Genomic DNA, 144179 nt, shown 5'->3' on the forward strand with positions numbered 1-144179 from the left:
CAGAAAGATAACCTTTGATAGTTCCGTCCCCTGCTGCTGCAACAAAAGATCCTCCCGAAGAGACAGACGGATCGAGGGATCGATGCTCATACTGAATAGTTCGGGATACCATACTCTTCGGGCCACTCCGGAGCCACAAGAATGACTTGGGCCCGGTCGCGCCCGATCTTCTTCAGCACTCTGGGCAGAAGTGGTATAGCGGAAAAGCGTACAACAGACCACAGCTCCACTCGAGACGAAAAGCATCTCCGCAAGAGTGCTGCCTTGGATATTCCAACACACAGAACTGATGACATTGTGCGTTTTTTTCTGTGGCGAATAGATGTAACCAAGGCTCTCCCCACTGCTGAAAGAGACCTTGCGCCACATCAGAGTTCAGACACCATTTGTGATCCATCAAGCACCGGCGGCTGAGTTAGTCCGCCCTGGCATTCAGAAAACCTGCCATGTGTTGAATCACCAAGGTAATGTCTTGATGTTCCAGCCATGTCCAGAGGCGCAGAGCCAACTGACACAGGGTCCAGGACCCCACCTTGCCTTGTTTGTTGCAATAGCACATAGCAGTGGTTAAGTCCGTGAACACCAACACTACACTTCCCCGGACAGAGGGAAGGAATGCTTTTAGTGCAAGTCAGATTGCCCTCCGCTCCAGAAGGTGGATATGGAGCCGGGACTCCGCTGGAGACCACAGGCCTCTGATCTCCACCTCTCCCAGGTAAACTCCCCATCCCAGGATAAACGCATCCGTCAATACTGTGTGCTCCGGTTGGGGAAGGGAGAGGGATCTGCCATTGACCCAATCGCGATTCGTGAGCCACCACTGCAAGTGTCGTGCAGTGCCCTACGAGATCTGGACATGATCGGACAGGTTGCCCTGATGCTGTGCCCACTGGAACTTCAGGTCCCACTGCAGAGCCCGCATATGCCTACCTGGCATGTTGCACTAGCAGGATGCAGGAGGCCATCAGGTCCAGGAGCCGGAGGGTCATCCTGACAAAGCGGGGATAGAGGCTGAAAGATCGGAATCATAGCCCAAATATCCCAGACTCGCTGCTCGGGAGGATAGACCCGAAACTGCGTTCAATCCAGAACCGCTCCGATGAAGGGGAGCTTCTGAGAGGGACTCATGTACAACTTCGGCACGTTGGAGAACTCCAGCAAATGCAGGAGGTCGGCTGTAGTCTGAAGGTGGGTGACGACTGCTCGGGGCGAGGCCGCCTTCAACCAGTCTTCTAGGTAGGGGACGACTGATACCCCTGACCTGCGACACCGCCATCACTTTCATGAACACCTGAGGGGCGCTGGTAAGGCCGAAGGGGAGCACTGTAAACTGAAAATGCTACTGGCCTACCATGAACCGCAGGTAACGAGGGTGGGCCGGCAGGACGGGGATCTGACAATATGAGTCCTGCAAGTCCAACGCTACCATCCAGTCTCCAGGGTCGCCAAAGAGTCGGGAGCCATCAAAGGGCATGTCCATGAGCGAGCCCTGGACATCAAGCAAAAACCTGGTCTAACGCAAACAGGCGTAGCACCGCAACGCCAGTCGTGGACATTCTAATGCCCAATGAATCAGCGGTGTCCAAACCACACCTGATGGCAAACTTAGCTACATCCTTACCCTCAGCAATAGCTTGGTAAACGGCAGCCTGGACCTCCTCAGAACACTCAGGCAAGCCATGAGCAATTGAATCTCACACTGCGTGGGAGTAACAGCCCAACAAGCAGGCGGTGTTAACCGACGGCAGCCCTAAGCTGTCCGAGGAGAACAACCTCTTACCAAATTGTTCCAGCCTTTTAGAGTCCTTATCTGGCAGAGCCGTGGGAAAGGCACTCTGCGATGGCGAGGCCCGAATGACCAGGCGATCAGTGATCAGGAAGGCGGGATCACCAGGCGCTGGCGCCTGGCGACCTTTATATCCACCGGCGCCCCCATAGCCGGCTGCAACCAAGTGCCCAAGAGGACTTCGGTGAGGGCCTCATTGAAAGGAAGCAGTGGCTCCGACGATGTAGATGCCCTCTGGAGCACCTCCGTAGATTGGTTTTGAGGTCCACTGTAGGGAGGTAGAGATTCAGAGCCTCCGCAGCCCGAGAGGGCGCCACGGTGTAGGAAGCACCCTCCTCCATAGAAGGCGGAGAAGAGGCAAACCCCAGGTCAGAAGAAGCAGTTTGCCCGAGTCTTCCAGGTCCTCTACCCAATCTTGCTTGGAGTCACATTGCCGGGCAAGAGGGTCCTCGGACCAGTCCCAGTCGTCGTAGGCCTCTGCCAAAGAGGGGAACGGTCGCAGAGGCAGAGCCGGAGAAGGGTTGAAGGGCGTCGGGAACGGCGCCGGCCGGGGCCGGGCCATAGCCGCTTCCCACTGTGGATCCAAGGCCGGAACAAAATGGTCCTGGAACCGGGGCAGGATAAACGCCACCCAGTGCGGCGCCGGGGGTGGAGCAGAGGGCGGGGCCGAGACCGCAAAGCCGCACCTTGTGGCACTGGGGCCAAAGCCAGCGGCGCACGATCCTGTAGCACCGGGGATGGAGCCGCCAGGCCAACAGGATCTTGACACAGGACCGCGGGCCCAAAGGCGCGCCTGCGGGAGCCCGAGCCCTGTAAAGGCAGTCCATAGCAGCAAGGAACTCTTGCATCTGTTGGGGGAGTCGCTGACAGACCCGGGTATGGCGGGTAGGCCACGGGACACCAAGGCTCCAGAGGAGCCGCAGGGGCAAGGCGAGGTACCTGTCCCCCTTCGAGGAGCGACGGGGGGGGGGGGGGCATTGGAGAGCGAACACACTTCTTCGTCTTCTTTTTATGGAGACGCTTACCCGAATCTGAAGGTGAAGACTCTGAATCCGAGGAGCGGCGGCTCCGGTCTCGCGAGCGGTCTTGGGAACTGCCCCTAGACCCAGAGGGGCAACGTGACGAATGCAGGACATCCAAAAACTTCCAGAGCCGCTCCCGCAAGGCCTTTGGGGCCATGGCAAGACAGTCACAGCAGTTGTGATCGGTCTCCAGACAGTAGAGGCAAACATTGTGGGGGTCCGCAACAGACATATTTCGGCAACAGGCCCCACAAGACTTGAAGGCGGGCATCCCTACGTGCACCAGGAGAAAAGATAGGGAGACAAGTCTCAAAATAGCAGTCAAAAAGTGACCAAGGTACGTGCTCAATCCGGATCTGCGCTTACTGGCGCGGAAAAAGAAAGAACTGACGTCAGCGCGCAAGGGTGGCGCCTAAAAACTCTCCGTGACATCTAGGCGTTGCCTACGCCAGTGGAGGAAACGGAGCCGCAGGATGCCACCTACTGACTCTTTCAGATGTATAAGGCAGTCTTAAATGTGATGCAGTGGGCCCTTCATGCTCCTGGGTCCCAGTGCCACTCTGCTTGCATCACTAATGAGACCTACTGCCTTGCAAAGCAGGAAGCCTCCTCTGCCCCTTATTAAAGTCCTCCTCCCATCCTCCTTTCTGCCATCTCCTTGAAGCCCAATGCTAAGGTTTCTCTTCTCCTCCAATTACCCAATCTCTTGGGCCATTGGTCCAATTCCGAAAACAACTGTCACAGCAAGAGTGCACTGAGCCCTAATGCAAGAAAGGAATGAGTAAAGCAGCCATAATAGGGGTTTACTTGGGCCCTCACACCCCTAAGTCCTGATAACCACTGCATCTGTAGCACCAGTGAGGCTTATCTCTCCCCCCCACTTCCATTATTGTTAGGCCCATGATCCAATGCAGACTGCCCCTTTTGTGTCGAGAAACAAAACAAGGGGGGGGGGGGGGGCACTCGGTTACTTGCTATCTGGACCCTGATGCTAACAAGGAAAATAACACCCCACCCCTTTGTGCTAGTACCACACCCATTATTGGAGTGCAGCGGCCCCTCACACCATTGTCCCACTGCCAATGCACCTGCTGCACTAATTGTAGTGATGGCCTTTTAAAACAACCCCTCCCCCCCACCCCCACAAAAAAATGACCCTGCATTTCTCTGCCTTCTTTGGGGCTTCTGACAAAGGGGGGCGGAAAGAGTGCTCTAACTTATAAATGAGAAATTTAAATACAGCCTAGTGCCACCTCCTCCAGGCCATCTCCAACGCTATCCATGGATTTCACTCCTTTACTCTTTCTGCTTGGCCATTATTCCGAAAATCCCTGGGATCCGGACGATCAGGCCTTTGAATAAGACCCTTTTGACCTCCTCCCTTCTACCTTCTCAACTAACCTGAAAGGACATCTGCATGTAAACCAAGTTGGTAGGGTGTATAAGGACTAAGGTGCCCATGTGTTCGATTTGACAAAACTGTTCAAATACTTTATGGTAAAAACAACCATCCCAGATTTGTTAATGGGGACATGGCGGTACCTCTGTACCAGAGTTAAAGGAGGGGTCTAGGGTGATCTTATTTCTGGAGTCATTTGAAGCATCACAACAATTCTTTTTCAGAATTAATGTAAGGATGCGGAGTTTGGTAAAGTGTACTTTTAATAGACTTTTTTTTAAACGCCTGCACTAGGTACTGTCTCGTTAGCTATTCCTAATGGGTATTCTTTGTTTTATTTTCTACAGGGCCACTAGAATTAGGGAATTCTACAACTGCAGCACTTTCCAGATAATTATAGATTTGCCACGTTGCCACATAAACCACCACCTGCAGTGTAATATGCAGATTATAACAAGAACAATTTTGTTTCTAGCTCAAACAGATCAAAAGTTACTAAAACGTGGTGATGGGGTTGGGCGTAGCAAAAGCCCTTCGCAAAGGGAAACAGGTTATCTTTCAGTAGCTTATTTCTGTATTTGGCTGTTAAATTGCTACTAATAAGGTGCAATCTTTGCTAGTATTTCTTAGTACTGCCATGTGAAAAAAAGGACTTGTTTGGGCAAACAATGTGCCTCATAATACAGTACTGCATCATTTGCCTTTTCTTGCCGCACACATTACACTTTTAACCTTGATGAACGTTTGATAATGCTGCATTCACAGCTGCATTTCGTGTCTACTTCTGATACATTTACTCTTCAAATAACGTAATCTACATTTAAAAAAAAGTTTGTCGATGAACACAAATGTAATGACATTAAACTAAAAGTTTGCTGGTCGTGCTACTGAGGGTTTGTCAATGTTAAACTCCTTTGTGTAATTTCAGTACACATAAATGTGCTGTTTTACTACGGATCGGATTAAAACGTATTATCAAGCAACATCTCCCTCCAGTGGCCCTTAACTGTTGTAGCATTACAGACAAAAATCAGTTTGAGGTCTGCCGATGCTCGCAGCAGGAGTACTATTCAGAACTACTTACGCGTGTGTGCAATTCACGTATTAGCATTTCCTTTTTCCTTATTCCTAAAGGAACACCGCACTGGCGAAGTATTGCGGCTGAATAGTTCCATTAAAGTTACAGGAAAGGACCACTTTTTTCCTGCCCAGTTTAAGTGTACACCTTTTACTTATACCGGTCAATTCGAACTACCGGCTGCCATACAGTTGCCATTAAGAGTATAAGAGTGAGATACAATTATTTATTTATTTTAATAGTTGCATTCCAACTTCACGTGATATTTAGAGACACTCGGGATGTTAAAAAAAAACCATATGCGGGACAGGACTTTATGTTCTGATTAACACTTTATATTAACGTGCCTTTAATACGATTGTCTAAATACTTTCAGCATAAACCAACGACACGGGAAAGCTGCATTTTGAAGTATTTACAATTCTGGAAAACACAATTCAATAAAATAATTCAATTATTTCTAAATGGCTCTAGCGAAGAAATATACAGATAGAGGTGCCGATCGTTGAAAAGTGTAAAAGAACGGCAAGTTGGATTGCTTGTGAATGCAGAAAACAAGTGCAAAGGAACGGTTTAAAAGACCGGGACAGAGGCGCAGGCACGAAATCGAAGTAAAAGTTGCATATTTTACAGCTGGATCAAGTCATCCTTCTCCTTCTGGACCCCTAGTTGTCTTTCATCAGAATTCCAAAGCAACACTTGCTGCGTACACGAAACTAGCACTTCCATCAGAACATAATTTTGACTTTACTTTTCAAAAAGAGTATGTACAGTTTATTTCACATTTCGGCTAAAATGCAAATAAGCCAGCAAGAATGTGTACACAAAATTTCCGCTGAGTTTTTCTTTTTTTAAATTTTACAACACGGCCAGAGAATGGTTCATCAACGGGTGAACTGTCTTCGGTCTGATGTGTTCTTATTGATGTGTTTGAAGATCTTTGATTTGTGAACACTGTTAGATTTCTGGTAGCCAAATCCTCCACCACCGCCTCGTTTTTGCATTTTCTTCCCTTTGCTGCTATTTACGTCTGGAAAGTTCATTAAGGAAAGATAATCGGATGAAGAAACTGTGACATTACATACTTATCTCACATTGGTGTTTATCATTTGTTCTCTGTATATCCTGAGTGATTCTATGCAAAATTTCATACCTGTATACATTTTTAACACAAAACATTTCTGGTGTGTGGTATTTATTAATTTTCGAAGGCTGTAGAATTACTTTATGAAAATATCAAGTCCGATTATCTGGTGTATGTTAGCAACCTGAGTAGTACGCCAATTGCCTCCAAACTGTTCTCACAGCCAGCAACAAAGCCTTTCCCGCTCCCAATGTTCCGACTTATTGCAGCATGGAGTCAAGGGAGTAGGCAGCAATTTTGCGGAGCGTTGTATTTCAACTGTTGAATGCCACATTTTGTTGCATGAAAGACGCTAGTACAGGTTAATATGGAAAAGCACATTAACATGCAGCCTCCCGCCAGCACAACTTTCTGAGGCGAGCTGGACTGTTGCCTTTACAAACGAAGACAGTGCAAAACCAGACTGGAGTTTAGAAGCTGCCCACACAAAAACACTGGTTGGCAAGAAAGAAGACTGAATTAAATGGGATGGGGATGCGGAGAATGAGGCAGGGCGGATTAACTACTGATGGATTGGCATATGCTTAAAAGTGGACTGGACACAATACGGTGTTTGGCAATGGAGAACACAATGTGTTTTTCTGCAACAATGTAATGAAAAGGTAAGAGGAAGAAATACAAAAATCATTGTAATTTCAGTAAATCTATCATTTTAAATTAATACTTCGCTTAGGAGAAAGGGAATTTTTCTGCTCAATTCAGATAACCACTCCACACCCAGGAACATGTAATTCCCTCCCAAAAAGTGTGCAATTATGCTGATGAACATAAAAATAAAAAATAAATACAGCCAAGTGAGCCACTTCTGAACCACGAGGGCCAACCACTAGATCACTTTCAAATGTTACACATGCAGTTAATGAAACACTATCGTCCAAAGAAATCCCACAACTAACCTTACAGCAAGCCAATCCTAAAGAAACCAGGATTAATCAAGTCGGCAAAAGGTGCCAAAAATTGCCTTCAACATCATGAGCACTAGGACAGATTTTTACGAACCTTGGGTACACCCATGGGGTCCTAGCCTCAACAACCCTAGTAGGGTAATGTCTGGACAAGGCCGGTGGACTTACATGGGGCATAAAAAGCCCACCGCCGACAGTCAGAATGTTGCTGCCATGCAAGTTCAAAGCCTCGGCAGATGGGACGAGCGAGGGCAGCCCTGCAGCAAAGGCCTTGCCGTGGTGAGCTGTCCAAGAAAAATATCCTTTGAAGCACACAGCGTCGGGTGTCCGGCTACAAAAGTGCTGGGCGGTCCTAGATTCTCTCGCAAGAGGTAGTTTACTAAGGTGATCCTAACTGTATATTAACCAACACCATCAAAAGTTCAACCTCTATAACAAACATGGTAAAATCCTCAATGTCTAGCTCTTACGCTCGCCACAACACACAATCTTAGGCGCTACGGAAGCTCTACACAGATTTCTACTCTGCCTCCAGTCTTCACTCACTGCACCCAATTGTTTGCCTCTACCTAGACCTATCTATAAACACGCTTTCAGCCACACAGCCAAAAGGCAACTGATGTTTTCCAATTTTCACCAGCTTCCCAGAGACCTGGATCAGGGCCGGAGAGAACTATATAATTATACCCAAGGAGTAGGTACTTAACAATCAATGAAGTACTTTAGGTCTCACAAGGGGAACTGAAAGCGCGACAGATACAGTACTCTCTGTTGCATAACGTTATTGATCAATCTTTTCCGATAACTGCAAATGCAGGCTTTAATAAACCCAATAGGTCAAAGGTCTTGAAACGGGGTGCCTGGAGTTAACTGGTATTGGGGGATATGCCATACACTGGCCAAGAGGAGATTTTAACATGCGCTTGAAGAGAACACAGAAACATGCTGAAAACAGTGACAGAAAAGGATGAATTTTGAGGCTTGAAGCTTTGTATTTAACAGTAGGATGGGCTTAAAAACTCCAACATACAAAGTACTTTTTGGCTAAAAAGCCAGGTTTGGCTGGAGGGGTCACAGATTAAATGAGGCTAGTTGCGCACTGGGTGTAATAACGTGGAAAAATGTACTGTAAGAATGAACACCAATCTGTATCAAGATACCCCATGAACAATTAAAATGTTTTGCTTGGTTGCTATGTTCTACTTTGTATATATCCAGTGTGAAAAAGTGAAAATCACTAATGCAAATTACCTTCACCTAGAGAGAAAGAGAGTGAGTTAAAATCCCCGAAAACTACCAGTACTAAACATTTTATAGAATAATTATAAACATGTATGTTTATTTTGGAGAGGAGGGGTGCTGATAAAATAATTTTACATGTGGGGTGGTGGCTGTGAGAAGTTAGCCTGGCATATGATGTCCACTAGTTCTAGTGGGCACCTTGTACCAGTCTAATAGACTCTTATTGATGGTGGTTGTAAAGTCAACCTTATAGAAAGCTATCCTAGTGGTAGCATGAACCAGCAGTCTTCTGGCGAAGACTTCAGTAGGCGAGTTAAGCAAGTTGTTTTACCATATATAATCCCTTGAATGCTAAATGAAAACACATCACACAAGGTATATATCAAATATATATGTATTTAATCTAAACACAACCCCTCTGCACTCTTTATGCGGTCAGAGGTCAAAATACAATAAAAGTCACACAGTTAATATATGATAAGTTGCACAGTATACGTTATGCCCTAGGGGGCCTCACAAACCATATACTAAGAAAGTGGTATAAGTACCACGTGTTCTGAAAGCAGGCCCGGGGCTACACTAAACCAAAGGTTAGGAAGTAGGAGGCCCACGGGAGACAGGTGCAGTGTCTAAACACAGACGCAGGTTACCATTGACTTTCTATAAGAAACAAAGAAGTTACAAATATACAATTTAAGGACACTTCCGGATGGACTAGGATAGAACCCTTTTAAACTAGGATACTTCAAGAGTCAAGACCCACAGGAGCACCAGAGTACTCGTGTCACCTCACCCAGGAAAGTCGGGTGCGTAGGTGTCTTTTTGTGTCGGGTTTCATCCTCGTTTTCTATGGAGAGCTGCAAAGAAGTGCTGCAGGCGACCAGAGGAAAAGTGTCCGGGTGGATCAAAGGGTGGATCGGTGATTTGAAGAACCTGAAAGCAGAGGGGACAGAGTCTGGGTCACTAGCCAGTGACCAGGAAGGAACCAGGCGATGTTGGGTGCTTGAAGGTGAAGAAGGTGAGTTTGTCTCTTCAGCCACGAGGTCCAGGAGGCATCGACAATGACCAGGTGCTGGATTCGAGCTGTTCCACGATGGATCTAGATGACTGCAGTGTTGGTATCCGGATTGGACCAAACAAGCATTGGCATCCGCAACCCACACAGGATGTCGAGATTGGCTCTGTTGCAGACCAGCAAGGTCTGTGGCGCTTCTCCTTTTCAGGGAAGCTGGGGCAAGCCTGGAGTAACCAGGAAAGCAAGATAAATTCAAGATGGCGTCTTCAGGGGGCTCACTAGCCAACGGGCAAGGAACCAGGAAGACGCGTCTAGCTCAAGCGCAAAGGCGGGGCCCACGGGACACTCGCAGAGTGTGGGGGCCTGGGCTTTGGTGCAAATGGTACTCAGGGCTGGGGCTTCTCATACTCCAATGCACAACTTACTGAGGCTTTAGGAAAGGAGTGCAGGTAGCAAAATGCAGGATGTCCAAGAAGTCCAGTCCCACGTCTCTCGTGTCCGCCACGGGTCTCCGCTTTGCTGTGGATGTGGATCGGGGTCAGAGAAGTATGGCAGTGCAGTTCTTGAGTCGCAGAGTCTTCGGGTTCCGACAGGAGCCTTGAAACTGCAGACCAGCGAAGTTGCTGTTGGTGCCTGTTTGCACACGGTGGTCACTCCTTGACCACAAGGGAGATGACTTCCGTCTTCCAGTCAGAATGGAATGTCGAAGGTCCAAGATATGTCTCTCAAAGCTTCGTCCAGGATAATCTAAAGTCCTGGGGACACAGCTCCTATACTTATACTAAGGATGTGGGCTGGATTACCTGACTAGGTCCCTCCTATGGGTGGAACTGAGAAGGGGGTGGTTACACCCCTTTCCCTTTGACCAGTTTCGCACCAGAGCAGGGCTGGGGTGCCCCAGCAACTGGTTGAACCAGGCTATGGATGGAGCACCTAGTGTGCCCCAGGCAGTGTCTAGATGCATTCACTGAATGCAGTCCTCCCTGCCCCAAAACACAAAACCCCTGTCTGGGGAGGTGCTGGTACCTCCCTGGACAGGAAACCTATTGTCCGGGCCTCCCCTGCCGGAGTTTCGTCCAGCAACAGGAGGTCAGACTCGTGTCTGTGGCAGCAGCATCCATTTTGAGGTGCTGAGGCTCTGTTTAACTTTAACCGGGTAAAGCAGTAACTACATGTCTTTTCCCTCTCAAGATTCAAAGATTCAAAAATACTTTATTCGGTTAAAAGGCAAAATAACCATAAAAGTTGCATGAAAGGTGCAATTTACAAGAGGTAAAGTAAACTTTTTTTAAAAATCACAAGAAAAGAAAACAAAATTAAGTTCATGTATACCATAAAAGCAATCAATCCATTTGAATTGATTTGCGACATTTAAAAACTAATTTTGAAAATTCTGCAATTGAGGCTACCATAAAAACAGTTTCCATTTTCTGGCACTCTATGAACGCTAGGCGGCATCTATATACATTTAAATCTTTGAGGATAGGGATGATAAGTTTCTTTCGAGGAAGGGTATAAAATTTACAAAAGAATAATATGTGTATATCGGATTGTTGGGATACATCATCACATGGACAGAGACATAAATCCTTCGACCAACAATTCATCACGGGGAACGAGAATGTCCTAAAAACAATATTAAATCTAAATCGGGTCAAAAGGTAACGTTCATGATTGGACATATACAATGAAAGATATGGCTGCAGTTTCTCTCCGCATAAAATGTCCTGGTGGACAGAAACAGTCTTTTTTCTCGCCTCCTCTATATGTCTCTTTTCCTTGAGGTACGCCATACACAAATTTTTCAAATCTCTTCTAGATATATATTCCATTGATTGTGGGTCCTCAAAGTACTGGGGGCAGCTTATTTTTTCAAGAAAGTTTCTAACGTAGCCTAACCATTTAAAGTCACTGATATTGTCCAATGCTATAATGTCCTTTAAAATAGCCCGGTTAACAACACATTCATCATTTGTCCAAACCCTATGCCAAAGGAGGATTGGCTGAATTTTAATAATGTCAGTAACATAAGGTGTTCCCAATTCAGCATGGCATATCATCGTTGCAGTACTTTGGGGTACGGACAGAATGTGGCATAAAAACTTATTTTCCATGATTTGAATCGAACTGATATTTGAGTAACCCCATAATCCTGCACCATAGGTGGCTACAGATATACAAGTCGCATTATAAACCGTTAAAATCTCCTTTATGGGTTTTTTACCTAATTTTTTCATAAAGCATTTTAGGGCCATAATGGTCTTAGAAAATAACAAAGATCTAGCATGAATCGCTGTAGTCCATGAGCCACTTTCATGGAACAATATCCCCAGATAAGGGAAGGTGGGGGTCCTTTCTAGGGGATTGGAATTTATGAAAATTGGCTTCAAATGCTTGCTTGTTCTGGACCCACAGTACATAGACAAAGTTTTAGAACAATTGATTTTCAAATCTAAACCAAGCATAAAAGTGTTAAAGGCTGTAACCAAAGTTTGTAAAGCCATTGGGGTGCGTGCCATCAGAACAGCATCATCAGCGTACATCAGTGCAGGGACAGGCCTACCTCTCACCATAGGCATGTCCCTGCCCTCCTGCACGAGGTGCTTCTCCATTCCATTTATATATAACAAAAATAGGAAGGGGGCTAGGACGCACCCTTGGCGCACACCCCGACCAATCCCGAATTGTCTGCTGCATTCACCATTATTCCCATATCTGACACTTGCAGTGGCCCCGGAATATAGCTCTCTCAGAAAGCATATAATGGCATTGTCTACCCCCATTTCGGCCATAATTGACCATAATTTAGTGTGTGACACACAGTCAAAAGCTGATGATAAATCAACAAATGTGAGGTATAGACGTTGTTTTTTAACCTTTATATACTTCTGTTGCAAGGTGAAAAGATTCAAACCTTGCTCTATGGTCCCTAAACCCTTTTGGAACCCAAATTGAAAAATCGCTTAACACCCCATTATCCTCAGCCCAGCTTTGCAATTTAGCTAAAATCACTCTCCCCAAAATTTTTATGGAAGAGTCCAATAAGGAAATTGGCCTATAGCAAGTACAACTTAGCCTATCCCCTTTCTTGAAGATTGGGACTATTACCGATGTAAACCAGGTAGGAATTGGGCTGTTTGCCAAAGCGGCATTGAAGAGCTGAACTAACAGTGGCCCCCATAATTCGATGTTAGCCTTATAGAGGTCGGCTGGTATACCGTCTGGTCCTGCTGCCTTGCCCCCCTTAGTCGCCTTCAAGCTTGCTATAACTTCAGGAAGGGTTACAATCAGAGTTCTGGATGTATCTAAATTTAGCAACCCCACATCCTGGCCTGTTTCAGGGGTTCGTTCCACAACCTTATAAAGGGAGGAAAAGTGAGCCACCCACTCCTCTTCTGAAATGGCAATTTCCATGCGTGCTTTTTGTTCATGTAAAAGGGGGGTATTAATGACCCTCCAAAAGGCAGCCGGATCCTTTGATTTTGAGGCAGCGCATAGGTTGTCCCAAGCCTCCCTTTTTATCGAGGCCTTCCTGTCCTTCAATGCTAAATTATAATCCTTCCTTGCAATTCTAATTAGGATTACATCCCATGGTCTTTTATGAATTGCATGTCTAAGCTTTGTTAAGGCTCTAGTGCACTTCCTATCAAACCATTTCCTATTGGACTTTAGGGATTTTTTCCTGGCAACCCACAATGCTTCCTTGATTGTACTAGAGATGATATTAAAATGGGTTATTATTTCACAGCTCTCTGCGTGTTCATCTAAACAGATCGAAAAACTACTCATGCATTTACTCAGTATTTTATACAGGAAATCATCCGGGACCAGTCTGCTCCATTTAAGGTTATATCCATTTTGGGTACCCAACCTCACGTCCTGGACCCTTTGGTTCGGAGATTCTCTAGTATCAACTACAGCAAATAGGTTTTCCATTTTTAGTACCTGTGGCAGATGATCACTCAGTGGTAAGTCCATGATGTTTGCTCTAATCAATCTGCTCGCAGAGCTAAGTGTACATAAACTAAAATCAATAATAGATGAGGCACCCCGCCCAACAAAGGTTGGGGCAAATGTCGTTGTATGATGTGCTAACTCATTTGAAAACCCAAAGTTAAAATTAAAAATCATCTCATTTAATGAGTCGCCTAGTAGGGTATGTTCAAAATGCGTCAAATTGACATCTTGTTCCAACATTAAACCGCAAATACCCTTTTGGCCCTTTTTACAGAGAGTGCAATTAAAATCACCCCCCCATAACAACATAACTTCAGCCCTCTTGCTCTTATCAAGTTCGTCTTGCATTTCTGAAGTTAGTGTATCAAGTACGTCCTTAATCATGCTACCTGGGCAGTTATTGTAAAAATTAAAAAGAACCATCTTTGGACCCTTCCTTGTGTCTATCACTATTTTTTGATAGTAACTGGATCCAGGGGAAAAAGAAATTTTATCGTAAACTAGAAGATTAGAAATGTATACAATCAACCCTCCCTTGGGTCTTCCGTGTACTCCACCCACCGCAGGGGTAAAGTAAGTTTTGTAGCCATTGAGATGTATCGGCGTGGTGGCCCAAGTTTCTTGAAGGGCTAATATTCCCACGTCAGTAATGGCCTCATCCCAGGTTGGATTGGTAATCTTCTGTTTTAACCCAGCCACGTTCCAAAAGAGTACCTTACAATAATCTTTTTCTACAGGTAAAATATCTACAGTATCCCCTAATTTTCTGACCTGGCTCCCTTGTATAGACTCATCCCCCACCTGTATTTCTGGGGTTTCCTCGGACCCTAGACAACTTATAAGACCCGGGTCCACAGGTTTAGTAGATAGCCGGTCATCTTCCTTGATCTTGGAAAGTCAATCCACTGCTTCCAAGCAATCAAACCGGTTGGAACACGGGAAAAACTGAGGAAATTGCAGATTGCCTGACCATCCTGGGTCATAACCTTGTGGATAAAAGTAAGGAGGCCTCCCTTTGTGTTTCACAGTGTTCCAACCATCTTCATGTCTCCCATTCCACTGTGTATTGTGGTAGTTATTATCAAAAGCCTGACCAGTATTACCACCATGGTGTCGTTTATCCCTAGTCCAACTCCACCTATTATCCGGTTGTTCACCCTCAGGGTAAAAGTAGGATAATGGCCTAGCCACAATGGACAAACCATAATTTCTTGGGGGCCTCGATGTAATAAATTCAGCGGTGCGGGGATTCTCAAATGTTATCACCACGCAGTCACCGTGTGGCCTTTTTTTATTGTACCCCACCCAAGGAGTCCTTTCAACCATAAGGATGTTGCTTTTAAAGGCTGGGGGGAGAGGGTAGTTGTCATTTAACCAGTGTATTGTTTTATTTACAAGTCCCCCATTATTTTCATTTGATTTATCATCAGGTTGGGGGACTCCAGTAAGGACCACAACATATGGTGAGGCTTCTGGGGGTAGATGTATGTTTCTGCGTGTCTCCCTCTTTTCTACGTTAACTTTATCCTTGGGAGTTTGTGTGGGAGGCGCTACTTTGCCAGTTGTGGTTGGGTTTTTAGGTGTTGGTATGGGTTTTGGAGGTGGATTAGTGGTGGGTTTTGGAGGTGGATTGGTGGTGGGTTTTGGAGGTAGATTAGTGGTAACATCGCTTTTAGCAGCTGTGGGTGGTCTATTCGTAGTTGGTTTTTTTTGTGGAACTTTATTGTTCAAATTGAAGCTAGGGGCACTAATATCTTTATGGATGTTAGTCAGTATTGTTTCCAGACATCGTAGCCTAACCTCAATAGGTTCTAAGAGAATTTTTAGCATTGCAAAGATGTTATTATTAACCATGCCTAGGCTACTACTGTCCTCGCTCCCTCCGGCTTGATTATCAACTACCCCACTTAGTTCCAAGATCCCCTCCAAGCTACTATCCAAGACAGTTTCGTCTGGCAGACTTAGTGTTATGCCCACACTTGCCCGGGGCCCACCCGTGGTATCATTAATATTGGTGTGAGCATCTAAGTTGGTACTCGGATTCAAAGGAATCGGATCCAACTGAGATGGGTCATGGATTTTGCCAGTCTGGGCTTTTTTCCCTTTTCGAGTGGTAGTTTTAGTGGGCTTTTGTTTAATACTCTTTTGTTTAGGGATTGCCCCCTCCTTCCTCCCCCTTTCATTTAGGGTACTAGCTATAGTTTCATTCTCGGTTGCAGCCGGGCCATTTTCCAACAATAAGGAGAGATTTGGGGTTGCCCCCAGGCCTTCCTGGGAGGCTGGTAAATCGCAGCCCCCGTCCTTGTGTACCATTACGAGTGTTTTTGGGGCGGATACACTGTTAGGTGTGCAAGCTTGTGCAATATGGCCCAAAGAGGAACGCTTTGCCATGGCTAAGTCTTGGGACACCCTTCTATCCATTAGTATGATCCCTTCATCAATGAGGGCATTTGTGCGCACTATAAAATCATCTAAGGTACCAGTTAGTTTCTTTGCCCCAGCAGCTGCCATGCTTCTGGTCTCTGGGTGGTTCATGGCAAGCCCAATAAATAACCCACTATAAAGCAGGAAGTGCTTACGGCCAATTACCGGTACCAATCTCAGTACAACAAGAACTCAGGGGCTCACAATGGTAGGTTACAGCAAGATTTAGCCAACTTACAGTTATGCAGTCTCGATGTCCTTTGGCTACTCGCAACCGGGCAGGGTGTCTGGCCCAGGCCAGGCTCCTCGGGCCTCCTCGGGCCTAAGAGGGCCCGCCCTTTGCCCGGGCTTCGCCCCGGGCGTCCCGCTCGCGTCCCGCGACGCGGGGGTGCTCCTCCTTTTAAGCGACTTACTTTGCGCTCACAGGGCGCTGCCACGTCACTCTGACGCGCCGCCGCGGTGCCTGCCGGGATTTGCAGTCTCCCGGAGCGGCGGCACGGAGTCCGGTGTTCCTTGACTCTTGGCGGTGGCGGCGAAGTGGGCAATGTCCTCTGTGGCCGTGACAGGTAAGTGCAACTGACTCTCGGCGGTGGTTTTGTTGTGGTCTCCCCCGCTCTGCCAGGGTGCTCCTCCTTTTAAGCGACTTACTTTGCGCTCACAGGGCGCTGCCGCGTCACTCTGACGCGCCGCCGCGGTGCCTGCCGGGATTTGCAGTCTCCCGGAGCGGCGGCGCGGAGTCCGGTGTTCCTTGACTCTTGGCGGTGGCGGCGAAGTGGGCAATGTCCTCTGTGGCCGTGACAGGTAAGTGCAACTGACTCTCGGCGGCGGTTTTGTTGTGGTCTCCCTCTCGAAGGGTGGAATGGTACCCCCGCCGCCAGAATTGGCAGGGGGGGGGGGGGGGGGGAATAGTATTCTAAAGCGTTTGATACTTACACAACATGTTTTGATAAAGCCAAACCAAAGTTAGCATGAACCACGAGGATTATAATGCACTTAAGAGTATATGGTATGGCTATATCATAGAACAGCTATAAGTAGATGGTTCCGAAAGCTGCAGAGGGGCTCAGCTCATGCTAGGGCAACCTCTCACATAAAACCAAGCACTCTGCCTCCAGGATTGTCAAGACCTACCATAGGAGTGGCTTTAAGGTGTATATTTATTTATTTATTTATTTTTTGATATTTGTAAAGCGCATCATATACCCTCAGGCGTCTTGGCGCTAGTATGGCACTATATGTGTCTATATATAAAGGTAGATATAGGTATACTATATCTAAGTAAGGGGTGATAACACCACCTTACCCAGGCTGTGTGAACAGACCTGTGGTGTCAGTTTCAAAGGCAAACCAGGGGTGGCAAAATACATGCTGCAACCCCTGGTAGGCCTAGGGTGCACCTATGCCCTGGGTACCTATGGTACACTATACAGGGGCTCACAAGAGGAGTGACCCAGTAACTAATCTGATATGTACCTAAAGTACATGGAGTCCATTTTATAGAGAAAGCAGATCGACTGGGACCCTGAATAGCAGGGTCCCAGGCCAACTAAGTCAAAAAACCAGCAAAACACCTGGAAAAAAGTTGGGGTAACCATATAGTCAGATTCCACCTTTCTACAGTGGCCTTTGAAGGATCAAACATTACAAGACACTATTTTGTACCAGTTTTAATTCTTAGGTTTTGGATCGTGCCTCACACAATAGATTATATTATCACTTAGCAACATAATCCTAGGATAATAACTCATAAATGAATTAAGCATCTGAGGAACAATGAAATAGGGATCGACATTTTCAGATTCAATCTGTTAAACAAAGAGTTCTAGGGCACAGCAAATTGAATGGGAGAGGTTCGAATTGAAGATAAAGACTATGCATGTATAACTTGTACGGAGAAGGCAGATTCAAAACCAAGATGAAACTCTGTGGTGAAAATGAGCATAATGTGTCAATAAAGGGATCACCCCTAATGTCAATCTCAACCGTACTAATATAGTCACCCAACAAAAAAAAATGGCATGCACCTAAACATGTTAAGAAGGATCTGCCCAAAACATGGTTGGACTGGACTTAAAATGCTAATTTAACTGTCATACAACCTGTGGAAGTGAATTTGGATTTAAAAATGTAACGCTGGTCAAAACTTTTATCGGAGATTTGTTTGTGTAAATGTAGAGTGACAGACTCAAGTCACAGAGTCATTTGTTTTCAAGTACTTCCGACTTCATAAGTCAGGGGAACAGTACCTCAGGCTTTGCATCAAGCACCTATTTAAGATCAATTTAATTTCACCCACTCTAGCTATAGTCTGATACTGTAAACTCTCGATGGAAACTCTTGGAAACGTCTATTTATTGGTTACAACCCCGGGACAAGGGAATGCCTCCAAAAGTTGAGAGGAAGGTAAGAGAGGCATGCAGTTATGTGTAAATGGTCAGGTTAACAGCTGTACAACACAGCACTGGGACCTGCAATTATCAAATAAACTGCATTTTAATAGTTCAGTTAGAAAACCTAAGTGGTGAGACCCATCTGAAGGTTGCATTGTAAACAACTCCATCTTCAAAAAGGGAGATAGCAGCACGAATGAAGCCATACAGACAAGCATTAAAACAAATTAGTAAAGATGAATCATGGGCAGTTCTAGTGGAAGAAATTAAAATCTATATTAAAAAAAGAAAATAAAAAAAAGCAGCTTGTAAAGCCATTTGACAGGTAGTTAATAACCTGTATTTTAGACATTTCTGGCGCTCCAACGCTGTGCCTCAATCCCAGCCGAAGATTGGCTCGCCCATTTTAGTGGAATATACGCCTGAAATGCGGCACGGTTTGAATAATCTGGGCATTAGTACTATTAATTCTGTTCATGAATCGGATCCCTTGCAGACCCCATTACATGAAGTTTTGTCTGGTGTTTCTGCTTTTAGCAATAGCAAAGCGCCCGGCCCAAATGACATCCCATCTGATCGTTTTAAGAGTAAGAGTTTCGGGGACCCCGCTGGTTAACTGTTTTGAGGACTATGCGTAACAATGGAAATCTGGACTCCTGGTCAGAGGTACTAATTGTTCCCCACCTACAAAAAAGTTAATAGCGCCGGCCCCAGCTGCTATCATCCAATATGCCAGCTAGATAACAGTGTCAAAATATTGGGCAGAATATTTCTAGGTTGGAGCAGTGGGCAGTAAATGTCTCAATTTTATCTGAAGTCCAATATGGGCTTCTTATATGCATTGGACTCTCGAAGAGTGCTTGAACTCTGAATTACTTGTCACAAAATATACAGTGGCTAAAAAGGGTGTAATTTATCTAGCCTTCATAGCTCTGTCAAGAGCCTCCGACTGTGTATCCAATCCTAAATTAAGTCATGGTCTCAACAGTGAATGCACTGAGGACTTGCATACTGACAGGGGGTAGATGTTTACAGGGACAGGCAGCGGTGTGTCCTTGCACCTTTACTCTTTAAACTTTATATTAACATGGAGACAGTATTTGCTGAGAGGCGAAGGGACATACCTCAAATTATTCAGGAATGCCTCACTCGAGTTAGCTTTGCATATGTCTCAAGCAAAGAATATTTGCTCGAAACTGGATAGACTCAACTTATTTAATGACCAAGAGTCTGAGTTTGATTTGCATGGGGGAATTAGAAGCACCGTTTCTACACAGCTATTTGAGGACAAAAGACATCTAAGGGTACACAACATTAGTGTCTAAGCAAGATGAACTATGGGTTACAACATTACCAGAAGCTAATTTTAAATCCACAGCATAGGTCTGTGCTAACTAGGCTGAGATGTAACATGGCCCATCGTTTAGTGACCTTCCCAAGTCAGCATGATTCTTCCAGTCCATTAGCTAGCTGCCCTTGCGATGGTACCTCTGAACAATGTAGACTGCATTTATTTTTAATTTTTTACTTTACAGGTTAAATTAAGCTCCTAGGTCAATTTTTTATTAACCACTAATGCACAAGTATGAATTTAGTAAAGGTAGAGCTACCATAGTAATTCTTTTTACAATCAGCTTATGTTTGTGTTGCAGATAACTCCTATTTGGCACACCGTATGCATAAGGAAGAAGCTGGGAGATTTTTTTCCATGAGATGTTCTTGTGATTAGCTACATGTGGGGGTTTGGCAGAGAAGAAACAATCACCTTGTAAGCGTTTTTCCATTTAGTATCTGTTGTAGAATTTTATGTGTATTGCATTTAGGATATATCGCAATGTTTATCAGATGATTGTATGATTATGAATTCTACCTTTATGGTTTCACATCAAAACCAAAATGAAGCTCACACTTATTGATAAACAAGTACATGATAAATGAATCAGTAAGCTTGCTGCATGACTAGATTAGGTAACTTACTTACTCTGCGCTCTGCAATGTCCTTCCTCTAAAATTGAAGTAGCAACTCACAATGTGTGTTATGGTAAGAAGGGTAAAGAGACAAGTGCAGGAAATCAAACTGCACTCAGGAATGCATCTCTACATAACCAATATTTGATCATCACAAAACCAAGCAAACAATTCAGCAACAGCATTTGCCTAAGAAGCACAAGGAAAAGGATACTGAGATCAACAAAGGGAGGCACTTTGAAGCCAAACGAGAGAGAAACCTTTGGCAGATCTAGAGTGTTAACACTGTAGATCTGTTTCAAAGAATGGGAGTCATAAGCTCGGATATACGCTTTGTAAGCTTCCTGGGCAGACTTATGCAGGTAGTAATTCTTCTCTATCAATTTTTCCAGCTGAAAAAGAAAACAAAATGATTTAATTTGGGGAAATACACTTACTGAAGGTACAACCATCTTCCAAGGAACCTAAGACTTCTTTATAAATTGCGTTGTAGCGGTCTGGTAAACAGCCTCAGAGAACTCGTACCATAGTAGTGCAATTTTAAATTACCCTTTTCCTAGAAAAACAGTCACAAAAATAATGGCTTGTTGCAATACATGAAACCATACTGCAATTAGAAGACTCAATTGACTGCATAAATATCCTGTTCGGTCAGAATACTTGCCCCCTTCCCGCTTCTCATTTGTCTGTTGTCAACCCACATACACTCAGACCATATTTGTGACCTGATAAAGATAGCAGTATTTCTGAATTTCAAGATTCCGAGGCCAAAACATTTCAATTAATCCTTAAGGGTATCAGTGGTGTAGAAACAACGCAGAAAAAAAAGATCGTCACTAGGGTGATATTTTGGCAGATTTGTGGATTGGCCTGCACGATGGCGAAGTTTCACCTCAATCTTAAAGCAGTCCAGAAAGAAAAGATAGCACACATAAGTACACTAAACCTACACATCATTAGCAATGAGGACACTGCACATCTTGCAAACTATCTGGCAAAGAAAAAAGATCAATTCAAGAGAAAGTATGCATTAATCACAGTGCGAACACTGTTTATTATAACCATGCAAGAACAATTGTTTTATTCAACAACAGCTTTACAGATCAATGGAGTCAGTAAAATGGCCGCTGTGCATTCCCAAAGAACAAAAAAACGGCAATGAAAATCATTAAACAAAAACAGTTGGTATGCAAAAAGATAAAACAATGTTTTAATTGAGAAAACTTGTGGCACATCCTACGGAGTTGTTATTTTGGAATATCACCAACAGAACCAACCCTGAATTTCCATGCATGAGTCTTGGGAAACGTACCACTGATTCTCCAAAAATGTATTAGAAGTTGCTGGGCCCTTCCTTCCAAATTAGTATGACTTGAGCCTTGCAAGGACAAGACCACGGGGGCATCGCCTTTCAGACCAACGCGAACGCCGTGAGGGGAACGGTAGGACTAGCGGTGCCGTGAGGGCAACGGCCGTAGTCCCAACCAGGAAACTACACTCCCCACAAGCTCCGGGGGCGGCACACACTCTCCACGCCACCAGCGCGCCTGGAGGTGCTTGAAGAGGTGGGAGCATCTCTCGCATCGCGAGTCGCCCGGGACAAGAGCGGGGCCAGCAGAGGTCGGGTCGGGCCACCCCCCTTGGCTTGTAGGATGGGGAAACACAAACTGAACCAAAAGGCGGACGAAGGTAAGAAGGCTTAAGTACCCAGGAAAAATGAAACCATTATATCTTATCTGACATTTGCTGTGGGGGCTTTAAATGCCCAAATTACCAATGCGGAAAAGGAACTGGGGCTTGACTCATCTTCCACCATACAAGCCAATTCTGAGTGCATACTGCCCCTGGACACGGTTCCCACTATCCCACTAGAACCAGACATTGTGATAGCGAACGCTCCACAAGTACCCCTAAGTGAGGTGGGAAATATGGAAACCACAAAGAGGAGTAGTGTTGAGCAGCCTGAGGACCGGGACTCTACGCACCATAAAGGAAAGCGTAACTATAAGAAGGTGCCACGTAAACAGCCCAAAGTCAAACTTGTTGATAAGTCCATCCCTAGCTGTCCTGCCCACCTGGTGGAACAAATAGAAGAACTATTCGAATCTCGGCTGGAGTCAGCTCTTGTGAACATTGCCAAGGATATAGTAGATACCTTGAACTTGTGTGTGGCCAATATTTGAAAGAAATGTGAACACATTGACGAGTTTATAAGGGAATTCAGAACACAACATACTGTCCACAAACATGGCAGGGAAGATCACGGGGGGCCTGGTATCAACAGAAAGACAGAGGCCGATCATAGACCCTCATTTAAACATAACCCCGCTACTTTGCCCACAAACCATACCTCACAGGGGCACAGGGCTGAGACACCACGTGGGGAGAAAGAAAACGATTCCCCTAAGGGGAGGCTAAAAACATCTACAGGTGATGAGAGTTCTAACATTAGATACGGAACGAGCAAGTTAGGCACACTAAACATCCCTCCACATGCCGCACCCTTGGTGGTAATTCTAACAGGGGTACCCTGCTTAACAAATGGAACAGTGGAAACGGAGTCTGATCTTATGAACAGACCTAAAAGGTGGTGTTCGCAGTTTAGTAGTGGGAGTGTTGAGGTCGCCGCAACCATTAACATGGTTAGACGCGTGGACTGGGTAGGTAAGAGAAACAAATGTTTACCAGGGGATTGTGTGATGGTCAAATTCAATAAGGCTAATATTGCCGATAGCCTGCTGTGGGGTGGATCAGAGATCGATGGGACTGGCATTAGGCCGCTCCCTCTTGGGTTCTGTTATCCTCCTCACATTTCCCCCCCTTCCCTTTATCGACAGCCTAATACTCATACCCAAAGAGTGCCACTTTTTCCGCGCCCTGTGTTAAGAGTCCCAGTCAGGGAGAACATCTATCAAACACGACAGTCTAGACTGAGGGAAGAAGCCCAGGGTCTAACTAGACCAGGTTTACCCAGTTTACAGACCCAAGGGAGTCAGCTTGCTCTAAGTGTGTCAAACAGATTTTCTCCCCTTTCTAGCTTGAAGGTTAACGACTGACCAACCCACACACAGCAGGGCGGTATAACACCGGAGAGGGAGAAAGACTGCCGCGCCACCCATAGTTTAGTTTACTGAGCTGGAACGTGGCGGGGCTGAGAAAGAAAGCTGTAGATGACCGGTGGTCCCACTTTGTGTCCCAATATGACATTATTGCTCTACAGGAGACCTGGGACACTGAGGATAATTTCTGTATGGATGGGTATAGCAGCCATTCGGTGAAAGCGACCCATGGCTTAGGTGGGAGACCCAAAGGAGGGTTGTATTTGCTTATCTCACTCAATTTAATGGGCTCATTTAGAAAGCTGGAGACAACCTCAGCCAATATTCCATGTCTAGAGTGGATAAGCCCCAAGTACTCAACCATTTTACTGATCAATTTTTATAATGCCCCAGACAAGAACATGCAGAACTTACATCTAGATTCTTTGTCTAATTTCTTAGATGGTTATAAGTCAAAACATAATGCTTTATTCGACGTAATATTAATGGGAGATTTTAATACACATCCTTGTAGGTGTGATTGTATGGTAGAACACCACTCCGGTCCCCCTGGCTCAATCACCACCCATTTTGAACATACACCACAAGGGGAAGTTTTGGAAAATCTACTTGCCATTACGAACCTTTTTGAGGTAGACGGGGCTAGGGGAGAGGGTAGCGCCCAACCTTCAAAGGTAGAGACACGGATACAGTGATTGATTTTATCTTTGTATCAGCTGACATAGTAAAAGTGACCATTTCCTATAAAGTTGTAGTATCAGCCTTTAGTGACCACAACCCGCTGGAATTGTTAGTGTCCTTAGGGGATGCAATGTCTAGACGGGAGGGAGGGACTGGCTGGTCCCACCAATGATCTTGTCCCCAAGGACCAGGGTAGGAGACTTAATTGGGCCAAGATAGCCCCAGATACTTTTATGCAGGATCTTGCTACTAAGGTACATGCAGACATGGTAACTTGTACAGATGACATGGTGCCTGATAAAGACATCGGCTCTTTTGTTGCCATCTGTACTCAAATTAAGGAGGATTTGAGATGTAAAAATAAGCGGGAGGCTTCAAGCCAACCTAGGTGGTTCGATGCTAACTGCGCAAAAACCCATAAGGAACTAATGTCAGCCTTAAAACAAACTCCCAGGAATCGCACGCTCGTAGCTGGGCAAAGAAAGAGTTATAAGATGGCGAATCGCAGAAAGGCCATGAAGAGGGAGGCCTGGGAAAACCTTATGTCAACTAATGTTATCAAAAATAGCAGTAAATTCTGGGCTACGATTAATCACTCATACTTTACGGGAACTGATAATTTGGTCACGGACTGTGTAATCACTGACGAGGCATGGGTTGCTCACTTTATCAAAATATATGATAGTGAGGAGGGCGTTATGGAAGATCTGGGTTTGGTAACCACGTACCCAGATACGCCATTATGTTTTAATGAGGGGGAGGTCCTAAAGGCCATAGAGGAGATGATAAAAAATAAGGCACCTGCCCCAGACTGTGTATTTATATAGGTCTTTGCCTAAGTTCTGGGCTACAATATTAACAAATGTCTTTAACTCTACATTGACAGCAGGGTTCCCTTTATCATGGGCTACCTCCATTATAATACCCATATACAAAAAAGGACCAAGGAGTGACCCCGCCTGCTACAGGCCGATCTCACTGATTGACTCTGCCGTTAAGATCTTGGGCAGAGTCATTCTACAGAGACTTGGTGACTGCCTGAAGGAGAAGGGGGTCCTCTCCGAATTACAGTATGGGTTCAGGGCCAATCGAGGTACACTTGATCAGTGCCTAAATCTTTACATGCTAATTGGCAAATATACCCAAGCTAAGGAGGGACTGCTATACTTGGCCTTTATGGACCTGACATTGGCCTTTTACTTCGTCAATCGTGCCAAGCTGTGGTCCATTCTGCTTAACCTAGTGATAGACCCGCCATTGGTGAATTGTCTAGCTGCACTTCACCAAGGACTTTCAACTGTCATTAGAGTAACTAAGGAAAGGGGATGTACTAAGTATTTTAGATCTAAACGTGGTGTCAGACAGGCGTGCATTCTTGCACCCCTCCTGTTCACACTATACATAAATTCTCTAGAAAAATCCATGGAAGGGGTCACACCAGACATACCGCGAGCTGGGAACTATGCAGTACCAGCCCTTCTTTATGCGGATGACGCAGCGTTTTTAGCCCGCACAGGCTTGGGGCTGCAGAGACTCCTTGATGCTTTCGGGGAGTTTATGCAATCCCTTGACCTTCAGGTAAATAACAAAAACTCTCATGTCATGGTGGTGGGCAAACGACCAAAGGCTGCTAAAATAAAATGCTTTACCTGTAATGGTGAGGAGGTATCCAGGGTCCCGGTATTTTCATACCTGGGTGTAATTTTTGATGAAAAGTGTACCTGGGCCCCCAACTTCAAGCAAAAGGTATAGCTGTTACTAGATCCTCATCAGCGCTAATTAGCTTTGCCAAACGATTGGGGTCCTGTTCCACTGAGGCTCTTTTAACAGTCTATAACTCTAAATGTCTTTCAGTAACACTATATGGTGCATCATTATGGGGCATTCTACCACAAAGCAAATTGCAGGTCATAGAGAATACATTTTTAAGATCTCTTTTAGCAGTCCCACAATCAACCCCAGTATTCTCAATACACTCAGAGTTAGGACTTGGATACATTTCTGACAAGATACAAATAGCCCCATTAATCTGCTGGGCCAAAACATGGTTGAATGTTGAAATTACACTTAATCACATCATCCTTAATGATTGTATGGCTTTAGACAAAGTAAATAAAATCCCATGGTTAGTATACATTAAGAACACTATGTAGATTGGGTCGGCCGGATCTATAAACTTCACCAAATCTGATACATAAGGGTGATGTTAATTGGATCAAGGAGAGCTTTCTGGGACTAGCCATGCAAGAACGGGAAGCAGTGGAGGTTCTAAAACCCAATATCAGAGCAAATTACATGCTCCTGACCACTCCAGAAATTGAACCTTATCTACGGATTGTTACCATCCTGTTCCATCGACACCTGCTGGTTAGATTTAGATTTAATATTATACAGTTCTCTCTTGGCAACTTCCCAGTATGGGGAAAACCTGATCAGTCTATTCCTTGCAGCTGTGACAATTTTTCTGATCAATCACTAATGCATTTTATTAGGTTTTGTGACCATTTTTCTAACATCAGAAAACCGTTCTTATTACCATTACTGAGAGAGGCTGGTTTCACACAAGTGCGTCCCGCACTACTGTACTTACAACTGCTGGGTAGTGTTAAGGTGATCTTTGGGGTTGCAAGGTTTCTGGTTGCTGCTCTGCGTAACAAGGCAAAAAGGTCGGCTGATGGACAATATCGAGGCATGATCTCATTTTAATTAATCTTTTATCCATCTGTATGAGGGGTCTTTAATATTTTAATCATTTTAATAGCACATTTATGAATTTGAATTGACTCTTTATATATGAACTGTCTGCTTCTATGTAAAAAGTTATGTGATTGCTTTTATGATTTTAATTAATCGAATAAAGCCAATTTGACTTGACTTAGTTTGACTTGTACGTTATTAATCCTCATTAGATTTAAAACTGCCTATCACTCCCTTTTACCGTCTGTGGCTATGGAGCAGAGAGAATCCGATCTCAATAACTCATAGCAAAGGAATGCAAATACTTGTTGGGTGCTGAAGGAGGAATATAATCATTTATTAATACATTCTGACCAGCAGCTAAAATGTAAGGTTACTGAAAAGCTGAACAGGAGACCGTCTTTGTAAAAGGAACCACAAAAAATAGATTTCCCGATTTTAAAGTTGAACTCTAGTGCAGAAAGAAAATAATTTACCATTAGACAGACTAACTTAAAATAAAGTTTTTTTTTTGGCAATACAGAAAATAATGCCTAAACCACACAAAAAAAAAATCACTGTATTTCTCAAAGTATTTCCAAAGTAAAATGTTATGTAGGAAAATTAAAAACAGTCCCTGCCTGCAATACGCCCATTCTAAAGCACATGAAGCTAGAGAAGACCAGCACCGTGTGGGAACTGTTAGGGACACAGTAACGTATAAAGAGGAATAAGAACATTACTAATTTCGTTTATGCACATTATATTTTAGGGTTTAATAATGTAAAGTAAGTTCCTAATCTTCGCTAAGTGTAGATTTTGGCTGGGAACATTAAGGCGCTAGATTCCGCCCTTATGAGACTTCGGTTTGGGTCCCAAATCTTCAAATGCAGAATATCAGAGCTGTAGAATATCAGTATCCCAGATGCATGCAAGGATTTCACTGTACTTTGAAGCTAGAGAGGATAACTTCCAACAATGAATAAAACATTTCCTCTTAACGACCATCATATGTTCGGCAACATCTAAGCACGCTCTTCTTTTAAGCGTGGAGACTTTTTACTTACCTGTCAGCCCATCGGAAATCCGAGGCATTTATTTCATGGATCAACCATTTGCTTTGCAGGAAAAAGACCACATACAAAAAATATATATCGTGAACATGGTATGTACCTCCTATGTTACAAATCGTTTGAAACAATTTTATTAAATTAAAATAGGTCTTTCTGCACTTCCTCTGTAATATTTTCGCTTTATACATTACAGCAATGTTTCTGTCCTGGTGAGGTACTTTGAATTAAGATCAATAGGTTCCACAAACACTAGCATCTCCTTTGGTTCAAAACTCACAGCAATTATCTGCAGCCCATATCATCATACTTGAATCAATCTAAATAAATTATATCTTTTTATTTACAAAAAATTTGCATTACAAACATCCGAGCATTTTAAAGCTCCATATTTTACAAAGTCCTTACAACAAACGCTTCACCACACTGTAAAATACTGAACTTTGAAGTGTTTAGATATTTAGGGTGAAACCTTTTTTTTTTTTTAAATAAAAGATGATATGATGTATTCAAATCGATTCAAGACTAATGTCACAGGCTGAAAATAAGCCCAAGGAGCGTTTTGAACCAATAGAGATTTTTGGAGTTTGTTAAACTTTTGTTAAAGTTTGGAGTTTGTTAAAGGGTCTTCCGAAAACTGCATCTCTTAGCAGCACCACATTTAGATTTCTGTCTGCCTTTAACAGAATAAAGCATAACAAAAAGGGGATGATGGACGGAGTGTTCAACATTGCGAGCACTCACCCCCAAGTCAACTGATCTGGGTTTAATCCATCACCATTCTTTAGCTAACTCCGCCACCCCAGTTCAGACATGGCCATATGCAAATCAGTCTGACCCTGTGCCTCATGGGAACATTCCAGCCCGAACTGCCAAGCAATGTCTTCCCTGTACCGATCCTCTTCGTCAGTCGCGCTTCCAGCTCCTTGCAACACGCAGTCCCTCAGAAAGCCCAACACAACTGCATGCACTTCCATAGAATTCTTGGGAAGCTGGGGGGTGAAGTTTGGTGTCCCTGAGACTTTAGCTGGAATCAAGCTCTATCTCAAGCCCTTGGAGATCCTTCACACGTTGATGAAAGTCCACACAAAGTTCCTCTCTCCTTTCTTTGGCAGTCAGGCAACCACTGCAGGCCAATCTCCGAAGCAGCACTTCAGCTTAGGGATAGTCTCTCCTCAGTCTCTCCGGTTCCTCTCCTCAGCAAAGGTTTTTCCTGGTTTCCCAAAAGTGATCTAAAGTTCTGGGTCCCCCTTTTTATACACAGTTTCTCTTTGTTCTCTGAAGGCAAAGGACTTTGCCTAGTCCAAACCAGATCTGGTCAGTCCGAGAGCACTGTTTTCATGACTCATTCTTTCCTTTCACAGTGCAGGACAGGGACATCAGACATACCAAAGGAGGTGGAGCCAGCATTGTGGAGGGAAGGCACAGCCCTATTCAGGTCCCAGGTGCAACTCCTCCCTCCATCTGCATGCAGATCTCTCTATTCAGCCCTGTGCTGACTCACCCTGTTTCTTGGAATGCCCCTGTCCCTCAAACTCAAGACAAGGAATACACAACCCAGCAGAGGCAGGCTTGGATGGTTAGACAAGAAACACCTACTTTCTAAAAGTGGTATTTTCAAACACACAATGTTAAAACCAACTTCACTAAAATATTTTAGAGCTATAGGCACATCCTATAACACCTTAGATGCGGCGCAAATATCCTTCCCCAGTGCTGCGCTGTCCATTGGAACTAGTGCTGAATGGACGTCCAATGGACGTGCGCAGCACTGGGGAGGTAGTGCTGCCGTCGGCCAACGCCCAGACGCAGCACTTAAGAGGATAAATAGTGTTCCTACTTACGCTGCTAAACACTTACTCAATCCACTGTTCGCCAACCTAAAGATCTTTGGACAGAATTCCGAATCCCTTTAGTCCCCAGAGTAAGGAGAATCAATCAAGGGGTCGGTCCTTTTCCTACCTGGGTCCTAAGCTGAGGAACACTGACTATTTCTCTGAGATAATGCCTATTGTTCTCAGCTTTTCGAAAGCTGTTAAAAACCTGGCTTTTCTGAGATATGCTTGGTGTCCATATCAGATAGATATACCTTGACATACTTAGCTCTGGAAAACCCTATTCTGAATAGCCATGTGCTCTCTAAGGCCTAGATGTATCAAGCAGTTTGCGAATCGCAAACTGTCTAGTTTCATGTTTTGGCATGCATCAAAAATTTGCAAATTAAGGAATCGCAAAAATTAGCGATTCCTTATTTTGTCATAGCATTTTACAATTGCGAATTTTGGTTAAGAAATCGCAAATTAACACCAACTTGTAGTTGATGTTAATTTGTGAATTCTTTAAAAAATGCACCATTCGGCGTTTTTTAATGTGGCATGTGACGCACACACATGCCCATAGGGCATGTATGTGCGCCATATGCACACACATGTACATTTCATGGGTGCAGCAGGGTGTCCTTGAAACACCCCTGCATCCTTGAAATTATTCTCAATTTGCGATTAGCAAATTGCGAATCGCAAATAAGGAAGATTAAGAAATCGCAAAAAAATAACGATTTTTTACATACATCCCATTTTGCGATTTCTAAATAGCGATTTCTTAAAAATCGCTATTTAGAAATCGCAAAATGGAATCTTGATACATCTGCCCCTAAATCTTTAATAATTGTCAGCATTTCAATAGGTCACTATTCAGATAACTTACCTTGAAGTTAGTTTATTTTTAATACCACATATATATTTAATTATATAAATATAGCAGTCAGGGAGGACATGCGGCAGTCAGGACTATGAGCCCCATCATTTCTTGGGCCCTTGGAGATAGCCCTTTAGTCTCCTGCATCTGGGGATGCCTCGCAAGGGCTACGCAACACATTATGCTACCCCGCAGAGCAGGAGGCGCAGCAGTCAGAACTACAAGTGCCTTTATTCCTTGGGCCCCTGGAGGAGGCCCTTTCATCTCCGGCATCTGGGGCGACTCACCAGTACTATATAGCACATTCCATCAAACCACAGCATAAGCGAAGCGCAGGCCAAGGGCGGTCCCATCCTGCGCCCATCAGAGCCAGGGCCACGCCCCCCAAATCCTCCATTTTGGTGGTATAGGTCATCTTTGGTTTGGTAAGCCTTTCCTCCCAGTGCCCTATTCTCACACTGGTCTCATTCCACACCCCACTTTCGCTTTATCACTTGCTCGTGTGTCTGTGTTATGCTCATGCCAGTGTTTATTACTCGACCCTCTTTCTTAACGATATGGTCAACCGAAAAGCGCAAGACAATTCTTTGGTGACTGGAAAGAAGATGCGGCTGAGGAACTGCACCCCTCAAGTAATTGATGAACTGACTGAGGATGTGGAGGACATGATTCACAGTGGTAGAATGGTTCCCAGTTACGACTGTCCCTAGAAAGAAGAAATCTACAGTCATCCAGTTCTACAAAAGGGAAAGATACTGTTTCAACCAACTGTTCTAAGGACATCATCCTTGCCGATTCCGAGTCTAAATAGGTATTAGGGTTAGGTTCAACAGATGGCGCTACGGCCTTATCTTTTTCCCAGTCTACCACTGCCCTTAGTCCCCTACCCAATGAGGCATCACCCACTCATGACCCTCAGGTAATATAATTATCCTTACCAGCTTATGTTAACATTCCCATTGATCTAATAAGTACAACTAGCAATGCAAGGAGGCAGGATGTAGTTCGTCCCTGCCACAGATTCCCATGATTGTCCAGAGGGTTTCAAGAGTCTGGCTGCGCTACTCAGACCTGAACATAAATCTGTTAAAGATGCTGTTTCTTCCTGGAGTTCAAGGGAGTCAGACCTAATTAGCATTGGCAATGGTTTATTAGCCAAATTTAAGGATAGGGATCCCTGTATATACCCAACCAGTGCAAATACATTGGCCCCTCACATAATGCCCCCTCCTGGTGCTAGTGTGGTTATGATGAGAGCCCCTGAATATGGGGATTGCCCGCATCCCCTTCATGCCCCCTATTTGAGGAGTTCCTACAGTCACCATGGGTCCTGCTTCCGTCCCGCCGTAATACAGACAAGGGGGTCACGCAACCGAGCATAAACCCCAGTCCTTATAATGATCATAAAGGTAGTCCTAGTGGATGTGCCTCCAATTACTCTTGATACTCGAGTGTTTTTTTCCATCTTAAAAACAAGGTATCTGACTGGTTGTGAAGGCAGGGGCAGATGACAAATTCCACACCCAGATAACCATGACCCGTAGGAGTTGGGTGGGTTGGATGTGGCATTAAGTTGGGCAGAGAGGACTGCGTGGTGGTGAATTTCAACAAGCTGCCAGAATCCTGACCTCCTCTGGATGCTTAGGGACCTCGGGTATTGGTGTGGGTCGGCTAGGGTTCTTTTTTAAGCCTGGGGCCGGCCCTGTAAAAAGTGGCCCCTATATGCCCGGGTCCCCTAGACCAACTCAGCCACATTCAGTAAGTCCACACTTGAGCAATATGATTGCCCTGTTTTTTTCTACTTCAGGGGTAAATAGCTTAAGACACCCCAAGGCCCCTCTTGGCCCCTTTTCATCTCACGTTAGACCCTCAGGAGAGATTCTTGCTCACTTCCCATGCTCTACCAGATTTGAAACCCGTGGCACCCTCGAGGGGTAGACTGACTACCAAGTACTGCATTTGGGGCAGAGGAGAGAAGGGGAGAAAAAGGAAAATAAATAAAATCGATGGAAACATGAGGATCTGGTGGGATGCCTCCCACCTCCATCAGTGACCACCTGGGATTCCTATCACGAAACATAGCAGGGTTAGGTCCCTTTATACCATTCCTTTTGTTAGATAATTATGTTCACTTCTAGTCAGCGATACCATCTCCCTCTAGGAGAGCCAAGGCCGGGTTTTGCATTTTAGTCTTTCGCATTAACCTGTGAGGCTACATAAGGTAGAGACAGACTGCCCTCATCTAGGGGTCAACTTACATACATTTCCTGACAAGACGCTGGTGCTAATTGTTAATGTTTACCATCCTAATGGTGACTCACCTTATTCTGAAGCTATTTTTATGACCGGCATGGTCACAGAGAAATTAAGAACTCACTGGTCCCTTGTGGAGCTGCATCTGCAAGAAAGGTGCCAATAATGGTCATGGATGATTTTAATATTCATTCCTACCCAGTGCCTTGCTTCATTTTTCAGGATCCTCTGGCTGATTAAGAATCTTCACTTCCCGAATTTGAATACTCTTTTCAAGGAGAGCAGTTAAATTGTCTGCTCAACTTCAGAACCCGATTATCCCGAGTGTCCAGGCAGCTCCTTCGTATGTTGGCAGAGGGGCTGAATCATTTGCAGATCATATTCTGATCTTAGCATCACGCTAGTTCCCTGGGGGACTACCAGATCAAATGGGCAAGGTGGATTGATCATAACCCTTTGAGTCTGGTGCTAAAATGACAGCGTCAGGGATCTTCCTCATCTACTCCTTGTTTGCAATATTAGAACCTATGGACCAAGGTAGACGTTTAAAATGGTCCAATTCAAGCTCTGTGGGAATCTGTTCAGCCAGTTTAGCCAAGAGGTTGAATGTTGACTTGATCTGGATCTGTCCCGAAAACGTTCTTATTGCTTTCGCTGCACTTTGCTCTGGGGTTAAGACGGGCCTTCCTGCCCCTAGTCATGGCCTTCTGCCTTTAATAGACCTCAGTGGTTTAACGAGTCTGGCTCAAAAGCCCATTGCCCACTGAAAATACCTCTTAAGCGCCGCCCGAGAATCAGGTAGGAGAGGAAAGGCTCCCTTAAGGTCAGCATTTGGGGTCAATTAGTATGCGCTAGCGATTTTAATGACCATGCAGCATTCTGAAGAGCTGTAAATCGCCCATTCCTGACAGGATACCATGCCCGGTTTGGCCACCACTATTCCAGAAGCTAACTGACTTGACCATTTCTCTACTCTTTCAGTAGCAGAAATGAGTCAATGACCCTTAACTCTGATCTGAAGGCAGCTCGTTCCAGGCCTCTCCATTTCTATTGTACAAGTTTCTAGTGCCACTAGATGTTTGACCTGAAAGAAGGTTCCGAGGCCAGATGGTGTACCAGCTGATCTCTTCAAGAGTGATGCTGCCATCTGGGCGCCACGGTTGCCAACATCTTAAATGCTGCAGCTTTTTTTTATTTCAAGAGTTTTTATTGGAAGTTTCAGGGTTATATAGCATACAAATCAGAAATTGCAATGAACTTACAATCAATACTTGTAATTATACATCATTTAGCATTGAAAGGCAGTAGATCCCATGGTGGTGTTCAAGTCTTTCGGGACGATCTCGAGGGAAATGTGGCAAACAACCATGAAGCCTTCCTAGGCTGTGCTATTGAGAGGCTATAGATCAAAAGGAATTGGAAAGGAAAGGAACGGAGTAGATAGGAGGAAAAAGAAGAGAGTAGAAAGAGAGAACAAAGGCTAGAGGTAAGAGGTAAGAAGCAAGAAGATGTAAGATGTAAGGTGCTAGATGGCCCACCACGATGCGGCTTAGCAGTCCAGATTACGAATGACGAGCTATTTAAGCTGTGATAAAGTATTGTCGGCCCTAAGGAAGCTGTGGGAAGGTATGGGAAGCATGATGAATCACGGATATGGGTTTTAAATTAGATATCCAGCAAGTTCCATAATTTCCTTTGTGAGGGTCGCCCTGGTGTGTTTTGTAAAACACACCAGGGCGGCCATCGCACGCCAACACAACCTCAGCATAATCTCCTACGCCGACGACACCCAGCTGATCCTCTCCCTGACCAACGACCAACGACCCCGCCACCGCCAGAGCCAACCTGCACGAAGGGATGAAAGAGGTAGCAGAGTGGATGACGACCAGCCGCCTGAAACTGAACTCTGACAAGACGGAGGTCCTAATCCTGGGCTCTTCACCCTCCGCCTGGGACGACTCCTGGTGGCCTCCCGCCCTGGGCACCGCACCCAAACCGACAGACCATGCACGCAACCTGGGCTTCATCTTGGACTCCTCCCTCTCCATGACCAGGCAAGTCAACAACGTCTCCTCGGCATGCTTCAACATCCTACGCATGCTACGGAAGATCTTCTGGTGGATCCCCACCGAGACCAGGAAGACCGTCACCCAGGCCCTCGTCACTAGCCGACTGGACTACGGCAACGCCCTCTACGCCGGTACCACCGCCAAGCTCCAGAAGAGACTGCAGCGGATCCAGAACGCCTCAGCCAGACTCATCCTCGACATCCCACGAACCAGCCACATCTCCGGACATCTGAGAGACCTTCACTGGCTCCCCGTCAACAAAAGAATCACCTTCCGCCTCCTCACCCACGCACACAAAGCCCTACACGACCAAGGCCCGAGCTACAACAGCCGGATCAACTTCTACGCTCCCAAACGCCACCTCCGATCAGCCAACCACGCCCTCGCCGCCGTCCCCCGCATCCGAAGAGCGACTACAGGAGGAAGGTCCTTCTCCTACCTGGCCGCCAAGACCTGGAACTCCCTCCCGACCGACCTGCACCTGACCCAAGACCACCTCTCCTTCAGGAAGAAGCTGAAGACCTGGCTGTTCGAGCAGTAGCGGCACCCCCCCCCCCCCAGCGCCTTGAGACCCTACGGGTATGTAGCGCGCTCTATAAGTGTCACTGATTGATTGATTGATTGTTGTTATCTGCTCCTCGGAGGTTAATCACCCAGTTTAGCCAGCAGGCATAGCTTGCCTTTTTGGTGTTTTTCCAATTGTTTAGAACGACTTTCACAGCCGCCGTGAGGAGGAGGTCTAGGAGGGCCCTGTCTATTTCTGGGAGTTGGATCTCTTTAGTAAAGCCGAAAACAAGATAGGGGAGTTCTTTGGTAGGCGAGATATTAAATACTTTGTGGATGAAGTTAAATACCTTATTCCAAAACGGTGAGACACAGTCGCATTGGAGTATGAGGTGGTCTAAATCTCCTTCTGCACGCTTGCTGTTCCAGCAGAATGCGTCAGGGCTGAGTTTCATGTTCATATAGGCGAACCGGCGTCCAGAAGACTTTATGCATGAGCCAAAACTTTGCTTGTGATATAGGGCTTAGTTTAAGGCTCGTGCAAGATATCTACGCCGTGGACCACTCCAGCTCTGAGATGGAGAAGGAGGCGATTGATGACCAGAACTGCGTTGTTTTGGTAATTAATGTTGATGACTGCAGGCTCAGTAATTTGTATAGCCTCGAGACATGGTGACCAATTTTATTTAGAGAGGAGTGATGGAAGAGCTGGTTGTTTGGATGTCAATCCCGCTTTTGTAATGGCTGTTTTAACGTTAAGGAATATGTAAAAGTCGGAACTATCAATCCCAAAGTCCGATTGGATTTTTGTAAAGGGCAGAGGGTAGCCATTAATAGAGTTGGTGGGGGAAAAGGATTCCCTTCTTGATCCAGGTTGGGTTGAATAGTGGTTTACCTTTGTAGGTGATTGAGGAGTTTTTCCAATTCGCTTCCCACCTAGATTTTCTTATCGATGAATCTAGCAGTTTATCTACTCTGAGAAAAGCTATTTTGGTGTTGGTAAATATGGGCTTAGAACATGGGATCTGATTCGCTTTCATTGATAGGATCGAGATGGGAGGCATGCCTTCCAGGAGCGCTTTTTCGATGTCCAACCATGCCGGCAGGGGACAGCCAGTAGGATCCTGGTTTCGCTAAAAAGGCTATTTAATATCTCTTAAAGTCTGGAAGGTTGACTCCGCCAATGCACTTATCTAATCTCAGTTTTTGTAGGCTGATACGTGCTTTCTTTCCTTTCCAGATAAAATTGTTAATAGTTTTATCTAATTTATTATGAAATTTTTGGGACAGCATCAAGGGGAACATGGTAATTAGGTAGTTTACTAGCGGTGTAATCATCATCTTGATGGTCTCTAGCCTGCCCCAACAAGTGATGAAGCGGGGTGACCAACAGTCTTGATGAGTTTTTATTTTTTCGAGAGTGAGTTTTTCATTATGTAGTAGGGTCTCTATGATGGAGCTTCCAAATACTATACCCAGATATTAGATGTGATTGTTTTGCCAGACTAGACCTGATATGCCTAAAGATTCCTGATTAGTGAATATGTTGAGGGGTTTAACTTCAGATTTATCCAGATTCAGTTTGTAGCCTGAATGTTTAGAGTAGGATTCTATAGAGTTCATCAGTGCGGCTATAGAGGTATCAGGATTCCAGTGACTATCAGAATATCGTCTGCGTAAGCAGCAGGTTTTACATTTTTATCGCCGAAGGTGATGCCACTAATATCTACGTTCTGTTGTATATCGCGGAGGAGAGGTTCCATCGCCAGAAGGAATAGAGAGGGAGATAATGGGCAACCCTGTCTAGTTCCTTATTCAAGAAGGAATGGCTCTGATAGCGAACTGTTAATGGCAATTCTAGCCGAAGGGGAGGCGTATAATGACATGACCATATTAATAAAAGTATCACCCATGTTGAATATGTGCATGCATTGACGGAGAAAGGGCCACGACACCCTATCAAACGCCTTCTCCGCGTCCAGGGTGAATGCTACTGCGGGGGCATTTGATATTTTCGACTTCTCCAGCACATGGCATAGGAGTCTCGTATTGTCGTTAGAAAGGTGGTGTTTCAGGAACCCCACCTGTGAGTTATTTATTAAGGAGGGTAAAACTGCGTTTAGTCTGCATGCTAGAGCCTTCGCGTAAATCTTGCAGTCCAAATTTATGAGGGATATCGGCCTATAGTTCTTAGGAAGTAGTGGGTCCTTCCCATCTTTGGGGATCACTATTATTGTCGCTTCACTCATCGTGGGGGTGATTCTGTTTGATAGTGAGAAGGATTGGAACAATTTCAGGAGTCTTGGGTTAAGTTGTTCTTCAAACGTTTTATAAAAATTGGCCGTGAAGCCGTCAGGCCCCGGAGCTTTATTGTTCTTTAGTGTTTTGACAGCGGTAGAAATTTCTGCTATCGTCAGTGGGGCCCCTAGTTTGGTTTTCTCAGGGTCGGATAACCGTGGGAGTCAAATTGAGTTTAGATAATGGTTACATTCTTAAATGTTGAATTGGTTATTATTCTTATAGAGCTCCTCATAAAAGGACTGAAATGTGTGGAGAATGTCTTTGTTTGGTTTTGGTGGTATTTGCCTGGTCCTGAATAGATGTTATATGGAATTGCTTCCCTTTGTGTGTAAGATAGGAAGCAAGGAGTTTCCCTGCTTTGTTACCCTCACATAGTCTTAATGCCTGGAATTTGTTGATGAATACTCCTGCCCTTTTACTAAGGATGGCGTATTTATATTTCAGGTTCGTCAGTTGGTCGATGGTAGCTTTATTGTTCAGATCACGGGAGTGTTGCAACTCTAGCTGCTGGATTGTTTTCTCTAAAGAGTCCAGTTCGGAATTTAGTTCTTTATTCATACGAGCCCTGATACCTATTAGCGTACCTCTTAATGTGGCCTTGAACGCGTCCCATAGTAAGGCGGGATCTGTTTCTGGCTGAGTTTATCTGGAAATATTCTTGTATGCATTGTTCTATGTTTAACTTGTTCTCTGGCACCGACAGTATCTCATCTTTGAATCTCCATCGCCTGGGGGGGGATAAGAGAATGTGAGCCTGCCAATTTCATATGGATACCTGCATGGTCCGACACTAATATGGGGGCAATATCAGTTTAGTCGATGAGGTGTGTATGAGAGTCTGATATCTATAGGTAATCTATTCTTGAATAGGAATTGTGAGGAGGGGAATAGAAAGTATAGTCACGGCCATCTGGGAGCTGGGAGGCGCCATGAGTCCTGTAGGTGGAATTTGGCACACATTCGTTTCAATGTCTCGTGTGGGCGTGGGGGGTGGTATGTACTCTTGGATTGCCTGTCCAGCAATGGATCCAGTGGTAGGTTAAGATCTCCCCCGACCACTAGGAGCTCATCTTGTGGAATATTTTCAAGTTCTTCCGAGACATATTACCAGAATTCAGGAAGGTCTGTATTAGGGCCATAGATATTTGCCACATAAATATGGTCCTCGTCTCTTTGTAGGTGTGCAATACTCAGTCTACCCTCGGAGTCTACCGAATGTGATATCAGGGCTAAGTTTGCTTTTTTAGCAACCAGGGTGATCACCCCTCTTTTCTTTTGAGTCGCAGGGGAGCAAAGGGTCAGTGAGATCCAGTTTTGTTTAAGATTATCAGCATCAATCTGGGATAATTTGGTTTCCTGCATAAGAATTATATCCCCTTTAGTTTTGGCTAAGTAGTTTAAAAACTTTTTGCGCTTGATTGGGTGATTAAGCCCCTTAACGTTTAGCGAAACAATATGTAGAGAAGCTGCTAAGTTCTTATCCGAAGCCATGGGTATATGTTCGGATTAATGTGGTGATGGGCCGCCATGAGATTTTGTGTGAAAATGGTCTTGCTGTAACGTGCATTTCCGCACACCTAGGTAGGCTGTGTTTTATAGAAACTCCAGTAGACAGCGCTGCAAGCCGAGTAAGGACCTGGAATGGTAGAGAGTAATTAGTAAGTAAGAGGTAGCTATGAAAGTGTGAGTGGAGAAAGAAAGGAAAGAAAGAAGAGTAAAGATTAGGTAAAGAGTAGTACATAGTAGAGATACTCCTGAAACATCCGTCTTTATAACCCTACAACCCCCCACAACTGAGTCAGCCCCCCCATTACACCCTCCTTCCCTCCCTCCCCTCCCTCCCTGCCCGAAACTCGAACTGAAGAGCTGCGACAGCAGTGCTGTCGACGCTCGCACAGGGACATATGTAACAAAATTGTGGATAACACATTGTGTGGTATCATTCTGTTATGATTTTGTGTGAAAACATTTTGATAACGTTTTGTTAACATTAAGAGATAAAGCAACTTTATGTACATTCAACTTATATCATTGAACTGCAGCTTTTAATGGCAATTTAAGTTCTTGGTCGTAAGCCATCATAGAGCCAGTTTTCAAAAGGGCGATCGGGGGAACCTAAAATGTTACAGGCTAATTTGCCTTATTGACACCCAAGTCAAGGTTTTAGTTCTGGTTGTTTTAACAAGGCTGTCAAACTGGGCCAAAGAGAAGAACGTTGTTGTTGGTTCTCAGTACGGGTTTAGGCCCGACCTGGGTACCATTGAACAATGTTTAAATTTACATCTCCTAATCCAAAAGTATACGGCAGCCAAAAACGGTTCCCTCTTTCTGAGATTTATGGACCTATCAAAGTTGTGGTCCTTACTGTTGTCTTTAGGGGTGGAGCAGGCCATGGTCTCTTTTTTGGCAGACATATGGATATGTCTGCCTGTTAGATACAAGGTAGGAAACTACTCCTCTCAAACTACACGGATGCCAGTGTGGGATTTATTGAAACATGCCCCCAGAGGGCACCTCAGAGGTGACCCTGAAAACATACCAACCCAGGTGTGGCCAGTCTGGCTTTAGGTTGCCTGCCACCACTAGACAGGTTTCTGGACCCGGACGAAAAGAATGCCGATCCTGGGCGGAAATGTCACATCTCCTCCCCCAGGATGGGTACGGTGCTGAATAGGGAAGCTTCAAATGTCTGCCTCCTTTGTAATGCGAACCCTAGCCTCTGCTGCTAGCAGCAGATGGTAGTCCCTGGTTTACACCCCCACTTTGGAGAGGGAGGTGGGACCAATGGAAAAAACCTAGGAAGAATAGGAGGTGTGCCATCCTCTGCCAACTCCACCTCTAAGGTGGGGGAGGCAAGGTGAAGTGCACCTTTCAGAACCCGCCATTTCGAAGATAGGGAACTCCTCCAAATCAAAGTTAGGACTACGCCCCCATCCACAGGAGGGTGGCATAACTGAGGGTGTAGTCACCCCAAGTAAGGTGCCCATTGGCCCTACCGGACACTCACTTAAAACACCCCTAAATTTAGTTATTAGGCGATTACCTCAGACCCTAAAACTAGCTACTGCCGACCTAATAAGACTCAGTGCAGCAGAGCCTGAAGACTCCTACTGACTTGACCCTACCGGCCTGTCTCCAGCTTCAATGACCCTGCAAGTGAAGACAATGTCTGTCCTGCAGCCAGCGACCTCCGGAACCGGAGGAAGACTGCCTAACAGATGATAAAGACCAGAATTCCAGAGGACAGCGAATGGGTCCCCAAGAAAATCTACACAACGGACTCTGGTATCCACTGGTACAGCGAATCATGGCCACTCTACATCCGACGCCTCAGGCCCACAGATCTAGTACATGTTACCCAGCAATTCTGACCTCAAGTCCAGCATTAGTGGACATGCCTTCATGCACAACACGACCCACCGAGAAATGGTCAGTTTGTGCACCGCCCGTCCTGTCTTAGCGCCCACGTAACCAACAAATAGTTGGTCATCCACCCGGAACTGGTGTGTGCGATCCAGATAGTATTAGAGCGCACGTTTTGGGTCCAGACGGTGCAGCCGCTCTTCCTCTTTAGAGGGATGGGGAGGCGGATAGAAGGTGTACAAGGTGATGGACTGCCTGATGTGGAAGGCTGTGACTACCTTGGGCAGGAAAGAGGGTCTTGTCCGCAACACAACCTTGTCCGGATAGACAGAAAGGAAAGGAGGCTTGGAGAAAAGAGCCTGGAGCTCACTCACTCTCCTGGCAGAGGTGATGGCAACCAGGAAAGCAGTCTTAAACGTAAGACTGAAAGGACAGTTATGAAAAGGCTCAAAAGGAGCGCACATCAGGTAAGTCAAAACCAGGTTCAAGTCCCACTGGGGCATCACGAAAGGAACAGGGGGGGGAACATATGAGTGATGCCCTTCAAGAACCTATTTACAATCGGGGACTTGAACAAAGAAGGCTGATCAGGTAGCCTTAAGAAGGCGGAAAGGGCAGAACAGTAGCCCTTGATAGTGCCCAGAGCAGAGCCCTGCTGGGCAAGATAAAGAAGGAAGAGGAGAACCTCAGGAAGGGGGGCAGAGAGTGGATCCACAGCCTTTGCTGTGCACCATGCCACAAATCTGTTCCACCTGCAGGCGTATACCGACTTTGTGGAGGGACGCCTGGCTGCCAGAATCACATTACAAACTTCAGGAGGCAAGTCAAATGGCCTCAACTGTCACCACTCAATCTCCAAGCATGGAGGTGGAGACTGGACAGGTTTGGGTGGAGGACCGTCCCCTGCTGCTGCGACAGAAGGTCCTCCTGAAGAGGCAGACGAATCGGGGGTACGACAGACATGCTGAGTAGCTTGGGATACCAGTATCTTCGTGCCCAGTCCAGAGCCACAAGGATTACTTGGGCCCGGTCGCGTCTGATCTTCTTCAGCATTCTTTGCATAAGTGGTATAGGCAGAAAGGCGTACAACAGACCACAGCTCCACTCGCGCCGAAAAGCGTCTCCGAGCGAGTGCCGCCTTGGAAATTCCAACGAGCAGAACTGATGACATTGCGCGTTCTCTTCTGTGGCAAATAGATCTAACCAAGGCTCTCCCCACTGCTGAAAGAGGCCTTGCGCCACGTCCGAGTTCAGACGCCATTCGTGATCCTTGTGCACCGACGGCTGAGTTTGTCCGCCCTGGCGTTCAGAGAACCTGCCAGGTGTTCCACCAGGGTCACGCCCTGATGTTCCAGCCACTGCCAGAGGCGCAGAGCCTCCTGGCATAGGGTCCACGACCCCACCCCACCCCGCCCTGTTTGTTGCAGTACCACATGGCGGTGGTGTTGTCTGTGAACACCTGCACTACACTCCCCCAGACAGAGGGGAAGAATGCCTTCAGTGCAAGCTGGATCGCCCGCAGCTTCAGAAGGTGGATGTGGAGCCAGGACTCCGCCGGAGACCAGAGGCCTCTGATCTCCGCCTCTCCAATGTGGCCCCCCCAGCCCTGGATGGACGCATCCGTCACATCTACGTGCTCCGGTTTGGGTAGGGAGAGGGACCTGCCGCTGACCCAATCGCGGTTCGAGAGCGACCACTGCAACTGTCTTGCAGTGCCCTCCGAGATCAAGACATGGTTGGACAAGTTGCCCTGATGCTGGGCCCACTGAAACTTCAGGTCCCACTGCAGAGCCCGCATCCGCCACCTGGCGTGATGCACCAGAAGGATGCAGGAGGCCATCAGCCCCAGAAGCTGCAGCGTCAACCTGACAGACTCGGGATGACTGCTGAAAGATTGGAATCAGAGCCTGAATATCCCGAACCCGCTATTCGGGAGGATAAACCCGAAACTGTGCTGAGTCTAGAACCGCTCTGATGAAGAGGAGCTTCTGAGAGGGACACAGGTGAGACTTCGGCACATTGATGGAGAACCCCAGCAGGTGCAGGAGGTCGGCCGTAGTCTGGAGGTGGCTGACGACTGTCTGGGGCGAGCCCGCCTTTAACAACTAGTCGTCGAGGTAGGGGAAGACTGAAACCCCTAACCTGCGCAGATGAGCTGCAACCACTGCCATCACTTTCGTGAACACCTGTGGGAAGCTGGTAAGGCCGAAGGGGAGCACGGTAAACTGAAAGTGCTCGTGCCCTACCGTGAACCGCAGGTAACGCCGGTGGGCCAGCAGGACGGGGATATGAAAATAAGCGTCCTGCAAGTCCAACGCTACCATCCAGTCTCCCGGGTCCAGGGCAGCGAAGACCTGAGCCAGTGTCAGCATCTTGAACTTCTCCTTCCGGAGGAAGCCATTGACGTTCCGCAGGTCCAAGATAGGGCACAGGCCCACTTTGCCCTTCTTGGGTACCAGAAAGTAGTGAGTGTAACAACCACACCCTACTTCTGGCCCAGGAACGCGCTTGATTGCCCTTTGCCAAGAGGGCCGTACCTTCCTCTTGTAGAAGTTTCAAGTGATTTCCCCCCCCCCCCAACACGCGGTGGTACTGCGGTGGCATGGCTGGAGGAGACACCTCAAAGGGGAGGGAGTAGCCCCTTCGGAGGATTTGTAACACCCACCTGTCCGATGTGACAGTGCACCAACCCTGCCCCCCCCCTCCCCCCCACTGGCATCACATGGGCCTGAAAGCTCGGACTAGGAGGGTTTTGAGACGGATGTTGCAGGGGTAGGTGTGGACTGGCCTCACCGCTGTCCCCGATTGCCGCCACAGCGCTTTCCACGTCCGCCACCGTGCTGGACGGTAGTCTGCGGCCCGTGGCTGGCAGGACGTGTGGGGGCGCTCCTAACTTGGCCACGAAAGGAGCGAAAGGCAGCCGTTTGCTGGCGCGGAGCCGAGAGGCCCAAGGACTTGGCCGTAGCCCTGGAGTCCTTAAAGCGCTCAAGCGAATGGTCTGCCTTGTCGCCAAAGAGGCGACGGCCATCAAACGGCATGTCCATAAGGGTGTTTTGGACATCAGCCGAAAAGTTGGCGGACCTCAACCAGGCGTGACGACGAATCGCCACCGTCGTTGCCATTGCTCTGCCCAGTGAGTCCGTGGTATCCAGCCCACACCGGATGGAATACCGTGCCGCATCTCGACCCTCCGCAAGGGCTTGGGCGAGTTTAGTCCGGACCCCCGCCGGACATTGTGGCAGCACGTCCGCGACCGTGTCCCACTGAGAGTGGGTGTAACGGCCCAAGAGGCATGCAGTGTTGACTGACCACAACCCCAAACTCAGGGAGGAGAATACCTTTTTCCCGTATTGCTCATACCTCTTGGATTCCCGATTGGGGGGAGCGGTCAGGAATGCGGTCTGGGAGTTAGAGGCCTGGATGACCAGACTCTCAGGGTTGGGGTGGGAGGACAGGAAGCAAGGGTCGCCCGGAGCCGGGCGGTGGCGCCTGGCCACGTTCCTATCTATAGGGGGACCTGTAGTGGGCTTGGACCAAGTGCCCGGAAGAACATCTGACAAGGCCTCATTAAACCGCAGCAGAGGCTCAGAAGAGCTTGCCTGCGGTTTAAGGACCTCCGTGAGGAGGTTAGTCCTCACGGCCGCGACGGGGAGCTCAAGGCCCAAGGCCTTGGCAGCCCGCTTCAGCACCACATTCTAGGCAGCCCCCTTCTCCGTAGCCACGGTAGGAGAGGAGACAAAACCAGTGTCTGGTGAAGTGTCCAGACCACTGGCCTCCCCTAGCTCCCTGAGAAGACTGGCACTCACGTGCCAGAGGGTCCTCGGACCCCTCCCAATCCTCTTCGCCACACAACTCCTGATACTCAGGTTCAAAGGATGGGGCTGGGTCGTAGAAGTAGGAATCTCCAAGCGGCGTCAAATAAGGCGCCGCTCCAACGCCGGAACCGAATCGAGGGTAGGACCGGGGACGGCGTCGTCTTGGGACGGCGCCGGGGGAGACACCCTGGGGGCCGGCGAGGTCGTGGGGGCCAAAGCGCCCGGCCTGCTTGGGGACCCAGTCGGGGCCGCTTGGCCCGAAGGCGCAGCGGAACCAGACAGAGGAGTGAGCGACCTCATGGCCGCGGCTCCGGAGGAGCCGGTGTCGCCCGAACCCCCGGCCGCATCGCGAGAGCGTCAGGGAGAGTCAGAAGAGCTATGTCGCCTCCGGCTTCTTGTGCCTCTTACCGGAGGACTTCGAGCCCGAAGACTGATGGCGACTCCCGGGACTGTGGTGACTCCGGCCCCGCGACCGATCCCTCGACCTCCTTCCGGACCGGGACCTCGAGCAGCGCGGGGCTGACTGCCGGAGCTTGAGTCGCTTGCGGGACCGCTTCCGTCCAGCTTTAGACGTCAGGGCCCGGCAGTCTGAGCAGGACTTGTCGTCGTGGTCGGGGCCCAGACAGTGAAGGCACCGGCGATGGGCGTCGGTAACCGACATCAGTCGGCTACAATCGACGCAGGGTTTAGGCATCCCTACCAGCACCGGAGTCGATAGACTTCGAAAGATGATCAAAAAGGATCGAAAAAGTTAGTCAAAAATGGACTATGGGTACTACTTTTTCCGGATCTGCGCTTGCTGGCGCGGAAGAAAGAAGAAGAACTGACGATAGCGTGCGAGGGCAGCGGCTAAGTACACCGGCGACGTCACCCCGGCGCCAACGAAGCCGACAACTGACGCGGTGCCGTAGAAGACGCCTACCGACACGCAAGAGTACTGCTACGCAAAAGTTTCCGGATCCAGTCTGACGCCTGGGGATATTCCAAGGTAAGGAATCTAATACTAACCTGTTTCTTTCAGATATAAATCAACAACAAAGCTTATTTTAATAAAATTGGTGTTTGCAACTCCTTTTTGAGTTGTGTCATTTACTGGTCACTGTCTGTGACAACAAATGTCTTACCCTCTTCTGTGTTAGGCCCAAGGCTGCTTGCACGCAATATCACAAATAGAACACTATGGGTTTGCATTGAGCCCTGTACACTGCTGGGGGAATCTCTGGACTCTGTGCACGGTATAACCACCTAGTGATGAACCAAATACAGAGTTAGTTTCCTACAGGGACCTGGATAGCATGAACCCAGTGCACTTCTGTCAAAATTGCATCAATTACCAGGCAAAAATGTGTGTGTGGGAGGGGGGGGGGGGGGGGTTTAGGAATGGTCATGCCAAATAGGGGCACTTTCCTACAGTGAGGAGTCTGAAATGAGTGCGTTCGTTTATTGGGAGCCAGTGGAACTTCCCGTGGTGTGATGCAAATTCTGTGTGGAAGCCAAGGATGACTGCCAAGTTCTGGATGGATTGTAGACTTCTAGCAAGGTTCTTGGTGACCCCAGCGTAGAAGGTGTTCCCATTATCCAACCTGCTGGGGACTAGGGTGCAAGTTTTACTAGAATTACTTGGGAACCATTTAAATATAGGAGGATGAGTTGTGGAACTGCATGGTTCGAAATTCCTTTGCGCGATGGGGCCCGGGAGCTGCTTGAGGAGAGTATGGGGCATTGTCCAAACTAAGCTTGCAATTTCCTGCCTGGACACACGCCACACTTGCCCTTCCAGTCATCATCCAGACAAAGGCCCACAGAGTTGAATTATAATGATGTATGTGTTTTATTTCTCGTCAGCTCCATATAACTCCTCTAGTGCTTTTCCCCACACACGAAGCAGTATAAATAAAATTTGAAAAAGCAAATAAGACTGTGTGGGATGCACATTTTGCTTTCATTCTTACCATGGCACATTAAAACCATTTCCTTATACACACGCACCTGTTGCTAAAGCTACATGTAAAATTGAAAAATAATATATTTATTTCCTTCTTTCTGGGTCACAATATGTATGAGGGTATTTGCTACAGAACCAATTTAGGTTGGTCCTCTTTTCAAATTCGGTTGCCAGGCTGCTCTCCAGATTAATCAGTTGTGTAATTAAATCTGTGGTCTCAAGCCAGGAGCACCCATAAAAGAGGTTCAAAGATGGGTTAAATTTCCTCAGTTCCCCTTCATCAGCCCAACTAAAAGTCTCATCAAGTAAGACAAAGGGCTGGACCTTAACTTAAGCGTCCCCCAATCACCTTGCACAACAGAATCTGCATTTCTACCTCTCAACCCAGCAATCTAACAAAGGGCAGTGTTTCAGGATATCAAATAAGCAGTCCCTTGCTAACAAAGCCTTTGCTAAATCTCCTTTCAGTATTTCTGTCCAGTCATTACTTTACACTTCCATCCCCCGAGTAGAACAGCTCACCTTGCTGAAGCGTTGCTCTAGTGGTATGTAATCACTGGAAAGACAGTCCACCCATCTGGAACACCTAGCAGATGTACCCAATATAGCACTATCTTCTCATGCAAATGAAGTGGTTTCTTTCTACTGTCTTGCATCCTCAAATTTCACGCTCTCAAAAGGTTTCCTCTATATTCCCCCAAAATAGCATGACAAGCATTTGCAATGCAATAGGTCTCGCATTAGGAAAGTTTGAGCTATTGGTATTGTAAAGGACAATTTTTTTATGTATGTGTTGGTTTTGAAACTAGCGAAATTAATAGCTTTGTCATTTACAATGCCAATAGTTATAACTTTCGCAAATGTGACACCTATAGCATTTGTAATGCAATATGTGTTGTATTTAAGTGACTTACATGTATTGCTATTACAAATAACAAAGGCTTTTAATGTTTTTAAATATTTAATACTTAAATAAAAGTTATTGTAATCTATAACGGCAATAGCTTGAACTTTTGTAAATACCTTTTGTGAAGATTAGGTTCAGTGTATTTTATTGTGACGAAAATCCAAGAACAGAAGTGAAATATTAACATCTTTTTGTGACATTTGTAATAAAGCTTGAAACATTGAGAGAACATATTTGAACCAGTGATGCTGTGGTGGTGCCGAGTGATGCTGCCGAGTGATGCTGTGGTGGTGCCGAGTGATGCTGCCGAGTGATGCTGTGGTGGTGCCGAGTGATGCTGCCGAGTGATGCTGTGGTGGTGCCGAGTGATGCTGCCGAGTGATGCTGTGGTGGTGCCGAGTGATGCTGCCGAGTGATGCTGTGGTGGTGCCGAGTGATGCTGCCGAGTGATGCTGTGGTGGTGCCGAGTGATGCTGCCGAGTGATGCTGTGGTGGTGCCGAGTGATGCTGTGGTGGTGCCGAGTGATGCTGCCGAGTGATGCTGTGGTGGTGCCGAGTGATGCTGCCGAGTGATGCTGTGGTGGTGCCGAGTGATGCTGCCGAGTGATGCTGTGGGGGTGCCGAGTGATGCTGCCGAGTGATGCTGTGGGGGTGCCGAGTGAAATGAAGCTGTGGGGGTGCCGAGTGAAATGAAGCTGTGGGGGTGCCGAGTGAAATGAAGCTGTGGGGGTGCCGAGTGAAATGAAGCTGTGGGGGTGCCGAGTGAAATGAAGCTGTGGGGGTGCCGAGTGAAATGAAGCTGTGGGGGTGCCGAGTGAAATGAAGCTGTGGGGGTGCCGAGTGAAATGAAGCTGTGGGGGTGCCGAGTGAAATGAAGCTGTGGGGGTGCCGAGTGAAATGAAGCTGTGGGGGTGCCGAGTGAAATGAAGCAGTGGGGGTGCCGAGTGAAGCAGTGGGGGTGCCGAGTGAAGCAGTGGGGGTGCCGAGTGAAGCAGTGGGGGTGCCGAGTGATGCCGTGGGGGTGCCGAGTGATGCCGTGGGGCTGCCGAGTGATGCCGTGGGGCTGCCGAGTGATGCCGTGGGGCTGCCGAGTGATGCCGTGGGGCTGCCGAGTGATGCCGTGGGGCTGCCGAGTGATGCCGTGGGGCTGCCGAGTGATGCCGTGGGGCTGCCGAGTGATGCCGTGGGGCTGCCGAGTGATGCCGTGGGGCTGCCGAGTGATGCCGTGGGGCTGCCGAGTGATGCCGTGGGGCTGCCGAGTGATGCCGTGGGGCTGCCGAGTGATGCCGTGGGGCTGCCGAGTGATGCCGTGGGGCTGCCGAGTGATGCCGTGGGGCTGCCGAGTGATGCCGTGGGGCTGCCGAGTGATGCCGTGGGGCTGCCGAGTGATGCCGTGGGGCTGCCGAGTGATGCCGTGGGGCTGCCGAGTGATGCCGTGGGGCTGCCGAGTGATGCCGTGGGGCTGCCGAGTGATGCCGTGGGGCTGCCGAGTGATGCCGTGGGGCTGCCGAGTGATGCCGTGGGGCTGCCGAGTGATGCCGTGGGGCTGCCGAGTGATGCCGTGGGGCTGCCGAGTGATGCCGTGGGGCTGCCGAGTGATGCCGTGGGGCTGCCGAGTGATGCCGTGGGGCTGCCGAGTGATGCCGTGGGGCTGCCGAGTGATGCCGTGGGGCTGCCGAGTGATGCCGTGGGGCTGCCGAGTGATGCCGTGGGGCTGCCGAGTGATGCCGTGGGGCTGCCGAGTGATGCCGTGGGGCTGCCGAGTGATGCCGTGGGGCTGCCGAGTGATGCTGTGGGGCTGCCGAGTGATGCTGTGGGGCTGCCGAGTGATGCTGTGGGGCTGCCGAGTGATGCTGTGGGGCTGCCGAGTGATGCTGTGGGGCTGCCGAGTGATGCTGTGGGGCTGCCGAGTGATGCTGTGGGGCTGCCGAGTGATGCTGTGGGGCTGCCGAGTGAAGCTGTGGTGCTGCCGAGTGAAGCTGTGGTGCTGCCGAGTGAAGCTGTGGTGCTGCCGAGTGAAGCTGTGGTGCTGCCGAGTGAAGCTGTGGTGCTGCCGAGTGAAGCTGTGGTGGTGCCGAGTGAAGCTGTGGTGGTGCCGAGTGATGCTGTGGTGGTGCCGAGTGATGCTGTGGTGGTGTCGAGTGATGCTGTGGTCTAATACTGCGCCTCGATGCCCTTGGGCTAGCTCTGCGCAATACAAATTCCCTATTCATTCAAATAGAATACTGTTCCTGCAGGCAGATGCACAATTCTCATATGGTGAACAGTCTCAAGTAAATAGCTGAAACATTAAAAATTAGGTTTTATTGCAGATTTGTATATGTAGTTAACAGTGTATCCGTGCCGAGTGATGCTGTGGTGGTGCCGAGTGATGCTGTGGTGGTGTCGAGTGATGCTGTGGTCTAATACTGCGCCTCGATGCCCTTGGGCTAGCTCTGCGCAATACAAATTCCCTATTCATTCAAATAGAATACTGTTCCTGCAGGCAGATGCACAATTCTCATATGGTGAACAGTCTCAAGTAATTAGCTGAAACATTAAAAATTAGGTTTTATTGCAGATTTGTATATGTAGTTAACAGTGTATCCGTTTACAGTTCTTGTTGCCCCTCACCCCTGAGGTTTTCTGAATATGTGCAGGGTAACAGAGGTGTGCAAGAAATTATTCATTACCTGAGACTGAATATCTGAAATTTTGCTCCAAGAGAACTCAAATTCACTTAACGGAACCTAGAATGGAAAATAATTTGATTAAGACTAATTTACTGGATGGTTTGAAAACATACACAAGGAATATACAAGTCAACATTTTAACACTAGATTAACCTAGCAGTAAAATTACAACGGACAAAGTATTCTCAAACACAAAAGCAGAACATGCACTGCAATTATTCTCCTCAGCAAACACTAACCTTAGCTTGTTTCAGGTAGCGAAGGAAGCCAAGTTCTTCGGGTCGCAAAATCAGCAAAGCGTGGCCCTTCCCATTTATTCCTCTTGCTGTTCTACCTACACGATGTATGTATTCCTTTAAAGAAAAGAAAAAAAATTCTAAAAAAAATGTAAATCATTACGAGAAGCAAGCTAGTATTATTATTTATTATTATTATGGAATTTAATAGAGCGCACGGCTACCCCCCACCGGGGGTGTCCCGGCGCTAAGGACAGGGACATCAGTGATTAGGCAACTAGCAGTGTGAGAACAGGTATGTTTTTAACTTGGATCTTAAGAGGCATTCTGATTCGGTAAGTCTGAGGTCCAGTGGCAGGGAGTTCCACAGCTTGGCGGTGACTACCGCAAAAGCTCTACCACCTCTTCTTGAACGATGGAAACGGGGAGGAAGTATGAGACGGAGGTGGTTGGATTTTAAAGAGCGAGCAGAGTGGACCTGCTTCAGTCTGTTTCTGAGATAGCGTGGCCCATGACCATTGAGCGCTCTAAATGCTAGGACTAGTGTTTTAAACTGTATGCGATAGGAAATTTGAAGCCAATGAAGATTCATCAGGTAAGGGGAGATGGACGAACATAGGAATGACGAACATAGGAAACCATTATACTACTTGTTACCGCACACAAACAAGCTTCTTAAATACTCTTTCCAAAAGAAATGGTTAGTACATTAAGACTACGGAGTGAAAAAGCCCATCGTAGTTACCTTTGGGTCATCTGGAGGGTCATATTGAACAATCCAATCTACCTCTGGAATATCCAACCCTCTGGCAGCTACATCTGTGCACAGCAATATTCCAGAATCTGCATTGCAAAACTGAAAAAACGTAGTGGTACGCTTCGTTTGCTTTTGCTTGCCCTATTTAAACAAAAAAAAAGCACCACATACACATGTAATTTACATGCAGGCATTAATTAATGTATTAATACATTTTATTTATTATACACTCATTACAAGCACATGTAATCATCACTAAGGTGCATTTTCAGCACTCAAATGTTGGTCTTATTCCCAAATGTCTACAGCAAATTGCCAGGCCGATTAGATGTTGAGCTCTGTTGTAGACACCAATTGAGCGAATTTTGCGGTACAACATCACAAGGCGCTATTCATCTCAGTACTTACTAGAGCAGCACATGCGGGAGGCCAACAATTAATAAAACAAAATTGATCATGATTTTGTAAATTTCCCAAAGAGAGTATCTCATGACTGCTAACAGGGTGTCTCAAAGTGCTAGCTTCTCTTTGCCAAAGTGGCTTCCTCTCAGAAGAGTTTGAAAGACACTAGAAGCAGAATGACTATCTACAAAAACAGCACAGGCTCAAGACCAGCCTCAAGTACATAATTTTCTAAAAATAAATGTAGACCTTGTGAGCCACTGATGAGATAGTATTTAGGATTTAGGCTTACTAGAGGTAAATTACGTTCTCCATCGGGATCGCCAACAGATCTACTTGAAAGAGATGCTTTTAAAAAGCAAAAAACAGTGCCTTGGATTCATACCTTCTGGAACAGGATTCAAATGGATTCTAGACCAATAACAAAAACAAGACACTACACAGAATAAACAGACACCCACTAAAAGACTACCATATGAGAAAAAAACATTTATAACATATCTGCTCTTTATCACATTATAACTTTAGGACTTGTCTGGCCTCAAGATTGCAGAGCACCTCCTCTTCTCTGTGGAGGCCTCTGAACAAAAAGGCAAGAAGTTGGTTATGGTGGTGGAAACCCTTGAGGGCCCTGGTGCAAATTCAGGTTGAAGGCAGAATACAACTTTAACAAAGCAATAATGTAGGATTAAGAAGCAGAGAAACTTTAAAGAAAATTGCCGCCTAGGTAAGACGCATCATTCCAAGTGTTGCCAGTGGTCCAAAATGATTTATTCATCAAGCCGGATAAAACATAAGCGATCCAGCAGAAGAGGTTCTTTGGCAGAGAGCATTTAAGCATTGCATAAATGTGTCAAAGAGGTATTAGACTTTAAACCACATCTTTCAAAGATTTCGGTTGCACCTAGTACAATATTTTATTACGGAATGAGCTTCGATGCCCAATTCCACCAGAAGCGATCCAGCAGAAGAGGTTCTTTGGCAGAGAGCATTTAAGCATTGCATAAATGTGTCAAAGAGGTATTAGACTTTAAACCACATCTTTCAAAGATTTCGGTTGCACCTAGTACAATATTTTATTACGGAATGAGCTTCGATGCCCAATTCCACCAGACAGAAGGTAAATGAAGTTCAATAAATAACTAGGTAAGTGAATGGATTGGTAGCATTCTGTGATTGTCAGTGAATCACATTACTCCCTTGTTAGCTTCCCAAAGGAATTTGAAATTGGAGTCGTAGATATTCTGAGTGGCAAACAAATTCTTAGGAAGCGGATCGATATTCAAAGTAGGATCCTGTGTTCCCACCATTTTAGACTGAAGATGTTCCTCTATCAGAATACCAGGTCCCTTAAACCATGTTTAAATATACAATACTGGATTACAAAGGAACTGCCAAAGTAGATTTCACTAAATGGCAGTCAATAAAAAAGGAAATTGTAGAGAGGTTGGGAACACAGAATATCAACGGCACCAAGTGGGTAATCTTGCAGAGGTACTGGGCTGTGTAGCACCTACCACATGGGCACGATATTTGAACAGTATTGTGAAAATGATTTCTGGTTACACCTGAGGGCAATAGTAATTTGGTCTACTACAGAGGAATATAAGGGTAAAAGTGTTAGCAATGTTAGAGTTAACAGGGAGTAGATGGGTGCAGAGTGACATGGAGATTTGAGAAATAGGAAAAGGAGACTCACTGAAGACAAGATCATCATGACATGAATGAGCTAGCAACGTAATATAAAGTCCAATTATGTCAATCTGAAACAGCTTTTAGAAACTATTTCAAAGGGAAGCAAGTATGCACTAGTTCATGGTTTTGCCGGACAAGAAAGAAAAAGACAGCAACCATTAATTACTAATTGGACACCACATTTGAATATGTAGTGTTGAAGGAAGGGGATGCAGCAGTCACATTTTCATTATCTTGAAAATGTTTTTTTTTAACTTACAACCACATTTCACATTGTGAGGAATTGCTTGTATCTCAAGGTATTACTTTCACAGACCTCAAGTCAAGACATAACCTAGCTGACATTGAATTCTAAAACTTTTTGAAAATCAGAGCGGCCTTGACTAAAACCGAACTATCCACTGCACAACTGTCAATCTCCCAATATGTGTCAAACATTAATAAATTAGGGCACCAGGTCTCACACCTCTACAAAATCCTCAGCCCAAAATCCTCTAAACTTATTGACAAGACAATCGCCTATTGGCGAAATCAAACTAAAACCACATTTAATGAACATGAAATGCCCACTCTATGGTCCTCGGCCTCACACAATAAAATCTCCTCAGCGCTCTCAAACTAAATTTTGGCTACTCCATAAGGCTTTTTGGACATCCTGCGTGCTTATTCTCATTAGGTCTCAGGGAGTGTTGGACCTGGGCCTCTTGGCAGGGTCATCCCTAAACGTTTTGCCTTCCTCCAATACTCTCTCTGACCTATTTTGTTTGGTTTAATGACTCTGGGCACTTTACCACTGCTGACCAGTGCTAAAGTGCATATGCTCTCCCTATGTAAAGTGTACATGTGATTGATGTCCATGATTGGTTCATTGGATTTACTGTTAGCCCCTAGTAAAGTGCACCAGGAGTGCCAGGGCTTGTAAATGCCAATACTGCTAGTGGGCCTGCAGCGCTGGTTGCGCCACCCACAGAAGCAGCCTTAAAATGTGTCTAGGGTCTGCCATTGCAGAACCTGCGTGCAGTCTGGTACTGTCATGCTGGCTGGGCAAGTGCACCCACTTGCCAGCCCCTAAACCTTCCCTTAACTTCATATTAGTCACCCCTATGGTAGGCCCTAGGGCAGGGTGCATTGTAAGTGTAAGGTAGGACAAGCCCTGATGTGTGTGGCATGTCCTAGTAGTGAATTACAACTAAATTCATTTTTCACTATTGCAAGGCTACCTGCTCCCTTTAGGCCAGAATGGGCTGCTGGAATTATTACACTCTATAATCCTAGCAGGCTCAGGGGACATGGTAGAAATTAATGTTTAGTATGCCTGAACTCAGAATAATAAAATACTTCTTTTAGTAAAGTTTATTTTAATATCCTGGGTTTGCAAATGCTACTTTTAGAAAGCTAGCATTTGCTTGTCTAACCATTTCAGCCCGCCTCTGCTTTTGTGTGTATCTGACTGTCTGAGTTGTGTGAGTGACAGGGCTGGGAGTTGACAGGTGGTGAATAGCAGGATGACACCTTAGCTGGAGGTGGGAGTTTCCCTGAATGATGCATCAGGCTGTGCTCTGCCTCCACAATGCTGGCTCCACCCTCCTGGGGAGCGACGGATGACTCAGCCTGCACCTGGCCCAGGAAGGACCGAAGCTTGTCAACAAAGTGCTCAGGCTGCCCCTGTCTTCACAATGCTGGCTCCGCCCCCCTGGGGAGCGGCTGATGTGCCTGCCCTCACACTGAATGCAGAAGCAGAAGTACCCACCACAAGTGCTCAGGGACTGAGAGCAGTTATGCAAAGGCCCCCCTGGCCTGTAAGAACAAAAGAAACTGGGTATAAAAGTAGGAGCCCTGCTCCTTGTAAATTAGATCCTGTTTGCGCTACAGAAGAAACTCTGCCCGAAGAGAAGGACCTGGAAGGACAAGGAGGAGTGCTGTCTCTGGCCTGTGTCTGGTGCCTTGCTGCAGAAGGAGAGGAAAGAAAAGACTACAAGAGACTTTTGCTTTTATTGAACTTTGTGCCAAACTCTGCTAAAAGATCTCCAAGGGCTTGCTGTGGAACCTGCCCCCTGACCAGCGCCCCAGGAACAGTGGGCGCTACCCCCCGACAGAGGAACCGCTGTGAAACGCTGCTTTCCCCCTGCACGCTGATCCAGGAAAAGCGGAGCGCGCTGTAACCATCACGCTCTTCAGCAAGCTCTGGGTGTTGCCATCCCTCTGAACACCGTGACTGCCGCCTGCCAGGCCCAGAAGCATCGCAAAGACCAGCCCAGCTGATCCGAGCACCGTGACTGGCCCCGAGCCGCAGCTCACAGCGTGAAGAAAGGTCGTGCCCGGTGCTTGCTTGCACCCCTTCGTGTCTTGTGCCCCTGAACTCGCCGGCCGCTGTCCGAGAAACAGCTGCGGCGTGTGGTGCAAGAACGCCGCCTGGATTGCCTGTGGCGTGCTCTGCGGATCGCCGCCCACTGCGTGTGCCACCTTCTGTTAGAATCCCCGAGGCGCTCTGTCCCGGTGACCCGGCCCGCGACGCAACGCCAACCTCCCAGCCGAGCCGAGCCGTCGCTCGCTCCAACCCAGGAAGGAAGACACCGCGACGAGGATAGCCGAGCCGACCCCCGGCATTGCCGCCTCGACGCTCTCCAAGTCCTAGAAGGTACTGTGTTGTCCCCGCGGTGCGAGCATCCTGCCTTGTTCGGCTCGCACCGCCCTCTGACCTTTTCAGCCCCCGGGAGCCCCGCAGAGTGAGAGCCGAGTCGCGGTACGAGCCGCATCCGCATAGGAGCTCGCACCGCTCTGAGTCCCCTGGGCGCCTGGTACGCTCGTGAAGCTTCTGCACCTCTGGTACGAGTCGCACACTGCGGTACGACTCGTACGCCCTGACAGACCCGGCCGTGCCCTATGCGTCTCACGCGAGAAGCGTGAGCTTTGGCAGGCCGGGCCCGTAGTACGAGCAGGAAGCGCACCGGAGCCAACGAACCGTGCCCCCACGCCTGGGGCCCCATCCACGACACAGAGGAGCCTGGTGAGGACCGGGCTACCTCCCTTCTAAGTGTGATTGCCTGCATTACCTCGAAGGGACTGGGAGAGGTTAACCCCTTGTGGAAGTCGTAAAGACTATTTTTTAAGAGCTGAATAAGAACTACCATTGCTATTTGAAACGCTGAACAAAGATTGCTTATTGCTAACAAGATCTGTGGCATATGTAAAGAATCACTGGAACCGTTTTTGAATTGAACCAAGACTGTATTTACAAGCCTGCTTCTAAAAAGTATATAAAGAGAATATATTTTTACAAATACAGTTTGGTGTCATTGTGTGGTGGGTTGGTTGTGGTGGTACGGTATTGCAAATGTTTAACCCCATGTGCCCCAGAGATTAGCCTAGACTGCTTGCGCCACCCTACCTAGAGGGTAAGCAGAGGTTGTCTTGAAGGTAACCCTTAGCCCTGACGTGGAAGAGAGGGTCCCTGCTTGTCGCCAGTGCTGCACTGCGCCAACCAGAGACTCCCCTTTCCAACAGGGAGGACGCATTATGCTGGAACTGCAACAAGGAAAGGGAGGGGGGGGGGGGGGGGGTGGAATCTAGCCTATTGTAACTTTCAATGCCCACATTCTGGCAGAAAATCTTTGGTTTTATGAATAGGTTGCTGGGCTGTACGCTAACAAAAGAATTTTCCTTCCTCACCACTGCATTTATGACCGCAGAACTGAGATCAGATCACGATAAAGACCTACTAGATCTGCTACTGACTGCAGCAGTGAAAATGGTCCTAGCCAACTGGAAAGACACAAGTAAAACTTCATACAAAGGCTGGTTCAACTGGAACACACATCTTAGAGGAGCGGACAACATTGCACTACAGAACTCACCCTGGAGACCAGCCTCCAGAGGGATGTGGAAATCACTCGACACGTACCTAGACTTTTATGAACCCACATGAAAATAAGACATGTAGGGGAAACTTACCCTGGTTCCCCGTATGTACGGACAAGTGTTTGTCACCGGGCGCAACTGCTATGGCCCCACGGGTAGTAATGTGAGCCAACAGGATTTCCAATTTCTTCACAAATATGCTAGTCGTATGTCAGATTAACAAACGATTAAGAGGATATGTACATTTCAGAGCATGTCTTTGTTCTTCTTTCACCCCTTTCTTTCCTGCCTTTTTCTGTCTCCCTTTCTCTTGCTTTCAGTAAATAACGGCATGTGGGGTTAGCTATGCAAATGTGTCATGTCGTCTCAGGACACGGTTGTATAAACTGAGACTGGCTAAACTTGTAACAGAAATGATAATGTTTTGCATAGAAATAAATAAAAACACCTTGAAATAAAAACAAAAAAAAGTATCTCAAGGTGTGGAAGGATGTTTACAGTGTATCATGCTCATTGCAAGAAAGCACAATATACCTTGATGTATGGATGATATTTGTTCTTCAATAACGAATAGTTTACCTGTCGGTGTAGTTTTGCAGCTTGAAGATCTTTCTGGATTCACTATGCTGTGCATATTCCGCGGTCTTGTGGTTGGGTCCGGATTCGTAGTCTTTTCTTTGTTTTTTTTTTTGTAGCCCTTGTGGGCGTCGGGGTCACACCTCCTCGGGTGCATTTCCGGTGACGTCGGCATGCTTCCTGCGGAAGCTCCCACTCTTGGGCGCCATCTTCGGATTCTTTTTTCCGTGTTTCCTTCTTTTCCGAAGCAATGGCAATGTTCTATTCAGGTGATAATTTCTTTACCACTTGTCCTTATATTCTGTTACTTCTTCTCCTCCTATCTTCCTTTTTTTTTTTTTTTACCACCTCTTCTCTCTCCAGCCTCATCTTTCTGGCGGAGGTGGGTGGGTTCGCTAGTGAATCCAGAAAGATCTTCAAGCTGCAAAACTACACCGACAGGTAAGAAACTATTCGTTTTGCAGCGTGAATCTTTCTGGATTCACTATGCTGTGCATAGATTTCGTAGCGGTTTCTCATTTCCGTGGAAGATGAGCTCTGGTTTCTGAATATATGCTGGAGCACCCTTTGTCCGACTTGTGCTTCCTTGTTCATCTGAACATCCACGCAATAGTGCTTCGTGAATGTGTGCACCAAAGCCCATGTTGCCGCCAGGCATATGTCTTGTATGGGTGTATTGGCCAGGAAGGCTATTGTAGCCCCCTTTTTCCTAGTGGAGTGGGCGTGTGCCCCCTCTGCCAGTTCTTCTCCTGCGCTTTTGTGGCAGAGTTGGATTGTTTGCGCGACCAATCGTGCAATAGTGGTCTTAGTGACCGCTTTGCCCATGTAACTGTTGGCGAACGACACAAAGAACTGTTTCGTTTTCCTGTGTCCTTTTGTCCTTTCGATGTAATGCATGACCGCCCTTCTGGCGTCCAGGGTATGCAGAGCTCGCTCTGCGCTAGTGGTTGGTTTTTGGAAAAAACTCGGTATCTGTATGGACTGGTTCGGCATGAAGTGTGGGTCGGTCCTCATCACCACCCTGTCATTGTGTATTTGTAAGTAGGGCTCCTGTAGCGTTAGCGCCTGCAGCTCGCTCACTGCGTAAGGACGTCATTGCAACCAGGAAAGCAGTTTTCATAGTTAGCATCTTCAAAGAGGCCTTGTGAAGCGGCTCGAAGGGCTCCTTCATGAGTTCCGTCAGGACCACGTTTAAGTTCCATGCCGGTGGTGGCACCCGCTTGGGTGGTGCAATCCTTTCTGCTCCTTCCAGGAACCTCTTTACAACTTGTGATGTGAAGAAGCTTCTGCCCATCTCACCCCTTGTGTATGCCACTATAGCCGCCAGGTGAACTCTCAAGGAGGACGAGCTGAGCTTTTTGTCCAGTAAGTGTGTCAGGTACTTCAGTACCGTGGAGTCTTTCTTCATTTTATTGTGAAGTCTCTCCCTCCTGCACCACATCGTGAACCTTTTCCACTTTGCGACATAGCACTTCCTTGTGCTGGGGCTTCGTGCCTCCCGAAGGACCCTGAGGGTGCTCTCTGGCAGTTTCAAATGTGCAAATTCGATGTCCTCAGGAGCCATGCTACTAGGCTCATGCTCTCTGGTTCTGGGTGCAGCACCTCTCCGTTCTGCATGGAGAGCAGGTCCTTTCTCCTGCTGAATCTGTGGGGCGCACACTGCGCCGTCTCCATGATCTGCGAGTACCATGTCTGCCTCGCCCATTGCGGCGCGACCAGTATCAGGGTCATGGTGCTCGCCCTGCACTTGCTCAGTACTCTGTGTATCAGTGGTATCGGGGGAAAAGCGCATGCAAATTTCCCGGACCAATCTATCCATTTGGCATTCCCAAGGGACCCTTCTTCGTGTTGTCTGGATGCAATGTTTCGGCATTTCGCATTCTGGCGTGTTGCAAACAGGTCCACTGATGGTGTTCCCCACCTGTTGAACAGCCTCCTTGTCTCCTGAGCATTGAGCTCCCACTCGTGGGATGCCGAGGTCTGTCTGCTCAGCCAGTCTGCCTGAATGTTCTCCTTCCCTGGTAGGTGTATGGCTAGCAGGTCTATCTGGAGAGGGATAGCCCACCTCCATATCTCCTGCGCCAGCGTCGAAAGCGTTGTTGACTGTGTTCCACCCTGTTTGTTGATGTAGAACATCGCCGTGGTGTTGTCTGTCTGTAGCAACACCCTCTGCCTGTACAGTCTTGTCTGGAAGGCTTTCAGTGCAAGGAAGATTGTCTTCAGTTCTAGGTAATTGATGTGCTTTGCCGCATCTGCTGGCGTCCAAAGACCCCTCACCTTGAGTTCCTCCATGTGAGCGCCCCATCCCTTCAGGGATGCGTCCGTGGTGATGGTCACTGTCGGAGTTGGGAGTGTAAGAGGCTGTCCCCTTTTTAAGTTCTCCAGGGTCCATCATGCCATCTCCTTCTGCACTGCGTGCGTCACCACCACAAGATCCTCCCAACTGCCCGAAGCCTGTGACCATTGTTCCTGCAGCCATTCTTGCATGGGTCTCATGTGGAGCCGCACATTCGGCACTAGGTGGATGCATGATGCCATCATCCCCATGATCTTGCTCGCAGTCCTCACTGTCCGAGCTTGCCCCTTCCGGTATAGGCGAGTTTCCTTGACCAGAGCCCTTGCTCTCTTCTCGCTTCGATCAATTTTTCGGCCTTCTGCCTGGCATCCTGGGGTAGGTCCTTCACCAAGTGCCTCAGCCCCTCCATGATCTGGTACATGTGCCTGTTTAACAGGGCGTTGGAATTAGCCATGCGCCAGTGGGTCGTGGCATTTCGCTCGATCCTTCTCCCCACCAGATCCATCCTCTTGCTCTCCTTATCCGGCGGTGGGCCCGAGGTAGTAGATACGCTCGCCCTCTTCCTAGCTGTGGCCGTGATAATGGAGTCAGCGGAGACATCGCCTCGAATGTAGGCCGGGTCCTTTGAGGAGTGTTTGTATTTTTTCTCTGTTCTGGGAGTTACCGCCTTGCATGTTGCGGGCTCTTTGAACGCTTCCTTTCCCTGCGCCAAGACGCTCTCGAGCATTGGGAGGAACTGGCTTTCTTGTTTGTGTTGGGAGCAATGTCTCCAGCAGGAAGTCTGCTTTCTGCTTTTCTTCGTCGAGGTTTAACTTGAATGCAGTCGCGGCAGATTGTATCGCCGAGTTGTATGCCCCGATGTCGTCCGGCGGCGAGGGTCTCGAGGGGTATGAGTCGACCGCCTCCTCCGGGCTCTCGGTGTCGATGTCTAGGTAATCCTCCTCACGTGGGTCAGAGGTGACCGACTCGGCGTCGACTCTACAGCCCTCTTCGTCCTCGTAGCTGTAATCCTCGTAGGGATTTTCTTCAGCTTCCCGGTCGTCGACCATCTCGTCGCTAGGCACCTGGTCGTCGACATGTTCCTCTTCCTCCTCGACCAGATCTAGCACGGCGTGCTTGGTCTTGTGTGGAATCGTGAAGGCACTCATCTCGGCGGCGACCTCCTTTCTCCGCTGCAAGAGGCATGCCATCTCGGCCTCCAGCCGACGTCTTTTCCTTTCCACCTCGGCCGCGTTTTCGGCTTCGGAACGTTCGGCTCCTCTCTTCGGCGCCTGGTTCGGCGTCGAGATTTTCGGCGTCGACGGCTTGGACGTCGAACTGGCTTTCGGGTCCTTGGGCGCTGCCGAGGCTTTAGGGTCTTTCTCCCTCGACATCGATCGGTCCCTTTCGGCGACGATCTTTGACGCTTTCTGCTGGTCAACAGCCTTCGGCGCCAGGGACTCCTTCTCAGAGGATCCGCTGGGCCTGCTCGTGGTCGCGGACGGCAGATGTCGCTGCTTCGGCGCCTTCGGGCTCTTGGCCTCGTGCTTTCGAGACTCAGAGTCTCTCGTGTTCTTGTGGGACGTCGAGTCTCCTACCTTATCAGGTGTCTTCTTGTAATCGGTCTCTACGACCGTGTAGCCGTCGTCTTCGGCGGCAGCGTTGTCCTCCTCCTCTGAGGACATCCCCAGCTCGTACAGCGATGGCGTCGGGGATTTTCCTCCGAGGGCGGCGTGTGCTACCCTCTGTCTCTTCCTCACACGGATTGTCTTCTGGGCGAAGACGGCGCAGGCGTTGCAGTCCTCGCTTCTGTGTTCTACCGGTAGGCAGAGGTTGCAAACCGGGTGCTGGTCTTTCTGTGCGTACTTGTGTCTGCAGTTCGGTCAGAACTTGAACGGCGTGTTGTCCATCCTCGTGCGTTCAGGCCTCCCTGAGCGCGTGGACGTCGACGATCGTCGAAGTTCGAGGTTTTCACCTTCTTCCTCTTCGTCAATGCTTTGTGAAGTCTTCTTTAGTCTTCTTCTTCCAATATCTCCTCCAACTTCCACTCCTTTCAGTACTTTCTCCAAAAATGTCTGGAGCCCAACAGGAACGATCCAGACCCGACCGCGGAAAAAAGAATCTGAAGATGGCGCCCAAGAGTGGGAGCTTCCGCAGGAAGCATGCCGACGTCACCGGAAATGCATCCGAGGAGGTGTGACGCAGACGCCCACAAGGGCTACAAAAAAAACAAAGAAAAGACTACGAATCCGGACCCAACCACAAGACCACGGAATATGCACAGCATAGTGAATCCAGAAAGATTCACGCTGCAAAACTGGCATCTATTTCACTGACAAATCAGATATATTAGCCACTAAAACGAGCTGGGTATATTGCATGAAGGTTGTGGAGAAGCAGCAGCTACAGAAAGAGTACAGCAGCTTGGCAAGGACATTGCCTGGTCACAGTAGATCCAATCTCCCCTAGAAAAGATGTAGCAAAGATGTGAGTGCAACCAAGAAGGACTGAGGCCTCAATTTGGTATGAGATTCAAGTCATTTCCTAGGATTAGAAGTGCTGTGGCGAGATACTGGAGGATCTCTGAACCATGCTGATAACCTTAAAACAAGCAGCTACAACAGAAGTCCAAACTGCATGGAGAAAGCACACTTGGTCGGTCCTTATCCACTGGGCAAAAATGCCAGAAAAAGAACAAAGTACATGATGGCCCGGTCTTCTGTGAAGTATCTATGCCATGCCAAAAGGTTGAGATAGAAATGTATGCTCGATAAAAAAAAAAAGTGAGGGTAACAATACAGCCATTCCAAACAAGCAAGAGTCGTAAATAGAAGATCACAGCTTGAGGTAAGAGGTCAAAGGGAGGGTTGAAAAACCTAAACAAAGTGTCTAATATGATTACCCTTAGACTTAAAGGTTTCAGACTTTGTAAACTTCAGATAATCAGCGTTCCCCTAAAAAATCTGCAACAGCTGTAAATTCAAAAATGTTCTCATGTGGAAAGTTTTGTTGGAGTGTTTGATGCGGACATGTTCATTAACATTATTTAGCACCCTCAGATGGGGCAACTGCGTCTCCTACATCTCCTCTGAACATGTGGAGGTGTTCTTTCTCCATTTCTCATCCTGAGAAAAAAAATCTTCCTCCTGACTAGCAGAGGGGGAGCTTTACATGCATTTCAAAGATTAAAAGCAACATGCATACTCTTCCTGAAGGAGAAGTGTGGCTCACTGGTTAGAGGAGGCAGATCTGGAAGCAGAGGCTGGCCCAGGACCAGGGTTCAATTCCCGGCTCGGCGGGGTCTTGAGTCCTAAAATGTCCACGGACTTGACAATTCTCGCTCCGGTGCCTACTCGACTCACGGGTTCACACTCTGCGACTCTGGGCAATAGCTTGCTTAATCTCCACAATGGCCCCTCGCGGCGGGATGCCTGGCTTTCACCTTGCGGAAACCCTGCTGGGGTTATCTCACAGGGGAATACCAGGACGGGTTCCCTAAGCAAGCGCTTAGATACCGGGTCGGTGATTTGCGCTATATAAATACATGTACATGTACCAACAAACCTAAGAGTTAGTGGGTGTTCATGGAATTCGATTTGCTTACCAAGTGACCACTCCCAATACCTTCCCCCAGGAACACTTACCATTCTACCCCAAACCTTGAATTGCTACATTACTAATTTTAACACACTGCAGCATTTTCTGGAACTATATCTGTGCAATAGTACATGTTCAAAATGACACTTGCAATTTTTTTTTTTACAAATGAATAAATCGGGTTCTGCATCTTGTAGTAGCTCCAAAAGAACCTTTCGCTAGAATAATACATAGGTTTCCATTCACAAACTTATTATGGTGATGAGAAATTGCTTAAGGACCAACATTAATAATGGTTGGATCAGTGAATAATGGAACTACATAGTAATATTCAATTAAGTGAATAGGAATATTTCAGAGATACTAAATATTTCTTATTTCAATTGTTTCGATACCCTTAAAATTAACTTCACCTCCAGGTCCAAGATTTGTAATACCCTAACAATGAGCTGGATAAACGATTTACGGTACACTCGTTCAGCCTGGCATACATTATGTGTTGCTAAAATCCCACAAAAATCTTTTAGCTTCAGATAGTTCAAAACAGACTCTAAAAGTGTTTTGAACTAAGCATCGTAAAGAGAAGATCTTTCAAATTAACAATTCAAACTAATCTGTGAATGCCCTTAAAATGGGCTAAGAGTCTTAACTGATAGGCACACTACTTACATGGATTGCCATGACTGGCAGGTCAATATAGTTGAGAAGCTCATAATGGTATTTCACAGACATGCAGGAAGAGAAAAACACCATAAGTTTCTTCTTGCGGTTCTTCTTAAGAAACGTGAAAAGCAAAAGGAACCTTTTCTCGGATGGACATACAACATATCCCTAAAGGGTTAAAATACATAATTGTTCCAGTTAAACCAGTTGTTACACACTGCACAGCTTCCAAACATTTTAAGGAGCTGGCTGTCACAAAGCACTTACTTGCAGCAATGAGCGTTTTTAGTATTTTATGCGTATAACACAACAACGTACTGAAGATACAAATCAACAAAAAATGACAAAACCCCACAATGAGTCAATGACCTCAGTAACCATTTACATCTTTTGATTAAAAGAGGTATTGGGTTAAAAAAATCTAATGAATTGATACATTTTTCACTGTCCAAATGCCACTAACAACCTCTGCTGGATAAAAGCAGGATCTAAATGGCTTTGCAAAAAACAAACAAAAAAACACATTTCCTTTGGGTCTAGAATATGTGATCCACATGAAACTGTACATATACATGTTGACAAATGCTAGATCTATACAACAAAAATTTCACATTTTCTATACGAACATGCAGTCATAAACTGGCTTTTGATCCACTGATGTTGCCATTATTCAGACTCAACTGGAAAGGTGGCAAGCACCCCTAATTAGATTTTTTCTGATCTTCGGATGTACAGCAACAGTGTTTGTTTACTCCTTGTATTTGGTCTAAAATCCCAGGAAGAGATACAAAACTGTCACGCTAAGCTAAATGCGTCAGGACAAAGTGATATGTCCAGCTCAGAGCAAGACCCCAATGTGAAAGTTGAGTGGTGAGAGGGTTATTCCAAGACATCCCAAGAATGATTTATATGCTTAAGGAAGACATTGAAGAGTAGCACATTCTCTCCCATTTGTACTATCCATTATTCCCAGGATGCGCCTCTATATGTAGCATTACCATATTAAAACCATATTAAAATGCCAGGGTGCTGAACAAAGAAACTTTAGGTAATATTTCGAACACAGGCTTCCTTATTCATACACACAAGACATATTGGGTGCGTGCATCAATGTGAAGTCAGTCATCGATTGGAAGTCTATTCTTGCTGTCGCCTAGTGCCACTAATTCAACTTCGGCACCTAACAGGACGGGGTCACAATCCTAAGACAGGGGTGCAATGTGGCTTCTAGAAAACTAACAGAGCTTGCAGTGGTGTTCCAGAACATCTGTTTGCTGCCTGCAACCACAAAGGCCCGTCATAGGTTACTAACGGGGGCGGCAAGAGTTGGAAATCCTGTAGATTAACCAGGGCATTGGGGTGTCTGCCAGGTACCGGATCCACCAGACAGCATTTGACATGGATCTCGGTGGTGTCCATGCCTGCTGTGACACAGTCCAGTCACGCCCCCGGTAATTAAGAGTAATTATTTCGTGTGGCAAGAGCATGGCGACTGCTATAATTAGGCCACGTCTAAATAAGGGTGGTACATTTGTGTTAATGTTCAATAAAAAATAACCGATCGCCTCTGGTACACTTGCACCGTGTATATTCAGAGGTGTACATGAAGTGGCTGTAACTCACATACTACACCTGTAAAGTGTGCACTCTTGTTAGGTGTCTCATACCTGGTGGTTTATTTGTGCCTAGTAGAATAGGAGTGTATAGAGTTGACAGTTGGAATCATTAACTGCGAAAGATCAGATGGCTTAAGGATTAGCATTTTAGGCAAGGTTTGTTGCTACAGTAAACAGACGGTCTCTCTTATGAACTTCAGTAAAGGAATTGGCTTTAAAGAGTTTATCATAACTTGTGGGCATAAGAGATTGGAATTGTTATGTTAACCCCTTCCACGCTGATGACGAGCTGGGCTCGTCATGGCGTAGCCTCCTCGCACGCTGATGACGAGCCCAGCTCGTCACATAACATGCGTTTTAAAAAATCTCAGCGCAGGAGCGGAATTCCGCTAGCGCGCATGAGGTTAAGTGATCTTTTATCATGCTAGACTTCACCCTGGGGCATCCCGGAGCTTGCCTAGCACAACTCGCAAATTTCTTTGCTACCAAAATTAAGTATATTCAAGACTCTTTCCCCCCTATTAGCTCGATGACACGGTCGGACACTAGTGTCAGTCTGTCCATGTCCCAGCCCCATGATGGTCGTATTTTTTCTACTTTTCCTCCTCTCTCCTTCTTCCTCACTTGACCTTATTAAATTAAAATCTGGCTCCCCTCAGCATCCTTGCCCAGCTAAATGGCTTGGAAGAATGGCCCTAGTGATTAACTCCTTGGTTAACCCGGTGCTCAATCTCTCTCTCAGTACGGGAGTAGTCCCCTGGGCCTGGAAGCATGCCCCGATCCTGCCGCTTTTGAAGAAGCCGAATCTGGACCCTCTGGTTCATGCCAACTACATGCCTATCTCCCTCCTCCCGGCACTGGCGAAGGTGGTGGAGAAGCATGTCCACGTCTCTCTCTCCCCTTTCCTCGAAAATAATAACATCTTACACGACACTCAGTCGGGCTTCCGTGAGCACGGAGACCGCACTGTTAGAAGTCACCGATGCCATAAGAGAGGTGCTAGATGCGGGTGGTAAGGCTATGCCGGTAATGTTGGACCTGTCGGCGGCGTTTGACACCGTTGCCCATGGCGGTCTCCTTGTAAGACTCAGAGAGATCGGGCTACGGGGAGCGGTGTTCAGATGGTTTGAGTCCTTCCTGTCGGGCCTCCGTCAAACGATCTGGGCCCCTCCGTTCTCTGCCGAAGTGCCGCCATTGGAGGTTGGGGTGCCTCTGGGATTTATTTTGAGGCCTACTCTCTTTAACATCTATATGGCACCTCTGGCGGCACTGGTGGAGTCTTTTGGCGCCCAGATCGTTTCTTACGCTGATGACACCCAGCTCCTCTTCACCTGCAAGAAGGGCTCCGACTTCGATGGCGTGCAGATCAGAGGCTGCTTGGGGGCGGTGTTCGAGTGGTTTGAACTGAACAGCCTCAAATGCAACTCCGACAAATCGGAGCTGCTGTTTTTTGGCTGTCCACCCGATCCTAGGTGGCTGTCGTGGTGGCCCCCAGCCATGTTTCCTACTGCGGCCGCCTCTTCCAAGGTCAAGAATCTGGGAGTGCAGATCGACGATGGTCTCACCTTTAAGCCACAGATTCTTGGTCTTGCTGGGAAGTGTTTTGGCATCCTGAAAATGCTTAGAAAATTCCTTCCATTGCTATCTCATGACCACAGGAAAGTTACTGTACAGGCCCCGAAAGGTTCCCGTTTGGATTACGCAAACGTGCTCTACCTGGGCCTGCCGGAATATCTCCTATCTCGCCTGCAGGTAGTGCAGAATTCTGCTGCTAGAGCCATCTACGGCCTCCACCGGAGATCCAGTGCCACGGATCTATTAAAAAAAATTGCATTGGCTCCCTATTAAAAAACAGATTGCTTTTAAGGCGCTTACGCTTGCTTTTAAAGCACTCCATGATTCAGGAGCGAAATATTTCAAGAAACTACTGACGTTTTACTTGCCATCGGGGGCGCTGAGGTCAGCCTCCCTGGCCTTGGCATCTGTTCCGCCAATCAGACAAGCCCGGATTGGAGGTCGCTCCTTTTGTCACCTGGCACCTCAACTTTGGAACTCCTTGCCAGTCCCTCTGAGAAAAAAAATTAATCTGCTAGCTTTCAGGAAGGAGCTGAAGTCCTGGTTGTTTGTTCAATAGTTGTTGTGCTCTGTTCATTTGCTCCTGACTTCTGCTTGGGGTTTCTTGAAGCGTCGGGACACTCCCCGGAGTAGCTGAGCGCTATATAAAACCGATTTGAACATAACGTAACATAACATATTCCGGAGGATGAGGGAGAGAAAAGGTAAAGGTTTTAGAATAAAAAGGCTTTCAGCGGTTTCCTGAAGATGCTGTAGGTCTCCATTTTGCGCAGATGGTCAGGTAACTCATTCCAGGACCTTGGCGCAACATACGAGAAGGATTTTCCTCCCGATTGGCAATGCCTGATCCGCGGTACTTGTAAGAGGCACTCTTCTCTTGACCTGAGATATCTGTTAGGTACCTACTTATTAGCAAAAAGATGGGCAGAACGGATCTCCAGTTGCCATTTATAGAATGGAAGGCCACTTAAAATCAGCTACTGTCAGTGAAGGTAAGAAAATTAAACTTTTGAATGACTGCTGACACAATTTCTATTATCTATGCCTAATAGATGCATTCACTGCTGCATTATAGGGGCCCACACAAGATGCGCAGCAGTAGCACTGGCAGCCTGAAATTCAAGCAATGCACAAATGAGAAGTCTAGATGCTAGGCCAGTGTTTCCCAAACTTTGGGCGGAGAGCTGGTGAGTCGGTGAAGTCCACGCAATGAATAAAGATTACTTTAAATTCTGTGTTCATTTGCTGGTGCTTCCAAAACAGAAGTCAATATCGGGCATTCTTTTCTGACTAATTGCTGCTTTCTCTTAACACGATTGAGGTTTACATTTCTTTCTCCGACTGCAAAATGAGGAGTTTTTTCAGTGAATTATGTGAAAATCTTGCTGTTTTTTTCCACACACACCACAAAATGTAAATGCCTGTAAATAAACTGTATGCATTAAAAAGCAAAAATTAAGCACATTTGTTTTGCGATTCTGAAGTGCGCTGGAAACATGATTATAATAGGATCAAAATAAACAGACACTTTACTTGTTGATACACAAGTGATAAATATTCACAGAAACCCGACCTTTACACATCAGTTGAGAGCAACAGTTTTATCAGCAAAATGGAGTCTGTGCAAATGTATGGCTATTTTAAAGGAAAATGTGCTGTCTGTAAATGACAATTGCTACTTCCCTTCAGTAGTATTTTGCGTTATGATACTATGCAACACTATAAACTGTAAACGAGCCGAGCGTAAAAAGGATCACATTGAAGAACATATCTATTAATGAAAAGACTACAAGCAAGGAATGATTGAAATAGTGAGGCAGATTCCATTTCTAAGAATTGGGTATTAAATGAGACATTTCAATTGTAGAATTATATCATCTAATCAGAAAAAAGTGGGAGGTGCAAATTAAAGACCTCGCTACACAATACAAGATATAATTGCAGCAAAGACAGCCTCCTTATAGTGCAAGCAAGTTAATCTGCATTCAATACACTAATTACTGCTTTGCTAGCCAAGAAATTACCTGCTCAAGACCATCCACTGTTGCAGTTTCCTTGTTATCATCAACACCGACATATAAAGGCTCCTTTTTAAGTGAAATTTTAGCCAAGTCTTCTACCTTACGTGTTTGTGTAGCAGAAAAGAGCATAGTCTGTCTTCGTTCTTAAGAAATAGAAAAAAAAAAATAAACCATAAAAAATATGCTGTTTTGGAACAAGCTAGCGTAATAGTAATCACTCCAACAAGGCCCTGTAATTACCTCAACATAGCCATTATCGTTACAACCATGCAACTAATGTACACACCCATTATAGAAGTAAACGGTTACAAAAATAAAATTACAAAAGTTGAGCGAGAACTGGTACAGAATGCACAGTGTAAGCACAGATGGCTTCATGTCCTGATTACCACGTTACCAACGGGCTCTGGAACACGGAATCATCTGGCTAGGATACTGGTTGTTGGGGGGCGGGCGGGGTTAACTGCACGAATGAAGCAATCTTACGGTAAACTGATTATGGGAGATTATAGGCAAGTAAAGATAGGCAGTAACACAATTTAATTACAAATGCTTCGAACTCGTCGTAGGATGGAAAAAAAAATCCTGTGTAAATTTGAGCGATCATTCTTCTGCTTTCCCCACACATCAGCCTCTCTCACATACTATTGTATTGACTATCAGTCACTATTGTAGCCGTTAAGAAAAGAACATGCCAGAAATTAATGTATAAATTGCCAATCTGTACAATAGACCATGCCGAAAACTTCACTTTAATTTTATTCCCTTCCTCGGTTTCTCTCATTAGGCAACAAGGCTATTTCATGGTAATATTTTTAAGACAAATGACACGTTCTCACAATAACCTGGAGCATTAAACTGGTTTTAAGTTTTTGAAAACGGATATCTGACCACGATCAAACACACTGTTACTGACAAACTGTTCCGAGTACAGTCACTTTTGAAGCTGAAATTGTACAGCTCAGCATATCCTTTAAAAACGGCTTCAGATATATGAAGAGATATGGTCAAATAAACTATGATAATTAGCGAGTGCAAGAGTCAGATAAAAAATAAAATAAAACCATGACCAATAATGTACTGAACTCTAAAATGCATCTTTTCCCAAATTATCTATATAGGTTATATTTCATTGGGACAGACGGAGGTTGCGCCATTCAGTGCAAAGCATAACATTTTCTTCAAAAGATCAAAATTAACTACTGAATTTACTAAACTGAAAACTAAGTTTGACCATGGGGAAAAAATTGATTAGGTGGAGAATGGTTCTACTAGCAAACGTTTCTTCTTGCAAAATAGTGTTAAACATAAAAGCCATTTAATGAGGTTTCACATAACCTTGTGAACAAATTCAGACTAGCACGAGGTGTGAGGCTGGCAATGCCCAAAGTACTGTTAACTTCCAGAGATGTGGCGCAAAAATAAAAAAAATTAAGATATTTTCAATATTTAGCAAGATATCATTTTAAAATATTCAACAATACAAGAAAAAAACAGATTCCAGAAAAAATGTTTAACTGTGGTTAGATGGACACTTACTTGGCAGAAGTTTTATTATCTGTTTCATTTCTTCTTCAAACCCAACCTCCAAGATTCGATCCGCTTCATCAATCACCAAGCATTGAAGATTTTTGTACATAAAACCTGGAGTGTTCTACAAGATTTTAAGTGAAAAAGAGATTTACGAAAATGTGTCTTTTTGGTCTGCCAAAAACTTTACATGACATTAAGTTGTACAAGGTGTACCTGTAAGTGATCCAACAATCTGCCAGGTGTTGCCACCACTATATTTACTCCATTTGCAAGTTTCTGTGCTTCCGCAGATCTGTTACTTCCGCCCATTATCAAACCATAAGTGTGTACATGATGGGTCATCAACTCTTTCAAAACACCATAGGTCTGCATAGCAAGCTCTCGAGTGGGAGAGAGAATGAGGACCCCGGTACCTGTGAAGAGAGTAAGAACTTAGGAGGTGAAGACAACCATTCAAAAATGCTAAATTCACAATACTTGAAATATACAACTGAAACAAAACAAGATTTGCTGACATAAGATGAAAATGGCTACGTTAGTCAAAATCACAAAGAGGGACCGAGAAGAATTTAAAAAGTGAGTCACCATCACTTCCAAAACTCATAACCTCAATTAATCAGCAGAAAGGGAACACACTAAGACCAATGACCAGCCTATTTTCCCTTCTACTAGAAGGGCAACCAGTGGGTGTTTCAAAGGATTCTCACCCGCAAAGACATGCTTCATCACTGAGTCCTCATCCACACACTAACTATATCTGGATGGAATCAACCTTGATTGTGTTCCAGCTATGACTGCATTAGGCCGCACTGAAACTATCATTAGGCAGGCATAACCACATGTAAATTTTGTTAATTTTGTGTCACGCAAACTTCCGAAACGTAGGCTATTGTGCCACGTCATATGCAGATGCCAGCAGAATGCGAGTGGGTGCTGCTTGGGACACTATTTTTTTTTGAAGGGCTTCGTTTTTCAGTGCATAATGCATCACTGCGTTCAAAACAGACATTAGGATCCATATTGTGCTACAATATAGCACCAAAGAATGGCTCTCTATTAGGAATAAATGGTATAAATAATCTCATGTAATTCCACAAGAGCAAGTTAAGTGAATTTTCCATCCCCTAAACTAGTCATGTCTTTAACTTTATTAACAGTAGGTAACAAAGGGTTTGGTATGCATAATTTGTCCTTTGGCAAACATTCTTGTGACATCATATGCTGATATTCAAGCAGTTAACAAGACGGCATATTCTTCATGTGATTAAATTAGCAAGGTGTATGTACCACAAAAGTAAACGTGAGATTTTAAGATATGTTGATACTAATTAATGTAAATAATGGCTTTAAGAGTGGCTGAAAAGGTTGTATAGAACTGAAGAGAGTCCCTTTCACTTCAGCACCAATAGACCAATTTAGGAGAGTGCACTACATATGTAGTCAGTAATTCTGCAAGTCAGTTAGGCGACAGAGTCGCTCAACAACTGAATGATGTAAAACATATTTGTGAAAGGTAATCTTGAAAACAGAGCAGCAGCCATGTCAGATAGTGTACAATGATGGCATCAAGAACCATAGGCAGCTATACAGTAAGACAATGACTGGTATTTGTCATGACTGCAAATTTGGCTTTTAAGTGACCAATTACAAACCACATTTCAAAATGTGATGAATTGAGAGTGTGAAAAGCCTGGTTTTAAGATGGGGGTTAACAGGAACCAGTGCTGTTGCGTTGTAGCTGTGTATGGCTCAGAACGAGAATATGGTGCTTCAATATTGGTGGGCATTCACTGTAACCGGGGTTGAAATTTGCAGGCACCGAGAGATGAAAATTAAAAAAAAAATAGTGCCTACACCAAAGGATACAGGAAGAGCTGCTGAAGACAACGACTACTGGTCTACAGTAGGGGGTCAGGTGATGCTGTGCGAGTGAACACTTCAGAGATTTAATGCGATTGGAATGCACAACGAAATAACGGCCCAGAAAAATATGGTACTAGCATTAACAATAGAGAAGAACTTAAATTAGATGGTCATGGGAATACAGAAATGTGGCCAGCTGCAGAAGACAAAATATGGAGTCAAAAAAGTATTATTAATTATTGGAACAATTGCAGAGTGGGGCTATTTATGGCCTTTTAAATGCTTAGTAAATCTAGTTTAAAACATTCCCAGTTATGGGGACACAAATAGCAGTGAACTATAATTCAAAAGTACCATTTCTTGGCATGAATTTTAGCTTGTAGACAAGTTCAATTGCAGGTATCAGGAAAGCCAGTGTTTTACCACTTCCGGTACGTGCAGCTGCCAGAACATCCCTACGAAGTAAAGAAAGAGAACATTTACATTTTTAACAGAAAAAGAAAATAAAAGCTTTAATATTGTGCAACTTGACAACTTTTACACATTGGATGACATTTGCACTCCTCCCTTCGTGGAACTAGAGACATCCACAAAGCTTCCACTCAGGAGAAACAATACATTAAGAAGCAACAGTCTGCATTGAGAAGTGCAGAAACAGTAAATGAGTGTACATGTTTGGAACATAAAAGGGGACACAACAGTAGCAAAAACATCTGGGTTAGAGCTCGATACCACACGTAGCCTGTGAGTAGAGCAAGTAGTAAAAAAAAAAAAAAAACATAAAAAACAAAGAGTCAGCCTGGTCCAATCAGTCTTTGTCAACTGCACAATTATTAGGTACCACGTGCTTTCAAACTGTTCAACATTATCTGCAAAAAGTGCTCAACTTAAACAAAAGCATTGTCAAGTCGTTTTTAGTCACAGAACCTCGAACTAGGACATCTACTTGTGAAATGGCGCACAGTTAAAAAAAAAAATAAAAAAAAAAAAAAAAAAAAAGAACATACTTGTGTTATTTATGACGTACTGCCTAACAAGGGAAAATAAGCATACATCAATATTTTATGTTGTTGTTCATAAGAGTATCCACGTACTGATTTCTTTCACTTTTAGTGTTCCAATTTTGCCATGGGTGTGTGAGAATTTGAGCTATACTATTTAATTTTTTCAAACATATGTTTTCCCAAGCACAACCTGGTTTTGATAGGAAGTGAGATTGCTTACAAGCCCACTGGAACAGTGTTCCACATTGTAAGCCAATTTCGCAGATTGTCAGGCAATTGTGAAACTGCCTTCAGGGAACTATGTTGGTATACGACTGTGCTGATACTCTATAAACACAGATGTAGCTAGAAAGGAATGGAGCTGAGCACAGACTAGTGGGATAAATCAGCACAGAATACATATTAAGGTTGGGAAGAATCCCTTGCAGACAAACCAATGGATAAGAGGGTCTGAGAAGATTTTGACAGAAGCAGTCAAGGCTTGACTACTGGTATTTCTGCTTTTGCACATCCCGATTGCCTGTCTGCCAAACTTAAAGCTATCTATGTTGTGCTGGTCACTATTGATGGTGATATTTTTCATCCAGTTGTGACTGCAATAAAGGACCTTCCAAGAGGCATGTCCCTGTGCGGTCCACAAGCACTACGAGGCCTCAGGGTAGAAATGCGCTATATAAATATAATTTCATTTCATGTCCATTTTAATGGTGGCATTGATATACTAAAACAGTCCAGCATTAGTTACTCTACTGCTTGTTAGGTAGAAGCAACAACCAACAATATCATTCAAACATTTAAAGGGTAAGCCGTGGCTTCACCTACAAGAGCTAAAAATATTATTGTTTTTTTCAACATAGATTCAGCATCTGCTAACAAGGTCATCGCTGCATTTCACATCCCAGTGCAGGAGACCGCTTTCCTCAATCAATATGCATACAGAAGAGTGGCTGCAGCGTCACAAGTGTGAAAAAATGGGGGTCTGTTGCAGTACCCCCACACACACACACACACTTTTTTGACTGACTTTTGATGCAACTTTGACTGTGGAGTACTGGGTCCCTGCTGTCTAGGTTCCCAGTACCAGTGTTCTTCCCTTAAAATTGTGCCTCAATTGGCCCTTCAGGCCCCCTGAAAGTCCCATGTAAATTGTGTCAGAGTAACTAGGGAACTGGGACTGAAGAGGAACCCCTCACCTAGGCCGTGCAGACTGCCACTGCAGCATGCATGCCCTGGAGGAGACAAAATGACAAAGTCGACAGGGCCCACGGACTGTGTGCCATGCCAACTAGCACTGCTTAAGGTATAGGCAAGTCACCCCTCTAGCAGGCCTTACAACACTAAGGTAAAGAGCCCTATATCACAGGTGTGGGCATACCTGCATGAGCAATTCCACCCCTATAATAGCTGGGTCTATTTCCTAATATTGTACGTGCTATGGAAGCCATAGAGTACATGGGCTGGAAACTCAAAAATTCAAGAGTGTTTGGTACCAAACTACTCCTCTCAATAAACCCACACTGATGCCAGTGTGGGATTTATTGAAACGTGTACTCAGAGGGTACATCAGAAAACCTACCAACCTTGGTGAGGTCTCATGTCTGGTGGTGGCAGGCTGCCTAAAACCAGTCTGTTAGTTACTGGACCCCCTGGGTCGAGAGCCAGTGCTCTTTGGGACCAGCAACAAAGCACATCCTTGGCTGAGGAGTCACAATGCCTCCCCAGGATGGACACATTGTTCGAGCTGGAAGCTTCAAAAGCCAGCTAACTTTGTTATGTGACCCCCAGCCTCTGAAGGTGGCAGATGATGGCAGCCGCTTGTTTACACCCCCGCTGAGTGCAGAACAACCAGCAGGACAAACTAGGAAGAATAGGAGGTGTGCCCACTTCTGCCAACACCACCCCTAAGGTGAAAGAGGTGAGGTGAAGCACATCTTTCAGTCCCTGCCATCTTGAGATGGAGGTAGACTAGTCCACACACGGCTAGGCCCCCTCCCACAGGACAGTGACATAATGGAGGGTATAGACACCCCAGGTAAGGTGTCTGTTGGCCCTAGCAGTCACTCCCTTAAAATGCCCTTAAATCTAGTATCTAGGTGGCTCCTTCAAACTCTGAAACTAGTTCCTGCCGACCTAATCAGGAGGATGAAGACGTTGTGCAAAGAAGGCTGTCTACGCCCACTGACTTGGCCCCAGCCCTACCAGTTTGTCTGTACCCCTTGAAGATTCTGCGAAGAAACACCTGCCTGCGATCAGGGATCTCCAATACCCCTGGAAGGACTGACTGCCTTTGATGAATACAAGAACTACAGAGGACAACTGCCCTGTCCACAAGAAAAAAACCAAAAAACGATTCTGGGCCCTCTGCCTCCGGGATTCCTGACCACTCTGCACCAGATGGCTCCAGCCTGTGTCCAGGTGGCCCACTAGTCCAGAAAAGGTTCCCCATCGATCGAGTCCAAGTCCAGCGTTGGCGGACCCCTCCTGGACTCCATGGCGACACCTGCAGTGTGAAACCAAAGGCACACACTGACCAGCTCCGGTAAGAAACTAGACGTCCAATGACACCCGTCCACCCGTAGCCCCTGGCCTTGAAGGGCTAAACCGACTGTGTCCCTACCACCGACAGCATCCCAACTTACCTCTTCTGCCTGAGGGGCCCTTTCTGCAGCCTCCAGTTCATCGCATGCAGCTTGTTTTCCCAACCGAGTTTCTCCATTGAAGTGCATTGGGCGCCCACAGTGTTTGCACCCTGCACCCAGCCACCCCTGAGCCGCCGGTGGTGTACGTCTGCTGATGCCCTGTGGGCCCCCTTGTGCTTGCCGAAACCTCCGAAGACCGAGCCCTGCAGGCTCTTTATTCACCCAATGGAGACGGAGGTGCTTTACGCCACACAGTTGGCAGTTAACATTGGGCTTGATCTTAAACTTTGATCTCTGCACACAGCCTCCACTGTGCCGCTGGCCCTGCAACCCGAAGACTAGATTTGTAAATTGTTCAATTACCTGTAAAATCGCATTATAGTTTTCCTCCATAAGTTAACATTGGAAAGACAGTTTTGAAGGTGTAAAGAATTCCCATTTAAAATTGTACTTACCTTTATGCGAAGATCTTGGTCTTAAAATAAACCTTGAGAAAAGCTTATTTTTATAAAATTGGTGTGGATCTCCTAGTCACTGTGTGCACAACAAATGTCTTCCACTCCTCTGTTTTAGGCCTAATGCTGCTCGCCCACATACCACAAATAGAGCACCTTGGGTTGGCATGGAGTCCTGTACACTTCCTTGGGGAATTTCTGGACTCTGTGCACAGTATAAACACCTAGTGGTATATCATATACAGAGCCAGTTTCCTATACAGGCTATCAAATACAAAATCAGAGGTTGCCAAATGAACATAAAAAAATATAGTGGAAAGACTATTCCAATACCACTAATGGATGGGCAACAAGATCACAATGTGAAAATCATGTCTGGCTTACGAAATTACAAACTTTTTTTGGGCTCAGGGTCCAGATGTTCTTATCGTAAAGAATCAAGTTTTCCATTTCTTGCTGGCATAGAGTTGCATTAGTAGCATATTCAGAATGTAGCAAGGATACGCTCCACTAGCAGGGCGACAGAGTCCATTATTTGCTTCTTAGGAGTTTACAAAAACTTTGTGAGAAAGGATGGATTTTTCAGAGAAATATAGTGCTGTGGCCAGCAGAATCCTGATGTTCACGACTACAATTTTGAATCCAATGTGGCATTCATTTTGGAGACAGTGCAAATTTCTGAAGAATGGGCTGACGTGTGATTATAGTGCTGCCCATTACGGTTCTGCCCAAGGAAATACCTCATGTTGGTCAGTCGAGGTACACGTTTGGCAGGAATGGCGAAGCACAAGACTACACAAAATTTGACTTAACCCCACATTTGCCCTCACTAATGTGCCTCTTTATTCTTGCCCTCACTAATGTGCCTCTTTATTCTTGCATGAACTCTCAGAAGGTAAATTATTTACCTAACCTTCCACATCAGATATCGTCTGATCTGTATTCTATTTTCTTGGAAATAATTCCAATTCTGAGCACACACTTAATTTAAAACAAACACAACTATCCAAGTGTGAAATTCTTTCTCTTTCATTGCCCCGCCAACACGTGTTTCGGCGTGTTGGGTGTTCCCCACAACCTCTTCAGGGCGGTCTTCCTCTCATTTATCTGGCTGAGCACCTTGACGCAGGTTGTACTTCCGTTCCAGCATATGCACTGCAATAAAAGGAATATTCATTGTATCTTGAATTAGGTGATTCCACAATGAATCCTTATGTTACCGGCCAGCCAATTCTATTTTTATACACCCATTTCATTTATGCACGTGCATTTGGATGCTCCCACAATCTTTATCGGGGATGTCTAATACGCGCCCTCCAAGTGCTTGTATCTCCCGCTGAGTCAGTGCCGCGTTGACGGCCCTGAAGTCGTTGCTGGAAACACCCAACACGACAAAACACATGTTGGCTGGGCAATGAAAGAAAGTCCTGACTATCGCCCCTCTCCTCAAATTTGTTGGTCAGATAACTTTGCGGTGCCTTTTAGTATTAGGGTCCCCTCCGACCCCATCTCTCAGCTCGTTTTGAAATCCAAAGCCAGGAACTGGTCTAAACTTAACATTTCAGTGTTAATTGAGCCGCTTCTTAATACAAAGCCCACTCTTATCTTTCAACCTGACTCGGACCAAATTTCTGTTTAACACTGTCTTACTGAGGCTAGAGACACCATGTTCCCACCTACTGGAGTGTAGAACTCACGCTCCTTCTCCTTGGTTTACTGATACCCTTAGATTGTTTCTTTTCTAAAGAAAGATCTTAGAAAGACAGTGGAGGAAACGTTATACTGAGGGGGCAAAATCAGAGTATGTGGTGGCGCTGAAAAGACAGCATGCCGTTTGTAAATCAGTGAGTGCCAAGTACTTTACAGAAAAGATGGCCAGCTCAATACTGTAAGACTCCTCTCTTTGAAAGGTGGTAAAAACTTTGGTTTTAGGTGGGGCACAGCACAGAGTCTGCTCTTATTGAGGTAACTGAATGTCTTAGACAACATCTTGACTCTAGAGGCACAGCAACTCTCATTCTGCTTGGCTGGAGCACTGCGTTTGACACAGTGTCTCATTCTATCCTGACTGGCAGACTTGAGTCTGAGTATAGAAGGCTTTGCCTTGAAGTGGGTGGCGATCTTTTTATAAGGACCGCACCTTCCAGGTCTCTTCAGCCAATGCAAGATCTGAGACATTAGCCCTGGCATCTCTCGGGGATCCACTTTGAGCCCTTGCTCCAAAACAACTATGTTCATCCTCCAGCAGATGTAATAGAGAAGTGTGGGAGAACCCTCTTCTCATATGCAGACGACATTCAGATCACCTTTTCGTTAATCAGCCGCCCAACATCATGACCCCTCGTTGCTTTACTTGGGCCTCAGGAACATCTCCTTGTAGATAAACAAAAATGTGCTGAAGCTAAACGCCAATAAAACAGAGGTCCTGGTCTTGGGTAACAATCTTGATCTCTGGGGACCTAGCGACTGGCCGGACTTCCTTGGGCCTCTACCAACCCAGTCTACTAAGGTCAAGAATTTCGGTTTTATTATTGATGATAAACTTTCCTTGAAGCCACAGGTTCCTAAGGTCACTGCTGCCTGTTTTTCAGTCCTCAAGTGTCTGAAAAAGATACTTTGGTTAATTCCCCCAGCGGCTCAGAGAACTGTCATTCAGGAGCTGGTTATATACAGACTGTATTATGGCGATGTAGCTGGGTGCAGATAAGACCTTGATTCGACGCCTACAGACTATTCAGAATGCAGCCGCCCAGTTACTTTTTCGGCTAACGAGGCATGATTCAGTCTCTCCTCTGCTCCAGGAACTGCACTGGCTTAAGATCGAAACGCATTGAATTTAAGGCATTGAGCTATGTATTAAAGACCAAACATAGTCTGGCACCCTTATACATCAAAGGACTTTGTGACTTCTTATATACCTAGCCGTCTGCTGAGATCCTCTAGCCTCTCGAAGTTCGCTACGCCCAGGTTTCAAGAACAAGGCATGAAAGGATGCTATTTTGACTACTTAGGTCCAAATTTGTGGAATTCTCTCCCAGCCACTCTTAGAACTGCAACTCCTTACTTGTTTTTCGTAAAAATCTGAAAACTTGCCTTTTCTAGTGGTGTGCTGGTGTCACTGTTATCTGCCTCTATCCTGCGCCGAGAAACCCATTGGGGTAGCTGCGCGCATTAGAAGTCTGTCAAATAAATAAAGTGAGTATTTGTCTAAATTTTAATTTACCATTACCTAAATATGCACAGTCACTTTTTCGAGTTCAAACTATTCCTAATTATTTCATCAGTCCAACCTTCTGTATATGATCAAGGCATATCTGTTTGGTATACTTTCAAGGTAACTCAAACCTTTATTTGTTTTTGCAAAACATTTTTGGGAGTGTGAGGGGTGGAGAAATCGATCTGGTCTAAGAATTCTAGAATAAAGTCCTCTGACTGAAGTCAAGGCTTCTCATCCAGTTTGTAGCAAATAATAACATGCTATACTTCACAATCTTGATAAATTCATGCTGATCAGCCAATTATTGTTGTTCTCGCAATTAAACAATTACCAAGACTTTGAGGGCACTTTCTTCAGTGGGGGGCCGAAATGCCCCCTCCATCGCCATGGTTACTTTCCCTAATCTGTTGGTTTATTTCCTATTATGACTTGGCCTTTGGCCTAGAGAAAGACATTTAGTTTCTCAGCACCTTTTCAGAGTATGTCATCTTAATTTCCCAAGCCGGTGGCCATATGACAGCTACATCTGACTAGCACACCAGTTAGAGGATATAAGACTCCACTCTCTCCCCAGGTTTATGATGCAGATTCTACTTGTTGGGTATCCACATGACATCCTACAATGGCTCTTCCAGTCAATGTGATTTTCAGATTTAATGGCTGCTGCAGTACCTCTTGCTTTGGACTGGCATTCCTATTCCTTTACCTTGTTGGTTTTTAAGGTATTGGTGTCCTCAGTCCAGTGTGGGCCAAGTATGGATTAAGGGACAGACCTTGACTACGACAACCAAAGACAAAGGAGAAGGGCAAACCGTTAGAGAATTTTAACAGGAAGGAAGAAGAGAAATAGAAGGTCAAGAGAAAAAAAAAAAACAGGAATAACGGCAGAATCAAATATCAAACCAAGAAGACCAGAAAAGGAGGGAAGCAAAGAATTGAGTGGCACACAAAGAGTTCAATTGAAAAAGTACCAGGCACTGGCTTAATACGTTTTAGGTTTCAATTCTTTTTACTGCTGTTAGAAATGGGGATCTCTGGTTGGCTAAGGCTTGCGCCAAAGCCAGGCAGAGACCACCACTCTAGTCAGGGAAAGGGAGTTACAGGTCATAGAGAACCCTTGCTCATCCCCATGGTAGCTTGGCACGAGCAGTTAGGCTTATCCCGGGGGCAATGTGTAAAGCGTATGCGCAACACACACACACACACACAGCAACACACTAGGCACACCACAAAAAGGAACTCCACACAAGGTTATATATAAAAATAGCCTTTGTAATACCATAAACACATTAGATGATAATCAAACAGATACACTGTGCCAACTGGCACTGGGCAGTATTTACAGGGGATTATTTACACGACAGGGCCACGTGGGCCACTGTCAGAATCGGCACTTAGTAGAAATAGTAGATGTAGAACATAGTAGAATTGTAGCCTAAAATAACAATTGTAGAACACAACCAGTAACCGCTGGTAAAAAGTAGGAACACACTACGCAATACTCATCACCTTAGGCATAGATCACGCAGTGAAATATAAATTGACCAGCATAAACCATACAACTTCCTAATCATAAAAAACATTTAGAGGTATCCAACAGGCATAAAGGCATTGCACATTACGCATGTATCACATTAGGCATGAACAGTGTACCCCAAGCGGGGGCACAACACATGAAGACTGCCCCCAGGCCAACTGGCCTTCCATGGGGCTTAAACGCCCTTTGTCCAACAGTCAGGGCTAGCTGCACAAAGCAGCGAAAGCAATGAAGAAATAAAACAAGCCTAAACGTGGCAGCTGCCCACTAATTGCTGGGCAGCTGTAGGAATGATCACGGGCGCCAGCGTGCCCCTTGAGCCCCTCCCTGGGACTACCAAATGAACTGAAGGTGCCTCAACGTCGCAGCTTGCCTGCGCTCTCGCAGGGCAGCTGGCAAAAATGGCCAAAGGAGGTGGGGCACTCCTGGTGCCTCTTGGGCCACCACTGGGGCCTCCTAACCAAAATCTGCCCCCAAGTTGCAGCTGCCTGCGCTCTCGCAGGACAGCTGTGGAAGTCACGATACAGGCACTACCCCTACTTGTGCCTAACCGACCCTGGGCCCCCAAGCACTGTGGGGCAAAACACGGGGCGAGGTCACAGGCCCCTCTGGCCCTCTCAACAATTATGGGCTCGTAGGAGCGGCCCACTGGCAGACGGGGCCGCTCTGGTTCAGGGCCCCACACTGGGGTTTCTTAATAGTTCCCCCATGTTGGAGCAGCCCGGAACGGCGGACCCGCTCAGCACATAGGACAGGTTTGGATCAGCAGTTTTACCTACGCTGAGTCCCCCACAGCCCTTCTTCACTCACCGTGCGGCTCTCTGGGGACTCCGGTCCTGTCTCCGCCGGATCACAGCCCCTTTTTATACACACATTTCCTTTGTCTAGAGCTGTAGGGCAAGTGGAGAACCAGTTTACAACTGGTTCTGGAGCACTTTGTTTTGCTCAGCCCTCTCCCTATTCACAGGACAGGCATGGGACATTAGAAGCACCACAGGGGGTGGAGCCAGCATTGTGGAGGGAAGGCACAGCCCTATTCAGGTCCCAGGTGCAACTCCTCCCTCCCATCTACATGCAGATCTCCCTATTCACCACCAGGCAGACCCATCCTGGCTCCTGGAGCCAGGCACACCAGCCAGCCCCCGTCACTCACAAGCCAGACAGTCAATTCACATTCACTGCCCACAGAAATGCCAACTTCTAAAAGTGGCACTTCTATGCTTGTCACATTAAATCTGCGCACATCGTCGCACAGCATTTGATCTCATGAGTTCGCACATACCAAACTTGCCCCTGCACTCTTCTCACATCATGAACTACCATGGACACTCATCTCCCACATGCATTCCTATGGGAGGGAAGGCCAATCTCACCACACACACGCAGACTGCACACGCACTTTACACTGGAACACAGTGCTATAGTGCCCAGAAGCCCAAAAACAACCATCAGGTCACATTTCAAAGCAAAATGTTGAGGGGTGAACCTGCCAAAAGGGCCAAGTCCAACAACTGCATTTTCTAAAGAAAAAAAAAAACACTTGCATAATACCAAATTTTATATCCCTATATTAAGAGTATTATATTCTAGACAAAATGCTCATGGGATTAGCCCAAAATGTTTGTGTGACTGTTAAAATATCTGTAGTAAACTTGAAGTTAACTGGTTAATCAAACTACAAAAATTAAGAATTGATTTACGTGCCATCTATAAACCAAGCTGCAATGTAAACAGCAGAGGGACGAAATGCACAGCTCCTGGTATGCTCTTGTGTAAAAAAACAGCATAATAAAATGACAACATAGAAAACCTAATCTACTGTCTCTTGCACAGTTTCTCATGTGAATCCACTTTCTTTGTACTGCTGTGTGTTCGACAGAAATGCTGGAAACTGAAAACGAAGGGAGTGCATATTTTCAATTTTTTTATTATGCTTTTAAAACGTACCTGCCCTCCAGAAGAGGCCGAATGCTTTTGTGTTGGATTTCTGTCATGTGCACAAAACCCATCTCGGTTATGCCTTTCTGGGTGTTCTCACTGACTAGATCAGCAAGAGAAGCAAATGCAGTATCTTCAAAGGCCCCTAAACATAAAATAGTTATGTTAAAAGCAGCCCTGTATCAATTGATGTACAAACAGGAAAACAAGGTCAACTCTACACTCATCCCATTGACAAACATTTGCAAATTTCTACGAAACACATGCAGTACTACTGTAGGCAATAGTTCCCATGAAGAAAGTGACCACCTGAGTTCACTCTGGGTAACCAATATAAATCAAGAGGCCCTCTGACTACCAGAGGGTAAAACACCTTTGAGGATATAGAGATCAATATTACTGAACTACTCCTATGGCAAAAATGTAGTATGCAGCCTTTAAAGAAGCAGACGCTGAATTATGAGACGAAAGTGATTCTAACAAAGCTTCAAGGAACCCAAACCATGTTTTTAATCCTTCGATCATAAACCAATCAAAGATTACATTTTATGGAATAGCTCTTACCGGTCAACCCCAAGGGCAACTTTGGATTTTCATCATCTTGCTCTTCATGGGCATCTTCAGAATCAGCATTCTCCTCTTCAGCATTATGCTCTTCAACTGCAGCATCCGGTTTGCTAATTTTTATTCTCTTAGCTCCTGCAAATAACAAATAAGATGTAGTAGTTGATCTGTGAAAGCATCAAGTGGTCTGCAAAAGCATATACACTTGCAAAAGGCAAATAAAGGGAACTTCATAAGAACGGTGCAGATGAAGGCAATGCAAAACGTAAGCAATAATATTAATTATAACTTTTTGAACCCGGAAGCAAGCTCAACACTGTCAAGCTTATGTCTGCTCTTGGTTAGGAAGGGGCAAGAATACCAAACTATGCATCCAACTTCAATGCTTTATACAAGGTTAGTGCACATAAGGTTAATAAAAATGGAATTTGAAAACTCATACCCATGCAGTTGTAACCACTAGCACACAGTAGTCAAATTCAATCTGGTGCACCAAAACAGGTCTACAAACTTGAGTCTAAAGGCCTTTGAAAGTGTTTGTCTAGGTAAAGAACCCTTTGTTTCCATAGTATCACAAACATGAGATTAAATACCACCTTGCACGACTGCCCTGAGAGGAAGGACAGAAACAGCACACAAGAAATCAAAAGCTGCAATAAAATGGGTGAGGATCAAAAAGAATAAATGCATTGTCTGCACTTGTGCAAAGTCTTACAAGGACGCGTGGACATGGGGTGGCGAAGTGAGCTAAAGAACAATGATGGATTCAACCCAGATCTGTGACTGTCCATCATCTCCTTGTGCTTGCTTTGTGTGCCCTAAGTTGGCAGTGTATGCCCAGACGTGGGTCCCTTGCTCACTTTGCCACTGGATTCAAGCTAGCCTGGCTGATGAGGGGAGTAACACCAAAACCAGTCCCAGCATTCTTGTTTCCAGTCCAGAGAAGACCTGGCTTGGCAGCTCGGCTGGACTGTTCATATGAGGAACAGGAGCAAGATTGATTTGCATATGGCTGGTTCTGAACTGGGGTGGTGAAGTGAGCTAAAGAACGATAATGGATTCAAGCCAGATCTGTGACTGGGGGTGAGGGTCTGAAAAGTTTCAGCTTTCCGCCATCAACTTCTTGTGTTTGCTTTGTTTACCCTCAATGAGCCATTAAACCCCTTAGTTGAGAAGAAAAAAAGAGATTGACTAGCCGGCATGCTTCAAATTTCTCCTTGGGATTCAGTAGCTAGCTAAAATCTAAAAGCTGGGAACTTTATAAAATATCCACAAAGACAGCAAGTTCTATGTGCCTGAAATGTAATTGGCAAGACAAATACATCAGAAGATACTGCCAAAATGGAAGGTAGAAGGTAACAGACTGACTGACTTGATATTTATAAAGCGCACTAATGCCGAGACATCTTGGCGCTGAGATAAAGTACAGGGTAGTGCCAACGTGACCGGTTAGTATTGAGAAAAAAGCCATGTTTTTATTTGCTTCCCGAAAAGTGTCCTGCTTAGTTGAAGTCCAAGTGGTACCGGAAGTGAATTCCCCAATTTTGCTGCTAAGTGTGAAAAACGCCCCCCCCCCCCCCCCCCCCCACATTACTCGGTTTATCTTGGGGCAGAGCACCAATCCAGTATTTGAGGATCTAAGACGGCCTGATGGTTTGCAGCAAATAAAGAGGGCTTGTAAATCCTGAGCCCCTCCTCCGTGGATGGCTTTGTGGACTATACATAAAGCCTTAAAGTCCACCCGTCGTTTAACTGGAAGCCAGTAAAATTGCTTTACGCCAGCAGATGTGGAATGGTGCTTTGGAAGAATAAGTAATACTCTTACTGCGGCGTTTTGTAAAGATTGGAGTTTGGAAATCTGGGCTACACCAGCTCCCAAGTACAAAGCATTGCAATACTCCAACCTCAACACCACTAAAGCTCCTACCACCGTTTTCCTCAGTGAAAAAGGGTTAAAAAGGTAGGTTCTTCTGGAGGACCTTCAAGGTGAAAAAGCATGCTGAAGACACCTGATTTATCTGTGAGGCAAGACTGAGGTCTTTGTCTATCAGGACACCCATGTTTTTGGCTTTGGATGCCAGCACGGGACAAGTTCCAGCTTTAGGGGGCCACCATAGTTGGATCGAGATAGATGCTTTTGTCCCAAACTCAACAACCTCGGTTTTACCCGCGTTTAGTTCTAGAAAGAAGCTGCACCACTCCCACCCCTATCCACAGGGAAAACTATTAATACTGAATAACACAGTTCACATGGGTTAGGTGGAATATTGACCAAATCTATCATGAAAAGCCTAAGCTGCTAATATGCACACAATAGACCAATAACAATGACCAAAGACTCAGCAGATGTTATAACAAAACACATACAATATAACAAGAGCAACAACAGTGAAGCCTTCTGAACAGAGACCAAATTAAATATTAGTCTTTTAAAATTACATTTTCAAACAGCCGCCCAGAAGTACAATTAAAGAAGGCTGCTGTCCTAAACACAAGTTATACAGATGATTGCACAAGGTGACCTCCTTGTTTAAGGTACTGGGGTTTGGAACCAAGTAGTAAGAAATGCCATGATGCTTTCCAACACCATTATCGCCTGTGCCCTCTTTAGAAGAGCACACATCTAGTAGTGCTTTGTGATTAAAGACTTTTACACTACAGTGTATCTGTCATGTGTTCATGAGTTTCAAGAAAGAAAATAAAAAATGCCAAAATTTGAACTGCAAGGACTTGGCACAAGAATCCATGTCCTACCATGGATACACAAAGCTAAAATGAACTTCAAATGTCAAACCTGGGACTTTCGAAAAAATACAGAAGGCTAACATCGCACATAAGAAGATGTGGAATGGCAGAGCAATCAAGAGCAGGGTAGAAGGGACAGCTTATGTCATTAACACACCCGTTGACGTGTGTGTTTGAAACCCAAGAGAAGAGCAAGAGGCTGTTACTATTTTTTCTTTGCCTAAGAAAATATCCAAATTGTGCCTGCCTCCTTGCTGGGGCATTAGCTCTAGTCTAAGCCCACTGAACCAGATTCTCGGTCAAAGGGAGGTATTTGTTTTCAGTGGCAAGACAATTAATTAGGGATACAACTATATACATATATTACATACCAGAGGCAGCCAGTATCTACATGTAGTTAGACTTATTTCTTACTAATTTTGGTGCTGTTCTATGAAACTACATAAGACTTTTCAATAAAATAAAAAAATAACAAGCCCTGATTAGGTCAGTAAGCCTTGTCTTGGCAGAGTTTTCTATTTAATATCTATTGTTAAGTGGATAATAACTGGCCATCATTTGACAAACATTAAACATGGCAGATATTTAGTCAAAGAATATACCAAAATTTAGATAGGGCATGGGAACCTGCAAAATGTTTCCCAAGTGTCAAAAAGTATGGTCTGTGGCGAGACCGAGAGCCACACGAATATCAGTAGAGAAGTAAGTGCCCAGGGGTTGGGAGTGCAAGGTGGATGCAGGGGAAGCAAAGCATAAACATTGTGTGGACATGGTGTAACGGAGTTATTTGAGGGTTTCACTCCATACTGCTAGTCTCTAGAAGACTCAGATGTGACAATACTGTGTTATGCTGCACTGGAGTTGCTTTCTCTCCATCACTTCTTGGAAAAGCCTTCTCTGCTTGCTACAGTCGCCTCTGCCGAGTCAAGAGTACAATGGCAGTAATTTGATTATTGAACTGGAATGAAATAGAATCTTATGCCTCAACCTCGTTATGCCTTTAGTTTCTGACCTGTAAACATTAGAAGTGCTTAGGTACAGGCTCTGTTAAGGTACTGAATTCTAAAAACAATTCTTGACAAAGATCTACCAGCATAGTGCACAATTCATGGAGGTGGGCATACACAAACACTCAAACTCTACCTCTTGACATGGGACTGTAGTAAAGCTTTAGACATTGAACTATTACCTTAATCCTGGCTTTACCTCTGTGCCAAAATATGCTGATCTTAAATTCGGTCTTTAAAGTGTGGGCAGCTCTCTCAGCACCTTTAATTGCGGAGAATGGTCCCAGAGCCTCACCATTGGAAGCCCTCACAACTCAGTTGTTGTGTAATGAGCAAGGTCGAAACCGTGGAACAAGAAGTCTGCTTTTTATTAATCTCAGCAATCCCTTGTGTGCTCTTGGGTAATGATCTTGACAATACTTCTCTGTTTCTTTCTACTCCACCCGAACAAATATAGGAAAAATTAAATGAAATAAACACATAGTAAATATGTGAGAACAACAGGACTGTAACCCAACAATCATTTCACAAGTAGTCCTGCACGATCGTGCGGGTACTCCGGCTTCACCAAATTGTTTGAGGATAGTCAAATCATATCCTTCCTACGCTTCGGTCGCATTAATTTTCATTATGAGAGGTGTAGGCAAGCCATCCGAGGCCTTCAGTCAAGCGCAAACCAGATGCCTGGCTCTGCTCGAGGTGCTCTTGGATACTCAAACCCAAACAGGCTGAGCCTTAATGTAGCTTCTGTCTGCCATCCACGCACCAACCTCATGCACCAAGTATTAAGGACAAAGCATTACATTTAGCATTAAACAAGAGTGGAAAGTGATACCAGTCTACTGGTTGAATTGCACACTGTAAAACTATATAGCCTGTGATAAATCCCAGCTTTCTCATTTGACCAAGTCGAGTGATCCTATGTAATTGTTTTAGTACACTTTGCTGCTTTTTCATGACCACGTATGAGAGCTCCATGAAATACAGGAGTTAAAAATTAGAGTAGTACAAAACCTGCTCTACTGTTAGATTTAACAAGCTATAATAGTGTCCCATGTACAACAGCAACCTAGGGGATCTAGAGGAAGCATGTGCCAGCGGACTTGGTTCACTAATGGTATTGTTGGCAGGGAAAGACACGAGTGTTTAAATTCATGTTTGAAAACAATCACTTAATAAATGCCTTTTAATGTAGTGCTATAATCTGATACACTATTATCAGATGCATGTTTTAGGAACTCACCCGCTCGGCCCGCACTTGACTATCACCATGAACATTTCCAGGAAGGAGCAGAGGTGCACGAGACTTTCATAATTTATTTTTTTAGTCTAGTTCTATTAAGATGCGTCAGAAAACACCAAAGTTATCAGGAAACAAAAAAAAATGCTTCTCCTATGGAAACATGATCCTAACTATAACTACTAAGGGGAAGCGTCACTGGGCAATATTTTTTTTACATATACACAGTTTATCGGGGAAATGAAGGATAACTGCATCTTTTTTTTGTCTCATTTTACATAAAGCAGGATGTGCAGTCTTGCATGTACTATAAGCAACATGTATAAGTTGTGCCCAGGCACACAAACCAAGGACAACTCACTTCTAAGGAACATTTATCTGAAAGCTAAAAAGCAGATTTAGGGCAGATATATTGAAAGGGAACAATAACTAACTAGAATTCAAGAACATACCATTTTCATCAACATTAGATGAATCTTTTCTCTTTTTCTTTTTTTTCTTTGGCAGGATTTCTTTGGAATGATCTATGTCCTCCATATTCTGTTCCAGCGCACCAGCCTCCATTTCTTTGCCATTTTGTGATGTAATCTCAGTTTCTTCAACAGACTTAACTTCATCTTCTGCTGCTCCATTAGTTATTGTATTCTCTAAAACAGAATAGATGTGGCACAACACAAAGTGATCAATTGGGTTCAGTCTTGGGCACAAACAAAGCAAGGCAATTCCATAGTAATACACCCAAATCTATGTAATTACCACTATAGACAAGGTGACTCCACCCTCTTGCCTGCACACAGAAAATCTTTACTTCGGCTTGTTAAGATTGCAGTGAGGGATTCTTATATGGCTGGTTCATTGCCAACAACGATGGGCAATTGAGCACTAAACCGGAACAGAATAGCTATCGCCTGGACACAGGGAGAGAACACCTGCAAATCAAGGGATGTACTCAACATCTTCAGAACGATCTCATTTGTTCCAAATTACCTTAAAAATAATTAGACCAAAATGTTAATTGAATAATATTATGTACTTAAAATTGGACATTCATCCTCTACTGGAGAAAACTCTGCCAAGGTGGGTAGTAAAATGTATGCATTTTAGGAGCATGTATCATTTTCGCCCCATACTCAATCGGCACAACCTAGCTGTATGGTCAAAAAGGAAATCTTTTAGTGAGGTCATTACCTTAACTTAGGTACGACACTTTATGCATGATCCAAGTGTCCCATTCCTGGAGTACCTGGTATTAACAGTGGAGGATGCATGGCCTTGAAAAATACAAAAGTGTTTTCAGAAAGAGGTTGGCCATTTTGAAGGGATTCTTACATGAACCCAAATTGAAGAGTCTACCATGAAGTAAAGCCCAAACTTGAGCATGTACTGTTGAGTGTAACTAGTAAGGTAAAAGGCACTGCAAAGTCGTAACAGAAGCAGTTTACTGATCTAAATGAGATTCTGCCTTACCCTTATTACTATGTGCAAAAAATCTGGCAAGTTAACCCCTTGCGTGCGGGGCGTATTTTCCGCCTGTGCCGACTCCGCCTTGCGCGGGCGGAGTCATGACGGAACGGTTCCGTCATCAGCACAGCTCAACCGATGCTGATGACGGAACCGTTCTGTCATCAGCACGCAAGGGGTTAAACTTGTGTGCAGACCGGAGATGCCTTTAGAAACCAATTTTGTTTGACTGTCATCCTTTAACAAAAAGTCAAATTGTTTGCAGTAATAGGAGTTGCTAGAATATATTCTATGCTGAATTCACACGCTGAGTATCGGACAAAACTGACAAATCTCTGCCTTCGGACCAAAGGAACTACTTGCGTGTCTTTTTGTATGGCGTCAGCTGCCTATGCTTCAGAGGCTTATGGGTACTCTTTTTTATAGACAGACGAGTTGGCACCTTCCAAGATGACATTCTTGTTTTGCACACACCTTGGAAGAATTTACTGGCTTACGAAGGTCTGCTGTTATGACGCTTCGAATGGGCAAGTGCAAATGTTTGAGGAGGTCGAATAATAGGGAAACCAATAAAGTGGTTGGAAATCAAACTCACATATTAGCTTACAGCAATCAAAGAGGTATATACGTCAAAAAATTGAGACGTTGTCACCATTCCTTAGTCTCAGATTAATATACACACACACACACACGTCAAAGAGGGCTTTGAAAACACTATAAAAGTGACTAGTATATGTAGACTCGGAATCTAAACACAGCTTTTCAATGTTAAAAGCAAAAGAACTCAATGTATCTATTGTAAAGGTTGATAACAGTGGTGACGGGCTTTTTACCCACAGTGTGTAGAATGGAAAGAGAAAAGAAGGTCGACCTGTATTTGCTTGTGCTTCAAGGGGGTTTACAGTCATGGAAGGATTGGTATTACACAAATGAAAATGATGCTCTTGGATGAATGTGTGGTGTGAAACATTTCAACATTTCAATTTTTTAATATTTAATTTATTTGAGGCACACAGAATTGTTGGAGTGATTAAGTATAAAAATCACATGTTAGGGTATATGTTGGAAATAAACTGATTGAGAATTATGGTATTTGCTTTGGTTAATGATGCCTTTAGCTTAGTTCCTGAACAACTAAGTGAACACTTTGCCAGGGCCAGTTTTGGTTCTCAGTCCGGCCCTGGGTAGCACACTAATGTAAAATTTTATTTATATCGCGCAGCAATCGCTCCAATGGAGCATCTAGGCGCTACCTCCGGCAAATTACCACTGCCATTACAGACAACACATCTTCAATCGACTTGACCATTACATTTGCACAACCATACAGTTTTACTGCTAAAAGTATAAGGTAGACAAACTAAGTGTATAAATGTCCTCACCTAGTGTATCGATCTGTTTTGATCGTATTAAAATATTAGTTTCCAACACACTTCAGAATTACCAAACAGTTTGCTATATTTTAACTTTTCTAAATTGACACATTCTGAAATAGTTGCAAAGTTTAGTTAGATACATTTTAACTGTGTTGTGTGCTACAAAGAGAAAGCAACATCATACCGTCTTTCTTAAACCCTCCCATCCGCGCCCTGCAACCAGCATGATTGCCAAATAAATCCCCTCACTTTGAAGTAAAAGGAAGAAAGGTAAACACCAAGCTTCAAGAAATACAGAGCTTGACATTGGACCTCTGTCTTTGAATTCGCCGCATATGTGACGAACAAGATTTAAAGCTATTTACACCATTATGGGAATGGTAGAAGAATACACTAAATAAAATAGAGTTTGGGTAAGGGAAAGGACGTACACAAGCTGAACAGCCTAAAACAAATAGAGCCAACAAATAGAAAGAAAGAAAGTTACACCACAAAGCCAACAGTGCAATGGGCGGCATGCATTCCCAGGGATTTGTAGCAAAGTTGTATAGCGGCATGGCTGCTCTGCAGCATAGCTGAAAATAATAAAAATAAATAAAATGGGACAAAGATGCATTCATCGCCGATGCATTTTTTTTTCAAAAGTGCATTAGCCCTGGCTGCGACATAGTGCTTTTTTTCAAAAGTCATTTAGCCACATTCCAGAGCATTCGCACTGTTTTACACCATGGCTAAAAAACATTGTTAAGCCAATATCTCTCAGAGGCCAGACCTATTGGCTCTGCCAATGCTTAATATCCGGGGTGAGCTGCACATCTTGACTTCTAACCCTGGAAAACCAATTCATGTTTTAACACCACTGAGGTTGATAGACTCACTTGGACTCTATAACAGAAGCACCTGCCATTTACAGCTGGCAAGTATCAAAACAACGATACGGAGTGCTATGTAAAAGAAAAAATGTGCCGTTATTAAAATCAAGCCTGATAGGTAGAGGAAGAAGTTGCCATGGATTAGTGCTTTAAAGATGCTTCGAGTGCACCACTTGTGTATTCAGTAGAGACGTTCCTGCTACATGTCTTGCCCAATGTTCTTTTGACAGGCCTGGAAAATGGACTGTAACACACTTGTTCGAAAAAAATAACAAACGAGAATATTATATTTTAAATATAGGTGAAATGTTGCCGATATTCTCTGCCCGACCTTTGCGTTTAAAGGGTAAGGTGCAACTTTATCGGAGAGGAGATAAAAAAGCCTGCCGACTCATCTCTGGAACATACGAGAATACGTGGAGAAAGACTGACTGCCGAGAATGCAGGAATGTAAAGGCTCACACTGCTTTGCACTGGTCTGTTTTCCCAATATATTGGCGTTCAAGAACTTTCTGACCCACTTGATATCTCTCCAGTCTTGTGCACAGCACTTCCTTTAGATGTATTGCGCCTAGAAACGAGTTAATTTGAGCTGTGTGTTAGACGCTATCAAATAAAGTCAAATCTGGCGACCTATTATGTAAAGGGCACACTTTCCCTGTTTGCGCCCGGCGCACAATAACACAGGCGCAAACATGGAAAGTGCACCCTGTTACATGGAATGTGCAGCCATGGGGCGGAAGAGCATTCCTGTGAAAAACCTAGCCGCTGTTTTGAAGCCACTCTGTTTTCACTGAGCAGGCGGAACCCAGCCTGCACTTTTAAAGGGGATTCGAGTTGCCATGGGACCCACTTCCCCCCAACAGAGGGCTGCCATCAAGGGGCGAACTAACCGTGTGCCATCATTTAAGTGGCGCACTGACTGTGTGGCCCCAGACAGCTTCTTTACCTCTGCGCACAGGTCTGTAATATGGAGTGGGAGCAGAGGCAAAGTGACTCCCTCATGGGACACGCCCCAATGCAAATGAGGGAACACAGTCTGCAGATAGCACTGGCTTTACGTGCGCTATCGGTATTACAGAACGGGACGCACAAGTGTCTGCGGCCGCTTCTTGAATACCAAAATGCTGCAGCCCCGGGGGACTATTTAATAGACCCTGGAGTCAGTCGCCTGAGTCAGTCGGCTTAAAGAGAACAGTGATTTGCTTGCCAGCCAACAACTGGAGCATATGCATTAGAGATTTTAGAACACAGACGTGGAACTAAATGTGCCAGTTTTCCAACACTTGTGGGAGGTTTATCTTGAAATGGTGGTAAAAGAAAATCCTATGTGCTGTATTATTTCTACCAAAATAGAGGAGGCATGCACATGAACACATCACATCTTAGTAAGATAACTCGGGGGCTACTGCATCTACCACAACGATCTTGAGTAGTCTAAACTGTGTAAGAATCCCAGCAGGCCCGCTAAGCTTTACATCCTTTTAATTAAGAATATTGCTAATCACGTTCTCCATTGCTAAGGGTGCACATGTATGTACAATAATTTTCCTCTAGCTGGCAACCTGTACTGTTACAGGCAGTCAGAACAGCGTGTCCGCATCAAGGCACTCTATGTAGAGACCAGGTAGTCTTACATGCCATCTGCTTCAAAACCCACGTTGTACTTACTTACTAACTAATGTCAGAAGAGTACAACATCACAGATAGTACAATGGCCAACAGGAGATGTATAAGCTATTGGCATTGTAAATGACAACATTTTTATTTATGTGTTGGTTTTGAAAACAGATAAATAAATGGCATTGTCATTTACAATGCCAATAGCTTAATCTCTCGCAAATGTGAGACCTATTGCTATTGCATTTGCACCCACACACACACACACACACAGACATTCACTATTGCATGGGCCCCCACTTAGATTATTAGAAGTGCCTCCCTGTCTCCACATGTAGGCACACTATCAAACCTAGTTTCTTGAGAGCAAGGACTGCCTATGATGAAGCAGGACACGTGGTGGTGTGCGAGGACAGTCCGTAACTTTTTTTTGATGCCCAGCAATCTATCTTAGAGCTTACTGAGACGCCAGCATACAAGGAACCGCACTAGACTTGCTCCGCTCCTTCCTCGCCGGCAGAACCCAAAGGATCAAACTCCCACCCTTCCGCTCCGAACCCACTGTGATAATTTGCGGAGTACCACGCTCTTCAACATCTACATGGCCCCTCTCGCCGCCATCATCAGACAGCATGGACTCAGCATAGTATCCTACGCCGACGACACCCAGCTCATCCTCTCCCTCACGAAGGAACCCGACACCACCGGACTCAGCTTCCAGGAAGGAATGAAAGATGTTGCATCCTGAATGAGCAGCAGCTGTATGAAGCTCTACTCGGAAAAGACTAAAGTCCTTGTCCTCGGACTCACCCCCTCAGCTTGGGACAACACCTTGTGGCCCACCCCCACCCCAACAGGCCGAGCCCGGAACCTCACAATCATACTCTACTCCTCCCTCACCATGACCCGCAAGATCAAAGCAGTCACCTCCACCTGCTTCAACACCATCTGTATCCATCGCAAGACCTTCAAATGAAGCCCACTGAATCTAGAAATACAGTCACCCATGCACTCATAACAAGCAGACTGGACTACGGAAACGCCCTCTACGCTACATTAAACAAAACCCTGCTGCGTAAACTCCAGAACACTTGGGCCAGACTCGTGCTTGGCGTCAAACGACATGATCACATCACCCAACACCTGAGAGACATCAACTGGCCCCCCATCGAGAAGAGAATAATCTTCAAGCTACTCACCCACGCCTACAAATCCATCCACAACACCAGACCCAAATACCTTAAAGAAAGAGTTGCCTTCCACGTACCAAAGAGAAGCATCCGCTCCTCCAACCTCGCCCCAGCAGAAACACCACGCATTTGCAGAACCAGAGCGTGTGGAAAAGCCTTCTCCTACGTTGCGGCAAAGGCCAGGAAGGAGCTCCAGGTCAACATCAGACATTACCCCATGCTGCACACCTTTAGGAAGAGCCTCAAGACCTGGCTCTTCAGCTGACTCCGAGCTTCACACACCCCCTTCGCCGCCATGCCTTGAGATAGAAGTGACCAATATTTCAGGGTAGCTTCTATTGTGTGTACAATTATGTATCAACATCATTCATTTTTGTATGAACTACCACATTTGTTATTCCTGGAAATAGGAGGCGGCAACTGATTTGAAGAGGACCGGCAGACCATTAAAACACCCAATATAGCTCCAGAGGCCACAAGATTGTCAGATTTCAAAGATCTGTTCATCTACTTTTTCTCAATTAACCCCTTTTCTCCTTATCTGCATAATCATAAACCAATCCTGCCAGTCTCTCCATTTGACCTCACCACTAAGTACTCCTCAGAAAACTGTCAACCATTCATCTGTGTACAATTAAACTGACTCTTCCACCCCTTGTTTTCTCAAAAAACGCTGTAATTCTTTGTGTTAAATCTGCTCAGATGATGCCTCTCCAACAATTAAGCCGTTTCAATCAGGTTTCAGATAACATTAACACACAGAAACGGCACTCTCACTTATATCACGTCAAAAGTCATAACCACCCATCTACCTCTATGCAGCATTTGACACCACCAATCGAAAACTGCTTTTAACACTTGCTATACTGTAGATCAGTGAATCTTAACTTGTGGTCTGAGTACTCCTGGGTGGTCTGGGTGGCCTACTCAGGGTCCACGACTTTCACAAAATTAAATAGGTTTAAAATAAATAAATAAAAATGAATAAAGTATACACAAATAAAGAAGAGAAATTGAAAAGTTTTCTATATTGGATTGTGAATTAAACAAAATATTTAAATACATTTGCTAATGTATACTTTATTTTGCGTGTATTATTTTGAGATTCAAATCATACATTTCTTAGGCTATGGGGTCCGCTTTTAATATCTACTCAGTGATTGTCCCTGGATTCCAGTTATGATTCAGTGGGGGTGCACAGCAGTGAAACGGGTAAGAACCGCTGCGGACGACAAACATTTCACATTATCACTGTACATACCCCATCATTGTAACCACTGCTACTGTGTTTTCATTTACAACCTGCTTATAACCCCTTTACAATGACACATGGAAACACTGATCTTTCTGCTAGTTACCATTTTTTAAGTGGCTGGTGTGCACATGTTTATGTTTCACACAGCACTCCCAGTCATGAATTTCTGACTGTCCAAAGTCAATACAACACTGAGTCACTCACAGCTTTCTCATGCTGAACTCTTCTGAAAATGTAAATAATTAATTTTGTTAGCTCCACTATCATGCCATGCCATTGGTTTTTACCTGCAGGCAACTTCACCGACTAGGTGTCTGCATTCACCCCCTGAGATGGAAACCTAACCCACCATACATTTCAATCGTAACTTGCAGTTGGAGCCATTCATGTTTACTACAGCTACTGTGGCTAGGTTCCATATGAGAAACACAAGAAAAATCCATATCACCCCTCTTTCAAACAAGAAAAGACGTTCAACCAGAATATAAACAAATTTGATTGCTGTAACTAACCCCTAGCTGGTTTATCACGACCCTCAACAAAACTATAAAGTCTGGCAATATAACCCTTAAATTTCTCAGGCACCCAATACCTCCTGCTGACAAGGAGCCAGACTAAACAATAAAAACAAATGTATTCTGAAAGGAGTACATAGCTGGGTGGCACAAGGAACATCTAGAAATTTTAACAATGGAATGAAGACGTGTGCCTCGCATTGTTAATTGGCATAAAGATAGTGCATTGGCTACATCCATCCAACAGTCACAATTGTGAAGCTTGCACGGCGATGTGTACTAAAGTGGAGCACTGTGATACTGACATTTAATTATGTACCTAGTGGTGAAAATAAAATATTAGCATGTAGAAACTAACAAACCGGACTACATTGTATTTCACAGGGACTGATCTTAAGCTTGCACATAAATTATCTTTCAGTTAGCAGCAATATGAACCATGTGAGTACCACCTTAATATTACTGGCAGAAGCACAAACTGTTGCAGATCTCCGCTATAGAATGGAAAAAACACCCTAAAATACAGATAAACAGAACCATACAATAAAAGAGCAATTGTAAGCATACTATATTTTCTGGCACACTGATCCACGTAGTTGATTAAGTAGTTTGGGATGCCCCAAGTGGCTAACTTGGACCACAGTTTAGAACTCTCCACGTTATCAAACGCGGCGCTGAAGTCAATGAAACAGACATGCAGCTGCGTTTTCCTCATTTTTGTCGTGTCCATTATCAATGAAATTGCCTTGATGTTAGATATCGTACCCGAGTTTTTTCGGAATCCTGTCTGATTTAGCGGGATTATTTAGTTATTTTCTGCCCAGATTGACAATTTCTCCAGCAGTGTTCGCGCAAAATATTTGGCCTCTTTATCGATCAGAGCTACTAACCGGCAATTTGCTGGCGAGACCTTCCTACCGCTTTTATGGAGAAGAATGATCGTTGAACCTTTCCATGATTCTGGAATTATACCCAGTTGTCTTACTTCCTGAAAGAGTGGATGGAGTATTTCTGCCCAGTCTTCCCGCTTTTCTTTAAACACTGCCGGCGGTCCCTCCTTTCTTCCCTTTCTAATCGGTTTCCTGATCGTCAAATGCTTAGTGGCAAGTAAGCTTTCCTCCTTGTGATAGATTGAGCAGGAAGAGTTGAGTGTATCAGTTGCTCTTGAGCGGATTCAGCGGCAGAGCTTTCAGAGAGATGGTTGTTGCCACTTTCCCTTCTCCCTTTGATGGTATTGTGCTCATCCTTGGCTGCACTGCTGTGTTCCGGTATGTGCTGAATGTTTCTTTGGCTGTTGAAATGGGAGTTTAAGTAGCTTGCCCAGCAATCCTCTAATATAAATGAAGTCAGTCCGCCGCGATGTGGATGTATGATGGAGTTTACTGTTTTCCAGAAATGATCACTGGCGTTGTGCTTAATGTTGTGCAAGAGTTCTGCCCAGCGGTCCGGTTCGTTGTTATTATTGAGGTGCCATTTCAACCTCATCAGTTGAGTGCTCTGTTGCCGCAGGGTTAAAAAGGAGCGATGTGTTCCTTGATGCATGGCGTAGAGATCTTATGGAGCTGTTTATCGATCTCTTAAGACCTTTTATTTGTGCTCTTTGAACCTTTGTTAACTTTTTCTCTTGTGTTTGTGCCGAAGAACTCCTTTTTTTATGTCTGTTGCCTTTAGGTTGCGGAGGTTGGTTGTGAAACGTCCCCAAGTTTGTATCAGGTTCTTTCCGAGCCGTTGAGCATATAGAAGGTCGATTGCCGTGTCTGTTAGGGACTTTATACTTTCTACAGTAAACTTGATGCTCCTGTAGTTCGATGTAAAGCTTGAGCCTAGTTTTAGAGCAGGATGAATGCTGGTCGCAGCCATTGCCGCTAGCATGGTCTCTTGTGGACGGTGGCTGCTATCCCCTGTCGCCCATTTTGAACCCTATCACATATTGAAACAGCTTAAGGCTGACAAACGTGTAATCTAAAAGCGAGCTTGTTAGTTCCGTGTGATAACTTGCCACTGGGATATCTCCTTCTGTTCTTCCATTGAGGGCCCTCAGGTTTACATGTTATAATTCTTCCAGCAGGAATCAATATACCTTGTTTGGCCTCCCGTGCATAAAGGTTCCTTGTGTTGGTAAATTGTAATAGAACGATTGGAGGCAGACTTCCTTTTGCTTTGGATGATCCCATTAGGTATAAATTCACCCAAAAGTACGAGATTTGGTACTTCGGTGCAGCCTACGTGAGAAGTTATTTGTTCTGTTAATTTTACAGAATCAATTGCAGTTCGTTTTGGGTGGATGGATACGTTGAACAGGGTTGCTTCGTTTTGTGCTTCTGCCCAGGTAAGAGTGAGTTTGACTGTTGAAGCTACATTTGTTTCCGGTCCAGTTATCCCTGCTGTGGATATGGATGTTGAGATATAGGTTGTCAGCCCTCCTGAGGCATGGCCCGTTTTGCTACCCTTAACGGCCGGGCGAGCAAAGCAGAGGAACCCATGTATGAGCCATGTTTCCTGTAGCATGAGGATATCAAAGTTATTAAGATATTGCAGAAAGTCGGGGTCTTGAGTTTGACGCTAAGCCATTTACATTCCATGAGCAGAGACGCATCACTGGTTCTTTTTGCCTACGGTTGCCATGGTCTGTGTGATTATTAAGTCATTGGGTTGCTGTTGCAATGGTTATTGTTCTTGTACATTGGTTGGCGAACCAGGAGTTGCGTCCGCATGACAGTTCAGCCCTTAGACAGGGCTCGAAAAATCCAAAAAAATGGTACTAGTCCTGCAGAACTAATACCTTAAAAAATGTCCTCGACCTAACTGCAACCTACTTGACCTCCGTCTCTGAAAGCGGAACAAATGTGACAAGATAAGATTTAAAGGCATCTTTATTGCTCATTAACTTTGTGAGCAATAAAAATTCCTTTAAATCTTATCTTGTCACATTTAGTCCGTTTTCACAGACAGAGGACAAAAGTTGGTTTGTTTTCCTACTCGCCAGAAAGGGAGAGTAGGACCTAAAAACAGCTCGACCTTGTTAAATTTAACTCGACAATGCGAGCGGTCGAGTGGAATTTGAGCCCTGTAATAGAGGTATGGTTTGATTAAAAGCCCTTCTCTGCTCTGAGTGGCCGAGAGCACCTCTTAATACTGAGGTGGATGGTCTTAAGCATTCTTTGGTGCCTGGCCTTGGGCTCGGGTTTAATAGCGGTGCTGGATAAGCTGGAGGTTGGTAGGGGCCGATTTGGATGCCCCAACCTTTAAAAAGGTGAGATGCTCCTTTAATACTCTTTGCGCAGTTGCATCTGATTTCCACAGTGCCCTTGTTATCTCTGGCTTCACTGGGTTGTCTGACGTGAGAAACTCAATTGCTAGTAAATATGTAGTATTCCGGTCTGCCAGGGTGGGTATGGCCCGAAGCAATTTTAAAACGTTGCCTCGGTTCAACACATCCTGGCGTCCTTTTGTGATATACTCTGGTTTGAGCAGAATGTATTTCAGTATCAGAAGATTTGGGGGATAGGCCGTGCTTTTGAGATGCCCAGTCGATTAAGCAGTGGGGTTTTGCTGGGTTAACCGCCGAGGCACATTCTGGTCTTGTTGCACAAATGCACGAGAGAAATTGGAATCTTTTTCCATATTTGTTGTTGAAGTTGAGATTCCTGATCGGTTCTGTTCTTGCCAAGAAAGAGAGGCCTGAGACGGTTGGTCCAGGATTGTCTTAGCTTGGTTCCCCGCTATAGGGGATGCCACTGTCTGAGTTGTACAGGTCATTCTTTTTGCCGGTTCGAAGTTTCCGGCTTGGTAGACAATGTGAGATTGCCCGGTCTCCTGACGGGTATGCTCCTGGTTTGGTTCCTTTATCAGGGCCGTGATTTTATGCTGGTTGGCTAACCCAACATGGATGATTAAGTTAGAACTGGTGGTTTGTAGAACGGGATCCAGACCAGTACTGTTTATTTATTTATTTATTTACAAGCTTATATAGCGCTGGAATCGACTCCATCAGGAGTATCTCTGCGCTTTTGGGCCAGTCAACAAATACAGAAAGGAACCCTAATACGGATTAGATCTCATTTTTAAATAAAACAGTTTTGAGGAGTTTTCTAAACTGTATGTGAGAGGTGCAGAGTCTGAGATTTAAGGGGAGTCGATTCCATAGATTGGGTCCTGCTACGGACAGTGCTCTGCCTCCGTGTCTGGTCTTCTTGACACGAGGAACCACCAGTTGATGGCTTGTGCTGGATCTAAGTGGCCTAGACGGGATGTAGGGAATGAATTTCTGTTGCAGGTAGGTAGGGCCTTGTCCATTTATGTTTTTATGTATTATACAAAAATGCCTGTTGAAGGCTTTATCTCTTTCCGATCCTGGAACTATCTCAGCTTGCTTCGATGACCATTCCTCTGTTCCTACTAGAGGTCTTTCAGGGATGTAGAATGCTGCTATGTCTTGAGCCGATTTTTCTTGCATATCGCCCCCTTTTAAAGCTTTTATTGGGTTTGAGCTCCGTTTAGTGAAAATTGAATAAGTCGCTGCTTGTTTAAGAGGGAGTAATTTCTGATTACGACCTTTTCTTTTCAGCTGGTGGCGTTGTTTTACATTAGTTTTTATCACTACTGGTGTATCCAAAGCTGTCCTTGAAAGGTCCCCGGTGTTGCCCACGATGCGCACGCTTTGATGTAGATCGGTTTTAATGATCTCGCAGAACTGCTTTGAGCTGTTGTCGGAAGTGCGGAGAAGTCGTCGGTGGGACAGCTACCACTAGCGGCGCTGGTTGTTTTTTTCTTCAGCTCGTTGAGCGCAGTGGAAAGCATTGCCGGGTTGCCAGCTTATCCACGATCTGGCTGCACCCGCATTGGAGGTAGTTCTCTGTTTGCGCCCTTCTTATTAATGAGTTAAGTTCCCCCGGTTTTTCATCGATCCCTGAACTAAACACTGCCAGAGTGTTAGTAGTGAGAGCTGTATGTCCATCTTATCTGATTGATATTGTAGCGCCTCTACTGACAAATGCATGGTCTTTAAGAGGGAAGCCCATGCGCTTCCATCTGGCGGTTTTGGGTTCCCCCCGCCCGTTCCTTTGAGCCCACTTCCCTCTTTTGCCACGAGGACTGAGTGTCAGGAGAGAGCAGGTGATTCATCTTCTCCGTGAAAGGACCCAGCTGTTGGTCTGGGGAGTATGCTGCCAGCATGTCCTCCCATTCCTGTGTTCCTGAATAGGATAATACAGCCCTGCCTTCCTCCTGCGTTGGAAATTTTAAATTGGCTGACAGGGGTGTCGACTTAAGGCTCGCTCGGCTGCTGGAACTAAACTCACACCTAGGAGTATCTGTCATTTCACCGTTGGATATATGTGAATCCTGGGAACCGGCGACAGAACTTTCGGGAACCTGAGGAGAGTGCTGTTTGGTCAGCTTATTTTCTGGGCTGAGTGTAGCTGAACCGGGCTGCTTTCTCCAGTTGGCCCTTTTTCATTTGATGACTGGCCTCCGCCTTTTGGGAATTTTAGTGGCTGCGCATTGAAAGGGGTTCCTGATGTTGTGACTGGAGTTATTGCCCTTATTGAGCTAGTTGCTATTATTAATTTCTTCGCTTCTGCTTTTGGAGATTTCTGAGTTTTCGGAGATCCGAATGGCCCTGTTGTTGCAGTAGGGTGAAATTGGGTTGGTCCAGAGGATATCAAATCTCCTGTGAGCTGTGTGGTCTGTGCCTTATGCTGCACCGTGGGGCTAGCTGAAGGACTGGTTGTAGGGGATCCTGTTATGTTGTACTGGGGATTTCCCTGTATTGTTTTGTTTTGTAGGCCTTCGTTTATGCCTTCCGTTTTTGGTGATGTGGTTATGCATGTAGGTGAAGATGTTGTTAAAGGAATTTTAAAAATCTCCACGTTTTTTTGTCGTGGCTTGATTATGAACTTGTGCTGTAAATTGCTGTTTCCGCTGGGTTTGAGGCATTGACTGGATTGTCTGCCCTATTTATTTATTTGCTGGTTTATATAGCGCTAGGATAGACTCCCAAAGGAGTATCTCCGCGCTCAGAGACAGCAAACAAGCATAAATAAGGACCATGACAATGGTATCGCACCAGGACGTATAGATCAGTTGAGCCTTAAAAGTCGTAACTCAGCTAATTTTGCTTAAACATGAGGGTTTTCAGCTGCTTTCTAAAGGAGAGATGGTCGGAACACTGTCTCAGTTGGAGGGGAAGACTGTTCCATAAGATAGGGCCCACCACCGATAGAGCTTTACCACCCAGTCTGGTCCTGCTGATCTTGGGTACCCTCAGCAGCAGTTGTTCACTTGACCTGAGTGTGCGTGTGGGGACATATGGAACAAATTTATTAGCCAAATAGGCAGGTCCCAGATCATGTAAACCTTTATGTATAATGCAGTAGGTCTTAAAATTAACTCTTTGGCGTATGGAAAGCCAATGAAGTTTATCCAACAGAGGTTTAGAAGGAGATCTGGGGGGGCATTGAGCACTAGCCTGGCTGCTGGGTTTTGCACCACTTGCAGTCGGTCTAGTACCTCTTCATTAGCAGATACCAGAAGACCATTACAATAATCAAGTCGGCTGATCACTAGAGCCTGAACCAAAGTTCTTCTAATGGAGTCCGGAAGGAACGGGAATATCCTACGGAGGAGGCCTATCACATGAAAGCAGGATCCCACTGTGGTGTTTCCATGTTGTTTCATAGTCAGTTCTGGCTCCAAACGTACCCCAAGGTTCTTGATTATTTGTTTTGGTTCGGGAACTGGACCAAGGTCCAGTGGCCACCAATCAGGGGACCACTAAATATTAGCCTCACCGAAAAGCATCACCTCAGTCTTACGAACATTGCACTGAAGAAAGTTGGAAGACATCCACTGAGATACTGCTAGTATCCTAGTAGTGGTGCCAAAACCGGTACTTGGTTTGGTAACAGGGGGGACTGAAGACCTTTCACAGAGGCGTTACTAGAGTACAAGGCGGCTCTATTGTCTTTTAAGAGGTTGAATTTTGTGAAGATTTTTGGTTGAACTAGAGATGCTTTAAGTTTCTCTCTCGGCGACCCCCCTACAATTGGGTCGCGGTCTGTCAAAATCAGAGCAAGTTCCTCGCTGTTCTGGGGATTGGAGGGGCATGCTTTTCCCTTTCTTTTCCACCCTAAGGTCTTAGGGCGACTGATCTCCTGTATTCGGCCAGACCTCATAACATGCAACGGCAGGTTGGAAGTGCAGTGGTTACAGACCGTAGCACTGAACTTGTGGGGTTGGTGGACGCTGAGCCCAGCTCCTGGCGCTGTTATGCTGCCCCCTCTGCTGTAACTATTGCTGGCTAGGACGGTTTTAGCCCCAATGTTTGCTCCTGGTGTCCTCTGCGCAGAGGCCTTCCCAACCAGACCAAACACAGCAGCCTGGGCTTGGCTGTTACGGCCCTCGAGACAGTGCTGCCCCCCCAGTGCCAGGCATATAGCACGGTTCCTGCTGCTATGAGGTTTAGCTTTGTCTAGGCTTTATCTGGCTTTGCGCTTCTGCTTTTGCACTGCTTCCCCCGCTGGAGGGGGTGTTACCAGGCTCTTGTTACTTTTTCCTTATTGTTTACGTTGTTGTTTATGCCGGACTGCTTCTTTGTCCCGGCTTTAGTTATTTCGTTGAGTTTGGCAGTTAGCTGTGCTGATATCGTTTGGAGGCGCAGTGAGTAATGAGTAGTGACAGTAGGTAGCTAGGCGGAGGTGAGCTGCCGGCTCACTGCACTCTGCTGAGCTTCTCTAGCTCACTGCTCGCCTCCACCTCCTCTCTGGCCGCAGGAGTGCAGTAGGGACGGTGCGCAGACCAGCGCACCGCTAAAGCCTATTGAGCCACACAGGGTAGTCAGCGCGGCTCGGCGGTCCACGCTGCGGCTGCGCTCGCTTGCACTCACTTGCAGGTGTGCGGGTTACAGATGCCGAGGTGAGTTCCCGCTTCTTCACGCTCCGCTCTCTGTTCCCCTGCTTTCCAGCTCACTGGCTGCCGGCTATGGCTGTCTGCAGTGTGAGGCGGGCCGTGGGCGTAGCGCTGCGAGCAGGCGAGCCGCTCTCTCTCCTCACACCGCCTGCCTGCCTCCTCTTCCTTCAGCCACTGCTGCTGCACTAAATGCTGGGTCCCGGGTGCCGGGACCCAGCTACTGCTGCTACTACTGCTCCACTTAGGCTCCGCACAGGCTTCAAGCTCCTCTGGCTGCTCTCTGCTTCGCCTCTCCTGCACTGCTACTACTCCTGATAGGGTTAGGGCTCGGAGTACTGATTAAGTAGTACAAGGACAACAATTTGAATTCCATCTCTTTTCACAGTACTTGAAATTGTGTCACTTAAGTTGTGATATGCATCATAATTGACGTGTTTTCAGTAAGTCGCACAAGTTAATAGTCACTGCTTCATTCATGTTGTACACTTACTGGCTGTGTATTTTCGGTTTCTACTGGGTGCGAGGCTTTGTATTGTGTAAAATATAGCTTGTTGCTGCAGAAGAAAAAATGATCCTTGAATATTGAAAATACACAAGCCACCATTCAGAGCGGTTTGTGAAATTTACGTTTTTGAATGATACATCATGTCACCAATTTTTCAAAATATTTCCTGGGCATGGAGGGAGAGCCCTTCTCAGGAACATTTAGGGCGGGCTTGTCTGGTTTGTAATGCTATCCTCCTGTCACTCCTTCCCTTCTCTCGGTCCCCTTACCTCTACTCCCCTAGTCAGACCAATGTTCCTGACTCCTAGCACTTAAAATCTGCCCACCACATTTCCTCTATTTTAACTCCTCCTGATCGCCCCTTCTAGGGAATCCCTAATTTCTGTCCCACCTCTTACATTACTTTCTCAACACCATCTTCCCACCTTAAAATTATTTTCGTGTCCTACAGCTTTCCTTAACAGTTTCTGCCTTTCCTTGTACTTTCATACTCCCTTGTGGAAACACTTCCAACCTAGAGGTGGGTGTACCACTGTTCTGGCTCGAAACCAGGTTCTCGAGGACTCTTGAAGCAAAAATTGAGCTGAACTTTTTGAAAGGCGTTTGCTCAGCTTGGCACCTCCATTCTCACGTTGTTCTCCAGTCATCCAATCATGAATCTCCTCATCAAAGGAAGTGCTGGTCAGGGCAATGAGATGTTTGCATTTTTTTCATTTCCTCTACACGGGCAAGAGGATGGTTCCAAGAAACTGACCATCTGTGCACCCAATGAAACAGTTGTAATGAGCACATCCAGGTTCCCATCATTTTGAAAGGTGTCTATCGAAAGGTAAATTAACACCCTATAGAGGACCGAGCCAATGATGATACAGTGGGCATTCACAGATGTGCCTGTTGTGTTGTCTTCTTTCGTAGAAATAATCAAACTGGAAACATGTAGATTTCAGCGTAGGTTTTATTAAACCTCAGCCACAAACGCTCAGAGTCAACTGACTCAAATAAGACTAAACATTCCAGAATACAGAATGGAATCATATGACCCAAGTATTCCACAAATTAAAGAAACAAGAGTAGAAATAACAGGTGAAGCACAACATCACACATCTTCCTTCCCAACAAAAATGAAAAATAGAAAAGTGAAAAACAAAGAAAAGATCATACATAATCCTTCATGTACATTGGAGCACTACGTAATCTCATGCTCCTCTTACAGGCATTGAAAGATGTAGATGAGTCACCTGCAGAGAAATTGATGGCATTAAACGAACCATTTTCATTAGAAATATCAGAAACACGACTCTTCTTCCAGATTCTCCCATCCTGTGTTTTTATGGCATTCCTTAAAACCTTTATGACTGGCCTGACATTTGTATACCTAGACCACGATTTACATCCAACAGGTGCTTTTATTTTAACAAGATCACCAACTTTAATCTCTTTAAAAATTGTACACACTTCTTTTTATCAAAGTAATTTTTCCACAACAACTGTTTATTCAACTCCCTTTATCTCAATTCTCCTATGCTATTATCAACCAAACCTTCATTCAGTTTCATCCAACCAGGACACCACAAGGTATTGGGTATTCTACCCTTGAACTCAAAAGGAGACCTCCCAGTAGAGGCATGAGGAGAACAACGATAGGCATTTATCCTATCTTGAAGAGCTACAATCCAGTTCAAACCATTAGACCTAGCCAATTGTATAGACTCCTTAAGTGTCTTGTTCACCCTCTCCACAGCTCCATTGGTCTCAGGATGATTTAAAGAACATCTCGTGTACAACTCCAATTTTTTTTAAATAATCAGAAAACTAACTAGAACAAAACTGAGGACCATTATCGGACAATAAACTATTGGGAAAACTCTCCCTTTTAAAAATTCCTTCCAAAAACTTAATAACAGAGTTTGAGGTAATGTCTCTAACCGCAGTCACTTCAATAACTCTTGAGTACAAATCAATAAGAACTATCAAATACGGGGTATCTGATACACCACTAAGTGGACCTAAAATGTCAATAGCAACTTCATCCCAAGGATGACTGGGCAACTCTCTACACACCATAGGCATCTGCCTAGTCTTTAGAATTTTATCACATTCAACACAATCCCTGACTAATCTCTCTACTTCTAAATCCATACTAGGCCACCAAAACTGCAAACGCATCACTTCCTTGGTTTTTACAATACCCAAATGACCATTATGAACATGTGTCAACAGTTTTTTACGAATACCCAAAGGAGGAACCAACTTAGTACCTCGAGTCAGCATACCATCTGTAATAGAGAGCTCATCAGCCACAAGAGACTAAGGTTTTGTCAAACGCATATTTCCCTTCAAAGAATTTATATCAGAAATCATCTCATCATCCTTCTCCAATTCACTTTTCCATTCACATTCTTCCACAGCACCCTCAGTAACCTCACAGACATTAATAACCTCCTCCGTATCATATAAAGCTTCATCACAACACTCAGTGTAAACTAATCTTGACCAGCAATCAGCAGATTTGTTTGCTACCCCTGGAATATATTGTACTTCAAAGTGAAACTCCTGCAAGGAAATAATCCATCTCCTAATTCTTGAAGAAATAGAATCCAGACCTTTTTTTAAGAACATCTCTTTCAAAGGCTTATGATCAGAAAACTCCAGAACCTTAGTACCCCAAATCACATTTTTGAACTTTCTCAGTGCCCAATAAATCGCCAAAGACTCTCTTTCAATTACAGAATAATTTAATTCTGACCCTCTGAGACATCTGGAAAAACAACAAATCAAAACTTTTTTTCCCATCCTTCTTTTGAACAAGAACAGAACCAAGTCCCTTTTCACTCACATCAGTAAACATATAAGTAGGAAGACCAGGAACAAAAGCATGAAGAGAAGGAGCTTTTTTTAATTCATTCTTTATACACTCAAACTCTTGCTTGCAGTCACTCGACCACTCAAACATGACTTTTTTGCTGTCAATTTCCTTAGATTGTATGACTTTTCTGCAAAGTTCGTTATGAACTTCCCATAAAATTCCACCATACCAAGAAATGAAAGTAATTCATCCTTGTTAACAGGCTCTTTAACTTTGTCAATACAATCAACTAATTATTTTTTTCGAAACACACCTTGGAACGTAGTACGATGTCCCAGATAATTTACTTCTTCTAGTCCAAAATTAAATTTTTATTTTTTTAAAGACATGCCTGCGCCACTCAAACGTTCCAAAACAGCACACACACGAGAATTATGCTCCTGAATGTTCTTGCCATAGATCAATAGATCATCCTGGTAGCATTTCACTCCCTTAAGACTTTTCAGAATCCTGGACATAATACATTGAAATACAGAGGCTGCCGATAAGAGACCAAAAGGCATCCTCCTGAATTTGAACGTACCCATACGTGTAATAAAGGCAGTCAAATCCTGAGACTTCATCTAACTCCACCTGGTGATAGACGGAAGCCAAATCTAATGTGGTAAAATATTTTGCACCCTCTAGTGTGCCAACCATCTCATCGATGTTAGGAAGGGGAAATCGGTCTACAACCACCTCCTTATTTAAAGCACGTAAATCAATACATAAACGAATTTCATTATTCGGTTTTTTTGCGATGACCACTGGAGCCAACCATTCCGTGGCCTCAACTGATTCAATAATTTCATTCCTAACAAGTCTTTCAATTTCTTTCTGAACACTAGCTGGTTGAGATAATGGAATTCTTCTTACCTTTGCTACCACAGGAACAGCATGCTCCTTTAATTTAATATGATGTTTGTACCCCTTCAAACATCCTAAACTTTCCTTAAAAACATTTGGAAATTTCTCTGAAAACATGGACATGTCACATATCTCCTGGACTATAACTTGAGGCGATGCATTAGGATTGAGTTGAACACCAAGATCTCGCTGATGTAACCAACTCAACAAAGCATCACCTTTCTTTGCCACGTAAATTTGCCCAACAGTCATACGACTACCCAATTCAACTTTCGTCATGAAGTAACCCAACATTTTGATGGGTTTATCCCCATAACCGAGAGGAACAACATCACTTCTGAATAACTTAACTTTACTCTTAAAATTCCTTAAAAACATTTCCTCATCAATAATCGTAATATGCGAACAGGAATCAAATTTTAAATTGATTATCACATTCTCAACAGAAACAAAATGAGAGGGATGATCTATGTCTTTACAATTGACCTAAAAAGTCACAGTTTTCACTTGTGGTTGAGACCATTTTTTAGTTGAACTCTCACCTTTAAACATTTTAGTCCTACAGAATTTAGAAAAATGCCCCTTTCTACCACAAGTATTACACAAAGTTTTTAGCGCAGGGCAACTAGATGAATTAGCTAAATGACTAAACTGTCCACACCTGAAACAAGAAAATCTATTCCCAGAACCTGCATTAGACATAAGGCATTGAATTTTGCTTCTCAACATTAACATTACTTTGTTTCTTTACTTGACAAACAATTTCTTCCACCTTAGATTCACTTTTCGTTTCCGCACTAGAAGTCGTCTCTTTTTCTCCTTTCAATTCTTCCACACATTTAGTCATATGTTCTATTTGCTTTGCAATAACTAAAACTTCCTCGAGAGGTGGTTCATCTTTTAACCAGAGTTCTTTTCTTATGTTGTCATGCGCACATCTCAAAACAAATTGGTCTCTAATTCTCTCATCTAAAGTTTGTCCAAAATTGCACGAAGAGGCCAACTCTCTTAAGACTGAAACGTATTCGACAGTTTCATCCTTCTTTTGCTTCCTTAAACCAAAATGATATCTCTCCATTATCGTGCTAAGTCTTGGTAAATAGTGCTGATCAAGTTGAAGAATAGCTATTTCATATTCGTTCAGGTTTCCTTGTTCAGCTGCACTGAGTTCAGGTAGATGTTCTAAACTTCTTGACCCTCTCCACCCAAACAGTGCAAAAGTAAAGAATGTTTACGCTCTGCACTTAAATTTGTGCCACAAACTCTTGCTTGCATAATTTGCCAAACTTTTCTTCCATTTTTTCCACTTAACATTAGGTTCACCAGGACTCGTTAGGAAAAATGCTGGTTGTGTAACGTTTTGCATTTTCAAATAAAATTTTTCTTTAAACTATTCCCAAATTCAGATCGAAACTGATATTTCTTTATGTGAAGATGATCTTAAAAGCGTTTCCTTCCAGTCGTGCTCTTCAATCACAAGGCTCCGTCACAATGACAGAATCGTCACTGGAACGCAAGCTCATTTACTTGAAATGCAGAGAAGAGATTGTCCTTGGAACGCAAAGCAGAGCAAACATCACAATGCGCGTCTCGTCATGGACAAGCAGATGAGAAATAAATAAATGTCAGTGACACGCAGGATTACGCGTGCTCCCAACGTCCAATTTCGCTCGCGCTAAAGTTCTTTTTTCTTCTCTTTTACTAAAATCCTCCCGATTTTATCAAATAAAGACACAATCCTCCAACCATACTCCTCACCATTAACTCCAATGATCGTGGAGTTATATTCTCATTTTCTGCCGCAGGGAAGACAACGCTTCACTTATATTTTATCAGCCTCTGGAGGAGAGGCATTTAGAAGATACTCAGCTCAGATTCTTCTTTTGTGTTGAGATAAAAAGTCTTTTTTCAATCGTCGACAATTTATGTGGCGTCTTCTTTCGTAGAAATAATCAAACTGGAAACATGTAGATTTCAGCGTAGGATTTATTAAACCTCTGCCACAAAAGCTCAGAGTCAACTGACTCAAACAAGACTAAACATTCCAGAATACAGAATTAGAAAATGGAATCATATGACCCAAGTATTCCACAGATTAAAGAAACAAGAGTAGAAATAACAGGTGAAGAACAACATCACACCTGTGACACTTATGTCAGTCACAACTGTGCATGCCTATTGAATTAACAGTGCTCGTAGCTGGATTACTACTGGAACGGTCCTTTTGAGCGTAGACACTGAAGCTAGGCCCATTGTCACTGGCTGCATACTTGCTTCTCTCACCCCACCAAGCTTTGCACTTGAGGACGCTCAGGCATGGGACCCTCACCATGAGTATGCCCACAAGGTCTCAGCCTCGAGGACAGTGGCAATAGCCCGGCTCTTCTTCGGTTACATTGCAGATTACACCCTTAAGGAAGGACTGGCACTGAACCAGAGTATGTGCACTCCCAACTTCCCCTTGAAGGCACAAGACTGTTCACCTGTCTGTGCTCATCTCAGACCTCCACTTGAAGGACGATTGGCACTAACCCATGTCCTTCTGTGTGCCCACATAAAACTCAAACTTAGGACTCTTAACAAGTGGCAAGTATTGACTGTCTAAAAGTGTGCCCCTCTCCCTGCTGTATGTTCCACGAGTAAAGGACTACACTGTCCCTGAACTTCCTTTTGGAGTCCAAGGAGGAATTTCCACATTAGATTTGTCCTTACTTACTAGTTCTGAGCAAAAGAACCATTATCTCAAAGATGTTGGATTGTCTGTAGGAAAGACTATCAAGCTTTCATGCCCCTTGGTTCGGCCCCCCCACTCCCCATTGGGGTCTGCGTGGTGTGCCAAAAGGTGGCCAACTGCCTGGCGACGATGTGGCTTCACCAACAATATCACAGCGTTAGAACTCTTTCCCATTGTAGTGGCATTGTCATTATGGTCAGACACCTTGGCTAACAAGAATTTGGTCATCAGGTCAGACAACATGGCAGCCGGCCATGCAATTAATAATCAGGCGGCGTCATGTCACGTAATATTGGGCTTATTAAGGCAGTTAGTGAGCAAATGTCTCCAGTATAATATTCAGATAACAGCTAAGCATGTGCCAGGTTTTCAGAACAAGGCAGCTGATGCTCTTTCTCGCTTGCAGTGGGAAAGATTCCGTACAGAATGGCCAGAGGCGCAGCAAGAAATGACTCCCTTCAAAGAGGATTACTGGAGAATAATGCATTAGAACAGGAACTACAGAATATGGCTGAAGAGGCTTTAGCGGTGGGAACAAGACAAAGGTATCGGCGCTGTGTGGACACTTTCCAAAACATGACGCCGGAGGTTTCCATGCTTCCGGACAATGTGCAGCAACTGGGGACACGGGTCAAAAAGTTCGTGGTGTGGGCCAAGGGGGCCGGAAAATCCAGGTCATGGGTGGGGGAGCACCTCGCAGCAATAGCATACTATTCAAAGATAAGGGGTTTGGAGGATCCGACTAAGGGTTTTGTGCTTAGGGCAGCATTGAAAGGATGGGCCAAAAAGGAAGGCAAGAAGCAGGACAGCAGGTCCCCGATTGATTTTAACACACTAAAAATTTTAATGGACAACATCCCTAGGGTGTGTTACTCGGAGTCTGAGAGTAAGTTGTTCAAACTAACATTTTCTCTGGCCTTTTTTGGGGCCTTTCGCATTAGTGAACTAATAGCCAGGGCGAAAGGGGACAAAAGCAACAGGGCCCTGTTAGTGAAGGACATATCCATAGGCACACACCAGGTGTCCCTTCTGGTGCGACAATCTAAGACAGATCAGGGGGGAAGGGGACAGTGCATCACACTGAACAGGATGGAGGGGCACAGCTCATATTGCCCAGTGACGCTTTTAACAGGGTACTTGCAGGAGCGGGAAGGTGCTGACAGGAACAGCTACCTCCTCACTCACAGGGACGGGACTCCGTTAACACTTTATCAGTTTAAAAGGGTGTTAGCAGCAACGGTGCAAATATCCGGGCTCCAAAGGTGTCACTACACTACACATTCATTTCGCATTGGGGCAGCCACCACAGCCTTCCAGGAGGGCATGTCAGCGGAAGGAATAAAACAGATAGGCAGATGGGAATCGGACAGGTTTAAGGTGTACATTCGCCCAACAGCAGACAGATAAGGAAAAGACATGTGTTGCGGCTATTCAATTGGGGGATCTGATATACATTCTGTACAGCAAGCTTTACGTATAATAAAAGGATGATGGGTGACGTGTACTGAACATTTCCGTGCTTCTGTTCTAATTCACAGAATACAAAACAGTGTGGGTCATCGGACACTCATACGTGTCCAGGGCGGCTAACAGAGCTCACTGCCTTGGGTGGAATGCTACATTCCCATTTCAACGGACAAGGGTGCAATGGTTCGGAAAAGAGGACTTGCGCTGGAGAGAATTGTGGGGTGTCATTGAGGAATTGCGCGAAGGATCCGAGTATTTTAGTAATTCATCTAGGGGGAAATGATCTTCCAGAGATGGGGCGGGGTGACCTGCTTCACACATTAAAGAAGGATCTCACCAATTTAGCCAAGTGCATGGGCTCAACGGAAATGGTATGGTCCGAGATCATTCCTAGAATGGTATGGGCTGGTGCGCGCTCCCAAAATGGCATGGAGTTGTCAAGGAAGAGGCTAAATAGCTTGATGGTCAAAATTCTAAAGGGGGCAGGCTTAGGGATTATCAGGCACACTCTGATTAACTTGCGGCAGCCGCAGTATTACAGAGCGGATGGGGTGTACCTTTCTGACACTGGGACGGATGTCCTGCTACGAAATATGCTAGCAGGGTTGTATGCAAGGGGCTGTTGGTAGTTTGCAAGAATGGGGCCGCAGTTAAGGCATGGGGGGGGGCCTCGCAGGCAGCGATAGCTACCGGCGAGGCATGGCGGTACTTACAAAGCGATCCAAGAAGAATACAAAAAGCAGGTGGCGCAGAGGGCTCAGACTACAAATGGGGCAGGCGGGACCCAGGGGGTCACTGGCAAGCTCCCCGAGCTCCCTGTGTTCAGGTGAACCGGAAGTAAACAATTAATGGCGCAACGCAGGCGGGGACAAACGCCAACCCGGAAGGGAATGTGTGGGCCCCGGAAGTGAAAAGGTCACCCGGCCGGGTGGGAACCGGCTGGTTACCCGGGAGTGATTGGACACCGGATGCAAAAGGGACCATCCGGTTGGGTTAAAGCAGACGCTTACCCAAGGAGTGTGTGGAAACCGGAGGTAAAAGGTTACCCGGTCGGGCCGGAAGCAGAAGCTTGCCCGGAGAGAAAGGAAAAGGTGTGTCCCAGGGAGGGGGGTTGCCTGGGCAAGGATAGCTGCACTGAATGTAGGGCACAGTGCAGAGGCATTGGTGGTTAAGGACAGGGACAAGTCACTTTGGAAAAGAGAGCCGCACTGAATGTAGGGCACAGTGCAGAGCTGGTTGTGTAAGAACGCACGGTCGCCAAAACAGAAATAATGGCTTGTAAGGGATCGCTTGTAAGTGATAAATGCCTAATAAACTGCGGCCTTAATTCTTCCATAAAATAAACTGGTGTGGTCTGAATTTATTGGGATTCGGGCGGTGCGACCATGTGGGGGGTGCCTCTGCCGAGAAGCTAGCACATCAGCGAACGAGTGCTATCTGAATGGTGGGTTGCAAATAAATACCCTGACTGGTGCGCTAACTCTATACTGTTATAGGAGACAACTGCAAACTTGCATGTACACGATACTCAAAAAATTGCACAGATCGAGTTACATCACAGTTTTCTGTATAGCACACAATGCCTGGACTTCCTGGCACAGTTGGGTGTCTCGAAGAGAGAGTGGTGGGCGACGATCGGTTTTCAAAAGTGAGGCGAGTGAGACCGGGTACAACAAGAAACACAAATACTTTTTCTGATTTCATGTGATGATTTTCTTTTACTTGATCGGCTCCTGCTTGGGCTCTAACAGCTCTGTTGCCATCTCTATTCCAGCCACCTACAAATACGCCGGACTCTTCTTCGACCTACCACATTTAATGCCTCTCCTTAAATGTTAAAGCTCATGACACACTTCTTATCGCCCATCTCGGATGCATCCGATATCCCTATATAATCTCCCACATTCCACGACTTATCTTTGGCACCTATCTCCCAAATAACGCCGCCGCCGTTCAAATGTCAAGCTTTTCCTTACCTTCAACTTCCTGCTTCCTTCGCAAAGCTAAATTTCTCTGCTTCAGCTTCTCACTCCGCTTTGTGATCCTCCTACGGAGTAACTTCATCTGAAGGTCCGCCATCCTTCCTCGAACGGGGTGTGCACATGTGGGTGAACCGGAAGTGAACCTTAGTGCCCTGGCCGCTGGACATCATTGAGCTACGAACATAGAAGAAATAAATCGAGCCGATCACGTTGGCTGCAACCGCAACTGGATGTCCGCCATCTTGAAACTATGTAGACATTATCTTCTATACAACTGTAGCCGAATTTATTCTAATACGTCCTCGATGATTTTGTCAAAATAGTTACTTGCGCATTCTCGATACTCACTAATCAAACTACTGTATCAATACATTTTGAGTGTGGTATAAGAAAATTATATTTTCAGTGTTATAATTTAGTAGCTGCATCCGTCTAGATTTAAAAAAAAGATTTATTTTTTAGGTATTCTTTGGTTAGGTTCCCGCTAGAAATTGAAAAATGTGACAGTATTTTATTTTCAGACAGCGTCCCCGATTCAGTGCTAGATTTTTGTAGGGCAGTGGGCAGTCCTTTTTCTCTGTCTTAGTCTTACCCTCCATCCGAAAACGTCTGTTTTGATAGTGGCCAGAACGTAAATACCAATGTTAGATGACGTTGACATATGGAGAGAGTACTGTTATCCGATTAAGACCACTGTTTTATTTACTTTATTTTTATTTAATGCAGTTTTATAGAGCGCGCACTTTACTCAAAGGTGTCAGAGTGCTTTACTAAAGAACCAGGTACGTTACAAAAGGTACACAAGATAGACTAAACACGACAAGCAAGTTACATATATACAGTTACAGGTACATAAGACTGGCTGAAAAACGAAAAGGTTACATATGTAGTTACAACGCTAACAAGTTGCATATTTATTTTGTAAAAAAATATAAAAGGTGTCAGCGTTAGGTTGGAACAGGAGTTAAATACATAATTTCAAAGTTGACCCGAAATGAGTGGCAGGGAAATTTCAAAAGGTACACAAGATAGATTAAACACGCTAACAAATTACATATATACAGTTACAGGTACAGATAGGCAGATCACGCTAATGATCCAGCGCTCACCATAATTGATCAGGGATCAATACTCGATAACATCACAGAACAATGGCCCATACACATTCACCCAAATCCCTGATGCGCTGCGGGTCAATGTTTGTAATGACTTCAAATTTCAGTTCCCTTTACAGATTCATGTTGACATCTCCAAATATATTTCTAACTTGTACATCAACTTTCCTTCTTCTTGGTCGATGGACAAATTAGTTGAATAGTTGATGGTAATGATAATACTATCTAACTAACTATTCAGTCAGCTAAGTAATCACAGACTCTCTGTAAAGTTAATAACGTTTTATCGAAAAAATTATTTAGAAAAAAGGCTTAATGCATATCGTCACAAATGCAAACCATGGAATTCACAAGAGGGAGAGAAAAAACATCAGCAAATGCAAATAGTGACAAACTCATCATTCAATTAATAATTTGCACCTGAAGTAGTGGATAGATTAAGAGACAACAGTTTCAGCAACTTTTATCATACAAAACATTATACTCATGACGGAGTGGATAGGTGAAGAGACATTAGGTTTAGAGACAAGTACATTTGCAAAATGATTATGCAATGTACGAGTTAGAATAATAATACAAACCCAAAGGATCTGTAGAATACCATCCCCCTGGCCAAGGAAGTGGTGGGGGTCCCCTGTCATAGAGTCAGGGAACAAAGTTTCCAAGGACAAGAACAGGACAGCACTGGAACAGCTAGGCCTCTCTGCAACCCCGATGGACAGCTACACCTAACCCCTATCTTCTCTCTCCTCGTAAGACAACCTAAACCACAACCCCAAAGGCACCCCAGTTATACCCTGTTAGATCTGGGGGTCTCGACCCTTACTTTTAAGTCAGGATAAGGGGATTACACTCCTTAATAACCCCTGCTCACCCCCTTGGTAGCTTGACACTAGCAGACAGGCTTATCTCAGAGGCAGTGTGTTAAGCATTTGTGAATATACACAGTAATACAGTGGAAACACTACAGAAGGACACAACACAGGTTTTATAAAAATAAGTATTCTTTATATAGATTTAACACAAGATCACAAACGACAACAATCCACAATACTACACTTAAGATTGCTTTAAAGATGATCGAAGTTACTTAGTTCAAGTTGATGATAAATGCAACAAAGTTCTCAACAAAGTACCTGGATGCGTAACGCAAAGTGAACGAAAGGCTCGTAAAAGAGGAGATGTGTCGGTTCCGTGTTCCAGGGGAAATAATGCGTCGTGCCTCAATGCTTGCACAGAGTAGGGGATGCGTTGTGATCCTTACCGGTGCAGAGGTGATGCATAGATTCTCGGCCTGCGGGCCCGTTGCGCTGCGCAAGATGGCGCCTTAATGCGATTATCCAGTTGCAATGCGAGAAGATGGCGCCCTTGATGCGACGATGTGATGACGCTGCGATGATGATGCGTAGGCGCCCTGGCAGCCTTGCGATGACTCTGTACTTTGGAGCAACCACAGGCCCTGCGACACGCTTCTCTGGTGATGCGATGGCAACTCTCTTAATGGCGTCACGTTCCTCCGGTGATGCGATAGCAGGCAGCTTCGATGAACACACGCTTCCAGGGAGATGCGGCGAAGGCTCGCTTCTTCGGGGTTGTGACGATTTCAGCTGCGACAGCGACACGCTTCCTCTCGATGCGTCGCGCTTCCAGGTCCCAGCGACACAAAAATGTCTGTAGATAGAATTCCCAGCAAGGAAATTCATAGGGGAGCTGGAGGTGAAGTCTTTTGTCCCTGAGACTTCAGTAGGAGGCAAGCACAGTTCAAGCCCTTGGAAAATATTCTGTAGATAATGAAAGTCCGTAAAAAGTTCCTTCTCCTTTCCTTGGCAATGAAGCAACCACTGCAGGCCAACCCAACAAACAGCACACTGGCAGAGGGGCAGTAAAACTCATGCAGCTTCCTTGGTTCTTCTCCTTAGCAAAAGGTTTCTTGTTCCATAAGTGATCTAATCTCTTGGGATCAGGGTCCCAATATTTATACCCCAAAATCGTTTGTTCATGAAGGCAGAGAGGCCTCTGCCTAGTCCAAACCAGTTCCTGAGCACTTTGTTTACATGACTCTCTCCTTCCTTTCACTGTGCAGGGCAGAGATATCAGCCGCCCCACAGGAGGTGGAGCCGGCACCGGGGAGGGAAGATACAGCTCTGGAGCACTTTGTGGACAAATTTCCTTCTTTCCTTTCACAGTGCAGGGCAGAGACACCAGACAAGCCACAGGAGGTGGAGCCAGCATTGTAGAGGGAAAGCCCAGCTCTATTCAGGTCCCAGGTGCAACTCCTCCCTCACATCTAGATGCAGATCTCTCTATCCACCACTGGGCTGCGCCAGCCTGTCTCCTGGAATCCCCCAGCCCTGTCACTCAAACATCCAGACAAGGAATACACAACCTAGCAGAGACATGCCTGGACAGTTAGGCAAGAAAATACCTACTTTCTAAAAGTGGTATTTTCAAAAACAGAATATTAAAACCAACTTTACTAAAAGATGCATTTCATCTTTCTGAGTTCATGCATACTAAATTCGACTTTCTACCATTTTCCCTGAGTCAGTTAGTATTATAAAAATGTAATAATCTAACTTCCCATTCTATCGTATGGAGAACAGGTAGCCTTCAATAGTGAAAAACGAAAAGGGCTGTAATTCACTATTAGGACATGCTACACACATCAGAGCATGTTCTACCTTATACTTACAATGCACCCTGCCCTTGGGCCGACCATAGGGGTGTCTAACATGAAGCAAAGGGAAGGTTTGGGACTGGCAAGTGGGTGCACTTGCCAAGTCGACATGGCAGTACTAGACTGCACACAGGCCTTTCAATGGCAGTCCTGAGACACATTTTACTAGCTGCTTCTGTGGGTGGCACAACCAGTGCTGCAAGCCCACCAGCAGCATTTGATTCACAAGCTCTGGGCACACATGGTACACTGTATTAGGGGCTGACAGGTAAATCAAATAACCCAAACATGGAATCACCAATTAGTACATCAATTTAATATAGGGAGCACTTGCACTGTGGCACTGAATAGCAGTGGCACAGTGCCCAAAGCATATAACCAGCAAAAACATATCAAAACAGAGGAGGCAATCCGTCAAAAATGGAGGGGAGACTCACGCCAATGATTCCAGGTCTAACATACCCTAAAACCTACATGTCCGTCCCACATAAGTTGAAACATTTAGCAAAATACGACAGTTGATTGATGGATTTTGGAGGTGGTGGGTCACAATATCAGGTTCCCATTCATGACTACTATAGACTATTGTTTTACTTCCCTTCTCATTACATCATATTTGAATCGCCACACTATTTAATACATGATACAATTCAACATTTTCGCACATAGTTTTTTTTAGCAATGTCCGCGGAAGGAGTCTTTAGTCCCATGGTCAGTGACATCCTTGGCAGATGAACAGCATATCGACCTTAAACCTCTGCGCCTCTTCTGCTGTGCTAAGAGCTTCTGTCTGCCTTTGACAGGTCTATTTTACTAATTTCTCCAGTCCCTCCTCTAACCAGACAACTTAAGAGTAACGGAGGCCCATTTCAACTCACTATGGCAAATGGAACATAAACATTCATTAATTACACAGAAATGTAATTTTCACTGTTTACCTCCCACCTTTGCACTATCCCCTGTTATATGTTTTTCTATCAAAGCTTAAAGCAAAAGGAGCATGACTTAATCATTTAACGCAAAATGCAAGATGCTGCTTAATCATGCATTATTTCTTGTTTCTTTCAAAACGCCAATGTGAATACGACTTAGTTCTTTCATGCATTAGTTTTCATTAGTGCACACATGCACAAAGCTGTTTCCCTCATGTTCATGTGATGTGTATATTAGTCTTTTAACATACACTATTAGTATGTATTATGGGGGTGCCAATCCGAGCAGGTTTCTTTTTGCGAAATCCTGCTCCATCACTAAAAAGTTACATATATGTACTTACAACGCTAACAGGTTGCATAATATATTGTAAAAATATGAAAGGTGACAGCTTTAGGTTGAAACAGGAGTAAAATACATATTTACACAGTTGTCCTCATGTGAGTGCTAGATGTTATTAATGGTCAAGAAATAGGTTGAGTTATTCCAGGAAGTGTCTTTGGAGGAGGATAGTCTTAAAATCTATTTTGAAGGTACGGAAAGAGGTGGTGGTTCGGAGGGATGGAGGAAGTGAGTTCCAGATTCTGGTCACATTACCAGAGAAGGATTGAGTCATAAATCTTTCCCTTTTGAAGGAAGGAGGTTCGAGCAGTAAGTGTTCCGCATTGCGTGAAGGTCAAGAGCCTCCTAAGATTTTGAGTTTATTAGCCAGATAGCGTGGTGTGGAGATGTGCTGGGCTTTGTGGGTGATACAGGCAGTCTTGTAAATTGACCTGGCTTTGATAGGAAGCCAGCGAAGAGACAACAGTATGGGTGAGATGGATTTTAGAGGGGAACGGTGGGATTTGTGGAGGCCAGCAAGGAGAGAGTTACAGTAGTCCAATCTGGAAAGAACCAATGATTGGACCAAGATTTTTAGACCTCTCTCCCCCCCACATGCTACCATGTGCCCCCTCCAGCCGCCTCACCACCACTTCAGTGTGTTGGCCACCACTAAATCCCTGGTGCTTAGGGCGGTGCAGGAATATTAGTTAATTGTGTTAACCGAACTCGAAGTGCGTGACAATTTGAATGGCTGATATTTTCAATAATTCAAAACTGTTTTCTTTAAATTAACAGTCATTAGAGGAAAAGAGTGATTTATATCAGCATGTCTCTTTTTTGCATAGATATTGTTCATTTCATTTAAGCAGGAACCTATATCAGGCCAGCTCTAGTATTCTTGATCTTGAAGGGCTTTGACAAAGCCTGAGTGGGCCATGAAGATGGTATGAGGGAAGTGGGCAGAAATCAACAAATTCTATTGAGACACTGGTAACATCTGTCCAATATGGACATGTCTAAGAAGTAAAAGTTATACTTCTTGGATCTAATGCACATGACTGTTCACCATGCCCAGTGCACATTGTACTGTCTGGGACTCTTAACTATCATCTTATGGGAGCTTGCATGTTTGCCTTTTGATTCAGTGGTAGAGACAGGGTGCAGACAGAATATCGAGTTTAAAATATGAAGTTGCACAAATATCGAGTTAGAAATATCATGGTACAGAAAAAACGACAGCAAGAATATTGTGGTCAAGAATATCGAATTAAGGAAAGTAATATCGATTTTAAAAATATCGAAGTGTTTAATATCGTTTGCAAAAATGTAGTTGTTAAAAATATTGATTTTTAGGTCGAGCTGATGTGGCATTCATGCGAAGCATGAATGCATCAGCTCGACAACTTATGTTGCCGATATTTAGGAGAGTGGACAGCTACCAGACGCGCGCTTTGACGAGGTCGGATTTCACCTCGGGAGCGAGCGTCTGGTAGCTGCGCATGCGCGGTGCAAATCCCTTGCTCACACACAGACACAGGCAGCCCCCACCCCTCTGCATGCACGCACGCACGCACACACACACACAGGCACGCGCATGCACACGCAGGCATACGGCACACATACAGGCACACTATCCCCTACCTCGCATTCTCTCTCAATCACACACAGTCACGCATGCGCACACACATTCCCTCGCGCACACACGCGCGCACACACTCCCCCCCCCCCCTCCCCCGCCCCCCCCAGGCATACACACAGGCACGCACGCACTTCACATCAGCCCTGGGCCCCACTCACCGACTGCGCTCTTCCGGCGGGGCTCCTCTCGCGCTCCGCGTCTCGTCTCCTCTCCTCTCCTCTTCTGAATCGGGGCTCCCTCAGGTCAGAGGAGCCCCGCAACAGGCGCCACACTCCTCCTTCTCCCCGGCCCCCTCCTGGGGACCCGGGCTACCTCGGACCGGCAGGGCGCTCCATGCGCCGGCATGCCTGTTCACGGACCTCGGGAGGCGGGACTTCCGGTCGGCCGCGAGCGGATTGGCCGGCCGGCCAAGAGCTTCCGGGTCGCCGCGGGCAGCGCGGCGGCACCGATTTGTATTTCTTCATCAAGTTTCACTTAAATAGGAAAATGCCTTCAATCTTGTTAAAGACGTTGGCCATTTCACGCTTATTTTTTTTAAAGGGTTGGCTTGCACCACAATTACATTCAATTTACTAACTCCGCTGTAAGTTATGCCTTGGTTTGTTTTGTAAACCATTTTATTAGATTTTTCATATTCAGACACTTTACAACATCATTTGCGATTGTTTAACTTTTAGTGTGTTACATTGCCATTATATAGTATCAATAATAAGGTGACTAATTGTCCAGGTGTGCATTGTCCGTCCAGCGCGCACAATATGTGTTCTTAATGGCTGCTTAGGTCTTATAGTGAGTGGTCTGCTTGGTTCTTGGGTTTTATTAGTGTGCCCCTGCTGTTCTTGTGTCAAATCAGAAGAAATCCGTTTCAATAAACTAACTGGTGGTACAAGTCAGGGGATGGGGCTAGGAATTAGGTTTTCCGGGGCTTATGGCAGCACGTAGGTATCACTAGTCTAAGTATCACCAGGTGTACCTCTCTCACCGGGTCAAACATGGAGCTTCAGTAGGGGTAGGGGGGACCAGGGGGACAGGACCCGCTCGAGCGTCTCTTGTGGGTCGCCTGAGTAGCTCTTGTGAGATGAGTTATTAAATGATATACTGTCGGCTATGACTCTGTTTTTAGGTACTATTGAGATTGTTTGCTCGCACAATGCAGAAGGCATCTTTTGTTGTCTAATAGATATATTGCACTTTTTTTATTATACAAATACTGTCTGTGGGTTGAATCTCTTGCAAAATCTATTGCCTGTTTACAGCAATGTTGAATATACATTAATTTCCGGATCGGAGTCACGGTTCTTTTAAATTATATTGTTCTTATTATTATCATGTCTTAAGTGATTGTAACTGATTTTAATTAATCAAACAATAAATGCATACTTGCAAAGGCCAGAGCGCGCACACACTGTGACACGGATTTAGCAGTGTCACCGGGCTCAAACTCCTAATAGCAGCAAAAAATTGTTTTCAGAAAAAGATGGAAAATCTGTGTACCATGCAGAAAAATTAAATTTGCTATGCGGGCCCAACGTACTTTAATATGTAAATGCATTTTTTAATTAAGTTATATGCATTTCGAAATGGAGACTTGATATCCTGGCGATTTTTACAGACTGTGTATTTATTATTCCTGGCCTCCCGTGAGGACTCAAACCCCCTTCAGTGCATTGGACCCTCCAGACCATCAAACATAGGATGTCAACAGCTCCGTGCGTCAGCCCTGGGACCCGGAGATAAACAAATTCACATTCGAGACCCTGGCTCACCTGAGAGAGTTCTGGAAGGGGGAGGGGCTTCTTGTTCCCCAGATAGCAGCGGTAGGCCAGCTCAGCGGAGGAAGATGTGCCCCTCTGCACACGCTGACTCCAGGCGCAGTCTCGAGCGCAGCTGCGGGTGCTTCCTACCGTGTCCTAATGCCCCAATTATCAGCTTATTGTTTTACAGTAGCTGAGAAAAACCTTTTAATATTGCCAAAGGACACGGTGCAGCAGAGAGTGCGCAACAGAGGTTTATACATTTCATTCGAAAACAGTGCTGGGCCGACAGGATAAGCGCCAGGGTGGACAAACACTTTGTTTATTAAGGATTTCGCTCCTCCTAACCTCTCGCTGCCCTCCAGAGGCGACGGGACCTCAGGACGTCCCCGCGGATTAGCAAACTCCCACTGCGCGCCAAAACTTTGAAAGCAGCAAAAATAACCAGGTTTCGCGTTCCTTGTTAGCTGGCTGACAGGCAGCTGAGGGTGCTAATTCTGAAGGGGCTAACAACCGCGCTAGGGTCCTATCTGGCACGTGCCCTACAGGGCAGTTATATGTGGCACTGCTGAGAGCCGAGCCACAGAGATGCTTATCTGCGGATGACACTGATGAGGAGTCCCTCGGAGGAAATGAAGAACTGACTCTCCCACCCACTCACTGACTCTCCCACCCACTCACTGACTCTCCCACCCACTCACTGACTCTCCCACCGGCTCACTGACTCTCTCACCAGCTCACTGACTCTCCCACCCACGCACTAACACTCCCACCCACGCACTGACTCTCCCACCCATGCACTGACTCTCCAACCCACTCACTGACTCTCCCTCCCATTCACTGACTCTCCCTCCCACTCACTCTACCTCACACTCACTCTCCCTCCCACTCACTATCCCTCCCACCCACTCACTCTCCCACCCACCCACTGACTCTCCCACCCACTCACTGACTCTCCCACCCACTCACTGACTCTCCCACCCACTCAATAACTCTCCCACCCACTCACTAACTCTCCCACCCACTCACTGACTCTCCCACCCACCCACTCACTGACTCTCCCACCCATCCACTCACTGACTCTCCCACTGTCACGCTCTCCCACTCTCAACAATACACATATTGCATTACAAATGCAATAGGTGTCACATTTGCGAAAGTATAAGCTATTGGCATTGTAAATAACAATGCTATTAATTTATCCATTTTCAAAACCAACACATAAAAAAATAGCTCAAACTTTCCTAATGCGAGACCTATTGCATTGCAAATGCTTGTTTAATTCGTTTTGTGTATATTAGTATATGTTTTAAATGTATGTGATGTATTTTTTGTATAAGAATTGTTTGTATTTTTAATATATGTGTTACATTTTTAGTAGTTATAAATTATTTTTAATTTTAATTTTGCATTTTTTGTTTTGTAGCGGATTGTGGGTTTATAGGGGATTAGAGTGGGAAGAAATGTAATTATATTAAATTAATTGATTATTTTTTATTTATTAATATTTGTTTGATTGAGATGTTATGGTGTTAAATGTATTGTATTATTAATTACATTGTTAATTAATAATATTTATTTAATTTGAAATTTATTGTGGTAATTGTGTAATTCATTTTAGGTGTGTGCTTTGGGGTTTATAGGTGTAAAGCGTGGGAAGTATTTTATTTTTAATTGATGAATTATTAATTGGTTGTTAAGTTTTTATTAATTATTTATGGTAATTGTGTAATTAATTTTAGGTGTATATTTTGGTGTTTATAGGTGTAAAGGGTGGGAATTAATTTCTTTTTAATTATTGAATTAATGGTTGTTGATTAATTATAATTAATTGTTAATCAATTATGGTAATTGTGTAATTAATTTTAAGTGTATGTTTTGGGGTTTATAGAGGTGAAGGGCTTTAAGTAGTTTAGTTATTTTTTATTAATAATTATTTGATAATTGAGATTAGTTAAATTAATAAAAAATGTATTATGGTAATTGTGTAATTAATTTTAGATGTGTGTTGTGGTGTTCATAGGGGTATTGGACAGGAAGTAATTTGTGTTTAATTAATATATAGTTGTTAATTATTTGATATTTATTTGGGTTAATTGTTTATTTTTTGTGTGTTTTTACTTTTAAAGGGGTAAAGGGTGGGTATTAAATAGATTTTAATTACTTTATCATTTGATAATAATAATCGTTTTTAATTTAAAAATAAGTTTCAATTGTGTTTTATTCTTTTATAGTTTACTTTAGGTGTGTGTTGTGGACATTATAGTGTTAAAGTGTGTGTCGTTGAGGGGAGCGTGGCCACACAGGTGACCAAGATGGCCACCCGTGCTTGAAGCCCCACTGGCCGGGCACTGTTTTAGCCTGATTTCATCGATGTAGGCTGCACAAGGCTCAGCAGATGCCTTCTCATTATGCCCAGGAGGAGATGCGGAACGGATTGATGCCAGCGACAGTCCGATCCGAGGTGCGGAGGAGCCTTTCCCCAGACCTGCGCTACTGAGACCCAAGCGCAGGCCCTGCGGCCTTCCGGTGGGCGAAGCTGCCGCGAGACGAGCTGCGCTGGATCCGTGAGGTGACCGGAGGCCCCAGGTAGGCGCCCGGTGCCAGATTTGGCCCCCCCTCTCTCTTGCTTGGTTGCCCTCCTCCCGACCCCCCTGCTGGGGCTGCGTGTTGGGTCCCGCTGTGGGCGCAGCGGTCGCAGGGCTTTAGCGGCCTCGTGATCCAGGTTGCGCTGGGCCTTGGCACGCGGTGTTCCGGTGGAGGGTATGGCGGGCTAGAGAGGGGGACCTGATTCTTGTTGTGGGGGCCAAGAAGGTGCTGGGCCCGATAGGGTGTGCTGGCTCCCTTCCATCCTCTAAGAAAGGCCCTGGCAGTTGTGTGAGACGTCGACCCGGGCAGGCTGTTGCTAATACCCCGAAGCCGGAAGCAGATTTGAGCTGAGCTGGGCCCTGCTCACCCTGGCCTCACATATTATCTGGCGGCTGCAGCAGGGCGATATCATCATTTGCTTCGACTCTGCAGCTGCCGCACCGCGGGGAGGAGGCCCACTGTTTTAACATCTGGCTGACCCCTACTGTTGTATGGCCATGTCATCGAGAGGGTACCTGACGCTCATGCACTGATTCTTTTATATTACGGTTGGCCTCAACGTTCTCACCATCTACGCTACCTGTTGTACTTGTTTGGCGAGCAGCGCACTCCCTCAACCTTACGCATCTCTTGGCAGGCCGACCGGTGCTGTGCTGTAACTGCTTCATATCTACTCGCACCTGTGGCTCTCCATCCCTGGGGGCACTAACTCCGCCCTACTTCGTGGCCAATATTGCTGTGTGCACCCATTTTTTGGTACGCAGGCCCCCTGCACTGCAGGGCTGCGTTGCGAGGCTCGGCCCTGAGGGACGTGTCTTTCAGTGTATCCACACTTTCGTGGGATGGCAGATTTGATGCGTTGGATTAAAGACTGGCTGATATGGGTGCAAAGGTCCAGGCGCATGACCGGCGTTTGGATGTCGTGGAGGCCAGGGTCTCAGATATTGAGGACGGAGCGGTGCAATCGCAGAAACAACTATAGAGGGTGGAAAGAATTCTGAAAGAAGTGGCGATAAAGAATTAGGATTTAGAAGCCTGTAGTCGACGGAACAACGTCCGTATCATTGGCGTGCCAGAAACTGCCACCGCTGTCCGCAAAGACATCTTCGTGGAGCAACTACTGACGGATTTGTTTGGCAGGAAATCATTCACACAGGGTTTTGTGGTGGAATGTGCACACAGATCGTTGGGACCTCGCCCTAAACCAGGGCAGCCTCTGAGACCCATCATTGCCAGACTCATGAACTTCAGGGACAGGGACACAGCTCTTTGTTCTGCCCTTGAGCGGGGGGAGGTCCAGTGGCAGGGGAGTAGACTATCATTTTTCCCAGACTTCACTGTCGTGGTACAAGATGCGAGACGCAAATTCAATGGAGTGAAAGCCACCATAAAGAATCTGGCCCTTAGGTACGGTATGCTATATCCGGCCAGACTGAAGGTGGATGTGGACGGTAGATCCCTCATCTTTGAAACCCCGACTGAGGCACAGGAGTTTTGTCAAGAATATAAGAAGAACAACAATGGAGCGGCAGCCACTGCACGTGCGACATCCCCTCCTCATAGTGGGTCGGAGGCCAGCATTGAACTCTTCTCTAATCCTGGGACTGGTTGATTCATTATTGTGCTTGTCTTTTAGGTTCTGCTGTGTTATTACCTTATTTGTGATTTTTTCCAAGTGTCACTACAGTATTCAGTATTGCCCGGCCGGCGTGGCGTTGCTGCGCCTCATGGTGAATACCGAGGTCTCTTTGCTAATTATGCCAAGTTTACGGTGTGTAAGTGCGATTTCTGTATTGCAACGCCTGTTCATATTGCATCGCCATTTGGTTTATGGGGTTGGGTTCTGCCTCGCCGGAGACGGGGTGAGACTGGGAGGTGGGAGGGGGAGGGGGAACATTTGCTGGTTTTTCATGGATCTTCAGATATAGCTGCACAGGTTACTGGTACATGGCGCTGGGTTGGTTTGAAAAGCTGCACGATTGTTGTAATGTTTATTAAATGGCACAGTTAGGCTGGCAGCCCGGTCCTTCCGGGCTCTCTCTGATGTCCTGCAATGTCAGGGGATTGAACAGTACACGAAAACGACGGCAAGTCCAACATTGACTTAGTTTACATGCAGGTGACCCACTTGTCCAAGTCCGATGCGCCACCTATGGTGGTGAGCTGGGGTTCCCACAGATATTTTTCCAACTATCGTAGTTATGCGAGAGGGGTTGCCATATTTATCCATAAAAGGGTCCCTTTCTCAATGCACAGGGTGGTGACCGATGGTGAGGGCCGCTTGTTGACAGGTGCTGGCTCTTTGATGGGGCACAATGTTGCTCTGGTGGGTGTATATGGTCCTAACGTGGACTCGTCTGAATTCTACCATGAGTTGCAAGTGCGCCTCCTGGCTTTGGATTCTTGCCTATTGATAATGGGAGGAGATTTTATTTATTGCTAGATCCTGCTAGGGACAGCACCTCCTCCTCGCCAGACTCCAAACTCCGCTTATGCCACGCACTGCAGGACATCTGTAGGCACTTCTCCCTGATAGATATTGAACGCATGCATCACCCGCACCTCGCATCATACACACACTATTCTGTGTTCCACAACACCTGGACTAGAATAGACTATTGGTTGGTTTCCCCTGGAGCCGCTGGATGGTTTGGTAGGTTAGATACATTACCACGTACGTTCTCGGACCATTCTCCGGTCCTGCTAAGACTCAACTTTCCTAGGCCTAGGGGGTTATGAGAGGCAATGGCATTTCCCTGGGAAAGCACTACAAGATCAGGTGTTTCTTGAGGAAATGATGGAGGCTATTGAGGATTATTTTGAGATTAACACGGGGTCGGTGGATACTTGGGAGGTGCTTTGGGAGGGCTTTAAGGCCTATATCAGGGGGTTTGTATTGCTAAAAATGCAGGGGTCCTGAGAGCTCTACGATCCACTTCAAGCCGCATTGAGATAGAAATCACAGCCCTAGATTTGGAACTCCTAGTGAATGGGTCGGAGGCTGGGGAGGCTCGTCGTTTAGCTTTGATGATGGAGTTTCGTGAGGCCGCTGAGCGAGAATTGTTATACCTCAGCAAGCAGCATGTAGCCAGAAGATATGGGGAGGGCAAACGGCCCGGTAAGATTATGGCACACACGCTCCACCCGTCACACAACAAAGTCTATATCACTGAAATCACAGGCCTGAAGGACCAGGTGTTATATTCCACTCCGGACATATACGATACGTTCCTCTCTCATTTTAAAACTTTGTACACCTCCAGAGTCACCGTAGACCTTCGTGAACAAGGGGAGTACCTCGTGGAAATTGAGCGGGTATGTCTGGAGAGGCATATGCAAGACTTCCTGGCCATCCCCATATCCCAGGAGAGCGTAGTGGAGGCGATTGATGCGCTTAGAGGTTCCTCGGTGCCTGGCCTCGACTGGTTCTCCGCAGATTTTTACAAAGCATATAAAGATAGATTAGTTCCGAGGTTGATAGAGGTGTATGCGGAAGCTCTTGAAGTGGGTATCCTTTCGCCAACGTTCAGAGAGGCGGTCATTATCCTTCTCCCAAAGCCAGGCAAGAACCCTAAGCTACCGACCGTAGTACCCGCTAAATCTTGATTATGAAATACTGGCTGAAATGATCGCTATCCGATTGTCTTTATTAATGGAATACATTATTTCACTGACCCAGTCTGGTTTCGTCCCCCACAGGTCCACCTCGCTCAATTTACGGACCTTGTTTACAGTGCTACATAGAATAGACCCTAATACACTGGCCACTGCGGTGCTCCTTGACGCCGAGAAGACGTTCGACTCCCTTGAGTGGCCTTTTCTTCTGTCTGTGATGCGCCGTATGGGAATGCCTGAGTGTTTTGTATCTACGACCGCTCTGTTATACACTGAACCCTCAGCTAGACTGCGCCTGAATGGTACTATCTCCGAGCCTTTTCATCTATCTCGCGGCACTCGGCAGGGCTGCCCCCTGTCCCCATTACTTTTCATTTTAGCGATGGACCCATTGGTCCGGCATTTTCAAGAGAAACACTTACACCGTGGCTTGCAGTTTTGTACCGGACCTCTTTTGGTGTCCCTGTATGCCGATGATACAATTTTATACATTAGACTGCCCCAGCTTAACCTTGAACCCCTTATCAGGGAAATTATCCGATTTGGCAGGTTCTCTGGTCTAAGTGTTAATTGGCACAAATCCGTGATTTTTCCGTTAACCAGCAGTACGAAGGCATGGGAAAGCGAATTCCCGCTTGAGTGGTGTCGGGATGCAGTTAAATATCTCGGAGTTTATGTGCATTTAGACACAGCCACTATCATCAGTCTAAACTATGGCCAGGCAATTAGTTTGCTGGCATCGCAGATGGAGAGGTGGTTGCAGCTGCCTTTGTCAATGACGGATAGATTGGCCATTATCAAAATGGTGATTCTCCCAAGATTTCTTTATTTCTGTAACAATATTCCTATCCCTCTCCCCTAGGCCTTTTTTCTACCGCTGCGTCAACTCCTTTTACGACTAGCATGGGGAGACAAGAGGCCGCGTGTGAACTGACAGACTCTGACATTGCCGTATGAGCGGGGCAGGTTTGGGGTTCCTGATATGTATCTGTACTATTTGGCTGCGCAATGTTGTTATTCCTATGGTTGGTACCACCAGGACACACTAATCCCCTATTTAAAGCCTGAGGCCGAGTTGGTACTTCCACAGAAGCTGTCCACCATTTTACCTAAAGGTATCCCAAGAGACCCTTGGGACATTCAGACTGTATCTACCACTTGTTGAGCATGGGAGAGGTTACGAAGACTGTTGGGTTTAGACCTGTTGTATTACCTGGCATTGCCGCTACCGAACCCTCCACTATTTCCCATAACAAATGAAACTTTAGTAGAAATTTCAAATTCACAAGATGGGTGACCTTTTCCCCGACAATCACATTTTCTCAGTCTCGGAGGAAGCGCGGTTCCACTAATGCTCCTTCATGGATGCCTTTGTACTGCGACGTATGCATTCCATGTTGCGCGCCACCTTACCTTCTTTTCCGGTTGCTCCTGAACCAGCCCAGCCACTGTCCTTAATTAAAGAAAGTCCAACTGGCACGCACATGATTTCTAAATTGTATAAACAATGTGACGCTAAAACTCGAACAGCATGGGAAAGTGATTTGTGTAGACCCATCTCTGATGATCAATGGGAGCAATGTTGCAAGGTCATGAGGGAGGTGTCCCTGAATGGTAGGCATAAGCTGCTACATTTCAAATTTATCCACAGGATGCACCACATCCCAGCATGGTCCCACAAGATAGATCCCGCTAGACCCCACCAGTCAGAAATGTTCTACTCCATATGCTGACTTTGCTCATCTCTCCTGGACCTGTCCAAAGATACAATGTTACTGGGTACAGGTGCACGCCACGCTGGGAGACATGCTTTCCATGACACTGATTCCCACTCCTGAGATTGCACTGTTGGGATATATGGTTAATTTCCCTTAAGAAGGTTAGAAAGTTCGCTGCACTTGGATTTTTGTTGGCCAAACGAGAGGTGGCGTTATTATGGGGTAGTAGGAAAGTCCCTTCCCTACAGGCATGGCTTCGTAGTTTAGCGTTTTGTAATGTGAACTGCGAGGAATACGCAACCTTAGTGCCCAGCTCCTCACATCCTGTGGATATATGGGGCCCGTACAGAGCATACATTGTTTTTGTTTGTTAATATTTTCAAGTTTAAAAGAATACGTTTTTTTACATTTATTTATAATTTATTTTGTATAATATTTGTAGGTATTTGTTATATGCAATTAATATTATAATATATCTTATTTTTATAAATTTAATATATGTTTTTTCAATTTTTCAATTTTTTTTTTTATTGTTGTAATTTTTCTTCATTTTTAATATATATATTTTAACTTTTGAAGTGTGAATAGTAATTTTTGCCTCTCCGCTCTCCAACACTTTCCCTACTGTTGCACTCATTGGAGTGGGAATAGTAATTTGTAACCCTCCCCTAGCCAACACATTCCCTACTGTTGCACTTTCTGGAGTAGGAAAAGTTATTTTTGCCTTTCCGCTATCCAACACTTTCCCTACTGTTGCTCTCACTGGAGTGGGAATAGTAGTTTTTACCCCTCCTCTATCCAACACTTTCCCTACTGTTGCACTCACTGGAGTTGGAATTGTAATTTTTACCCCTCTGCTATCCAACAATTTCCCTACTGTCGCACTTACTGGAGTAGGAATAGTTATTTTTGCTCTTCCGCTATCCAACACATTCCCTACTGTTGCTCTCACTGGAGTATGAAAAGTAGTTTTTACCCTCCTCTATCCAACACTTTCCCTACTGTTGCACTAACCGGGGGTGGAATAGTAATTTTTACCCTACTGCTATCCAACAATTTCCCTACTGTTGCACTCACTGGAGTGGTAATAGTAATTTTTACCCCTCCGTTGTTCAGCACTTTCCCTATTGTTGCACTCACTGGAGTGGGAATAGTAAATTTTGCCCCTCTGCTATCCAACAGTTTCCCTACTGTTGCACTCACCGGAGTGGGAATACAATTTTTTACCCCTCAGCTATCCAACACTTTCCTACTGTTGCAGTTACTGGAGTGGGAATAGTACATTTTACCCCTCGGCTATCCAACACTTTTCCACTTTTCCTACTCACTGGAGTGGGAATAGTTATTTTTTCCCTTCCGCTATCCAACACTTTCTCTACTGTTGTTCTCACTGGAGTGGGAATAGTAGTTTTTACCCCTCCTCTATCCAACACTTTCCCTACTGTTGTACTCACTGGGGTTGGAATAGTAATTTGTACCCCTCTGCTATCCAACAATTTCCCTAATGTTGCACTCACTGGAGTGGTAATAGTAATTTATACCCCTCCGCTGTTCAGCACTTTCCCTATTGTTGCACTCACTGGAGTGGGAATAGCTATTTTTCCCTTCCACTATCCAACACTTTCCCTATTGTTTCTCTCTCTGGAGTGGGAATGGTGGTTTTTACCCCTCCTCTATCCAACACTTTCCCTACTGTTGTACTCACTGGGGTTGGAATAGTAATTTTTACCCCTCTGCTATCCAACAATTTCTCTACTGTTGCAGTCACTGGAGTGGGAATAGTTCAATTTTCTCCCTCAGCTATCCAACACTTTCCTACTGTTGCACTTACTGGAGTAGGAATAGTTATTTTTTGCCCTTCCACTATCCAACACTTTCCCTACTGTTGCTCTCACTGGAGTGGGAAAAGTAGTTTTTACCCCTCCTCTATCCAACACTTTCCCTACTGTTGCACTAACTGGAGTTGGAATAGTAATTTTTACCCTTCTGCTATCCAACAATTTCCCTACTGTTGCACTCACTGGAGTGGTAATAGTAATTTTACCCCTCCTCTGTTCAGCACTTTCCCTATTCTTGCAATCACTGAAGTGGGAATAGTACATTTTGCCCCTCTGCTATCCAACAGTTTCCCTACTGTTGCAGTCACCAGAGTGGGAATACAATGTTTTACCCCTCAGCTATCCAACACTTTCCTACTGTTGCAGTCACTAGAGTGGGAATAGTACATTTTACCCCTTGGCTATCCAACACTTTTCCTACTGTTGCACTCACTGGAGTGGGAATAGTTATTTTTTCCCTTCCGCTATCCAACATGTTCCCTACTGTTGCTCTCACTGGAGTGGGAATAGTAGTTTTTACCCCTCCTCTATCCAACACTTTCCCTACTGTTGTACTCACTGGGGTTGGAATAGTAATTTTACCCCTCTGCTATCCAACAATTTCCCTAATGTTGCACTCACTGGAGTGGTAATAGTAATTTTTACCCCTCCGCTGTTCAGCACTTCCCTATTGTTGCACTCACTGGAGTGGGAATAGCTATTTTTACCCCTCCAGTATCCAACACTTTCCCTACTGTTGCACTGACTGCATTGTGAAATGTAAGTTTAAATATTTTTTCGTAGTTTAAGGTTTTAATTTATTATATATTTTAGTTTTTTTATATTTTAAATCATTGATATATTCTTTTATTTTTTATAATATTTTAAACTTTTAACATAAGCTAAAAATAATAGTTTATTAATTGTGTTAAAGTAAATATATATGTATAAATAATCACGTTTCTGTGTTTATCTTTTTTATTAGGTTTATTTTTTATATTTTATTAAAATGTATATTGCATTAATGTTATTAAAATTACATTTAACATTTAATATATTTAATACATAATATTTTATTTTATATTAAAGTAGATATTTTATACAGCTGTATTTTTTACATCAATATTTTTTCGTTGATATTTCTGTACTTACCTGTTTAGGTATAGGAGTCAATATTATTGTTGTCTATATTTTGTACATCAATATTTATTACATCGATGTTGTGTCAGAGAACCGGAAGAGACATGGTATATGCTGCTAGATGAATAAACATCAGCTTTCAGTCTTGCAGGGCTGACTTCTGTTTATACATTGCAAAAGCATCACAGGTCACGAGTTGAAAAATTTAAAGACACATTTACACAGAGTTAGTAGTTCTCCTTTGGGTTTTCTGGGAACATAAATAACAAATTGTGCTTTCTTTGTCTTCCAACACATTTAAATAAAATTTATGAAAGCTCCACAACTTCTCCACTCAATATATTTTTAGGAGGCATACTGCAGTTTATAATTACTTCAAAATGAAATACACTTTGGTATTACTCATTTGCAATCTCTCTCAGTGAAAAACTATAGCCCCTACTGCACCAGACCGAGAGAACAAACATCGGGGAGGACGTGAGACATGTAAAGACAGACAGAAGGTGTGCAATTGAACAACGACCTTGATGAGATAACCACTGAAAAACCCCTTTGTCCCATCATCCACCTGACATTCCATTCTAGAGAGATGACATACATAACTGCAAACACAGAGCCATAGTCAGGGCCGGACTGGGAACACAAACCAGCACTGGCAATTCTGTCCAACCGGCTGTGGGTCGGGGGGACGACACGGGGGTGTTTGCTAGTGAGAAGTAGCACTGCTTCCGCTCTAGTGCTGCTGCCGGTTTTGTTACAGGGGTGCGAAATAGCAGCAGCACTGCAAAACTGGCCCGACAGCTTGTAACCAGCTCCCATATTCCTGCCCACCGGGATAACGCCCGGGGCCTGCTAAGGCCAGACCGGCCCTGGCCATAATGTCCATATACCACATTCTTGAGTGCAGTAGCAAAGCTAATGGGGCAGTGGGGCAAGTGCCATGGCTCCCCTGGCTTGCTTTGTTGTTCTGAGCTGCCCTTTGCCTGGTGCATGATAGCATCAGGATACAGTGGCGGTTCCTCCATGGGGGCGTTTGGGCAGAAACAAATGGTAGTTATTGCCGTAATATAACTACCATTTGTGATTTGTTTCTGCCTCCTCGCACGCCGAGAAAGCAGAACTTCCTGGTTTAGAGTCAGAGTGGGCGGTGTGTTACTCGAGGGCAGGGGGGAGTGGCTTGGGGGAGTGGCTTGCCCACTGTTGTTAAAACTGACTGTTTGGGCAGCCTGAGGCTGCCCAAACAGACAGTATTAACTACAGTGGGAAAGCCACTCCCCCAAACCACTCCCCCCTGCCCTCGCGTAACACCACACACTCACTCCCCCTGTTCTCTCTGTATGCTGCTGCAGCAGCATACAGAGAGAAAATGACGTAGCCTGGGGCAGCCGGCCGCACCAATCAAAAACGCGGCGGTGGAGGGGAGGGAGGCTGCCTGCCGCGCCACCTTCCTGTGATGACGTGCTGCAGGACTTGAAAACGAGGAAGGCGGGAGTCGAGACAGAGTCTCCGGACGGTGAGTTTATTTTTTTTTATTTGATATATATTTGTGGCCTGTTTCTGTGTATGTCCTTCTAAAACTCTTTGTTGAACGTGCATGCGGCGCAGCTGAGAAGGTATGCGTCTGTCTGTCCCCTAGCAGTTTGAGTAATCTGAAGGGTCTGTGGAAGAAACAACATGCGGGCGACGGGTCTCTAAAAGTGGCCAATTCTCTTCCATGCAAAGCTTCGGTGGAGCTGTATGATTTTTCTTTTTGGGAGTGTTTTGGGTGATTGGAACGGAACAGGAACCATTATCTACTACACAGCCAGCCTAACTTACATGTTTATTTTGTTTCCAAACCCTCCCGCCTCCCCCCTCATCCCCTCAGGTCGTCGCGAGTCCCATTACTTTTGCTTTTATTGATTTAAACAAAGTAAATTTTTCCGACACTTAGTTAAACTAATTTGACTGGGCAGACGTGAGAGACTGGAAAAGGCACATTTGCCTAGGTTCAGTATGAATGCATCTACTTGCTAGACTGACCTGTTGTATGCAGCAGGTAGCATTTATAGACAACTTTCTGAATTTCATTTTGCCCAAGCAGCTGAGGCCCACGTTGTCATAAAGTGACATTAAAAACAGAGACCGTAACAGTAATACGTGTAAAATTCGGAGCATTTGGAAATAGCCGACATGCGGTAAGAAGTGGTACATAAAGTTATTACTGGTATTTTTTTGTCCATTTTCTTTCACTTTCGCTTTTTTAAATGTTAAAACCTCCCTCTTGGCAGCACGGCATGTTCTCAAAGACTCTGAGGTGAGCCGTTGTTGATTATCACTATAAATTCAGGCAGAAAGTGTTAGCAGCAGCTAATACCACGAGGAGCACAATTGTCTCACTACTGACTTTTATGGTTCCTCCTTAAATCTATTTGTCAATCCTTTGGGTGATAGCTAATTTATTTTTAAAAGAGACCATAAATGCACTGATTGGCATCTATATTTTCTAGAATTTCTTCGAGGAGTGGAATATCACCTCTCAGACTTTGGGCTTCCTCTCGATCATTATGTGCAGGCCTTTACGCTCGCCTATCGGAAAGTTTACCAGCTGCCACTGTCAGGATAATAATTACTTGCATTTCACATTTGAGTTGCAAGCAATACATTTGCTAAAACAGTCACACAAGTAACAACATGTGGTGACTAATTTAGCACATTTTTGTTTTTCTGAATTACGAATGTAAAATGCATCACAATTCATGCTGTCAGACTGGCATCAAGGGGGCCCTGGGCAGGGTTAATATGTGAAGCATCAAAAGGGCAGAATGAGACTGTGTCACAAAGAACTGGCTCTCTGATGAAAGGGCAGCAGCCTTAGACTGTGCTACACTAGACTGGGCATCTGGCGAAGAACAGCCTAAGACCCTTTGTTGGTCTAGGGACGAATTGCTGTCTTACAGAGGCAAGGCTTGCCCAAGGGCCCATGCCATAAACGTGGCGAATGAAGACCCTCCTGGTGCCTGCACAGGTTGTTCCTGGGAACTCGGGAAGTACACTGGGCTCACATGGAATACGAATATGGAAGGTGCTATTCGTGGGCTGAGAAAACATACTGACACGATTAAAACATGCCTAGTCAATTGCAGGTCTATGCCAAGCATACTGAGGATTTGTGGCTTGCCTTAGCAGAGAATGCTTGGGATGCCATGTTCTCGACAGAAACCTGGCTGAACTTGGATAACGTCTCCTCAGTTGCCCTGGCAATTCCACCTGGTTTCAAAATGTGCTGCTCTAACAGGAATGGCGGGAAAAGAGGTGGAGGGGTTGCCATTATATTTAAAGACTCCCGGGAATTAGCGGATTCTGCATCGATTAACATGAAGGGGATAGAAGGTCTTAAATTATGTTTTCAGATTGACCCTATTACCTCCTTCTCAGATATTCTTATTTACCGACTGCCGGATTGTGCGCCCTATATTAGTCCTGATCTCTGTAATTACATTGCCCAGAAATCGCTCCTGTACTCGAATTTTACAGCATTAGGGGGTTTTAAACTACACATTAATGATCCTAGTTGCATGCAGGCAGCCTAGCTGATGTTGTCAGCCCTTGCTGGGGCCAATCTAATTCAGCATGTTCCCACCCCCACTCACAAGGTAGGGCATACCCTTGACCTGGTGTTCTCAAACATTAGGGGCTAGATGTAGGTAATTCCCATTTACAGACTCTTAAATACCGAATTTTACTGATTCGATATTTAAGAGTCTGTAAATGGGAAGGGGGCAGATTTAGGTAATTTTAAAATCTGAATTACCGAATCTGTAAAATTCGGTATTTACTGATTCTGTAAATACAGAATCGGTATTTCCCATTGATTCCTTTGGGCTTTGAAGCCCATAGGAATCAATGGGAAATACTGATTCTGTATTTACAGAATCGGTAAATACCGAATCCTGCAAGGGTGCAGGGGGTGTCACTTTGACACCCTCTAGCACCCCAAGTACAGGCTTGTGTGCAATGGGGCACACATACATGCCCCAAGGGCATGTCTGTGTGTCACATTGCACATCTGTGCATGCACACCTGAATTCGGTATTTTACCACACAATAGGATTGTGTGGTAAAATACCGACTCTTAAGGCCCTGTGGCACTGTAAACTGTGCCACCTACATTTGTGTTCACAGAATCGGTATATTTACCGATTCGGTAATTTTACCGAATCGGTAAATATACCGATTCTGTATTTTTCAGCCTCCTACATCTGAAAACCCTAATACAGGTCAGAAAAGGCCTAAATCGGCCGTTTCCAACCGGTATTAGGGCTCCTACATCTGGCCCTAGGTCTCGGCGCACCGAAGCACCTAGCAAATTGGTCTGGTCTAATCATTACCTAATTCCATTTTTCTTTAATAGGCTATGCCATGTCCAAGCAAAGGGTAACCAACTGTTTATTAAAAGAAGTTGGAAAAAACTCACTGCTGGGGCCTTAGGTCCCATTCTACAGGCCACGCAACAGCCACTTTCAACCGACCCAAATGCTGATACTTGTGCCTTAAATCAGTGGGTCTCGGCAGCTGTGGAGTCCACTGCTCCGGCCAGATCAATGAGGCTTTCTCCCTCGGGCCTCTGGTTCTCGGAGTCGCTCAGGTCAGTCAAGAGCAACTGTAAATGCCTGGAATGTCAGTGGAGGGCGAATTATTGTGGGATGGCAAGAACTACATATAAAAATGCACTGAAAGAGCTGCACAAACTGATAAAAGCAGCCAGAGGGATCACATAACGAGTTGCATTTATATGGCAGATAACTCTACCAAAGAGGTATTCAAGGTGGTCAACGCCTTTCTTAACCCTAGGGAATTAGGGACCATGGTCCAACCTTCCCTCGCTTTGTGTGAAAATATTTATGACTTCTTTGAAAGCAAAATTCCGAAGGTTTACAAGTCATTCTCAGAGGCACCAGAGACAGAGAAAGCAGACAGGAGCGGGGGTTGCGTGCCCGAACCTTCCTTGATGCAATTTCTCCCCATTTCACAGGTAGAAGCTTTGGCGGAAAATCAGAGATGTAAGTCAGGGGCATCAGACGACCCCTGCCCCCCTAAACTATGGAAAGTGATGTCTCACTCTCTTACCCATTTTCTGTCTCATATATGGAATTCTTCCCTTGCATCTGGCATTTTCCCACACTTATGGAAACATGTCACACTTCTCCCCCTGAAAAAAAAACGAATGGGGATCCTGGGGACTTGAATAATTGCAGGCCAATCTCTATGTTGTCAGCACCAGCCAACATGCTGGAAAAACGGGTGCAGCAGCAATTATCCAACTTTATCGAGAGTAAGGGCATATTGCATGACACCCAATCTGGATTTCGGTCTGGTTTTGGTACAGAGTCTGCGCTCTTGGAGGTGGCAGAGTCAGTGAGACTGGCAGTAGATTCAGGGGCATCGGCCATGCTGGTGCTCCTATATCTTTCTGCTGCGTTTGACACAGTTGATCACTTCTTGCTGGCTCAAAGACTGCAGGAGATGGGCATTGGGGGCATGGCCCTGGCCTGGCTGAAGTCTTATCTCAATAATCATTATCAGAAGGTCGCTTTGCAACCCTATCAGTCTGTACCTTTCTACACCACGCTGCAAATGGGGCATCTGGTGCACTGCTGCTCGGATTCTGAAATGCACTTGTGTTCTGAGGTCCTCAGGACACAAGAGAACCTCATCCCCCCACCAGCAGTGCACCAGAAGCCGCGTTTGCAGAGTGGTGTAAAAAGGGGCGTGGCCTCGGACCTCCTCTCTGCTACTCAGCTCTGTGGCGCTTACTGGAGGTACCTGGTGGGCTAGTTGGCCCCAGGGACCCTCAGGATTCAAGGGGACTTAATCCCCCAATTTAAAAAGTGCCAGGGTGTATGTTTGCACACTTGTAATATCAGTCCCGCCCCCTCCCTGCGCCACTGTGAAAAAACACCCCCTAGCGCATTGTAATTTAGGGGATTAAGTCCCCTAGAATCCTGAGGGTCCCTCGGGGCCAACTAGCCCACCTGGTACCTACAGTAAGTGCCACAGGGCTGCATTGCAGAGAGGTGTAAAAAGGGGCCTGAGGAATTTTTCACCACTTCATGCACCCAAACCTGCCACCCCCACTGATTGAGCATGCCATCTCTTGTAATCCCCCAGAAAGCCAGTGGCAGAGTTGGCTTTCACAAACATATGCACTCTTTGTTCAGTTGAGTCTTGTTGGGTAGAGCATGTCAAGTCTGCACCAATGAAACAAATTCTTTCCTCAGACCTTGTAGGTCCAGCCTTTTTTCCTGCTTTGCTCCGATTTAACCAATTTAACCAATAAAGACAAGTTTGGAGGCAAAACATTTATAGAGCCAGTTCATGCAATTGTTGTAGCCTTCTTCATGGCGGTTCCACCTATAACCTGTGTGGGGAGATGAATCACCGTTCACATCATATCTGAAATCACATCTTCCTCAGTCATTTTCTCTGAGGTCGGAAAGCCAGGCTTCATACGGACCAATTTCTCAATTCTCACCTACTGTAGAAGCAGGGAAGCCTAAAATATATCTTTTTAGCACTGTTTGGCAAGTAACATTTATCAAAACTAAATATGATTTATAGTTATAGAAGAGACAGGTTTCCCTAAGAAACTTTAGGGAAAACTGAATGGTGCATTTTAATGCATACTAGGCCAGCAACATAGATTAAAACATTAGGATGGGTTTATGCATGGTGCACTAAAGGGTGGTTACAATAATCAAAACACATATGGTTTTGTGGAAAAAAGCCTAAACAAGACATTTTTTTTTAAGTTTACTAAGAAATAGTAAGTATTGTATAAAATCAATATGACTATGAAAGGGAGAGTGTTAGGGCTGGATGGATTCAGTCATTTGCTGAGCAGCAACATAATGAAGGGTTTCTCTGACATGTGATTGATTCTGACCCGCCCCTTTTGATCCTTTTAGAGACACCACCTGTCTCATCATTAATCACCAATCTGTAGGTTTGCCAATATTTTCTGGCAAGGCCAGCATTTATATTTCAGAGCCAGTAAAACAATTGATAAAATAAAGAAAAACCTGTAATAATTTCAAATTTGCGATATAAAGTTATAACAGCCATTACATTAAGATATCACTTCAAAAGTTTCTTAGAATTGTTTAAACTATTTCTAGAAGATCTTTAATGAAATAGGGGTGCATGGTCTTGCTGAAAATAAACGCAGATAATTATTCACATATTATGCTGGTGCTTATTCAGGCACCAGCATGAAGCCCTTCCAGAATCTCATAAAGGGAAAAAATGGCTAGTATTTTTCACAGTAAAACTTTGCAACCCAGTAGTGCAAAGAGTAAACTTTAGATATGGAAACCCTGCCTCTTCCTAAGGTTTGGAGTGCCCCATTCTTATGTGCAATTTAAGAAAGTATGGAATTCTTTGACGCAGCAAAATCCTTTGCCTCAGCTCTCATGCTAGTGGGATAGACAAAAAGCATGTGCAGCAGGCACAAATGAAACATTAAAAAAAATTAAAGCACAAATAGGTGCTCTTCTAGTTGTAGATAGACAGTGGGTGGTCCACAGGATTTCGATGAGTGGTCCTGGCCCGCCCTCTATAACCGGGCCTGATCTACATGGTGCCAGGATATTTCATCCTCATTTACCAAAGTTTGCGCCTTCAAAACACAATATCTGCAATCTGAAAAAGCAAAATTTGCTGTATTTTATTGTTAGGCATCCTTCTGGCCTAGATGCACAGCTAGGAAAGCATCGTCATGTCTGTCATGAACTAGGGCAAATGATAAAAGGTCGTATACAGGTTTAAATCTTAAAGGTGTGTTGTCTCTGGTACCAACCTAACGTATTGCTTCCCAGGTTAAAACCCCAGCCCACAATCCACACTGGTGTAGGAAGCAGTTGTTGTAGTCCCCTAGGCAGCACTGGATGAGGGATGTACTTCTGCACTGATCCTATTGGATCTCAGTGCCGCGTTTGATACGGTCTCTCACCAGAACTTTCTGCTGAGGTTGGAGGAGGCTGGCATTGTGGGCCCTGCACTGGATTGGTTCACTTCCTTTTTTTCGGAAAGGACCGTCCAGGTGTCGGACCCCCCTTTCACCTCCAAGGTCCATACTATCAAGCAGGGAGTACTACAGGGCTCAGCTTTGAGTCCAACGCTCTTTAATCTGTATGTTCAGCCTTTAGCTGCGGTGGCCAAGAGCAGAGGGCTGACAATATCATATGCAGATGATACGCAGTTGGTAGTTGCACTCTCCGATGACTATCTGCATGACGCTGTGAAGTTTCGGAGCGGTCTTGCTGATGTCGCGGGGTGGAAGACTGCCATTTGCTCCAGCTCAATGCCAGCAAAGTCTGAGGTCTTGCTGGTAGGGAAAGATCTTGAGCTGTGTAGTGAACGTTGGTGGCCTGCTACCTTGGGTTGTGCACCTGCCCCCAAATGGGTGGTGAAAAATCTAGGTGTTTGGGTCGACTCAGCTCTTAAGTTTCAGACCCAAACTAAGAAGGTGGCGGCAATGTGTTTTGGTATTCTACGCGGGCTCAAACTACTGTTGGGTTTCTTTGATCCATCCATTAGGCAGGTGATTGCCCAGGCATCCGTTCTGTCGAGACTGGACTACGCCAGCTTGCTCTACTTGGGGGGTAACAAGATGGAGGTTATGAGACTGCAGAGGGTCCAAAATGCAGCTGCCAGAACACTTCCTGGCATGCCTAGATTCTGCTCCACCTCCAGTGCTATTAGCCGTCTACATTGGCTGCCGGTGGCTAGATGTGTGGAGTTTAAGTCCCTCTGCATTGCCTTCAGGATCTTGAATTCTTCCTCCCCTGGCATCCTGCCGAGCCAGCTCTCACTTTACATCCCCACGCGCCATATCCGCTCGATGGCCATCACCTGGTTTTTGTCCC

The 144179-nt window shown here is 45.3% G+C and overlaps 1 protein-coding gene across 1 annotated transcript; it reads right to left on the minus strand.

The window, feature by feature from the left end:
- Positions 1 to 5497: 5497 nt before the first annotated feature.
- Positions 5498 to 116562, minus strand: DDX18 (DEAD-box helicase 18). Its single transcript, XM_086957359.1, has 14 exons — positions 115947 to 116562; positions 89808 to 90002; positions 84364 to 84498; positions 83809 to 83944; positions 73364 to 73464; positions 71360 to 71559; positions 71153 to 71267; positions 69617 to 69756; positions 64408 to 64569; positions 51324 to 51476; positions 50582 to 50695; positions 50343 to 50399; positions 20545 to 20722; positions 5498 to 6315 (listed from the first exon to the last, which is right to left on the minus strand). Exons 1-14 carry the CDS (start codon positions 116047 to 116049, stop codon positions 6170 to 6172), a joined length of 1935 nt encoding a protein of 644 aa, XP_086813485.1. The 5' UTR covers positions 116050 to 116562; the 3' UTR covers positions 5498 to 6169.
- Between the last annotated feature and the right edge of the window lie 27617 nt (positions 116563 to 144179).

This window comes from Lissotriton vulgaris, chromosome 2_1, assembly GCF_964263255.1.
Source record: "Lissotriton vulgaris chromosome 2_1, aLisVul1.2, whole genome shotgun sequence".
NCBI classification, from domain to species: Eukaryota; Metazoa; Chordata; class Amphibia; order Caudata; family Salamandridae; genus Lissotriton; species Lissotriton vulgaris.

Bases quoted from the DNA above. Each gene is read 5' to 3' on its own strand.
- DDX18 (XM_086957359.1), bottom strand. From the start codon at position 116,049: ATGGCGGACCTTCAGATGAAGTTACTCCGTAGGAGGATCACAAAGCGG. The intron at 51,477-64,407 runs GTAAGTAGTGTG...TTGTTTAAATAG, and splicing joins TGCCAGTCATGGCAATCCAT to GGCAAGCAAAAGCAAACGAA. The intron at 50,400-50,581 runs GTTAGTGTTTGC...TTTCCATTCTAG, and splicing joins GCTACCTGAAACAAGCTAAG to GTTCCGTTAAGTGAATTTGA.